Genomic DNA, 112957 nt, shown 5'->3' with positions numbered 1-112957 from the left:
TGAAATATGACTATAAAGTTTTATTAATGAATATACAAAAAGGTACAAACCTTCATCCACTTGACTATCTCCAGAAATAAATATTTCAATAACATATGTATTTTTAGCTCGACTATTCGAAGAATAGTCTAGCTATTCTACTCACCCTGGCGTCGGCGTCAGCATCACACCTTGGTTAAGTTTTTGCATGCAAGTACATACAGCTATCATTTAAAGGCATATAGCTTTGAAACTTATTTATTCTTTTTCTAGGTCAATTACCAACCTCACTGGGTCAAGTTCCATAACTCTAACATGTATTTTGAGCAAATTATGCCCCCTTTTGGACTTAGAAAACTCTGGTTAAAGTTTTACATGCAAGTTACTATCTCCAAAACTAATGCAGATATTGAATTGAAACTTCACATGTGTCTTCGGGGTTATAAAACTAGCTGATAGCACCAAGTCCCATAACTCAGACCTTCATTTTGGCCAAATTATGCCCCCTTTTGGACTTAGAAAATTCTGGTTAAAGTTTTGCATGCAAGTACATACAGCTATTACTAAAAGGCATATAGATTTGAAACTTTTTTTTTCTTTTTCTAGATCAATTACCTACCTCACTGGGTCAAGTCCCATAACTCTGACATGTATTTTGAGCAAATTATGCCCCCCTTTTGGACTTAGAAAATCCTGGTTAAAGTTTTACATGCAAGTAACTATCTCCAAAACTACTACAGATATTCAATTGAAACTTCACATTTGTCTTCGGGGTTATAAAACTAGTTGATAGCACCAAGTCCCATAACTCTGACATGTATTTTGGGCAAATTATGCCCCCTTTTGGACTTAGAAAATCCTGGTTAAAGTTTTGCATGCAAGTACATACAGCTATTACTAAAAGGCATATAGATTTGAAACTTATTTTTTCTTTTTCTAGATCAATTACCTACCTCACTGGGTCAAGTCCCATAACTCTGACATGTATTTTGGGCAAATTAATGCCCCTTTTTGACTTAGAAAATTCTGGTTAAAGTTTACATGCAAGTAACTATCTCCAAAACTACTGCAATATTAAATTGAAACTTCACATGTGTCTTTGGGGTTCCCCATCGTACTAACTGAAGGTCTTGTGCAATAAGCCCCTTTTCATTTTTCCCTTCAGGGCACCATGCACTCAAAAAAGATGCAAGCCACATAGGCCTATAATTGTTTTGGATGAGTTTTTTAAAAATTGGAAAAGACACTAAAAATATACCCTTTTCTTTTTCAGTGCCTGAAATGAGACTTCCACAAGGACTGCCTCTTAAAACCCATCGCATACCTGAACCAACATCGGGCTTTTTCGGGGGTTTTGGGAAAAAGGCCCCGGGTCATTTTGGGGAATTTTTTTTAAAATGGGGGTAAATTGTCAAATTTGGGAAATAACTGAAAAATTTTTTTAATTAAAAATATTTTTAAAATTTTAGTTAAAAATTTTACTGTAAAGTACCCCCTTTGAAATTGAGAATTTTTTTTTCGATTTTTTTCCCAAATATGCCTAAAAATACAGAATTTTTTCTTTTGTCTTTAAAAAATTTTTGTTACAGTTTGTTTTTTCCCCAAAAGTTTACTAAAATTTACCAAAATAGAATGGCAAAGTGGTGTATTTTCGGGAAAAAAACTGGGTTGCAAAATATGGACATGTTTTAAGGTGTAAGAACCCCTTTCAACATTTTTTTGGGTACTAATTAAATTAAATTTGGTTTTTTTTTATGCTTTTGAGAGGTTTTGCATACAAAAAACATTCTTCGGGCAAAAATGAAATTATTTTTTTCCGAGGAAAAGACTCTGTTACTAAAAATAAAAATGATTTGGGTTTTTTTTCCAAACTTTGTTTTTTTACTTGCAAACAAAAAAAATTTTTGAAAATTTCTGTGAAAAACAAAAATAACTGTTTCATTTGGAAATTTTTCATTGGATTGGGATTTTTTGATCCAGATTGGGAAAAAAAAGCCTATTGGCATTGTGAAACCGAATATGGGCCCCTGAATGGGTGAAAAACCCCCGAACATTTTCAACACCAGGGGGTTATAAAAAAAATCTGATAATGAAAAAAGGTACCCAAAACTACTTTGGGTGACACAAAAAAAATTATATCGATAATCCTGGATTAATTTCACTGGCAAGACAAATTTAAATTATTTGCCCTTTTGCTCTATGTTGCTTTTTATAAACCAGTTTTTCTTTGGGGCAGCATAAACCTGCTTCTGAGGGGAAAAAACCCAAATTTTTTATTAAATTTCTGCTGTTTTTCACTGGAAACGGGGATTGTTTGAAAAATTTGATGAAATACATTGACTCTTTCCGATAATCTGTGTTAAAATAAGTAAGCCTATAGATAGTCGGGAAAGGTCACCTACCAAAAAAATCAAAAAAAATACCAATAAAACCTTGAGATGTCGATGGTTGCGGGTTTTCGGTAGTTTTATTTTCTGTTTAAAATCCAGTCATAAATTATATGATATACATAATGAGAAAAATCAATTTTACGTGCCTCAACTAAATAACTCTGCCTGACCTATTTTATGTTTAAACCATAGGCTGGAAAAACTTACCATTGATAGATCTTAAAAAATGTCAGTTGAGGGGATACGTAAATAAAACTCTTTTCTTGATTTTCTTTCCGATTTTTCAAGGGGACTACTGTAACTGGTAAAAAAGCGATATTCAAATAAAGCGCAATCAAAAGAAGCCTATGCCTTACCGTTATTCCTTATGGGGATAATAAGCCATGCCCTCCCCTTTAACCATAATTTTGTCTCAAAAAGGGGGCCATACCCGGGTTACTGTAACAAAAAACAGATAAAAAAAAGACAAATTTAACGGTATTATCCGTATAATTGTTTATCATAAAAAAGGGTGACAATTTTCTTACCGTGAATAGTCTTGGGTTAAAATTTAAATGTCTTTTTGTCTGAAAAACAAATTGTTCACGTAACTTTTTTTAAAATAAAAAATTTTTTAAGAAATTAAGAAAAAGATTGAATCCAGAAAAGTTGTTTGCGTTGTCAAAACAGTTTGCATTTTTTGAAAATTTTTGAAAAGAGACGATAAAGTACTCTTAGTGTTAAAAATTTGAAGGGCCGAGAGAGAACATTTTTCCCAAAATTAGAATTTCCATTAGTATAATACGTAGCCTATGCAAAAAAAAGGGAATAGCCCCACTGGGGCCTTCCATACCATTTTTATTTTCGTTTCTCAAATAAAGGTAACACTGCCCCAAAAAACCTAATATTCAAAAATACCCCAAAACGTTTTTCTAAAACGCTATCAAAAAAAGAGCTTCATAAAGCGCGCTCGCTATTCAAAAAATTTTATTGAAAGGGGGTCAAATTTTTCCCGGATATTCAGACAAAAAAAATAATAGATTAACAACAAGTTCCTGAAATTATTTTGATTTCAAGTCTTGCACAAATCGCATATATGACCAATTTTAAAAGCCCAAAAAAGGGCCTAATTCATCAAAATATTTATGTACTTTTTGCTTACAGAGGGAAATCAAAATGATAAACCAAGTGTTCAAAGTTAAAACCCATATGTCAATATTTTGAAAAAACATGGACTTGTATGAAAACAGAACCAATTTAAATCCAAAAAGGACCATAATTCAGCCAAAAATAGTGACAATTATTTCTTTTTCACAATAGACACTTTTATCTAAACAAAATAAAATTTTTCAAAGCCTATTCAACATTTTTAAAAAAAATAAAGGGGAAATAAAAAACTTAACCAAGTTTCTAAGTCAAAAGGGGCCTTTTTCGCCAAAACCCTTTGAGGATTTTCTTTTTCCTATAACGGGACATGGTGATGGTAAACAAGTGTTGAAAGTTTCAAAGCTTTATCTTAAAGACTTTTTTCAAAATTTAAAACGGGACAAAAATTTAACCATGATTTCTAAGAAAAAGGGGCCAAATTCACCCAAAAATCCTTGATGGAGTTATGTGCCTTGCCTTAACGGGCCATGAAGGGTAAAAATGTTGAAATTTCAAACTTTTCTCAAAGACATTGTCAAAATGTGGACTGGTACAAAAACTTAACCAAAGTGTGACCCGACGCCGCCCGCCGTGGTAGTAGGATAGCTCTTTTATTCTTCAAATAGTCAGCTAAAAAGTCATATTTTTGGCTTAATATAAGCGCATACAAAAAAGGCGCAAAAAATGTCAAAAAAATTATTATAATAAAAAAAATTTTTTAAACCAGTTTTTACGTTTTTTGTGTGCCATGAACATCCTTTCGATTATCGGAATAAAATAAAGATCAAATTTGTCAAAATCACTTAAAATTTGGTACAGGAAAACCCCACCCAAAAAAGGTTCTCACTATGCATGTACAAGATGACAAAAAAGAATCTTTGATCTCACACACAAATTTTATCTTTTTTTTTTTTCTTATCAATTTTTTTTACAATTCGCTCTAAAAGATAAAACACATATTTGAAAGTCAACTTCGAAATGCATAAAAGTTACAACAAACCACTGCTGTATGAAGGATGCATCGGCCCTTTCACTGTAGTGAATCATTTTGGGGTTTCCAAAGATAAAAGGGAAAAGGGGGATTTCTCAAAGCTGACCCACAAAAACGCCAGAGAGCCACCATTTGCAAAGTAGGGGCCCCAAAAAAAGAAGCTGTAAGGAAAATATTTGATGGGGGTTCTTCAAAATACAAAAATCATTTTAATTTTTAGCAAAATAAGGGGGGAGGAAGGGGAAAAGGGGGATGGGGGGTTTAAGGGGGAAAATAAACAAGGGGTGAATTACAAAAGGGGAAACATGTTCCTTATTTAAATTTTATTAAACAAACCCCAGTACGCAACATTTATGTATAAAACAAACCCCACACACACCCACACACAAATAACTAAAATGGAAAACAAACATAAGATATAAACACTGTAAGGGCAAACGCCCCAAAACAACAGACCACAACCACAAAAACTCCATAATAGGAAAAAACAACATCTGTACCGCCTTAGGGTTCTGGCACCTGTTACGTGGGCATGTGTCTTATTCATGTTAAAAGGGGGGGGATCAAAAAAAAGGAGCACAAAGCCCGGGGGAAAAGGGTTCTTTGCCTGACTGAAAAGAACAAATCCGTTCAAACAGAGGATTTTAGTCACTCCGCCAGTTCTACACCCGGGCCAAAACTGTGTCCAGGATTCTTTTTCTCTCCTTTTTTTCTTGAGCCGGGTTTTTAAACCCCTGGGGTTCAAATTGCATTCCTCATAAAAATCCAGGAACCAAGGGTTTATGCAAAGGTTCCCACCAGTGGACATGCATAGATAACTTGCCCGTGAATAAGAATAACCTTTTTTTCCATTAAACTCTTGAGCAAAAAAGATAATAACTATTTTATTTAATTCTACTAAAATTTTTGGAGTGAGGGCTTGTAGTCCTTTCATTATAAAAAAATATCATAAAATGTAAACTCTGGGAATGAGTTTAATAAATCCATGTAAAAAACTGAAGTAAATTTATCTCTTTACCATTGCTGCTTGACTTGACCTTTCTTCTTTTTTTCATGCATGTTGTTATTTTTCTAAAATGTTTCTTTTGGGGATTTTTCTCGAGGAAGGTTATAAATACCTTTGCGGAAGAAGTGCAACTTAAAAACTATAGTGGGCAACCCAAAGTAGAAATGACTGGGGCAAGGGTCATGACTGTCAGACTACAAAAGGCTATGGTCTGTCAAAGATACAAACCTGTGTGCACCACCAGGGTCCTTTGGGGCCCTCTCCCGGATCCTTATTTATGGGACTGCTGTGGTGCTGCATATATTGGAAAAAAGCTTAAAAACCTGGTGATACCCTTTCAGTGAGTAAGTAATTCTTTTTTATCTTACACAAACCCCCTTTTCAAGCTTTTTTAATAGTTTCAACTTTTTTAAATCAAAATTCAGTGAAAATTGAAATGATTATTTCTTGTGTTCTTTTTAAAGTCTTTTTGGTATTTTTATTTATTTTTTGGCTGGAGTGTTTTGCATAATCATTTTCATGATCCACTTAATCTAACTTGCTTGATACGAATTTTTGGTTAAACAACAAAATCCAAATTTCCCCGCCTTTCCTTTTTTTTTCTTTTAAAATTATTTCGTAAAAGCGAAATCCTTGATAAAAATCGGGAGATACGAACACATTTTGGAAGTCCCATAACTTAATATTATTTTTTTTCCACTTTTGATACAAATTTAATTTTAAAGTCGGGGACTTAAAATATGTTGAAATAAAATAAGGTCAGTTTGTGCCCTGTGGTAAATTGCAATGGAAGTTCACACTTATTCACAAAAAAACACCGTCCTTGGGGTACATGTCAATAAAATAATTTTAAACAATTACGTCGATTTAAAGGGGGTTAATAATTTTTAAAAACATTGACATTCTATTGTATACAGAAGGTGTGTCCTTTCAAAATATACAAACTTTTTTACTCTTTAAAAGCTTGTTAATAGTCAAGCTCATGTTGGAAAGGGGGATTAACTTGGGGGCTCTTGCCTCGAACCCGCACATTAAAATTAAATTAATACGTTTTAACTAGTATGACTTTTTTTTGAGTAATTTCAATGTTTCTGAATGAAATTGCTTAAATTTAAATATTAAATACTTTCATGTATCATAAAATTTTTAATCTTTCCCCATATACCATGATACTGCCCAAAGCTCGCAAATTACTGGGGCATCATTCATTTTCAATTTCGTTTGATACAAAAATATTCGTAGGTCCCTGAGTTCTATAAAGCGATTTGATTGTATTTTCATTTTGTTTTTGATAATTTTAGATTAAAAATGTCTAAAATGAAAAGTGCCATATTTTTGGAAAAAAAATTACACAATTTATTAACCATTTTCCTGTATGCTGTCTGTGAAATATCTTTAATACACATACACTTTAGAATATTATGAATACAGCAACTAACATATAATCACAAATGCTTCCATGCAGTATTTACAGTAATTTCCTATGAGCAGAAATATCTTCTTATATAATTATTGTCTTGTGATGATAAAGGAGATTTCCAGCCATTAACAGACCTATTCTGGACATTGCATTTTCATAGAATGCTTGTATTTGATGCATTAATTTAGTAAAATTACATTGGAATGAAAAATATAAGCATTTGATAATTTCTTATTTACAGACTGGATATCTGGCATTTCATGCAGAGATTGTCTGTTGGATGCACAACTGATGCCGATCTATTGTACTGGACCTTCATGGGTTGTCAGCCACTGTATCTTCAAGTGGGAGGATGAAGCCGTCAAGACACTCCCAGTCCTTTTGACAACTGGCAGGCTTGACATGTTGCCCTTTGGCATCTAGTGCTAGTTTTATAATATTTAGCTTATAAGACTGGAATTTTGACCAAATTCAAAGAATTTTGACTCTAAGGTGAAAAAGTGGACTAACTGCATAATAAGATATCTATACCTTTGCACAGGGTAGTTCCGAGTATGTTATTTGAGTGAGGATAAATTACATATTATTGTACATTACGTTCTCATCTGTCTGTGATATTTACATATTTTCATGAAATTTCCTTAAAACCATGTGTATTTACAATATAAATATTTCTTGCATGAGTTCTTTTGACCACTTAATTTTATTATTTTCTGTCAGCAGTTGAACTTCATTTCATAAAAATATTTCTTATCAAATACTGCAAATGTGATTATTTTTGCACAGATTTTTTTTACAAAATCGTGAATCCAGTTAAAATGTACGCATAACACATCTCGGTTTATATTAGGAAAAGTAAGCATCATGAGGAATTTCATTCTTTGTGTATGTGAATATTTCAGCATGTTAACCAGACCAGAAGTACCATTTTCATCATTATTTAAAAATTGATACCATGAATACTTTGACCGTTCGGAGAAATAGACAATTCATCATTTTAGTCATTTTTGTATTTCAGAACAAAAATGTAGCTTATAACAATTTTTTAAAAGTTATCAGTTCAAGAACAGGAGCTATCCATATTAGACAGCACGCTGCTTGACTCTGAATTAGAGCTTTGCCAGTAAAAGGGTCATAAATCTGTCAAAACTCAGTCAGAGTTATGGGGATTGTTATGTCTCACCCCTTCTTGGGGAGACATTGTTTTTGCCCTGTCCGTCCGTCCGTATGTCACACTTCATTTCCGATCTATAACTGGAGAACTATTTGATCTAGAACCTTCAAACTTCATAGGGTTATAGGGCTGCTGGAGTAGACAACCCCTATCGTTTATTGGGTCACTCTGTCAAAGGTCAAGGTCACAGGGGCCTAAACATTGAAAACCACTTCCAATAAATAACTAGAGAACCACTTGACCCAGAATGTTGAAACTTCATAGGATGATTGATCATGTAGAGTAGATGACTCCTTTAGTTTTTAGGGTTACTCAGTCAAAGGTCAAGGTCACAGGGGCCTGAACATTGAAAACCATTTCTGGTCAATAACTTCAGTACCACTTGGCCCAGAATGTTGAAACTTCATAGGATGATTGGTCATGCAGAGTAGATGACCCCTATTGATTTTGGGGTCACTCTGTTAAAGGTCAAGGTCACAGGGGCCTGAACATCGAAAACCGTTTTCAATCAATAACTTGAGAACCACTTGACCCAGAATGTTGAAACTTTATAGGATGATTGGAATGCAGAGTAGATGACCCCTGTCAATTTTTGGGTCAGTCTATTGAAGATCAAGGTCACAGGGGTCTGGTCATGTAAAATCATTTCCGGAAAGTAACTTGAGAACCACTTGACCTAGAATGATGAAACTTAAAAGGATGGCTGGACATGCAGAGTAGATGACCCCTATTTATTTTGGGGTCACTTGATCAAAGGTCAAGGTCACAGGAGCCTGAACAGTGTCTTGAGAACCACTAGGCCAAGAGTGTTGAAACTTAGCGGAATGACTGGACATGCCAAGTAGATGATCCCTATTGCAGCCAACCATCAGTGTCTCTTTGACTTTCGCTCCTGACCCTATTGACTTCTTGCCTATAGGACTTTGCATTGGGGGAGACATGCGCTTTTTTACAAAAGCAATTTCTAGTTTCTTAAAGTGTAGCCTTTGATAGTAAATAACTATTTTAAGTCAATAGCTTTGATAGTTACAGAGATATTGAACGTTATATAAAACTTTAACCAAAAAATTCTAAGTTAAAAAGGGACATAAATCTTTCAAAATTCAAATCAGAGTTATGGAGATTATTTCTCCTGGTGTAGACAAAGTAGTTTCAAGTCAAAAGCTTTAATAGTAACAGAGATATTTGACTGTATCAAAAACAAAAAGTTCTAAATTAAAAAAGGGCATAACTCTGTCAAAATTCAAACAGATTTATGGGGATTGTTTCTCCTCATATTGTTTTTCCCCATAAACTACCTAATTGATTAAACAGGTTTAATTTTAACTATGACTGAAAAAATTCTCTACACATATGACACATAAACTTTCAGATTGAGATGATTTTCTAAAGTTGCCACTGGGTCAGTTTTCAAGCCACTTGTTACGTTATTACTTAGCACCCTGGTGCACAACATGTCTTTCTCTATTCACTATCTACTATGCCATTCACAGGGACCACTACAGTCTAATTAACATGAATCTGCATGGGGATTGTAGATAGGAAAATAATTTTGTGATTTATTTATTGCAGAGATTAATCTACCCCCCTGACGTAAGTAAAAAACTTTGGAGGTATGTTGAATAAAATGTATTTAATTCATTCACAAAAATTATTTGAAGGTATCTTTAAACAAGAGGGTCATGATGACCCTGGATCGCTCACCTGAGTAATATGAGCTACATGTTTCAAATGTCAAACTGATGATAAAATATTAAGAAAGTCAGAGTAGGTCACATTCATGGTCAATGAAATTCAGTCTTACCATTTGTGTGCAAAACTGTATGTCATCAAAATTTCAAGGCTGTATCTTAAAAAACAAGAAAGTAGGTCAGTAGGTCAAGGTCACAGTCAAGTGACATCATATTACTTGGGGTCATTAGGTCATTATAACTAAATAGTCTTGGAAATAGGATCAGATGAATTTTAAGTATTTTTCCTATATAACTCACATAATAACTAAGTGACCCCAGGGCAGAGCCTCTTTTAACCACAGGGGCATAATTTGAACAATTTTGGTAGAGGACTACTAGACAATGCATCATAACCAAATATCAAAGCTTACATTGTATGATTTCAGACAAGAAGATTTTTAAAGCTTTTTCCTATATAAGTCTATATAAAACTTGGGACCCCTAGGGCTGGGCCTCTTTTCACCCAAGGGGTACAATTTGAACAATTTTGGTTGAGTACCAGAAGACAATGCTACAAACCAAATATCAAAGGTCAAAGTGTTGTGGTTTCTGACAAGAAGACTTTAAACTTTTTTTCCTATATAAGTCTATGTAAAACTTAGGACCCGTGGTTGGTAGAGGACCACTAGATGACGCTACACACCAAATATCAAAGCCCTAGGCCATGTGGTTTTGTACAAGAAGATTTTCAAAGTTTTCCCTATATAAGTCTATTCAAACCACGTGACCCCCGGGGCAGCGCCATATTTGACCCTTGGGGGGATAATTTGAACAATTTTGGTGGAGGACCACTAGATGATGCTACATACCAGATATCAAAGCCCTAAGCCCTGTGGTTTTGGACAAAAAGATTTTTAAAGTTTTTCCTTTTGGTTGCCATGGCAACCAGAGTTCTCCATGAAATTCATTTCTTTGAACAAGTTCGAAAGGGGGCCACCCAAGGATCCTTCCTGTGAAGTTTGGTTTAATTCTGCCCAGTGGTTTTCAAGAAGATTTTTTAGAAAATGTTGATGGACGGACGACGCACGACGGACATTGATCGATCACAAAAGCTCCAGTCTCTTCCCTCTGTTTTTTTTTGTCTTATCAAGGATTCAAACAATTCATAAATAGAATTAAATTGAAAGTATTTTGATATTCTGCATTTTCAAATTTAAATTGTAATTTATTTATACTTACTGGGATCTTTTACAATTAGTGAAAATTGATTTCTCTCTCTATCTTAGTACTCACCAAGTCATAAAAGCAAAGCACTACTTATTGAAATCTTGGGGCAGTAGGCCAAAGGTTACATTACATCATGTACACAGGTTTGCAATGATCCTAATGAGACGGTGATTACTAGCGGGTATGAAATCTGTCCCCGGTTCAGAATCACATTTGTCCAGTCTTAGAGACAGAGATAAGAGATATTGTAAATTTTTTCAGAAAGTGGTATCAGAGAGGATTGATTTTATGGTCAGGTGCTTTATATTTAATGTCTCTAACGACTGATGCCAGTCTAATCTGAGTTTTCAATCTGTATCACATACTTAGTTTTAGACTAGCTCCTAGACTATATCTTTTTTTACATTTTTATAAATTAAATATAGTGAACTGAGCCAGTCTATATTCTATGTCCAATATCATATCAATGATAACATCATCTCTAAAATAGACTGGCTTTTGTCTCTATAAAATTAAATTCATCAAAAAATGAAAAATGTAGAAATATATTATTATCAGTCTAACTGAAAGTTTCAACAGTTTGGAAGCTTTGGTAGTTTACTTTTGATGGAAAGAGATCTGAGTTCAAATCTCAGCTAAAGCGTATAAACATGTTGTAATACTGGTATGTTTTCCATTGTCATAAATATAAATTGTACATGATGGATAAAACTCACTTTTTTGAAAGCTGAATTTGTTTTGTAGAATAATGAATAATTTCCTTCACAAAATCCCCCTCCCCACCCAAACCCACCCCATACTGCTTAGTGTAGATCTATATGGCAACAAAAATTTGCAGCTAAGTTTAATCATTATTGTACCCCCCGACAACAAAGTTGTAAGGGGGGGTATACTGGTTTCAGGTTGTCTGTCTGTCCGTCCGTCTGTCTGTAGACACAATCTTGTGCGCACCATCTCTCCTCATCCCCTTGATACAATCTAATGAAACTTCACACAAGTGATCAGTAGCAACAGTAGTTGTGCATCGGGCATGTTAGGTTCTTTCAGAAAAAAAATTGCAGAGTTATGGGACTTTGTTTTTTGTTACTACATGTATACTATATACATAAACACAATCTTGTGTACACCATCTCTCCTCATCCCCTTGACACAATTTAATGAAACTTTACACAAGTGATCAGTAGCAACAGTAGTTGTGCATGGGGCATGTTAGGTTCTTTCAGAAAAAGAATTTGCAGAGTTATTGGACTTTGTTTTTTGTTACAACATGTATACTATATACATAAACACAATCTTGTGTACACCAACTCTCCTCATCCACTTGACACAATTTAATGAAACTTTTTACAAGTGATCAGTAACAAAAGTAGTTGTGCATGGGGCATGTTAGGTTCTTTCAGAAAAAAAATTGCAGAGTTACGTGACTTTGTTTTTTGTTACTATACTATATACATAGACATAATCTTGTGCGCACCATCTCTCCTCATCCCTTTGACACAATTTAATGAAACTTCGCAACAGTAGTTGTGCATGGGGCATGTTAGGTTCTTTCAACGACAAAAATTGCAGAGTTATGGGACTTTGTTTCTCGTTAACATACTATGTAGATACAGTCTGCATATGCAGTCTTGTGCGCGCCTAATCTTCCGAACCCTTGCACACAATTTAATGAAAGTTCACACAAGTGATCAGTACCAACCCTAGTTATGCATGGTGCATGTTACGTTCTTTTAGATAAATATTCTGCATTGTTATGGGACTTTGTTTTTTGTTACTATACTGTATACATACAGTCTATATACATACAGTCCACATAATTATGCAATCTTGTGTGCGTCAAATTGCAATGTACTGTACATTCATCACCTTTAGTGATAGCTCTAGTTATTTATGTAATATATTTCACTTTGTGAATTGTCATTGAATAAAATCATTGGAGTTCAGATGCAAAAGAATTATATCAATTGGACAGCAAACATTCAAGTTCTTTTAGCTTAACTATAATTAAAAGAAATTTACTGGCTTATTCTTGTATAACACGTGATTTTTTTATACTCAGTATTTTAGTATGTTTCGTAATCTTCATAATTTCTTTTTCCTGTATTACTACATTGTTAAGTTTTAACCCTTACCCTGCTTAATTTCTGTAATGAACTTGTCCATCTTTCAATTTGGACAGTACCATTAACTGTTAAAGGGTGCACACCAAAAATATAGTGAATGAATGGCAAACAGTGTAGGTCATGATCAGAGTGCACGGATGTGCAGGCTGATCATGATCTGCACTGGTCGCAAAGGCAGAAACAATTGTTTCCAGCATGATAAGGGTTAAACAAGGATCATTTCATGGAATTGAAGGTAAACACGTTTTAACTGTCGATCAAAGGAAATGGGTGTTTTAATTTGATGTCTATGCTCCATCATGGCAAACTTTATTTCATTATGTAAATAACTGATTTATGATAATTACTTAAGTAAACAAATAGGACAACTCTGCAGTGTATCTATTAACAATATAGGCCTTTTTTCAGACTTGGATAATTTCTTGTTTTTGAAGCTACACAAAGAGATTTGAACCACCTGTATAATTTTTTAACAAATTTCAGTACTTATCTTGAAGAATCTTGACCATGACCTTCTCAACTAGTTTTTGTTATCCCCCGACTAAAGTCGGAGGGATATAGTTTTGGCGTTGTCCGTCCGTCCGTCCTTCCGTCCGTCCGGAGCCATATCTAGGAAATGGTTGGGAATATTTATTTAAAACTTCATATACATGTTCACCACAATGAGTTCTTGCGGCCCGTCAAGTTTCAGTCAGATTGCCCAAGTAACACCAGAGTTATGGCCCTTAGAAGTTTCTAGTGTTAACTATATAGGGTACTATAAATATGGCGATTTCTGCATCATAACTTGATATATTTGACCTAGAACTATGAAACTTAAACAGAATTTAGATCACCATAATGTGGTTGTGTACACACAATTTCATTTGGATTTATTTGTAAATTAAGAGTTATTGCCCTTTAATTGTATAAAAATCCACATATTTGTACATAACAAACTTACCATTTGGTAGAATTTCATTAAATTTCTTTCATTCTTTTCCATGAACATTTATTGTAAACATGTGAAGTTGTTTACCCACACCTGGTCACCCCCTTACCTTGATCACACACCTCCCCCCTATCCCCCGACACCCCCCCCCACACCAAAAAAAAAAAAAAAAAAAAAATCATTCCTTATTTTAGATTTTTTTCAAACAAACTTCATATACATGTTCACCACTATGAGCTTATGGGACCCATCAAGTTTCAGACAGATTGCCCAAGTAACACCAGAGTTATGGCCCTTAGAAGTTTCTAGTGTTAACTATATAGGGTACTATAGATCTATAGATATGCCAATTTCTGCATCATAACTTTTGATATATTTGACCTAGAACTATGAAACTTTAACAGAATTTAGAGCACTATAATGTGGTTGTGCACAGAGAATTTTTACGGATTTCTTTTTGTAACTTCAGAGTTATTGCCCTTTAATTGTCTAAAAATCCACATATTTCTACATAACAAACTTAACATTTGGCAGAATTTCATTAAATTTCTTTCATTCTTTTCTGTGAACATTTATTATAAACATGTGAAGTTGCGCACCCACACCTGGTCACCCACTTGCCTTGGTCACACCCCCTCCCCATCCCAACCCCCCTCCCCCCCCCTCCCAAATTTTTTTTTTTTTTTTTCATTTATTTTAGATTTTTTTCAAACCTTCCAAGTTGTACCATTCCCCCACCTCACTTCTCCACCCAGTCATGCCTAGCACTGATCATGCATCCTCTGCCCCCCCCTCCAACTTCACCCTTTTACCTTTTTTTTTTTTCATTTTTAATTTTCAGTCAATATTTATAATCAACATGTGAAATTTTGTTTCCTCTCCCATTCCCCTGCACCCCTACCCCCTAAAAAAATAAATATATACATGTATCTATATATAGATATATATATTTCCATCCATTCCTTTTTTTTTTTATATGTTCAAACCTCCAACATGTTAAGTTGTGACTGCACAAACCTTGCCCTCAGCCATGTTCAAGATATCTTACCTGTGTTCTCTTAAGGACATCTGATCTTTTAAGTTCAATTGTACATGTAAAACAGCAACACCTGGTGCCAAACCACTCAAAGACAATATTTCATTCCAGTTAAACTTCAAGCTCACATTTCAATTAACTGCATTTAATTTTAAAAGCTAACCTTATTACAGTAAGCATATCCCATTCAAAATAAATTCTTTAGTCAGGATCAAAGTATCATACATTTATTATGTACTCTTTAATTAAACATTTGTTTTCTGTTAAATTGATTTTGACTAATGAAATTATTTGCTTCTTATTAACATCCTTAACTTTTTGCCGGATATATCTTTTTGCCATTCCTCACCACAAACCCTTTCGGCGGGGGATACCAATTTATCGAATTTGCTTGTTTGTTTTTGAAGCATTAGCAAAGAAATTTGTTTAACCAAGCAATTAATTTCAGGTTAGCGATATAGGGCCATCATGGCCCTCTTGTTATACCTTTTCAAACATTTAGAATTAGGTAAATCTTTTTTCTTTTTTTCCACCATGTTTTTCTTCTCCTTTTTTTCTCTTCTTCCTTTCTTTCATTCTTGTGAAATTCAGGAGTCACATTCCAGATCTTTTTGATAAAATAAATGGACTTAATTGTGTGTTCACATGGATCATGTTGTTGAGACATATTAAAACATGGTTCCCCTATATATTATTAGTCATGGCAAATATGTTTCAAGACTTGTCTGATGACCCAGGATGAACCGTCTTAACTGAATGGAATCTTGTCTGACCTAATGTAATAACAAGAGCTGTCCATAAGACAGCGCACTCAACTATTCGGCGATTTGACAGTAAAATGAATTTATGTCTTAGTAAGAGACCTCTACTTTAAAAGGAAGATACACCAAGGGGCATAATTCTGTCCAGAACACATACTAGAGTTCTTGGAATTGTTACCACAAATGCAGATCATGATGATAAAAATACATTTTGAGTTTCAAGTCATAACCTTATATAGTATCAAAGTTACGTCCAGAAAACGAAGAGTGTCAAAAAATTTAAATATGAAAGGGGCATAACTGGTCAAAAATACAAATCAGAGTTATGGGGATTATTACCACTCATGCAGATGATGATGATAAAGATTTAGTTCAAGTTTCAAGTCTTTATCTTATATTGTACAAAAGTAACATCAAGAAAGCAAAGATTGCCAAAATATTTTAAGTGTGAAAGGGGCATAATTCTGTCCAAAATACTAAAAAATATTAGAGTTGTGGGGACTGTAACACATATTATAAAGAAATACAAACAAAATGTACTTCTAATTTCAAGTCATTATCTTTTAAAGAACCAAAGATGTGTCTATAAACAAAGCTTTCAAAAAAAATTAACATAAAAATAATTCCAAATATAACAACTTTGTGACCTTGACCTTGAGTATAATGGGCCGAGCCCCTGCACATACTTTGTATGCTGGACAATGTTTATGTGAACTTACAGTAAGACATAAGCAATAGTAACAAAGATATGATAGAAAAACAAAGGTTGCCGAAAAACGTTAACCTTAAAAAATAATCTAAATATAACACCTTGGTGACCTGGACCTTGGGTATAATACGCCTAGCCCCAACACATACTTTGTATGCTGGACAATGTTTATATGAAATTACAGTAAGATATATAAAAAATAGTAACAAAGATACTACAGAAAAACGAAGGTTGCCCAAAAACTTTAACCTTAAAACTAACCAAAGTATAACACCTTGGTGACCTTGACCTTTGGTATAATTGGCCCAGCCCCGGCACATACTTTATATAGCCTGAATAAAAATATTGATGTCAAACAATTATAATCTTGTTTATTTGTTGGTTCTGGTTGCACATGTATGTGCCTGTGGGACACACTGTGGAAATCGGTAAAATGATTGTCTAGAGCCAGATTATTGACTTTGTATTCTCCCTTTGTCTGGTAGAGAAATCTATGTATAGTGATCCCCCTTTGTCCATCCCATAGTTCTTGGTTTTAATACTAGAAGTATGGAATTTAATGTATAATTAACAAGCTAATTCAATGAATTGGTATCCCCCACTGAAAAGGTTTGTAGTGAGGAATGGCAAAAAAATATATCCGGCAAAAAGTTAAGGATGTTACTAAAGCAAATAATTTCATTAGTCAAAACCAATTTAACAGAAAATGAATACTATTTTTTGGTGTGTGTGTGTGGTGGTGGGGGTGGGGAGGAGGACAGCGGGGGTGACCGAGTGGTGATACAAAACATCACATGTTGATTATAAATATTGATGGAAAATTAGAGGGGAAAAAAAAAAAAAAAAAAAGTGTGTGCGGTTGGGGGAGGGGGGGTGATGCATTATCAGGGTGGTGGACATGACTGGGTGGAAGACTGAGTCTGGGGAACAGTACAACTTTGCATGTTGATCATGTTGATAAATATTAACTAAAGGTTTGAAAAAAGTAATAATAAAAAGGAATGATTTTTTTGGGGGGGAGGGATGGGAGGGGGAGAGGGTGTGACCAAGGCAAGGTGTTGACCAGGTGTGGGTACACAACTTCACATGTTTATAATAAATGTTCATGGAAAAGAATGAAAGAAGTCTAATGAAATTCTATCAACTGGTTGGTTTGTTATGTACAAATCTGTAGATTTTTAAACAATTAAAGGGCAATAACTCTAAGGAAAGTTTACCAATTAAAAAAAAATTTGACAGGCATCATCGAAGTATGTTGGTTCATATTTATTTCAAGTTTCATGAAATTCTACATGCTTGTTACTGAAAAATGGCTGCAGACGTGGATTTTTCATTAAATCAAGGGCAATAACTAAGGGAAATTGATCAATAATAAAAAAAAACTTAACAGGCATCATTGTAGTATGTTGGTGCATGTTTATTTCAAGTTTTATGAAATTCTATCTGATAGTTACTGAGAAATGGCTGCCGGCAAACATTTTTGGGCATTTTTCATTAAATCAAGGGCAATAACTCTAAGGGAAATTGACCAATCAAAAAAAAACAAAACTTCATGGGCATCATCGCAGTATGTTGGTTCATGTTTATTTTAAGTTTCCTGAAATTCTACCAGCTAATTACTGAAAAATGGCTGCGGACAGATGGACGAACAGACGTGACGGACGGACAACGCCATTTCAGTACCCCCCTCCCGATTTCATGGGTGGGGGATAATAATCATTTTGTGGTTACAATAATCATTTTGCACTGAAAAGGATATACCGGTACTTCATCCTAAATTTCCATTTGTTTTAGCTGAAAATATTATAAAGTCATATACCTTTATTGAAACTTTTTGATAAAATAACAGGTGTGTATTTATAAAGACAAAGCCTGTTAGCACTTGAAAATAATTTTGACTCCACTGAAATGAATGGTTGAAAAAAACAAAAACAATCAGGATCATTTACATTTGTTTAGACATTTATACTTTTTCATTTATAAACATATTGAACAAACAACAACAATGTAAAAAGATCTTAACAACTTATTTTGAGAGTATTTAAACTTTAAGATAATCAGGGCTCAACCCATTTAAAGATTTACCAAGATTGCTTTTTTTGTAGTCAATTCGGTCATGGAATTTTATCCAGGTGAACTCCTTAAATAGTTCTTCTGATTGTACATAAATGGTTGATCCAGTATAATAAATATATATAGCTCAATACATGACACAATATTGGTACTTTTGCAAATGTTTGATCTTATGTCAAAATCTATATTTCTTTACACAGTAAATTCTTTAAAAACTATGATGTTGCATCAGACTGTTAGGAATGATGAGGTATTGGGGTTTTTTTCAAAGAAACCCTCACAAAAATAAAGCAGGGCCAATCAATACTTTTTTGCTGTCTATACATTTTCAAATTCCCTTTTTTCCCTCAAAATATGTACTGTAGAAAGAATATAATTGGGATCTTTATATTTCAACATGAAACAAGCCTCCCATACATATAACCCCGTTTTTTGTTAACAAATCCATGGAACTGAAAAAACATGTGCAACTTTAAAAAAATTTCAAAGACTGAAAAAACAAAATTCGAAACTGACATACAAAAATTTGAAGACTGACAAAGGAAATTTCCCCCTACAGAAAGGGGCCCCAATTGCTTCTTTTTTTCACAATACATTGACAGTTTAAAATTTATGAAAAGCAAAAAACAATAGAAATTTAAGTAATACCCAATTTAAATTTAAAAGGGGCCCCTTTGGTAAAAAAAAACTACCAACTTTTTTAAGACAGGACATCCCGGGTATTTTTTTTACAAAAAAAAAAAAAAAACAACAACATTTATTCAAACAACTTATTCCGTTTCCGGGGTGTCCAGTTTTTTGGTCCTAGTTTTTCCCGACTGGCCAAACCAAAAAGCCTGGTCTTTTTTTAAAATGTCCTTAGCTTTTTTTCCTTATATTTCTTTTTTTTCCAGTCTCCATTTGTGAAAAAAAACATTTTTTGGAAACTTTTCAAATTTGAACAGTGGCATTTTCATATTCTTTTGTATTTTTTTCACACACCCTTCAAATATAAAAGTCGCGGGCTGCACATCTGCAAGTAAAAGAATTTTCAAAGGGCCCCCCAAGTTATTTTTTTATTTGAGACTGAATTTTTGGAAATCCCATCAGTACAAAAAAACTGAGATCCCCTTTCTGCATCCCAACTTTCAATATAAAAAACGGACTGCATAAAACCGGCGAGTTTCCCTGACTGCATTAAAGGGGGGGGGGGGGGGGGGTTTTGGATCTCCGGACGGGCAAAAACAAATTTGGGTCAATTTTTTAATACTTGCATAAAATTGGGGGTCTAGATTTTCCCTAAAATTGAATTTTAAACTGTTTTTTAAAAAGATTCTTGGACTGGCAAACAACTTTCAAAAATCTGACGTATACAACGGGCAAAATCTAAACTGCATACAACGCTAATCTCGGACTCATCCAACTGTCGCGAAAAATAGAAAATTTAAAGATTAAAAATTTTTTTTCATTCTTTGACTGGGGGTAGGGTAGTAGTCTTCAGCTATAATATTTGGGGCACCTTGTTATTTAAAAAAAATTACTGCCTATAACCCAAACCCCCCCAGGGGTTTTCCCCACCAACCTGAATTCATAAAGTTTACATCCCCCAAAAAATTTTTAAAAAAAACCCTTTCTTAAGCCCAAAATTTTAAATAATTTACACAAATGTAAAAAAATTTAAAAATTTCTAGTCTTTTTGTAAGTCATCACAAAATATAAACTTGTTTTCTATATATTTTGAGTACAGTTTCAGAAAAACTCTGTAGTTTTTTTTAAAACTTTGATTGTAAACAGTCAATAAAAAAGGGAAAACAAGAGGGTCATGATAACCCTTATCTCTCCCCTTTAAACCCGGGGCCTTTGGGAAAATCATCAAGATAAACCATTCTAAACCAGTATCAAAAAAATTTAGGGTAAAGGAATTGGCCTCTACAGTGTATACAGCTTTTCCTTTGTTTTAAAAAGCAGGTTCCCGGTTTTTTAGACTCCGCATCATCCAGTTTCAACTTGATCTGGGAATCATAAAGATAACCTTCAAAACATTTTTTAAAAGAAATAGGGTCAAAAATGTGGCTTTAAAAAATTTAACATGTTTTTCCCTTTTGATTTAAACCTAGAAAACCTAGTTACTGACCCCACATACCCATTTTTTCTAACTTGACCTAAATCATAAAGGTAAAAAATTTTTTACAAGTTTTTTATCAAATCAAGCATAAATGAAACCCTATATGGCTAAAGGGCCAAAATAGAAAATTGCCCCCTTTGGGGGGCACCCAACCCTCAGAACCCATGAGGGGAAAACAAGCCATTTTCAAATGGAATTCTTCTTTATTGTGCCCATAAGCTGGGGCGAAAAAGTGTTAAAATCAAATGAAAAAGGGCCCACTTTTTCGGCCCACAAGGTAAAATTTTTAACATATTTTGGCCCCTTTTCGGGGTTCCCAATCAGGGACCGTAATTTCCGGGAACCTATGACGGGCCCCCTGAGGGATTCAAAAAATGTAAACATGCCCCTAGGTTTTTAAAAGATTTTTTGCAATTTTGTGAAACCCAAATCAAAAAATAAACAAGAGCTCTTCAAACATAAAATCCCCCACCCCCCCCCCTTGATGCATTCATAATTGCAAAAGGGAACAAAAATTTTATATGCTAAACTGTAAACAAAAGTTCTATCTTTCGGTTAAAATCTCCCTTTGATTTTAAAAACCTTTTAAAACCTAACAAAATCACAGAGTGTTTCTTGGCACCCCCCAAATTTTTTGAATGTTCCAAATTCAAGACTTGACCTCAAAATAAAGGAAAAACTTCATATCTGTAAAAAAACACGTCCATTTGTCCAAATTTGAAAGCTTGGCTTGAAAATATAAAAAAGGGTCACAAATCAATTTAAAGGGTCAAAGAAAATTTTTGGGGAACAGAACTATGCAGGGCTTCAAATTTTGAGGCTATACCCTTGAGAAATGTGAAAGAAGTAATAGGAAAATTCAATGTAAAATTTTCAATTCAAAACACAAAAATATGCAGGGCCGGTAAAAATTTTTGAAGTTTGACTTGAAAAAATGTGAAATAGGCCCACTAGGTCAATCTAAAGATAAAAGTTCATTTGTACACAAAACTTTCAGGGGGTTTAAAATTTAAAGGGAAGTAGCTTGAAAATTGAAAGTGGGAAAAAATAAAGGGGCAACTTTTTTGGTTACCCCCAAAACAAAGCATTGGCCCAAAATTTGAAGCCTGAAACCTTTAAAAATGGAAAGAATTTCACTAGGTCAATCCCCAAATCAAATTTTATTTCAGTACACAAAACTATGCATGTTTTTTCAAATTTAAAAGGCTGTACTTGAGAAATGTGAAAGTAGGTCACTAGGCCCAAGATAAAGGTCAACTCATTTCAAGTTTCACCCTTGGGCCACTCAAAACTAAACATGGGGTCCAACTTTGAATGATGTAGGAAAAGGGACATAAAAATTCTAAGACTTCGCCTATAAAGTTTTATAACCCTTGTACCCCTGGGGGGGGGCCATTTTGACCCTAGAGGAAATTTTTGAACAAACTGGGTAAAAGAACCCACTAAAAGATGCTACATTACAAAATAAAAAAAGCCATTTTTTGGGGTTTTTGTCAAGAAGTTTTTCAAATTTTTTCCCTATACAAGTAAATGTGCCCCCCAAGGGGGGGGCCATATTTGACCCTAGGGGAATAATTTGAACAATCAAAAGTAGGGGACCACCAATGAGGTCAAAAACCCAAAAAAACGAACCCCCTACCCTGGGTTTTGGGGACAAGAGTTTTCAGAGTTTTTTCCTATATAATTCTATAAAAACCATGTGCCACGTGTACTTACCCAACCGAAAAAAATTTTAAAGTCGACAACTAGTCTATATTTTCCCTAAAATTTTTTTTGGGCATGGGTTTTCTATTTATTTCTTCAACAAAGACTACCCCATAAAAAATTTTTACATAACAATTTTCGTTTTTCGGACCGCTCCGGAACTCTCCTAAGAGCCATGTCACCGCCCCAACGCCCCATCGAAAACTCCTCTGTAACGCTAAATCACGGGCCTTATATACTTCGGGCCAGCTCCTCTTTAAACGAGCAAATTTTACTATGATTAAAAAATAAATACAAAACATGTCAATCATTCCTGTCTAAAGTTTCTATTATTAGAAATTTTTTATATAACTGACCTTCTGTGCCATAAAAGACACCTGTGCTTCCGTGAATTACTAGTGAATCAGCATTCCAAACATTTTTCCCCGGGGTTTTTAAAATTAATTTTTTTAATTTTTTTCTTTCTCCTGCCCGTTTATATAAGCGTTCTTTTATGGCCTTTAATTATAAACATAAACAGTTGAAAAACGGGGTCATCATCTGCTTTCTTTCGGCGCTTTAAAAAATAAAAAACAACAAAATTTTAAAAAAAATCTAAAAAATTTTGTTACCCCAACCGGGTGGGGCCATATTTAAACCCCGGGGAAAAACAATCTGAACAACCCTTGGTAAGGACCACAAATTTTTTGCTAAAAAACCAAATAAAAACCCCCCTGGGCCCTGGGGTTTTTTTGGACAAAAAACCAAAACCCCGTTTAAACTTTTTCCGGGCCAAAATCAATAGGGGTCCATCGCAAACATAAACAACCCACTATAAATTTTTTCCTGACATTGGGCCCAAGCATTTTTTGAGTTATTCCCCGGAAAAACCCCATTTTCCTTTTCCGGCCCTGTGTCCTTAAACCTTTTGACATACAAACCCTCAAAATCGGGGGGTCATTTTCGGGTTTAAGACCAACCTCCCTAAAAACTTTCATACCCTAGGCCCAAGCTTTTTTTTAATTTTTTAACCGGGAAAGGGGGGGTTAAAACTTTTCGGGGTCACTGTGACCTTGCCCTTTTGACAAAACTGACCTAAAAAATTAATGGGGTTTCATCTGCGGGTCATAAATCAACCTCCTTATAAATTTTCATAAACCAACCCCCAAAAGTGTTATTGATTATCACCGGGAAACCTTTTTAACTTTTCCCAGGCCCACTGTGCCCCTTGACCTTTAACATATGCCCCCCAATTTAAAATTGGGGTCATCTGCGGTGATGCCCAAACCCCTCCCTATCAATTTCATGATCCTGGGCCCAAGTGTTCTTGAAAAAATCACCCGGGAAACGGATTATTCTACATTTCGACTAAACCGACTGACAGACCAACCCGAACGACATCTGCAAAACAATATACCCCTCCTTCTTTGGGGGGGGCATAAGAAGCCCCTCTGAAATAAAATTAGGAAAAAAAAGCCAAAATACCCTTTAAACTTTGACACGATGGAATCTGGTCTTTTTGGGAAAAGGGAAACCCAAAGAAAAATTATGCAAATAAAAGTTGTGGGGCAAGTTTGATTTAAAATCAATTGAAAAATAAGGTTTTTAAAACATTTTTCAAAAACCATTATAGGAATAGGAATAGGAAATTTGGCCCTTTAATAGCCATAACCCATGAGGGAAACGGGCCCAAAATTTCAAAGGGAACAGGGGATATTATCCAATACAATTTGGGTTGCAAATTTTTGTTTTAAACTAAACGGGAAAAATTGTCTTTCTCTTTTGTGTTCCAAGAAATTATGGGGAATGGAACAATAAACAAATAAGGAGAAAACAAATCCAAATCTTGACTCTACAGGGGCAGGTGAGCTAAAAAGACAAAAATTCCTTCATTTGTTTTTTAAAATTTAAAACCCAATTTTACAAAAATTTTTTCAACAGGGATGCCATTTACCCTATAAAAAAGCTTTAAAGAGATTTATAACCCTTTAAAAAATTAACCTTCTCTTTTTGGATGATGTATGATACAAAAACATTTAAAAAAAAGGGCTTGCTTGAGCACCCGAAGCTTGAGCCCCCGGGTTTTCACACCTAAAATTTTTTTTGTTTTTTTTTTTGGGGTTGGGTTTAACGCACCCCGACAAAATTTTTAGGTCATATGGCGACTTTCCACTTTGATGGTGGGGGAAGACCCCAGGCCCCCCTGTGCTTTCCCTTTCATCAAAAGCGAGCCCCGGGGTTGAACCCACATGAAGAATTAAACCCCAAGTGGGGCTTGAACCCCACACCGTTTGGAGGAAAGTGTTTTAAGTCAGCGCCCTTTTAACCACTGGGCCCAAGGGGGGCCCCTACACACCTGAATGGCCCCGGGTTTTTCCCTTTTACATTTTTTTATATCGGGCCGTTTGAAAGCCAGAATAGCCCCAGCCTTTTCTTTTTCCCTTGCATCCCAACTACTAAATTTTTTACTGTTTTTCAAAAATCCCAAAGAAAACTGGGATGTTACATACCTGGAAAAAACTCAAAATTTTCTTCCCCCCTTCTCGAACGTTTCACAGATCATTGTTAGAGGGCCCACCCTTGTTTTTGTGTGTGGGGGCCAAACCAAAGGGTTTTCCATACTTTTTTGTAGGCTTAGTATTTTCTCCCCTCTTTTGTGGCTCAGCAACCGGGGAACATTCCAAAGCATTTTTCAAACCAGAAAAAAATTTAAATTTTTAAAACTAAGTAAATTTTTATTTTTTTTTCATTAAAAACTTTTAAGTGTTTAGAAGTTTATTTAACTTCATTGCCTGCTTTGCTAAATAAGGTAAACTGTAAGCCACATTAATCTTGGAAACTTTTTACTTAAAGGGTAAACCTAAAAAACACGCCCACAACTTTAAAATTTTTCTAATTTTTTATTAAAAATAAACCCCGTAAATCAACAACATAAAAATTTAAAATCTCTTTTATGAAAAACCAATTTTCCAGTTTAGCTTGCTAAATTTCTAAAATTGGGCTGGTCCATCATTCCATTTGGGGAAAACAATTTTTTTTTAAAGGGGTGTTCACTGAAAATTAAAATGACTGAAAAAAACAGTGCAGGGTCTTGAAACAGAAAAGCACAGGCACAAAAAGGGGAAAACACTTGCCACCCCAGGCTGGGAAAGGTTAAAGGAGTAAAAAACAAACACAAACCAGCAGATTTCTTAATTTTTTGACTGCAAAAAAATCTATTTTTATAATCAAATATAGCAAAGGGCTTGATGAAATTTAAATTTTTTCAGCTTCCTTTTTTAATATTACTAATTTTTTAGAATAACCCCTGGAGACGCTCCTTTAAAAGGACTATCAAGTTATTAAATTTAATTTGGGCATTTACCTTCCAGTTTCTATTATGGGAAAAGCACCCAGATGCCCCCTTTTAAACTGCACTTACGCAAGAGCAGGGGACAACCAGTATTTAGCAAAAGGGAGACTTTTTCCCAAAATTTAATCACACAAGGTGCACTAGAACAAAAAAGTGATTTTACCTGGCAAAATTTAACAAGAGTGAAAAAAACAAAATCCCAGATCAAACCCACCCGGGATAGGACCTTTTATTACATACATCCACCCGCCTTTCTTTTCTATTTTTCTTTTTTTTATCAAAAAAAATCCTTTAAAATGTATTTTGTATTTAAAAAGGAAAAGTAGTTTTTTTTTGCAATTAAAAAATAGATCTGTGTCCGTCATGCATATCAAAAAAGACAGTCCACAACATTCAATATAAAAGGACAATACAGAAATTTTCTGCCCCTTTGTAATTTTCTGGTGAAAACAAGCTGTTTTCCCTTTAAAAAATTCATATAGGTAAATTTTATTTTTTAAAAACAAAATAGCCCCTCCCCTCTTCCAGTAAGACGGGATGAAAAAACTTCCCGAAAATATCCCCCTAGTTTTTAAAATAGCCCTACACCCCAAAAAGTAACGGCTAAATGCAGTAAACAAAACAAAAACCCCAAAATTTTTAAAAAATCCCCCTCCTCCAAACATTTCATTTACATGGACACAAAAATGATTGCAATTTTCTGAAACCCAAAAAAACCCCCTCTCTTTTTTGGAAATCAAAGTATTTTGCTTTTCCCTAAACTATCCCCGCAAATAGCCCACATGCAGTCTCTAAACAATATCATATTTAGGCCGCGCCATGAGAAAACCAAAATATTTGGGAAAGCGGGCCACCATCCGGCAGTCCGGTCAAGATCCACTCTGTTCGCTAACAGTTTTTCTAATTCCAATAAGGGGTTTAAAACGAACACATGGATCCTGACCCGGAAATGTGTGGGTGCAGCTTTGCAAACCCACTATGTCCCCTTTTTTCATGGCACAGCTCAATTTTAGATTTTACCAAGGGCTGCATTCAATAAACGCTTTTTAGCCCCCCCCGGGGGTAAACCCTTTTCGATACAAAGCAACCCCAAGTCCCCAAAAAGAGGTCAAGGTCCAACTGAGGTCAGGGGATGTTTTTAAGAGGGGGAATGGTCACAGGGTTTTATCTGTATTAGTATCAATTTATTCCCTTTTAAAACGGGATTGATCTAGACGAAACATTTCCCCTTTGATTAACCAAGAGATGGCCCATATAAAGCAACCAAAATCCCCAAAATGAGGGCAAATTCCCAAGGGCAAACAGGTCAGGTTTTTTTTGAAAAATGAGGAAAGGGGACAGGGTTTTTACTTATTATATTTAAAACCCTTCTTGGAAGGGGGTATTTAAAAGCCCAAATGAAACATCCCATTTGGTTAACCAAAAGAAAGACCCCTATAAACAACTTTAGTCCAAAATGAGGTCAAAGTCAAGGGCAAACAGGCCCCCCCCCCCGGTTAAAGTTGAAGATGAGGGAAAGGGCCCCAGTTTTCTCGGGATTAAATAAACAATTCTTTCCCTTTTAAGCCTATTAAAAGCAAAATGAAAAAAGTCCCAATTTTGGGTTTAAACCCAAAAGAAAGGGCCTAATAAAGCAAAATTAAATCCAAATGAGGGCCCAAAATCCCAAAGGGCAAACTGAGGTCAGGTGGGTTCTGAAAAATGAGGGAAAAATTTACAGGGTTAAAAACCGCATTATATCAAAGGGATTCAGTAAGAGGGATTGACCCCCAGATGACAACCCCGGCCCCATTTGGTTAACCTCTTTCTGACGGACAGACGGATGGACAGAAGGCGGACAGGGCCCAACACATATGCCTCCCCCATCAGTAGTGCCCGGGAAACATAACCCAATTTTTTATCAAGAAAAAATATCATTTTTGTAAAAAAACAATACCTTCTTAAAAGAAAATAATCAAAAAAAAAAACCCCCCCGAAGCCCTTAACTCACATAACCGGTAAGATTAGATTAAATGGGTAAAGTCCAAGAAAAATTTACATACCCAACTCAGAAGCTAATTTTTTTATTTATACAAATTTTCTGGTGAGCTGCTCCTTCCTCCTGCTTTATCTCCCTGACCATATTCGTTTTTTTCCAGCGGTTTTTGGGGCGAAAAGTGTAAAGGGTTTAAGAAATCTGTTTTTTCTACACTTGCATTAAAACTGCTGTACGAAGTTTTTTAACCTTTTGCTCAATAAATACATTAAAATTTTTAAAATTTTAGTAAACGGCTGGGTTTTTTTAAAACAGGAAAATTTTTTTTTCTGATAAAGCATTTTCAAAAAGATGGCCAATTTTTTAACCAAACACTTTTTTTATGGCTGGGGAAAGGTTTTCTAATACACCCAATACATCAAACCCTTTAAATAAAAAAGCAATAACAACACTCTATGTCAAATAAATATTTTGTAGTTCTTGTAGCCCCTAAATCATTAAAATCAAATTGAAGAGAAGTTCAACAAGGAAACAGCTTTCAAAAAACCAAAGGGCTGAGAAGTTCATCAATGGGTTTTAGAAAAAAAATTGTTTAAAAATTTCCCTTTTTTTGTGTTTTTTGAATGGTTTTGGGAAGGGAAATAAGGTTGCAATTAAAACAAAAGGGACTGAGGTAGTATCAGGCAGTAATGTAAACCCTTAACCTTTTACTTGAACAAAAAAAATTCAGAATTCTCTAGCTGATTTTTTAGAAATTTTTTAATATTGGTATCCCAGAAAACCCCTATTTCCCCCACTGTACAAAAAGGGTTTTGGGGAAGGGAAAATAGTTTTTATGAACCCGAACCTTTTTTTTCGAAACGGTAGCAAAGAAAGGCCCCTTTAACTTTAAACTAGGAAATTCATAATTTCCCCCCTTAGGGGAAAAAATAGCTATTAAAACTTTGCAAAAATAAATCACTATCAACACACTGTTTTCGGAAAAAACTTCTCTTACAATAAACCCCCTTTGCCACTACTTTTCTTTATACTAAAAACACACATTTTCAATTCCCGTCTTAAAACTTACCTAAACAACTTTTTCATTATCATCATCATCTGAACACATTTTTTTCTTCATCATCACATCATTTCCATCTTTAAGATTACATCAGGGGTCGAGGGACTATCTGAGTCTCCTCTGCACAACAAAAGGCTGCCTACCCGAATCACTTAAAGTTTCATAAAGCTTCAAATTTCTGTTTTTAAAATACTTCAATTTTGATGTTTATAATATGGGGAAGACCCCCCGGTGTTTTCCCTGTATCAGGACTAACAGGCAATCCATTTTTTCCCCCATAATCTGAACAGTTTTCCCCAAACTCTGACATGGGTTAAAAACCCCAAAATCTCTTGGATCAAATGCCCGAATATTTTTTGTAACTTGGGTTAAAAAAAATCCTTTTTTAAAGAAGTAGATTATTGTAAACAACATGTTTTGAATTTAAAAATCTGGGCCCTTTTTAAAAATTTTGGCCTTTTTTTAATACTTTATTAAAAAAACTAACCCCCCACAAAACTTCGGTTTTAGCTTTTAACAGGAAAATTTAAGGCTTATATAAAGATTTAAAACCTTATAAACCCGATTTTAAGATTTTCTTAAATGTTTTTTCCCCCATGTAAAATTTATGATACTAAAAAAATTTTTATGAATTTAAAAAAAGGTTAAATACCAACAAATTATTTAAAACAAGAGGGTTCCCTGATACCCTGAATTGCCACCAAGAATAGACCACATTGAATAAAAATGCAAACTGATTCTAAAATATTAGAAAGTAGGCAGAAATTTCCCCCTTTATGATCTTGAAAGTCAGTTTTAAATCGGTGTGCAAAACGTACCCCTGTCACCAAATTTCAAGGCTGTAACTTAAAAAACAAAAAATAGGTCAGAAGGGTTTAAGGTCACCGTCAAGTGACTCCCTAAACACTTGGGTCGCAGGAAAAAATAATTAAACAGACTAAAATTTTATCTGAAAAATTTTTTGAAGTATTTATTCCTAAAATAACCCCAAAAAAAAAAAGGACCCTAGGGGGGGGCCCTTTTCACCCCAGGGAAAATAAAATTTTAACAATCTTTTTAAGATCCACAAAGGGAAGCTACTACCAAATTTCAAGGGCCTAGGCAATGATGGGGGCTATAGTGGTCCCCAAAACTCCCCCCGACCTTGACTTTGGGGAGCTAAAAAACAAAGATCCCCTTTGCATAAAACGAAAAAAAAACCTTTGAAAAAATTACTAGTTGTTAAACCTTAAAAGTCCAGGGCACTTCGGACAAAAATCTGACTGTTTTTTGGGCCTATTATCATCAATCTCTCCCTCTTTTTTTATATCAACATCAACCACACATCAGGCTCCTGATTCTCATCTGAAACAACAAGGTTTTAAAATCCGAATTTTTTCACTTTTTTATTTTAATTTTTAAACCGAAACAAAGTTACCAAACCTCTAATTTTTTCCACCCGAAAAAAAATGTTACCAAATCAAAGAAAGTTAAAAATTTTCCATAACTAAAAATTAGATAGACGGGGAAAACTAAAACTAAATGGCACATCCAACCACTGAAATTCCAGACTATTTTTTTTTTTATTTTTTGGGGTGCCCCCTTCAAAGATCAAGGGTATTGCCTGGGTTTTCCCTATTTTATAAAAAAAACCCTTTTTTAAGAAATACTTTTTCAGAAAAAGGTTCTTTCTTAAAACTGGAAATTTTACCTTTAGGCAAATGGGGAAAAAAAAAAATCAACCAAGGGAAAACCCAAACCGAAAAAATTTACTGAGCCAAATGGGGGGCCGAAAAAATGACCCGGGCTTTAAAAATTTGTTACACGCATCCATCTGTTTCACCCAAATTTTTTTTCATTGTGTTTAAACAGTGTATGTTTTTTTGAAAAAAGGTTTGCACCCAAGTCTTACTTTGGTTTCTAACCTATGTGGTACATGATTTTAAACCCCCAAACCCTTTAAATGGAAAATGATGGAACAAAACTTAAGTGGTACATGATGTTTTTTAAAAAACTTAAAGTTGGGACTGATGGAAAATATTAAGTCTTATGGGTTTCATGAAAGTAAACCCAATTTTTAAGTGGTACATATGGTACACAAGTCCTATGGGAAAAATGAAGGAAAACAAGTCTTAGTGGTACAAGGGGGGTACTAAGTCTTAAGTGGTACATGATGGGGGCCCAAAATCTTATGTGGGGAAAGAAAGGTACCTAATCTTAAAGTGGTAAATGATGGAAACCTTTAAAAACTTAATTTTGGGACAAGATGGGACTATTAAGGGCCCTTTTGTGGAAAAAGGTTTGTAATTTTAAACCTGCTAAAAATACAAACAATAAAAAATCAAAAATGGCATTGGGAAAAACCAACCCCTCGAGGATGTTTTAAAGTCCCCATTTTAACCGGGCAAACATTTAAAATTTTTTCACTTAAGGAGGTAGGTTTTTTTTTTTACCAGGGGAAAATTCCAAGAAATTTAACTGCAGCAATTTTTTGTATTTCGTTTTTATTTAATGTTTTAACTGCTACAAAACTCAATTTTTTTTTATCCTTTCCTCTGAAAGTAAAATTTTTAAACTTGGTTTTAAGTACAAGACCCTCCAAAGATATTTTTTATTAAAAAAAGAAGGAAAAAAAAGGATAAATTTTAAATTTTTATTTTATTGGGTTTCCTTGTTATCCACAGAAACCCTTTACAATTTTAAAATTTTACTATAGCAAATTAGGGTTTCTAAAAAAAAGCTTAAAATTTAAAATGTCCCGGGGGTCCCTTTTTTCCCTGGAACGCATTTTCCAATTTATTTTTAAAAAAACTTTTGTATGGGGAAAAAAATTTTTTCCCACCGGCTTCAGTGTTAAAACTGTTTTAATGACCAACCATGGAATACAGTAAAAATTTAAATTTAAAATTTTCAGCAAAAAACCAAGCATTTACCCGGTACCCCTATTTTTTTTAAATTTAAAATAAACCCGGGTTTACAAGAAATTTAAACAAAGGCCTGAAGGGCCTAAATCGGCTAATGAATTTTGTACTACAGTATAATTCCCACCCCTTTTTAGTATTTTTTTTAAAAATTTTTTTTAAAATTTCATAACCCAGCTCGAAAAATTTCCCAAAATATTAAAATCCGGGTACGTTTTCACTTTTCCCAATTTTAAAAAATATATTTTTTCAAATTTTTGATTAACAAAGCCCTTTTCCCGCAATTTGGGATATCTTCCCTTGAAGTTTACGGGGTTTAATTAAACCTCAAAAAATTTTAAAACTTTTCAAAAAAATTGTTTTCGTTTCGTTTAAACAGGCCCCCAAAAAAAGACGTCCCACTTTTTATTTCAAAAACTACAAGAAAAAACCCAAAAATTTTAAAAATTTTGCCGATTTTTTTAAATTTTTTTTGAAAAATAAGAATTAAAAACATTTTTAAAATCAGTATTAACTAAACAAACCAGTAAGAACTTTTTCTTCCGATAATTTATCCGTTTACTGACTGCAAAATTCAACCCACGCAAAGTTTATAGAAATCATACGATGCGTGTTTACATTCAATGTGGGAGAATTAAGGCTGATAGGCTATGTTACCTAACGCATCCAGACGATTCAGATTTTGTTTTTAAAAAAGCATTGTGTGCGTTTCTGTAATTTTATATACGTTTTTATACGCTTAGAAATTATTAGACATGCGTATTTGCATTATTTCTATACGTAATTTACGCTAATATGCATCTTATCTGGAACCCTGCTGGAACTATTTTTTGTCTTTCGCTGGATGTTACCCAAGCTTTGTAAGCCTGCGCAATTCTTAAAATGCACATTTATGCTTAATGAGTTACATTCGAGTATTGCACAATTACAAGTCATAAATATGACAGATTACATCGTATATTGGTCATAGCAAAGGGAATTGACACAACTTAACTTCATTCATGCAGTGAACTGTTTGAAGTTTGAGAAATCTAATGGAACTACATCCCTTCACGTGTTACTCGGTCCATTTAGAGAATCGCTGAACAGCAAGGACTCGTCAAAAGGTTTTCAGCCTTTAGCCGACTCAAAAATGCTTATGCCTTGCTTTTTATCACAATTTCTTATAAAGACATAAAAACAAATTATCTTTCTTGTTAATGTAGCTTTAAAACATCTTATTTCTAACGTAAATAATATTTTTGTATTATTTGCATTTTTTAAACAAATTTCACAGCTTAAAATACTTAAACAGTACCCCACATCTGACATTTTTTATGGAAAAATTGTTCTGCATGTCGCTATTGTTGTCATGGATATTGTCGAAATGCAAATAAAAAGCTAAAGATTTGTTACTTAAATATACCAGTGTCAAAACTTTTGAATTTTACATTTAGATATATAGGTCACAGGCTTTGTTTCCATGGTAACATCATTTTAATTCAAGAAACCACAATTTTCTACTGAAATTTGAACAATTTTAGAACTTAGTTTTAGTATATAAGTAATAAATTATCAACAGAAACTGAAAAATAGGTATTTCAAATCAAACTGCCCAATTTTTATTTGAAAATGGCCGTAAAAAAGTAACCTTTCATCCAACTATATTCTCAATAACATCAGTTACCAATTTACCATCATCAATTTTCCTACATTCCGCCAACATTTCAATATAACTAAAAAAAGAAGCAAAATATTGGTAATTATGAGTGAAAGAAAAATATTTCAGCAAATATTGGCTGCTTAAGAAAAGTTCAAACAAGAGGACCATGATGGTCCTGAATCACTCACTTCTTCCCACATGACCTAGTTTTGAGCATGACGTCGTTTTTTCTATTATTTGACATAGTGACCTAGTTTTTGAGCTCATGTGACCCAGTTTTGAATTTGACCTAGATATTATCAAGATAAAAATTCTGACCAATTTTCATGAAGATCCATTGAAAAATATGGTCTCTAGAGAGGTCACAAGGTTTTTCTATTATTTGACCTATTGACCTAGTTTTCGAAGGTACGTGACCCTGTTTTGAATTTTACCTAGATATCATCAAGGTGAACATTTCGAGGGGTGAATGCGACAAAGTGCTAAGTGCATTTCATGAAATTTTACAGGAGAAGGAAAAAACATTCCTGTTGCTTTATAATTCTGACAGCTGTTGTAATATTTTTAAATCTGATTAAAAACAACTTTATTTTTTTAAATCTAGTGGAATTTTTAAAGAAATGTCTGACAGAAAAGAAATTTTAATCAAAATGTCACTTAGAACTTTTTCGCACTCCAAATAGATACAAATTTGCAAAAATTTAAGTGCGACAAAATTCTAAGTGATTTTATATTTTATTATTAAAGGGACATAAAATTCATCTTTTTGTACCCAGTTTTTTGTAGTGTTTGAAATCATTGAATAAAGTGAACCTTACTAAAACCATGTCACTTATAACTTTTTCGCAGTCATTTTTGTTAACTATTTTAAAACTTTGTGACTTCGAAAAGAGTCTAAGTGACATTATAAGTAAGCCTTTACAATGTATAGGTCATCAAAAGTTTTTGCTTTTGAGCTTATTTTTCTTTAGAAGGAAATATTTTTCATGTATCTATTAAAACAACATGGTGTTTGATGGCTGGACACAAGAAGTGGGCCCTTTAATTTCTTTCACAGTAATCAAAAGTAGTGTTCATTGTACAGAGCATAGCATAACGAATGAAACTGCTTTATCTGCTGATAGTCATTTCAATAATACATGAAAATATTTATCACACTAAGAAACAACACATAATTGTTTTCCATTTTATTTATTTAAAGCTTTTAAACTAAGTAATTTCTCAGACTCACAATTACACTGAACAAAAATGGCTAGCCAATCACAATGTATCTTTATAAATTATATTCTTTGGCTTAGTTAGTGTATCAGTTTTATGAGAATTATAAAAACTGTATTTCAGACATATTTTCCTCAGAGTTAAAAATTCATGCATTCTAATATGACTAGCAATGCATTATTCATCACAACGTTATTATGTTAACATCATGTCAACATGATATTTAGCACCATTTAGTGCTTTCAAATTTGATTCAGTATTTTACCTAATAGCATTTTTAAAATGAAATGTAACACTGCACAACTGTCTAGATTAATTAATGCACATACTAATCGGGTATATTCGCTTTACAGAATAATTTGCCATCATTTTCGCCCAAATTGAATTCTTCCCCAAGACGTATTACCATTTCCAGTCCTTGTGTGTATAAACAAAGGAGCGTGATGACACGCCATGCATACACTCTGTATGTAACACAAAGAAACAGTTCCATAATATTGATCTAAATTTTACGACAAAGACATATTAGAAAGGAAATTTTCTATAGCAAAATTATTTATACAATCTGGCAGTAATAATCGTTCGAAATAATTTCACTCGAGCTGCGCCCTTGTGAAATTATTACACCTGATGTATAACCACCTATCATGCATAAATAATGTTGAAACACTGCTTTGGTGTAAATTATTTCTTAATTACTGTATCACTAGAATTAAATATTTCTAGAAATATTTACAAATGTTGAACAGCTGGTATTGTTCAGTATAATGCTTTGATTCAGTAAAACAGTTCCCTTTCAATAGCAAAATGTTTTTTTCCTGTAAAAAAAATGTTTACAATAAATAAAGTTGAAATCATCATGCATTTTCCTATTCTGTACTTAGATTAATGTTGAGTACAGAAAACAGGGTTTCAATTTATTTTTTGCCCAATGAAGCTTCAATACTTTAATTATTGAGAAATATACATATAAGTTGGAAAGCTTGTTTCAAGATCTAGCCTCTCAAAACAGTAAAATTAAATAACTTAACCTGACTAAATAATCTATTATAAGAGTTAGTCTCAGTTACACTACACCGTACAGCGTTAACGGATGTTTAACGTATAACAAAATTTCCAATCCGTTCATTCCATTCGCATGCGTTTCTTTTCCGTTTCGCATGCGGCATCTGCACTCCTTGTTCTGCGAAATTCGTTCAATCCAATGGAAGGTTTTGAGCATGTTCAAAATTTAGAACGTACCCCACCGGACAAAGTTGTCCGTTAGATGTACGGTAGCAATGCACTGATATGTGTTTTGTTCGTTACTCGTGCGTTCCCTATTCTGATCTTGACCGGTTCGCATCCGTTCTTGTCAGGTTCACATTCGTTCTTGTCTGGTGGACCTGATTCATGGCTGGACTACTACCGAATGATGCAACGGATGTAACCTATGTTCAACGGACGGTAACTGACAAGAACGTTTTGTCAGTTTCTTATGCGTTGCGCTTTTGTTTTACATGGTACAAGTCTGTTATTAGTACGGTGATATCCGTTAATTGAACATTGTTCGTCCTGTATATATGCGTAAATCTTGTTGTCATTGTGTGTTTTATGCGCCCAATACACCGATCGCGAGAGCATCGAGCAGCAGCGGGGAATGCCTTTCATCACCGGATAACTTTCTGTCACAGTTTTTATATACATTTGGCGTCGGTTAACGCTATATGGTGTAGTGTGACTTACACCTAAGGAGTTAATGTCAATCTACTCCACATTGCCATTTCTGTGCAGTGCAGGACATGCATACTAATAACATATACTACAAATCAGACTGTCATTGTGTAACATAGATTCCACTTTAATATTAAGTTTCTTCAGGATATATTAATGATTTTGAGTTTTTATTTGGTTACAAGTATGAAACAGTTTCCAGAGATATGGCTTTATTTTCAGTGTGGAATTGTCAATCAAATTCTCTGTGGCATGCTGGCATTAATCAACAGTCACTTTAGGTGACACTGAACCTTTTCAAGATCATTAAACTTTGATTCCAAAGATTTCATTCCATGTTCTATGAAATTCTCCAGATATCACTATAATTATAGTACACAGCAGTTAACCAACAATAAGATAAGATACATGTGTTCCTAATAATTTTCTGAAAGCCATGGTCATGCAGTCATTTCAGTTTCATCATTATAGCAGTTACTGTAATGGCTGTGTTAAATGTCATTGAACACTACTGATGTAAAAGTTGCATTATACTGTACTGTTTGTAATCTAAAATCTCATAATAATATATGAGTAAATTTATGAATACTTAAAAAGTACACAGATTTTCCTAAAAAACCTATGTTTTTCTTATCCAGAGCAGTAATCACCAGAAGCTCCGATATATGCATTTATTCTCTATTCACTGTTACTGGAGACATAGAAAATGTGGTTAAGAAATTTCAAAAGACACCTGACAAGGTTTCAGTTAACTGTGAAATGACAAAAAGATGAGCAATCAATCTAAATTCCAGGCCAAGATGAACTTATTCGTATATTCTTGTGATTCAATCATATACTATGAAAATGCTACAGTACAACTGTATACTGTGATTCACATTAAACAAGAACTGTACAACTGTACAAACAGTCATAACTTGCCGATCGGTCACACGTGTGTTAAACTGGAATCCACCTAAAAACCGGAATACACTTTCCATAACTGGAATACACCTGTACCTTTTTAATCAGAGGTATTTCTGAAGGTTTTTTTATAATTCAATCATATATATCATAAATAATTAACATATGGAAGTAAAATAAAATACGTCCACTCAAAACGATAACTGTGCGGGAAATTATCATAACAGAAATACACCCATATTTTATGAATAAATGGTACTTTTGTAGGGTTTAATGCAGAACTCATTTGTATATAATATAAATAATTAATTAACAAAAGGATAATAAAATATGATGATCTGTCAGTTTCCGCATATTAGTTGTGTGCTAAATTACACGATTGTTCTTAGTATTCATATATTACTATGTAGTTAAGTACTTTTTGTTTTGTGTGGTAGCAGCACATAAAACACATGACATGCTGCTGAAATAAGAATAAGGTCATTGTATTTGGCAGGCATCGTGGGATCAGATTCTCCCTTAGCTGTTGCAACAGAGTATACTGCTTGGATCAGGGGTAGTTCCATTTGTACACCTGACCCAAGAGGCAAGATTTACAACACGTTAGTCAGAACTAGTGCAGTTGTACATATAGAAATACTTTTTGAGTTCAAATAAGTATATTTCACTAATGTATACTTTTCCCTGTCCTCATTTAGATCAAAAATCTTGAGACAACTGTTTGAAATAAAAAAAAAAATCAGACAATTTCATCTGAAGAACTTTAAATGCATTCTGTCACTTAGCACTTTTTCACAGTAAACAATACTTGGTATACAGTCACATGTTTACTGTGAAAAGCACCAAGTGAAAAAAAAGAAGAATAAAAATCAACTGTTTGTCAAAAAAAATAATAATCCTTTATACCAGATACTGATAATGATATCATACTTAAAGAAAAAGTAACTAAATGGCTCAATTATTGAAAAATATTTGTCACTTGGTACATATACTGAGTGCAAACTTGATATAGTTTGGTGCGAAAAAGCGCCAAGTGACGTAAGGCACTTAGCACTGTGTCGCATTCAAATGGTATATCATTTTCACTTAGCACTTTTTGACCATTCTGTTATAAATTCATTTAATGACTTGCTATAATCTTGATATTTTTACAGGACATGGGCAAGGTCATAAACACTTGATATATGAAAAAAAGTGATTTTTTCAAAAAATGTCACTTAGCACTGTGTCGCATTCACCCCTCGATTTTCACTAATTTTCATGAAGATCTCATGAAAAATATGGCCTCTAGAGAGGTCACAACGTTTTTCTATTTTTATACCTACTGGCCTAGTTTTTGACCACACGTGACCCAGTTTCGAAACTGACCTAGATATCATCAAGGTGAACATTCAGATCAATTTTCATGAAGATCCATTGAAAAATATGGCCTCTAGAGAGGCCAAAAGATTTTTCTAATTTTAGACCTACTGACCTAGTTTTTGACCGCAGCTGACCCAGTTTCAAACTTGACCTAGATATCATCAAGATGAACATTCAGACCAACTTTCATACAGATCCCATGAAAAGTATGGCCTCTAGAGAGGTCACAAGGTTTTTTTTATTATTTGATCTACTGACCTAGTTTTTTAAGGCACGTGACCCAGTTTCAAATTTGATCTAGATATCATCAAGGTTAACATTCTGACCAATTTTCATGAAGATCCATTCAAGGGTATGGCCTCTAGAGAGGTCACAAGGTTTTTCTATTTCAAGACCTACTGACCTAGTTTTTGATCGCAGCTGACCCAGTTTCAAACTTGACCTATATATCATCAAGATAAACATTCAGACCAACTTTCATACAGATCCCATGAAAAATATGGCCTCTAGAGTAGTCACAACGTTTTTTCATTATTTGACCTACTGACCTACTTTTTGATGGCATGTGACCCACTTTCGAACTTGACCTAGATATCATCAAGATGAACATTCTGACCAAATTTTATGGAGATCCATTCACAAGTATGGCCTCTAGAGAGGTCACCAGGTTTTTCTATTTTTAGACCTACTGACCTAGTTTTGAACCGCACATGACCCTGTTTCGAACCTGACCTAGATATCATCAAGGTGAACATTCAGACCAACTTTCATACAGATTCCATGAAAAATATGGCCTTTAGAGAGGTCACAAGGTTTTTCTATTATTTGACCTACTGACCTATTTTTAGATGGCACGTGACCCACTTTCGAACTTGACCAAGATATCATCAAGATGAACATTCAGACCAACTTTCATACAGATCCCATGAAAAATATGGCCTCTAGAGAGGTCACAAGGTTTTTGTATTATTTGACCTACTGACCTAGTTTTTGATGGCACGTGACCCACTTTCGAACTTGACCTAGATATCATCAAGGTGAACATTCTGACCAATTTTCATGAAGATCTTATGAGATATATGGCCTCTAGAGAGGTCACAAGGTTTTTCTATTTTTAGACCTACTGACCTAGTTTTTGACCGCACGTGACCCAGTTTCAAATTTGACCTTTATCATCAAGATGAACATTCAGATCAACTTTCATACAGATCCCATGAAAAATATGGCCTTTAGAGAGGTCACAAGGTTTTTCTATTATTTGACCTATTGACCTAGTTTTTGAAGGCACGTGACCCAGTTTCGAACTTGACCTAGATATCATTAAGGTGAACGTTCTGACCAATTTTCATGAAGATCTTGTGAAATATATGGCCTCTAGAGAGGTCACAAGGTTTTTCTATTTTTAGACCTACTGACCTAGTTTTTGACGGCATGTGACCCAGTTTCGAACTTGACCTAGATATCATCAAGGTGAACATTCTGACCAATTTTCATGAAGATCTAATGAAATATATGGCCTCTAGAGAGGTCACAAGGTTTTTCTATTTTTAGACCTACTGACCTAGTTTTTGAAGGCACGTGACCCAGTTTCAAACCTGACCTAGATATCATCAAGGTGAACATTCTGACCAACTTTCATAAAGTTCCCATCAAAAATGTGACCTCTAGAGTGGTCACAAGCAAAAGTTTATGGACGGACTGATGACGGACGCCGCGCGATCACAAAAGCTCACCTTGTCACTTTGTGACAGGTGAGCTAAAAAAGAAAATGCATGTAATTATGTTCTTTCAAAATAAAATCTGTTGTTTTTGCGCAGTAATCGACACATAACGTCATGAGGTCAATGACGTCATTTTATGGCAACAATGTTTTGAAGCATTTCTGCAGCAATTTAATCATAATTTCTGCATTATTTTATCACAAAGCATCAGATCGGAAGACAGGTCCATGATTTTTTTTAGAAGAATGGATATACAAACACATTTAGGTTGTCGTAAAGGTCATCATAAATTGTTACGTAAGCTTCCAGTTGGGCATGCACACATACAAATATTAAGGTAACCTATCTCCTTAACTATTCAGTTCAAATGTACAAAACAAATTTTGCAATTTTTCCTGTATAACTGGCAATTTATATATTTGTATGTTTTGTAATCTTCATAATTTTGTTTTCCTGTATTACTGCATTGTTAGTTATAACCCTTACCATCATGGACACGACTGATTCTGCCTTCAGTGCAGTCTGATCATGATCTGCACTGTTCGTTATTCAGCCAGTATTTTTTTGGTATTCAAGTGTCAGTGCTTGTGGCTGGCAATACTGATTTATCTTGGCATTGTTGTCTCCATTTCATGCTTATTTCTGCATATTTGACAGTATGGACACCAGGTGTAAGTCCTGCATTACAGCTCACCTAGGTGACAAATGGATAAAAATGTCAACAAAAACTTGTAAATGTAAATATTACAATGTCTTTTAATTGACCTAAAGGTAAAATTACTATGCTAAAATATCATTTGTCTTTACTTTCTTTCTATTATGAATAATGAATAAACATTCAGCCTGCATGATCCAATCTCATGATGGTTATACCACTAAATTCTTCTACAAATAGTAATGTCAGTATTGTTCGAACTTTTTAAGATATACTTATTTCTACAAATAACTCCTGAAACTGGGAACCAACTGAAGAATAAAACTGGAACAAACTAATGCAACAAACTGCAGAACACAGCTGGAATAAACTGCTGTGGCAGACTGCCAAGTTATTTAAGAATTCTTTGATCCATGATAAGTTACACCTCAGACAAACTCACATGGACGGAAGAACAGACAGGCACATGCACATACACCAGACTGCCATAGTGACAACTATGTCGAGCTCACTGCCAGAGGGCCTGACAAAAAGTGATGTAACACTATACAATGTACTTACAATACGTCTGTGTCGTATAGCAGTAACCTTGATGATACTGTTATTGATTCCTTCATCCTCGATCGTCACCATCATGCGTTACTGGTAAACACTGGCATAGCAAAGTCACATGTGATAAAAATGTTAACATTGACCGCTGCAATATTACTGGTGTGGTAACCATTATCATTAACATTCACTCCGCACTAGAAGTTATAAAATATACACAAATAAACATAGAGTAAATAAATCTATTAAGATTTTGTTAAATTGAATATAAACTTTCAAATCACTTGCACTGATTATTCAAAACAAATGTATTAAGTCACTATTTCTGTCTCCAGTCAAAAAGTATGTCAGATAATCCTGGAAAGAAATTTTGTAATAGTATTTTAGAGATGAGTACTTAAAACTGAAGAGGTTACTAAGTCATCTTATTAGCAATATATTTATATCCTGTAATGTACAATTCATTTCAAAACATTTTGCTTAACATCAATAAATGAACTGTTCACAAATTAACATTGTAGAACTCTTTACAATATTATTTACAGGCTTTCACTTGATGTAATATTCATAAAGAATACAATTTAAGAACAATTATAGCTGCCACTATTAGTGAGAAATGCCCAAGAGCATTTATTAATTTTATGCCAATTAATTCTAAAGTCCCTTCACTGATGGCAGATGAATGGACTGAGCAAGAAACATACCATGTTAACCTTTGACCTCTGCATGACCTTGACCTTAGAGCTAGAGGTCAGAATCTTGCCCATGACATGTTGTCTCTTAAAAAGGAATATTTTCGCTGATTAAACTCAAATCCCTCGATGAATGGCAGAGTTATGAACCCGACACGAAACAGACCCTGTTGACCTTTGACTTCTAAGTCTGACCTTGATCTTGGAGCTAGGTGTGTGTGGGTCTTGTGCATGGCAAACCGTCTCTTTATGGTATTTACGCCAAGTTAACCCTTATCATGCTGGACACGACTGAAACTGCCTTTGTGGCCAGTGTAGGTCATGATCAGCCTGAACATCCATGTGCCATTCAGCCAGTATTATTTTGGTAAACACTCCTTTTAACTGTTAATGGTAGACTACTAGAGTTCAAACTGAAAGAAAGACAGGTTCATTATAGAAATTTAGCAGGGTAAGGATTAAACATACTGTAAGGACAAATATTCCACAGGAGCCAACTGCCTGTCTGTTCCCATCAGTGCGTACTGCAGTCCATGGCTAAAATTCTTCATCTCTTTCAGTGTGTGAATCTCTGATCTGCATGTGCTGTCTGTAACAAAGCAAAATTCATCACTGATTAAAGTCAAATTGTATAAGTAAATGACCACTTTAACCAACCATTTATTATCAGTTCCTATTTTGCTCAGCATAGTATTACATGGCTTCTTATGTAATAATACATGTATGTAACAAGAGGGCCATGATGGCCCTATATCGCTCACCTGAGCTTAATTGCTTGCTTAAACAATTTTTATTGGCTAAAACTTCACTAACAAATACTTGGTGAATGGGTCATGGTAAAGATTATTTAAGATAACTACTGAAATCTGATTAAAAAATCAAACTGGTGGTACAAATTTCTTTGCTGTAGCTTCAAAAACAGGAAAGAAGGTCAGCAGGTCATTCAAAATGAATATTGAAATTTGTATCAAACATTATGCTTGTGATCCAAATTTCTTTGCCACTGCTTCAAAAACAAATAAATCTATGTAAAACAAGGGAGCATCCGAGTGTAGCTTATACTGACACCAGGCTCATGATTTGAACAATCTTGGTAGAGAACCACTAGAGCATAACAGATACTAAATATCTAAGCTCTAGGCCTTATGGGTTAAGACAAGATTTTTTAAAGATTTTTCCCTGTACTGGTCTATTTAAACCATGTGTCCCTAGAGCAGGGCCATCCATATTTGACCCCAGGGGGATAATTTGAACAATCTTGGTAGAGAATCACTAGATGATGCTGCATACAAAATATCAAAGCAACATGCCCTGTGGTTTTGACCAAGAAAAGTTTCAAAGTTTTGCTCTATAAAAGTCTATATAAACCATGTGACCCCTGGGGCAGGGCAATAGTTGACCCTAGGGGGATAACTTGAACAACTTGGTTGAGGACCACTTGATGATTCTACATAACAAATATAAAAGTGCTAGGACCTGTTGGTTTGGACAAGAATAATTTTACAGATTTTCCTTTCGGTTGCCATGGTTCTGTATGGAATTCAATTCTTTAAATAATTTTTAAAGAAGACCATCCAAGGAACATCCCTCAGTGTGAAGTTTCATCACAATTTGCTTGGTGGTTTAGGGGGAGATGTTGTTTAAGGAAAGTGTGGATGGACGCCAGACAGCAGACGGATGCACAGAACGATGCCAGACAGTGAGCAATCACAATAGTTCAACCTGAGCACTTTGTATTCAGGTGAGCTAAAAATACAGACCTGCAAGGGAGATATGGGATACTGTCAACATAAGTAAACAAGAGGGTCATGAAGACCCTGGATCGTTCACCTGAGGTATATGAGACACATGTTTCAAATGTCAAACTAATGCTAAAATATAAAGAAGGTAGGTCAGTAGGTTACATTCATGGTAACTGAAAGTCAGTTTGTGCAAAACTGAACATGTCATCCAAATTTCAAGGCTTGTCTTAAACAACAAGAAAGTAGGTCAGTAGGTCAAGGTCACAGTAAAATGATCCCTGATCACATGGGGTCATCAGGTAATTATAATTAAACAGTCTAGGAAATATGATCTGAAAATTTTTAAGTATCTTTTTTCCTGTATAACTCATAATTTTAACAAGTGACCCCCAGGACAGGGCCTCTTTTCACTCCAGGGGCATAATTTAAACAAACTTGTTAGAGATCCACCTGGCAATGCTACATACCAAATATCAAAGGCCTAGGCCTTGAACTTTCAGACAAGAATATCTTTATTTTTTTTCCCCTATATAAGTCTATAATAAACTTGATATCCCTAAAGCAGATCCTCTTTTCACCCCAGGGACATAATTAGAATAATTTTGGTAGAGAAATACTAGGAAAGGCAACATACCAAATATCAAAAGCATAGGCCTTGCAGTTTTGGGCAAGAAGATTTTTAAAGTTTTTTTCCTATATAAGTCTACGTAAATTGGAGACCCCCTGGGGCAGGGCCTCTTTTCATCCAAGGGGCATAATTTGAACGATTTTGGTAGAGGACCACAAGGCAATGCCACATACAAAATATCAAAGGCCTAGGTCTTGTGGTTTTAGACAAGAAGATTTTTAAAGATTTTTCCTATGTATGTCTATGTAAATCTTGTGACCCCAGGGCGGGCCTCTTTTCACCCTAGGGGTACAATTTGAACAATCTTGATAGAGGACCATAAGATGATGTCATATGCCAAATATCAACGCTCTACCCATTGCGTTTTTTGACAAGAAGATTATTAAGGTTTTTCCTTTCGGTTGCCATGGCAACCAGAGTTTTTGAATAGTTTTGAAAGGGGACCACCCAATGATCATTCCTGTGAAGTTTGGTGTAATTCTGCCCAGTCGTTTTCAAGAAGAAGATTTTTTTATAAAATGTTGACGGATGCACGACACACAACGCAGGACGGACATTGAGCAGTCACAGAAGCTCACCATGAGTCTTTGGCTCAGGTGAGCTAAAAAGACCCAAGGTGCTAGCTCAGGTTAACAGGATTAGCTCAGGTTAACAGGATTAAATCTGAAAGAAGATTTTTTTCTTGCAATTGTTTTTTTATCAGCTTCTCCTTGTTGTAAATGTATTAAAAAAATCCCTGCTGGTCTATGGATTTTTTGCATTAAGTATTATTGAGGTATAATAACATAAGTTAACCCTTACCCTGCTAAATTTCTAAATTGGACTGGTCCATCATTCAGTTAGGACAATACCATTTTTTATTCGAAGGGGTGTTCACTGGAAATTTACTAACTGAAGAGCGTACAGTTTAGACTATGATCAGCCTAAGCATCTTGGTCTGCAATGGTCGCAAAGGCAGAATCACTTGCCGCCAGCAGGCTAAAGGTAAATAAATCATCACACGTCAATTTTCTCTGTACATTTCATTACCTGCTTCTGACATACAGTGCAACCTCTGCAGAGCAACACCCTTTGGGAAATGCAAATATTGACCTCTGTTGAGAGGTTGTTGCTCTATAGAGGTTAAATTGATAGTAAATTTCCGCTATGGGAAAATTTGATGATGCTGTTGTGGAGAGGTTTTGCTGTAGAGAGGGCCGCTCTGGAGAGGTTGCACTGTATATCATTCCTGATTCACTTAATATCACATTTACAACTGTTCGTGGAATGCTTTTTTTCTATTTTTTTTTTTTATCCTTTTGACTTTGATAAATCTTATGTTAATATTAATAATATATAGTATATACATGTATATCTTGGGAAATGAGACTCCAATAAACTATCTTATCTCACCTGTCATTTTCAATACGGAATCTGATACAGATGATTGAAGCATACAGGAATGACATAGGTTTGGTTGTTTGTTGCCAAACTGTCATAATTTACGTATACCTTCACAGGTCAATGGACATGTCTCCATTACTTCCATTCATGGAAAACGTTATGGTTCTGTCTCTCACACTTGCTACTTAAAGTACCAAATGATTGTTGCTGACATCTACAGGCATTAAGTATACAATGTATCTGTACTTTCTAAACTGCACCTAAAATACAAACACAGATTGCTTAGTAAGATGCTTTGACAGGTCAATGGAATATAAAATCTGTTCTAAATGTATGTCATTTCAATTCTTCGAAATCCATTGTTACTACAATTTTTAATCTTGCATACTTGAAAAATGTAAATAAAGAGTAAAGAAATTATGTCCCTTAAGTCAGTTTTACCTTCATTATTTTCAGTGTCGGTGAGAAGTATGCTCGGTCTTCAAGCATGGTATTTTCTTCTATACAAGGATAGTTTTACGCCTTGAAAGTGTATCAAGTGAGCACTACACTGATGGCACAGCACTGTGTGCGTGTATTCCAGTTTAACGCCTTTTTCAACAATTTTTCAGTCATATAAACGACATTGTCTACTTGTAGCAGTGAGCACAATGCTCAACTTTATAGTGCTGCCTCACTGGAATATCACGCTGTAGACGCGTGACAGGATACCCCGCCCAGTCACATTATACTGACACCGGGCTGACCAGTCCTAGCACTATCCCCTTAATGCTGAGCGCCAAGTGAGGAAGCTGCTAGTACCATTTTTTATGTCTTTGGTATGACGCGACCGGGGATCGAACCCATGACCTCCCGCACTCAAAGCCGATGCTCTAACACTAGGCTACCGAGGCGGTTTTGCCACTGCATTAAACCATGCATCAGGTTTATCACTGGTATACATTTGGCTTATTATTTACATGTATTAGGTAATATCTGACATTGAAATTAACAAGGCAGTCAGAAAGACAGCTATATCCCTCACCATTGTTATAGATAGTGAAAGGGTTGATGGTATTGAGTGGAAGCACTGAGGTTGTTAAGTATATTTTATATTCCATGATGATGACATTCATGAATTAAAAAACCTTTTAAGGGGGTTTAGGAAATACTGAGCTCAAATCTTTGACCCCTAATTGTGAACTTGACCTTGAACCAACATGGCCGACACGAGTTCTGTGCATCGTCTTGATAAGGTGATCATTTGACCCAAGTTTCATGAAAATCCTTCAAGGGGTTTTGGAGATACAGAGGGAACACATAGTGTTACAGAAGGATGGACAGATTCAGACCATTTCTATAACCCCCCACCACTTGTGGCGGGGGCTTAAAAACAAGAGCTGTCACAGGAGACAGTGCGCTCAACTATTTGGATGCTGGATAGTGAAACTGGGCACATCTGAGGAAACTAGAGCTGTCAATGGAGTATTTAATGACTCCAATTGTGGATAAAGATATTGCACAATAGCCTGAGCCTATGTCAAAAATATCAACTTAAAGTAATAAGAGAGGTAAAGATAAAATGTATCAAAACACTATATAAGGATATCCTAAGCAAAAAGGGGCATAATTCATTAAATCAATCTGGCTGGTTATTGAACCTAAGTGAGATATTATGCCCAAAGCAATTAGGATAATAAGTGATAACCCAGTGAAAACTGTTCCACTAATAGATAATTATACAACTTTTTTACAGACGTCACCTTACCACTGATGTTTCCATAATGCGTCCCATCTTATGAAATGTGTATAACAACTACTTTTCAAGCCCGAAGTAAGCCATTGTTCAAGCTACACACATACTACATTTTACAATAGTCTGCACAAAACTTATTAAAAATGTCCTAGTCTCTGACAACATTTCACATTTAAATTTTTGTGTACACTTCTTTTCCTAATAGTAACAATAATTTATTCATGACTGATCTATGACTGCCTTTTCCAGTGGAGGGAACTTCCCGATCGGGAAATCGGGACTTCCCCTTTTTTGTTACTATATTAAGACTATTTTTCTTGTTCGGGAAACAAAATTGCTGCTTTTTAATAGGGTCAGAAAAATTGATCAGTGCATAATGATATTCAAGTTACAGAGATAATGATAATATCAGTGTACACAAGAAATGTTGTTCTATAATTCTACTGTTCAGAATTTTTCTAAATGGTCTTGTTATTTTTTATTTGTCATCCGAAATAAGCATATTTGCTCAAAAGCCTGCATTTCCCGAATTAGAAATGCAACTTCCTGATTTGGAAATGTAGCAGTTTACTGTTTTACTCTTGATTTCCCATTCATCACTGTTGCATATCTTAATTCTTTTGCCTGTACAAACAACTCTCAATTAATTTGTAAATTGCTTCATTAGACTGGTTATTTATGCTCTCTTGAGTTAGTCTTTCAGTGGATGGTACATACACAGGACCTCTGCCATATTACCTGATGATATTACATTGTCAAGATTAACTGTTATGAGATATGAAACCAGAATCAAATTAATGTCGTGTAACTGGCTTGTGCTATCTGTTCCCTTTTGGTTGTTACAGATAACCTTTCTTCCTTAAAAACTGTCTCCATATAAAAAAATTCATTTTAAAACTAATTAGTTTTTGTATCCAAATAGGTTTGATAATGATCATTAGGTTGCATACTTAACACTTCATGTACGGTATATACTAGACTAGCTCCTAGACTATGATATATATTTTTTACATTTTTATGACTAAATGTAGTGAACTGAGCCAGTCTATATTCTATGTCCAATAGACTAGCTCCTAGACTATGATATATATTTTTTACATTTTTATGACTAAATGTAGTGAACTGAGCCAGTCTATATTCTATGTCCAATATCATAGTCTAGTACAATCCGAAAATTCACAAACCTGATTTTAGGTTTGTTATCAATCAATGTCAAGAACTGACCACAGCCTAACTGAGATCAGTGGTTTACTGCCACATATTTATGTAACTCATTCATACCATCTGGTAGCAGGGGTTTACAACTGCAGGGGTGAGCTGAGTTGAAATTTTATCAGAAATGAATTTCATTTCTCTGTACTTGGTACTTGAAGTTAGATTGGAAAATCTGAAAGATACACAATTCCTATGGCTTGTCATAAAATGGACATATGGAATTAAGCTGTAATTGAACAGAAAAGGAGTAGAACAGGTGCCCCCACCCCGAACTGCTAGCGGAAAAGTTAGCATTTGGGTGGTTTTCAAAATAATGAAGCAAAAGTGTGACATAGGGGTTGAAAATTCAAACTTATTTGTTAGGGTGGTCACCTATTTTTTATGATAGCAAATACTTCAGATTTAAAGGAAATAACTCTCGGAAAGTGTTGAGAAATGCCAATAAGAAAATATTTCAGCCTTTAATTCGAAAGTTCAGTGAATTTCCCGTAAGATGGGTGATAAATGTTGCAGTGTTTTATGACAAGGAATTATGTATAACAGTAATTTTTTCAACATAAATGATAAGTAATGGGTGTATGTGTATGGTTTGAAACTTATTTACTCAAATGTTTGTGGACACTGGTTTTTAAAATCACAATTTCTGCACAAATCTGACATGAAAATAAAACTTTACCTAGAAAAATTGTTGCTAAATGCAAAATAACTAACATATAATTATTAAACCTATTTTTTTCTCTCACTTTGCATGTTTATAAACCACATGCCAAATTTCAAGAATGTCCAGTAATTCTAATTTCTAGAATTGTCAACTCAAAATTGAGTTATTGTACAGATGCACAGGGGACACATACTAAAAATCAGTGTAATATTTATCCATTATTAGTTTTCTATTCATAAAAAGACTAATGGTGATCAACTTTAGTCAAATCCTATTAAAAAATTGATTTATTCCACAAAATAACTACAAAATTGAAAATTTTCACTACAAAACATGAAAATTCAACTGAATGTAATGCTTTAAAAGAAAAAATAAGTGACTTTATACATAACTAATACACTGAAATCATTTAGTTTACATGCAATGCTTATTCATAGTAGACAAATGACGAAATGCCATGCATGATAAAATGGAATAGTAAAATTCATACATACTTTATAATGTTACTAAAAAGGGTGCACAGGGGACAAATTGTATCAAAATATTTATTCATAGAATATGTTCATGGTAAGTAAAATTCTTTTAACTACACAATATTTACTAGTGAACATTAGATATTTAGGTAAATTTAAAGAGCTTAAGAAGCAATAAAATTGATGTATCCACTTTTAAACTTGAAAATTGGCAACTTCAGAAATAAATGCAAACAATGAATTTTAAATTGTCCAGGGTTTCTTATATAATGCTAAATTATCAAGTAATGCCTAAATTTTGCTTTCACACTGTTAAGAATATAGAACTGCCACCACAAATTACAGTAATGCTATGAAAATTGATATATGTCAAAAAAGGGTGCACAGGGGACATCACTTTTGGCTCTGTGAATGTTTAACAGTCAGTAATATGTGAAGTTGAATGCTGCTTTTGTATCTGTTGTAACTCCCTTTCAAGGAAAATAAAGTAAAATCCCATTTTATTTAAAGAATATAAGAAATCTGACACTTAACAACTGAAAAGGTGCACAGGGGACATTTTTAGGTGTATAGACATCCAGCAAGTTTCTGAGAAAGTTGATTTATTAAAGAAAAAAATCATACTGTGTCTTCACAGCTGAAGGGATAAGGATCTTAGAAAAACATTAAGACTTTAGAAAAGTAATAGGGTTATGAAATTGTAGTGTTCAACATTTAAATTTAGTATTTTTTTCACTATTTTTTGTGAAGGGGGTACCATCACAAGATGTGAAATATTGGTAACAATAAGATGTAGGTAATGAAAAGAAGTATTTTATTTAAATGTGCAGAGTTTAAGTTACACGAAAAAGCCAAAGCTGTTACAATAAAGCATGGTTTTAAAAAGTAAGCCACAGTTGAAAACTATACTTCATGTAAAATGTCACACTTTTTTGGGTGCACAGGGGACAAAATTAGCTATATAATTTAATATAACTTTAAAACTGTTTGATTCATTAAGCTGAAATTGCACACATTTATTGACTACATTGATTTGGATATAATTTGCCCCAAAATGCATTCTAAAGCTAAACTGAATTAAAGTAAGGTGAGAGAAAAGAAAAAGCTTCATTATTTTGAAAACCACCCATTTGCGATATTTGTATGTTAAAAGACGGAATGTACATATAATATAGTGGTATCACCTCTTGGTGCAAAAATGAATATCCAGGCTCAGGGCTGAATGAATGCATATTAAAGTGTTGTATTTGAAGGACAGTGAAACGTAAGTACAGACACATAAATCTACAATCTTGCTCTGAGAATATTTGGTCAGAATGTTTTCATTTCTTCTTATCCTGTATTCTGTTAGTTAGAAGGTATATGGCTTTTCTTAATCTAATGCAGGTGTCACATTAATTGGAGGAGTTTTTAGCTTTAAAAATCTGTATGTAAATACATAAAAGCACATTTTGTTCATCAAAATTGGTAAAAGTCTCATAGTTAGAAATACATTTAAGCTTATAATTCTTGAAAGTTTCTTATTTGTGCAAATTTCGCACGTTGCATACTATATTCTTCAGTTAACTCCAAATAGTTATGTACTTCTTTACAAATCAAGAAAGACCTGTATAATCTTTGGTAAAGATTAGCAGAGCTAAATGTTTTTAAAAGGAAAAATTAATTGATATGTAAAAATATATGTTAACAATTTAAATAGAGACATTTGGTTTCAAAATGTTTATGGTGCTGAAAAGGAAACTCTACTTATCTCTTATAATGTACATGCATTTGTTCAATTTATCGCAGGTCTTTTTGCTATTAGTTGATAAAAGTATAGTTTCATGGAAGGCTTGTTCAATTTTAACTTCAAAATGCTTAACACCCACTAACAAGTAAGCATTTGATTTTCGGCACAAAATATTTAGCATTAGGATGTTATCTTTATACCTCCGTCCTTTCATTTGAAAAATGCCACATGCCAAATGCAAAATATTTAATGCCAAATGCTAAATCTTAAACATTGAGTCATACTTGTCAAATGCAATGGCAAAACAGTACTAGTACTATGGAAGGATGGTGCGCCATGCTAATTACCAAATGCTAAATGACAAATAATTTACTAAGATAATAGCATTTAGCATTAAATAATTGGTATTTAGCATAAACCGATTGGCATTTAGCAGTAAAATAGACATTCGGCAATTAGCATGGCGCACCGGCCCCCCCATATACAAAGCTGAATGATTACATGTATTGTCCGATGTTGGCATGACATGGTAGATCATGCAAGTGCTTCAAATCAGACTCATAAGACATGATCCTTATTTCATAAAATCAATGGAAAATTAGCATTATCTTTCAGAAATAAACATTATGTATTTGAAATTTTGTATTTATTATGAAAGAGAGAATATCGTATTTAGCTATTAGCATTAGATATCTGGCAAGTAGAATGGTGCACCAGCCTTCCATAAATGCATCGACCTTAAATATTTTTGTTATTTATCAATCTTTGTTAAGAACATTTATCATCTCTTTTTTGTTTGGTGCTGCAGTGACTGCAGTAAGGTGCTTTGTCACTGAATAGAAACCATTTTTGCTGAGACTTGCGTTTCTTTCAATTTTGGTACAGCTTTCTCATAGTTTTGTCCAGATACACGAGTTTAGACTGCTTAGTACAAAAAGTCTGCGAAAGTTCCTACACAAACTATTAACTGGCTTTCCGATGGGACAAAAGTCTCGGTTTTATAAACACCTTTAAACAGTTTATAAGGTAGCAATCATAATCTTCTTTCTGCCACATATTACACAATGCAGTTTCTTTATCATTTGAATAAACTTGAACTCAACAGTATTATCTTTTAAAATGTGCTTTTAATAATGGCATGCAGTAAGAAACTTTTAAAATCCATTCTTCAGTTTCAGAAATATACTGATTATAATAATTCTTTAAGTAAAATAAACATATTATTGTATAACTAGAAAATGCTTTTGTAAAAAAGCGCATGTCTCCCCCAATGCAAAGTCCTATAGGCAAGAAGTCAATAGGGGTCAGGAGCGAAAGTCAAAGAGACACTGATGGTTGGCTGCAATAGGGATCATCTACTTGGCATGTCCAGTCATCCCGCTAAATTTCAACACTCGTGGCCTAGTGGTTCTCAAGTCACTGTTCAGGCTCCTGTGACCTTGACCTTTGATCAAGTGACCTCAAAAAAATAGGGGTCATCTACTCTGCATGTCCAATCATCCTATTAAGTTTCAACATTGTAGGTCAAGTGGTTCTCAAGTTATTTCCAAAAATGATTTTACATGAACAGGCCACTGTGACCTTGACCTTTAATAGACTGACCCCAAAATCAATAGGGGTCATCTACTATGCATGTTCAATCATCCTATGAAGTTTCAACATTCTGGGTCAAGTGGTTCTCAAGTTATTGATCGGAACTGGTTATCAATGTTCAGGCCCTGAGACCTTGACCTTTAACGGAGTGACCCCAAAAACAATAAGGGTCATTTACTCTGCATGAACAATCATCCTATGAAGTTTCAACATTCTGGGTCGAGAGGTTCTCAAGTTATTGATTGGAAATGGTTTTCCATGTTCAGGCCCCTGTGGCCTTGACCTTTAACAGAGTGACCCTAAAATCGTTAGGGTACGTCTACTCTGCATGACCAATCATCCTACGAAGTTTCATTCTGGGTCAAGTGGTTCTCAAGTTACTGACCGGAAATGGTTTTCAATGTTCGGGCCACTGTGGCCTTGACCTTTCACAGAGTGACCCTAAAATCGTTAGGGTACATCTACTCTTTATGATCAATCATCCTATTAAGTTTCATCATTCTGGGTCAAGTGGTTCTCAAGTTACTGACCGGAAATAGTTTTCAAAGCTTCGGGCCCCTGTGACCTTGACCTTTCACAGAGTGACCCCAAAATCGTTAGGGGTCATCTACTCTTTATGATCAATCATCCTATTAAGTTTCAACATTCTTGGTCAAGTGGTTCTTAAGTTACTGACCGGAAATGGTTTTCAATGTTCAGGTCCCTGTGACCTTGACCTTTAATGGAGTGACCCCAAAATCGATAGGGGTCATCTACTTTGCATGTACAATCATCCTATGAAGTTTCAACATTCTGGGTCAGGTGGTTCTCTAGTTATTGATCGGAAATGGTTTTCAATGTTCAGGCCCCTGTGACCTTGACCTTTGACGGAGTGATCCCAAAATCAATAGGGGTCATCCACTCTTCATGATCAATCATCCTATGAAGTTTCAACATTCTTGGTCAAGTGGTTCTCTAGTTATTGATCGGAAATGGTTTTCAATGTTCTGGCCCCTGTGACCTTGACCTTTGATGGAGTGACCCCAAAATCAATAGGGGTCATCTACTCTTCATGATCAATCATCCTATGAAGTTTCAACATTCTGGGTCAAGTGGTTCTCTAGTAATTGATCGGAAATGGTTTTCAATGTTCAGGCCCCTGTGACCTTGACCTTTGACGGAGTGAGCCCAAAATCACTAGGGGTCATCTACTCTTCATGATCAATCATCCTATGAAGTTTCAACATTCTGGGTCAAGTGGTTCTCTAGTTATTGATCGGAAATGGTTTTCAATGTTCAGGCCCCTGTGACCTTGACCTTTGACGGAGTGACCCCAAAATCAATAGGGGTCATCTACTCTTCATGACCAATCATCCTATGAAGTTTCAACATTCTGGGTCAAGTGGTTCTCTAGTTATTGATCGGAAATGGTTTTCAATGTTCAGGCCCCTGTGACCTTGACCTTTGACGGAGTGACCCCAAAAACAATAGGGGTCGTCTACTCCAGCAGCCCTACAACCCTATGAAGTTTGAAGGTTCTAGGTCAAATGGTTCTCCAGTTATTGCTCGGAAATGAAGTGTGACCTACGGATGGACGGACAGACGGAAGGACGGACGGACGGACGGACAGGGCAAAAACAATATGTCTCCTGGGGGAGACATAATAAAATATTTGCAAGAGGACGATCAAGATTTCAAAGAAGCAAAATGGTTTATTGTAGATGATAATGGCTCTTCAGTTATCACCATTAAAACTCAGTTAGGAAACAGATTTGATCAGCAGCATAACACTTGACCACTAGCATGATGTACCAAATTATCCACGGGTAATCAAATAGCAATAGGTGCCAATCATCCCTCTGAGAGCATTTAGGATGGTACTAGACTGATAATTTCAACATCATTCCTCTGTGAAAATCTCTAAAATAGACTGGCTTTTGTCTCTATGAAATTAAATTTGTCAAAAAAAAGGAAAAATGTAGAAATATATTATTATCAGTCTAGCGGCTAGTCTAGGTATATACAGCTGGTTTGGATTTTTCACCTTTTACATCAATGTATGTATCCCTCTGCAGAAGTGATGTTATTGTTCTTAATGACCTCCCTGACATATGGTAATGATCCAAAATGAAATATTTTCAGCATCTGCCAAGATTTGTTATTATCACGACAGAGTTTGGCACAATTTAAAGCTTTTTTATGACTTATACATAATCAAAACAGCAAGACTTTTTAAATAGGGTTCAAAGTTTAATAAAAATCATGTCCATTTCAAAGTGACCTTAAGGTAAAACAGCCCAACCAAGTTCAAAAATATATTTTGTGTCATCCCTTTAAGTTGTGCTGTTTAGTTATAAACTTTCAATACCACGGATGGAGTCACTACATTTTGTCATGTATAAGCTTATTTGCACATATGGTAAACTGTCACACAATACCGAGAAATACCCAGTGCCAACTCTATTTTGGTTTCTTGTGACATAGAATATCTTTAAACACCAGCTTCTAAACCATTTCTACGATAAAGTACAAGTCTAACTGAATTGTATCACTAACACCAGTGACATGACTGTGTACCTGCGTTTGCTCTTCATAAACCATATTTTACAAAATTGTACAAACTTTTATATAACTCAACCATTAGCTACTATACAGTCAACATTTAGGAAATGTAATGTAATGTAATGAGACAGTTGTTAAATAACTGACAGAAGGACCTTATTTTGCATTCAGATTAATGACAAATTTACTCTGTGCAGTTTCATACTGAATTAGGTTTGAAATAAAAGACAAAGGTGCTACTAAGTAAGAGTTACATAAACTGTAAATATGTTCAATTGCAATGCACTTGTTAAATAAACAAGGCTTAGTGCTAATTTCTGAAGTAATGCCCTCTAAAAAGGCAATAATAGCTTTACTCCACTTCCATTTATATACTTTCAAGTTGAACTGCCATAACAAATACACATCTTTGTACATGGAAGATACTATTTTAGAGTTATCTGTTACAGATTTTGCTTCTGATTTTCCAACGAGGAGGGCAAGATCTTCTTTTCCAGACCAGACAGAGATCTAGACCGAAAAAAAGGTTTAATATATTTAGACATCATCAACTGGAACAAAATACCTTAAATATTTTACCCAATACTAAAATAATCCCATTAAAATGCTACTTTCATCAGAGCATATATTATATTCTATAATTCTGTGGTCTCATTAAGCCCTTTTATTTGCTTATATGACCACCTGTTTCAATGCAAAATGTACACAATACCACACACCGTAAAGTACCATGTACATCTGCCATATCTGCAAAATTCATAATAATCAAATATTCTAGATGGAAACAATTGTTTCATATCTATGTCATTTGATTTGATCAAACCTGAATGATTTTTCATCGCAGATATCAACACCTAGTATTCATGAATTATAATTACTTTTTAAAAAAAATCTTGGATGAAGAAAACAGATTTAAAATAGAATTCAATCAATAAAAAGTTTTGAGGCAATACGAACAGACCCTAGTAAATTATGGTTTGTTTTTCTCAAGAAGATAAAACATGTATATAGCAAAAACAGTCGTACAGAAAACAGACTTCTTATTTCAGCTAACAATAGTATGATCTACATTTTCTATATCCCCACAAACTGATGTGAAGGATTTTAATGTTGCTGCTGACCTTACGTCCCGAAATCTTGTGTGTTGAACTCCTCTCACACTATAAGCCTAATTTGCTATTTTGCTTCATACTTTCACAAATGAGCAAGCTAGATATGCAGATAAAGGAAGCTATTTTTACTGCAGTTATTGCCTTTTGATGTTTTTGTTTGCTATACTGAATGAAGAGAAAAGTCTTGTGTGTCCAACCTCTTTCATGACATTAGCATGATTTGCATCAAACGTTCACAGATGAACAAATCTGATGTACAGATGTCCGTAAAGGAAGGCTTGTTTTCTGTGAATGTTTTACTGCAGTTATGGCCCTCTGATAGTTTTTGTTATACAGACAGTATGAGGGGCATGGCATCTGTGTCTTTTGGACACAATTCTTGTCCTATGTAAGTTTGTATCTCCATAACCATTGGTTGGAATGGATTGAAACTTCACACACTTGCCCACTGTACAGGTTTTGTAACTCTTGCTTTTTTACAAAATTATGTCTTTTTTCAACTTTAAGAGAATTTTTTTCTTAAGTTTTTAGCTCAGAGCACTCTAGTTTAAAACAGGTTAATAATCAATGCACAAACAGACTGAAATGTCAATGGCTTTTGAATGCTATGTTTCATTTTTCATACCAAATGAATGACTGGTCTAAGCAAGGCCGTCGTGGGCGGTCTGGCCGGTCTGGCCATAGCCGGACCACTTTTTTGGCCGAGCATGACCAGTTTTTTTTTGCATAAAATTTCAGCTTTTGCTTAGATTAAAAGTGCCGAAATATTGCCTTGCTAATTATCCGCAACGAGCGGTATATGTCACAATTGTCCGCGGGGTGTGAAAACTTCGGCACACTTCGTGTCAAAAGTATCGACCCTGCTTGATTGGATTAATCATAATTAAACGCTTATCTGATATATCTTTAATCCGGTATGATCTAAAGGGCGTTTTTTTATAATCTATAATAATTGATTTGATTAAAAAAAAAAATAGTCGTATGTTTAAAAAAATTGGAAAAAAATGTGTTTTTCGTGGTATAATAAAACAAAACTAACCGAAAGCTAATTTCTTCTTATTATTTTGAATAATCTTAAATAATTGCTTTAAATCAAACAAGAGCTCGTCGAACACGAAATGCCCCCCTTGATGCATTCAGTAATTGCACAAGGAACAGAAATTATCTGCTCACTGTAAACACAAATTCCATTTCGGAACACAAAACTATGCAAGTGGTCCAAATTTGAAGCCTGTACCTTCAGAAATGTGAAAGTAGGTCACTAGGTCAATCTCAAGATCAAAGTTCATTTCAGTACACAAAACTATGCTTGTGGTTCAAATTTGAAGGCTGTAGCTTGAGAAATGTGAAAGTAGGTCACTAGGTCAAAATCAAGATCAAATTTTATTTTGGAACAAAAAACTATGCATGTGGTCCAAATTTGAAGCCTGTACCTTCAAAAATGTGAAAGTAGGTCACTAGGTCAATAACAAGGTCAAAGTTTTTTTCAGTACACAAACCTATGCATGTGATCCAAATTTGAAGGCTGTAGGTACAGAAAAGTGAAAGTAGGTCACTAGGTCAAGATCAAAGTCAACTCATGTCAAGGTTCATCTTGCCACACAAAACTATACATGTGGTCCAAATTTGAATGACGTAAGTTATGAACATGAAGATTCTAAGTTTTTCCCTGTATAAGTCTATATGAACCATATGACCTCTGGGGCGGGGCCATATTTGACCCGAGAGGGATAACTTGAACAAACTTGGTAGAGAACCACTAAATGATGCTACATTACAAATTACCAAAGCCATAGTCTTTGTGGTTTGGACAAGAAGATTTTCAAAGTTTTTCCCTATATAAGTATATGTAAACCATGTGACCCCCACGGCGGAGCCATATTTGACCCTAGGGGAATAATTTGAATAATCTTAGTAGAGGACCACTAGATGATGTCATATACAAAATATCAAAGCCCTAGGCCATGTGGTTTTGGACAAGAGGTTTTTCAAAGTTTTTTCCTATATAAGTCTATATAAACCATGTGACCCTAGGGGTGGGGCCATATTTGACCCTAGGGAAATAATCTGAACAATCTTGGTAGAGGACCACTAGATTTTGCTACATACCAAATATCAAAGCCCTAGGCCCTATGGTTTTGGACAGGAAGATCAGAAACCATTTAACTGTTCCTGGCCAATGTAACCTTGACCTTTGACCTAATGATCTCAAAATCAATAGGGGTCATCTGCTGGTCATGGCCAACCTAACTATCAATTTCCCTGACACTAGGCCCAAGCGTTCTTGAGTTATTGCCTGAAAACCATTTTACTGTTCCTGGTCACTGTGACCTTGACCTGTGACATACTGACCTCAAAATCAATAGGGGTCATCTGCTGGTCATTACCAACCTCCCTATCAACTTTCGTGACCCTAGGCCTAAGCGTTCTTGAGTTATCATCCGGAAACCGTTTTACTGTTCAGGGTCACTGTGACCTTGACCTTTAACATACTGACCTTAAAATCAATAGGGGTCATCTGCTGGTCATTACCAACCTCCCTATCAACTTTCATGATCCTAGGCCCAAGTGTTCTTGAGTTATCATCCGGAAACCGTTTTACTGTTCAGGGTCACTGTGACCTTGACCTTTAACATACTGACCTCAAAATCAATAAGGGTCATCTGCTGGTCATTACCAACCTCCCTATCAACTTTCATGATCCTAGGCCCAAGTGTTCTTGAGTTATCATCCGGAAACCGCTTTACTGTTCAGGGTCACTGTGACCTTGACCTTTAACATACTGACCTCAAAATCTATAGGGGTCATCTGCTGGTCATTACCAACCTCCCTATCAACTTTCATGATCCTAGGCCCAAGCGTTCTTGAGTTATCATCCGGAAACCGTTTTACTCTTCAGGGTCACTTTGACCTTGACCTTTGACATACAGACCTCAAAATCAATAGGGGTCATCTGCTGGTGATGACCAACCTCCCTATCAACTTTCATGATCCTAGGCCCAAGCGTTCTTGAGTTATCATCCGGAAACAGTTTTACTATTCAGGGTCACTGTGACCTTGACCTTTGACATACAGACCTCAAAATCAATAGGGGTCATCTGCTGGTGATGACCAACCTCCCTATCAACTTTCATGATCCTAGGCCCAAGCGTTCTTGAGTTATCATCCGGAAACGGATTGGTCCACATTCCGACCGACCGACCGACAGACATCTGCAAAACAATATACCCCTCCTTTTTCAAAGGGGGGCATAATAAAATGCTTACGTACATCTCAACTATATAAAACTAGAAAATGCTTTTGTAAAAAAGCACGTGTCTCCCCCAATGCAAAGTCCTATAGGCAAGAAGTCAATAGGGGTCAGGAGCGAAAGTCAAAGAGACACTGATGGTTCGCTGCAATAGGGATCATCTACTTGGCATGTCCAGTCATCCCGCTAAATTTCAACACTCGTGGCCTAGTGGTTCTCAAGTCACTGTTCAGGCTCCTGTGACCTTGACCTTTGATCAAGTGACCTCAAAATAAATAGGGGTCATCTACTCTGCATGTCCAATCATCCTATCAAGTTTCAACATTGTAGGTCAAGTGGTTCTCAAGTTATTTCCAAAAAATGATTTTTTATGAACAGGCCACTGTGACCTTGATCTTTAATAGACTGACCCCAAAATCAATAGGGGTCATCTACTCTGCATGTTCAATCATCCTATGAAGTTTCAACATTCTGGGTCAAGTGGTTCTCAAGTTATTGATCAGAACTGGTTATTAATGTTCAGGCCCCTGTGACCTTGACCTTTAACGAAGTGACCCCAAAAACAATAAGGGTCATTCACTCTGCATGAACAATCATCCTATGAAGTTTCAACATTCTGGGTCGAGAGGTTCTCAAGTTATTGATTGGAAATGGTTTTCCATGTTCAGGCCCCTGTGGCCTTGACCTTTAACAGAGTGACCCTAAAATTGTTAGGGTCATCTACTCTGCATGACCAATTATCCTACAAAGTTTCATCATTCTGGGTCAAGTGGTTCTCAAGTTACTGACCGGAAATGGTTTTCAATGTTCGGGCCCCTGTGACCTTGACCTTTCACAGAGTGACCCCAAAATCGTTAGGGGTCATCTACTCTTTATGACCAATCATCCTATTAAGTTTCAACATTCTGGGTCAAGTGGTTCTCAAGTTACTGACCAGAAATGGTTTTCAATGTTCAGGCCCCTATGACCTTGACCTTTAATGGAGTGACCCCAAAATCGATAGGGGTCATCTACTTTGCATGTACAATCATCCTATGAAGTTTCAACATTCTGGGTCAAGTGCTTCTCTAGTTATTGATCAGAAATGGTTTTCAGTGTTCAGGCCCCTGTGACCTTGACCTTTGACGGAGTGATCCCATAATCAATAAGGGTCATCTACTCTTTATGACCAATCATCCTATCAAGTTTCAACATTCTGGGTCAGGTGGTTCTCTAGTTATTGATTGGAAATGGTTTTCAATGTTCAGGCCCCTGTGACCTTGACCTTTGACGGAGTGACCCCAAAATCAATAGGGGTCATCTACTCTTCATGACCAATCATCCTATGAAGTTTCAACATTCTGGGTCAAGTGGTTCTCTAGTTACTGATCGGAAATGGTTTTCAATGTTCTGGCCCCTGTGACCTTGACCTTTGACGGAGTGACCCCAAAATCAATAGGGGTCATCTACTCTTCATGACCAATCATCCTATGAAGTTTCAACATTCTGGGTCAAGTGGTTCTCTAGTTATTGATCGGAAATGGTTTTCAATGTTCAGGCCCCTGTGACCTTGACCTTTGATGGAGTGACCCCAAAATCAATAGGGGTCGTCTACTCCAGCAGCCCTACAACCCTATGAAGTTTGAAGGTTCTAGGTCAAATGGTTCTCCAGTTATTGCTCGGAAATGAAGTGTGACGTACGGACGGACGGACGGACAGGGCAAAAACAATATGTCTCCTTGGGGAGACATAATAATATAAACTTCGTTTCTATCTACTCTAAATTCTGAAACCGTATGCTTAACTCGTTGCTTAACGTATTGCTGCAAAATGGACATACCTGAAATTCCAAAACAACCTAAGACATTTAAATTTCCGAAACGCACCTTTGGTCAGAAAAATCCGGTAAACATAAGTTTTCAGCCTTTGTGGTTCACTAATAGATCATGGTTGCATTACGATGAAACTAATGACCTCGCTTATTGTCATGTGTGTGTATGTTTGCTCACATAGACGGCAAGTTGTCAAGTTCGAATCTTGATAAAGCCTTCATTATTAATGCCACCGCCTGATGAGACTCACAGAGGGGTCGAAATAGTTGTTTTCTTTTGTATTGGCTGACACTCAGAAGTGAAATACATCAACATTCATTGGGCAAATGTCGGATAGTTATCCTTGAAAACTGTTATAAAATTGCCTGAAAATCTTAATGGAAAATGCTTTCAAGATGCAAGGAAAACGTACTTACGGGCATCCCAAATCTTAAAATTTTCTCGGGGGAGACCCCCCAAACCCCCCCTTACAAGAGGGGGAAACCCCCTCTCCTGCTCTCCCCACTCTCCTGCTGTCAGCACTCGCGGGACGCCTTCGACGTCCCATGGCCGGACCACTTTTTCGAACCCGGCGACGGCCCTGCTAAGTTCTAAAAATGCAAATAATGATTTCACTTCTTACATTAGAAAAATACTCGGTGTGATGGCAAAAAACCTGTACTAATCGCTTTAAGATAAAATTTACATTTCTACATCATTTGAAAAGGAAACTTGATTATAAGATCACCCAATTATTTAAAAAACAGCAGTTCGGACCTGAGAAAATTATGGTAAATTGTATATAAGCTGCAACTATAGCAACTTTATCACAGCATTTGCAATGTATGTAATTCTGTTATGACAGTGATCTTTATATCAGTAGTTATATTGCTATAAATTATATTTGCCCATCATACCAAGACTCTGTTTGTGTTTCTAAGCTGCTGTTGTTGAGTATTGTTCATCTGTGCAAATTCTATACAATGGCATCAACGTACTTCAACGTACAATCGACTTTGTATATTTCACTTGTTTCTCCGTATTCCAATACTTCCGGCATAGCTAATATTTCACAGAAAATAAATGAAATGGGTTCCACTTTATTTTAGCAAAATTATATCCAGCACTTTTGGAAGCCATTTACCTTTCCCAAACGGGAAATTGCATTTCTAATTCGGGAAATGCATATTTTGCACTAAATCTAAGTAGAAGTGCTAACTTTTGAGGACAATATAAAGATAACAAGAACATTAAAACAAATTCTGAACGGCAGAATTTTAGAACTACATTTCTTCTGTACAATGGTACCATCAATATTTCTGTAACTTGAAAATCCTTAAGCAAGGATCAGTTTTTCTGACCCTATTAAAAAACTGGGATTTTGTTTCCCGAACGGGAAAAAATGTCTTAATATAGTAACAAACTAGAAATGTGTCCATGGGACACAGATGCCCCCACTACATGACATTAAAATGACAATTTTTTCCCAGGTCAGGGGCCAAAAATGACAATTTTTCCCAGGTCAGGGGCCAGAACTCCTACAATACTGAATGAATCCGGATGCGAAACCCCAGGTGCACAACTGCACATGCTGACCAACATTCCTGTAAACTTTGATGACTCTAGGTCAAATACTTTTGGAGCTATGCACGGCACAACATTAAAATGACCAATTTTTTGCTAAGTCAGGGGCCATAACTCCTACATGACTGGATGAATCCGGACACAAAACCCCAGGTGCACAACTGCACATGCTGACCAACATTCCTGTAAACTTTGGTGACTGTAGGTCAAATACTTTTGGAGCTATGCGCGACACAACAATAAAATGACCATTTTCTTTACTAAGTCAGGGGCCATAACTCCTACATGACTGGATGAATCCGGAAGCGAAACCCCAGGTGCACAACTACACATGCTGACCAACATTCCTGTAAACTTTGGTGACTGTAGGTCAAATACTTTTGGAGCTATGCGCGACACAACATTAAAATGACCATTTTTTTTTACTAAGTCAGGTGCCATAACTCCTACATGACTGGATGAATCCGGACGCAAAACCCCAGGTGCACAACTACACATGCTGACCAACATGCCTGTAAAGTTTTGTGACTCTAGGTCATATACTTTTGGAGCTAGGCGCGACACAACATTAAAATGACCAATTTTTATAAAGTCAGGGGCCATAACTTCTACATGACTGAATGAATCCGGACGCAAAACCCCAGGTGCACAACTACACATGCTGACCAACATTCCTGTAAAGTTTTGTGACTCTACGTCATATACTTTCAGAGCTACGCGCGACACAACATTAAAATGACCAATTTTTACAAAGTCAGGGGCCATAACTTCTACATGACTGAATGAATCCGGACGCGAAACCCCAGGTGCACAACTACACATGCTGACCAACATTCCTGTAAAGTTTTGTGACTCTACATCAAATACTTTCAGAGCTACGTGCGACACAACATTTTTGGAAGGACGGACGGACGGACGGACGGAAGGACAAGAGCAAATCTATATGCCCCCCCCCAAATGGGTGGGGGTATAAAAAGGGGGAAGTCCCGATTTCCTGATCAGGAAGTTTCCCCCACTGTTTTCTATACTTACATTGTTTACAAATTCTTTTCCCTGGTCAGTGAGTTCACAGCACCACATCTAGAAAAAGCTTTTGGAAGCACTTAACAACATCTGAGGCTTTGATGGAATAAGAAATGCCTCAACCCACTTTGTGTAATAGTCTGTTGCAGTGAAGATGTAAAGACTCTTGACTAGTTGTGAAAGATCCTATCAGGTCAACTCTAATCAGTTCAAAAGGAATTAACACCTGTAAACCTATGAAAATGTTTGGTTCATCTATGCTGTTAATAACTATAGGTTATTTACTTTGTATGTGGATATATGCATGAGTTCTGCAGTGGTAATATTGTGCGACTTTAGGAGCGCAATATTATCGGCGAAGAACGAGTGCATATATCCACATACAAAGTTGATAACCTTTTTATTACATACCCACTGTCAAATAATTGATTTGTGTCTAAATTATCGTTCTGTAACGAAAGACTACGACTAAAATTTCTCCGAAAATGCAATGAACAAATCAAACTGATGCGTATTAATATTATCCCGCGAAAAATGACATCAACTTGTTGTCGCAACGTGCGCATGGACGCCATGGACGTCACGCGATTCTTTCCATTACAACGTTAATAAAACATTCCATGTCCGATATGAAAACGTTCTACGTCATGATATGGAAAAATATTACACGATCGTTGTCCATTGAAACTCAATAATTTTAGGTATGTAATAATGAAGTATGTCTATCTGTTTTGATTTTTACGTTAAATATGACCAACACTACAGATGAACAGTTAGTTAGAGACACTACCGGTTCTTCATCTTGTCAGACACAGGCATCCATGCATTAAACCTCAGTCCAAAAGACTGTAAGTAATTCACATGTAGTTGGTCAGCCCCAAGTATCAAATATGCAAATCGGAGATAAATAAGTAACAACTTTATGTATAGTAGATGACATATTTGGCAGAGCCAATTTACAATATGGTCCACTGTATAAATATGTACAATAAAAATGATTATTGACAATAATGAGAGAAAATATTACAAAAAAACATGACAAAGTTATGATATGATCCATAACCACAATTACAACACAAGCAATATGAACTGAAATAAAATTATATACATGACTATTATTAAGTAAAATATTCTAAGTAAAATTAATGACATACTGTGAAACCATTTAAATTCGCTGGCATGAAATTTCGCGCAAACGTGAAAAAGGACTGTTTCACGCGGGCTTTGATTCGCACATTTTCAATTTTAGTAATGAAAAAATAATAGCGCGGTCTTAAATTCGCGCATTGGTCCTTGCACGAAATATGCGAAAATTCGTCCTACGCAAAAAATATGATTTCACAGTACTGCAAAATCATTTAAATTCGCTGGCATGAAATTTCGCGCAAATTGTAAAAAAGGACTGTTTCGCACGGGCTTTAATTCATGCATTTTCAATTTATAAATGAATTTTTTTTTAAAAAACTAGAGATGCTTTTGAGAAAAGTGCATGTCTCCCACAACTGCCCCTATGAAAAATGTCTAGTGTCTCTAGATGGCTTAGATGAGTGGATCCAATTAGATGGTCTGGACGGGTGGATCCAATCAGTAATTCAAGGGCCATAAATCAAAAAAGCCTAGGCGGATTTGGCTAGTTATCGAAATTAGCTAAGGTCTTATGGCCAAACACATTTTGTTCAAGTTTGGTGAAGTTCGGATGAGAAATGTTCGACTTAGAGAGCGGACAAGAGTAAAAAGGCAGATTTTTCAGTAATTCAAGGGCCGTAACTCCAAAATGCCTGGACCGATTTGCAGGGCTCCGGAAATTTTGATAACTCAATCGGTCCGAAACGAAAATCCTGACATCGGCGCTACCCCACCCAACGCATTCCCAATATTACATATTTTGTAAAACGTGATAGGGTAAAGAAATAAGCATGTCATGCATTAAAACTGAGTTACCAGTCACCGCGCGTTACCATACAATGAAGACAGTTATTCAGTGTTATGTGTGATCGTTACTTTGTTTAAATTTCGATGTTTTTCCGAGATAATACGAGGCATTGACACCGTGTGCGTAACTAGTCTAAAAGCCAACGCACGTGACTTCGATACCGTATACACGGCAGATACTTTGTGATGTTTCCTCATTCTTTGACGGAATTCTATAAAATACAATGCGTCAAAGCGAGTTACACGACACATATTCTCTGCTAAACAGCCTCAGTATTTATAGAATACTCTGCCGCGGACCGAATGTGTACGTTATTTGAACGCTGAGATCGAATTTCCCGCATGTATAGTACCAAAACGTCACGCGGGTTGGCCACGGATATTTCATTTCACTTACGTTGTACTTCAATAACTTATTGACAATAAGCAACTACATTTTATAAAGTTATATGTTCTCTTCTGATGTAAACAAAATTTCATTTTGAAACGTTTTTTAAAAGACCGATTTGATAAACAGTGCCACTCCGGTGTTGCAAAGACGATTTTCTGCATTTGTTTCAACTGGAGCCCCAACAAATGAATCATGTATTTTTTTCAAATCAAGTAATTATAAAAATTATTTTTATCGGTTTTCCGTGTGATGTCTCATTAAATCTAAGACCTATAATGTACAATTATAGCTCTTTGATTAAATGCAGCGACCATTTGTTTGTTACCGTGATCAAACAGCCTTTTGAAATAAACCATCCGTCGGATTCTAAATAAAAGAAGTGGGTCCCCGTCGAAATGATTTGGATCCAGTCAGAAACGTTAGGAAACCAGTCAAAAATGTTTAATACACCGCAGTCGGCTGTCTGCAAACATTAAAGGATGTGCCGCGCGAGCACTGATTGCGTCACGCGCTAATTACGGACCGATTATCAAAGTGACAATCAGACCGATTGACACGTTTATTGATTATCTGAAGGTGCGACCAACAATTTCCTACTTGGCAGGTGATGTGTATTGAGATATCAGACCGAAATTTATACTTTTCCCCATTTTCACGGGACCGATTTTTTTCGTTTTTTCACTTCACGAATCGGTCTGAAAAGTCAAAAATCGGTCCAAAACCGACAAACCGGCAAATTTCCGAAGCCCTGCCGATTTGGCTAGTTATCGAACTTGACCGAGGTCTCATGGTCAAACACATTTTGTTCAAGTCTGGTGAAGATCGGATGAGAAATATGGACTTAGAATGCGGACAAGAGTAAAAAGGCAGATTTTTCAATAATTCAAGGGCTGTTTCTCCAAAATGCCTGGACCGATTTGGCTAGTTATCTAACTTGGCCGAGGTCTCATGTTCAAACACATTTTGTTCAAGTTTGGTGAGGATTGGATGAGAAATGTTTGAATTAGAGTGCGGACAAGAGTAAAAAGGCAGATTTTTGGTAATTCAAGGGCCATAACTCCAAGACGCCTGGACCGATTTGGCTAGTTATCGAACTTGGCCGAGGTCTCATGGTCAAACACATTTTGTTCAAGTTTGGTGAGGATTGGATGAGAAATGTTTGAATTAGAGTGCGGACAACAGTAAAAAGGCCGATTTTTGGTAATTCAAGGGCCATAACTCCAAGACGCCTGGACCGATTTGGCTAGTTATCGAACTTGGCGGAGGTCTCATGGTTAAACACATTTTGTTCAAGTTTGGTGAAAATCGGATTAGAAATGTTCGACTTAAGAGTGCGGACAAGCTTTGTGACAGACACACAGACACACACACAGACTGGAGTAAATCAATATGTCTCCCACACCACTGTGTGGTGGGAGACATAATAATAATAGCGCGGTCTTAAATTTGCACATTGGTTCTAGCATGAAGAATGCGAAAATTTGTCCTACGGGAATAAAAATGATTTCACAGTACACAAATAGTCTGCACATGTAGGAACTTTTAAGAATTTGTTAGATGGTATTTTCTCATAGTAATTTTGGTTGCAAAAAATGCCAGTGAAGGTACGACAAGTCTTGTGCTCTGCAGCAATAGCCATGCTAATCAGACTTATCAATCTAATCAGTTCACTTCTTATCAATATGACCATTTTGTGTCGATTCGCCGTAAAACCAACTCACTCACTAAGTAAACCAACGTACAACAATGTCATTTGAATATAAATAATCACAATGTCACCTATTTTCCCATAAACAGCAAGATGAAACCCTGATTTATTGTTGCTGCTTTTAAATTAATGTTCAATTACCTTTATTTGCTGCAGTTCAGGTTTCTGTGCTGGTTTAAGTGGATCTGACTTCTTGCAGGTTATACATCACTTTACCTAATGAAAAAAATCAGAATATGAAATAAAATCAAAGCAATTTATAACATTTATTTTTCTTCAATTTCAATCTCTAGTTCTAAACTTTAAACTTTCTTAACAGATTAAATTTGTTGAAACAAATTCTCAGTTAAGGTCTGAAATGGAGATTAACGTGCTTTAATATTATTCTACTCCAAGATTAAGGTTCTTGTCAAGTCTTGAGACCACCCCTCGAGTGAATTTTTGTTTTAGTTTTTTACACCACATATACCTTGGTTTATCATATACAATATACCAAACTATTTATAATAAGTAGAAGAAACTTTCACGACAGGTTATATTTTATTAAACAGCACATTTTGTCCTTTATCACATGTACTTTGATTGTTCATGTTCTATTTTGTAGAGGATATCCAGCTTCTTTTTCGGAAGAATTTGTCATTACTTTTATGAGAACCAAGTGTCTAAAATACTTCTCCAGGTACTCCGGGTGTTGAAAGTGTTACAATGTACATTTTAAAAAATACAAAAGTTGCAAAATGAAAGTGAAAGTTACATTATAGAGCTGTCAAAATGACCAAAACCTGCAATATTTTAAAAAATATAGCAGTTAATCAGTTTTCATTTCCTGCAGTACCTAGGTAAATATGTTAGACACACAAAAGAAACATTTAGAGAAAAAATTTGTTTGAAAAAGAACTTTGATATTTTCTATAAAATAGAATATGGACAATCGAAGTACATGTGTTTTAAGAAAAAATACATGTTACTGAACAAGGTAACCTTTACAGAAAGTATTTTCTACCCCTTCTGAACAATTCTGTATACCGGTATATGTATGTATGTTATGAATATTACGGGTCTGTCAGTATGATTTCCAAAAGGAAGTGTCTAAGGGTACGGATCCGTACCTCTAGATAAGGACTGTAAAGGGTTTTCTAGGGGTACGGACCTCCATTTTTCTAGAGATTAAGTGTCATTTACATTTAAAATTTTATTGAAAATGAAAAAACAAATAAGACTTCACCAGTATTCACCTTAAACTTGGATCTAAGTGGTTTATAGATAACAACGTTCATCCGATTTGTTACATTTTCCTTCCAAACGTAAATAACCGAGGAACACCAAATAAATTACGAGGATTCGAACTGGCAGAAAAAAAAGATATAAAGATTTATAAAAAAAATAGCAATGTAATTCTACAACATACACAGTATCTAGGTTTACACGCCACTATTGTTTTCATTTATTTTTACCGTTTAAGGAGTTTACAAGAATTTATCTGTAAGTAGTCATTAGTTTATATATTGAAGAGATAATTCGTCTTAGATTTCATCAGTAAGTGTGTTAAGTACCGTCGTTATGTTACAGTAATCAAAAACAATCACCAATTTCTGTTGAAACTTCAGAAAGTGTCACACGAATAAATAGTTTTCCCATCCAGTTGATAATGGACATGTACAAGATTCATATTAAATAAGTTCAGCTTTGAAAGTTTGTCAATAAATTTTTCTTGTACTCATTATTTTGTTGCTAGGTATTTGTCATTCATGTAGAAATATACCGATATCTGTAGTTAAGGTTTCATTTTCATATTGAACGATTTATTGAAAAATGCCCATAATGATGTGAACGACATGTTGCGATTTTATTAATAAAATTATAGCGAATAACTGGGAGTGATGACAGTAATTCTTTTTCATTTAACTGTTGAAATTGCCAGAGGTATTGGACCTGAAAGAAACTTAAACGTTTACATGCAGTTCTATCAAATACAAATGCACAAACAATAACTAAGTTGTACAATATTTGTTTGTAATTTGGCAGCTGTTTAGTTTTAGTGCCAGCTGGGTATAGTTTAGATATATATAGTTATAGTTTACTAAAAACATGTATATAAGAACAAAAAGGCAATTAGATTCTTCGAATTCGGTCGGCTAGTTCACTTTTCTGTTGTTCCATACAATCTAACCAGGTATAAGAATTCTATCAACAGGCGAATGACTCCTTTCTGAGTTTTGAAATGTGTAAACTGCGGACAAATTTCTGTCCAAAATCTTTGTTATCAGACAATATTGTGTGTGTTTGTCATCTATTTGTTTTTGGGTGAGGTCTTAGTGGCTTTCTTTCTCTTCCTGGGTTAATCTTTTTATCAAATGGCGAAAACACACCCTGTAAACACTAGCTCCACCTCATTTTCATGTAATAGTCTACAATATGAGTGATATTCCAACATATAGAGTGTACATCATTCTTAGCATTTTGAAAATTTAAGTCATTTTAAAACACTTTCTCATCTTTTGTTTTTCTATTTCTCAAGCTATAATTAAGCAGCTTAATTTTTTCCAGTGTTATTAGTTTGGACTGCTTAACTTGCCAAAGCCTTGTTTTTTAGTTTAAACATGGTTTATTCCCAGTAATACATGTACAAATTACATTGTAGTCTGAACAAGATAAGTAGGAAATGATAAGAATTAAATACACATTGTTGTTGAATTCTTCTCCTTAATTTTTTCGAGTGTTATTAATTTGGACTGCTTAACTTGCCTTAGCCTCTGTATTCGTTTGCTAAGCACCAGTATAATTTGGTACTTTTTTCAAGGGTGAATCCAATTTACTAGCGAATTTTGTTATTTTTATAGTTCTTTTTGTTTCTTTAATTGGTATTATCATTCTATTAATTGCTATTGTTAACTTCTTTTAGGATTATTTGGAAATCTTCTGTGAATAAAACTGTCATCTTAATGTTGTTGTGTGTTTCAATGTTATTCTATGTTTTCATCAGTTTTGAATCAAGTTGTGTTTAATTATGTTTTCAAAGCCTGGTGTCATTTCTTTGCAATAATAACACTTGTATTGCTTTACTGTACATAAAACAGACAGACATCAGAATTTAATCGTAATTAATAATAACAATATGCCATTCAGTATGGACACAATCGTATCAAAATATTTGCAATAAATAGTACAATCTTGTATGTAAGAATCAAAATAAGTCGTTGACACTATCATTTCAATAGGGCGTACAATACAATGCAATACAAAGCACCACGACTGTGTTTTAAATGAAAAATCAGGTATGAATTAAGGCTGAAATCATGATCAATGCAAAAGAAAATATATGAAGTTCTTATAATGTGACATGCATTCAGAAAATTTGCCTTATTTTTGATAAAACTCATTCATTTTTGGTATGCACCATCTAAACATTCACCCTTTAATCAACTGATTTCACCTTACCTACCGCTAATGTAAGTCATTCTCGACATATATTGACTGGGGACACTTGAAACATGCCTTTCTAAAAACATCTCAAGGAATAAGCATACCTTTATCTGGTAATTATCCAAATAACAATCGAAAATGTTAGACCACGTTTATCATATTTCAACAAATTGTTGAAATCACATCGCCTTTTCTGCTTTGGTTGTTCAATATATGTAAGGTCAAACTCTAAAACAATGTCTGGAATAAATGGAATACTAGTTAATGGAACCAAAACTAATAATGACACAGAAATCGCAGAAGAATTCAATAGGCATTTCATAACAGTGTTCACCACTGAAACAGAACCTATACCAGATACAGAAAGAATATCAAATGTTGATATATATGACACAGAAATCAATGATAGAATCACATTTAAAGCTATTCAAGAAATTAACCCAACAAAATCCCAAGGGCCAGATGAAATACAATCCAAAATCATTTATGAATGCAAAGATGAAGTCTGTAAAATCCTGACTAAAATGTATAGAAAATCTCTTGATGAAGGCAAACTTCCAAATGACTGGAAAAAAGCAAACGTGACAGCAATTCATAAGAGTGGAAATAAAAATAATGTTGAAAATTATAGACTAATTAGTGTGACATCTATTTGCTGTAGGATAATGGAGAAAATTATAAGAAATGTCATAGTAACACATCTAGAAAATAATGAAATAATTTCAAACTATCAACATGGATTTAGAAAAGGCAGATCTTATACTACACAATTGCTCAAATGCATTGAAGAATGGACTACGGCAATTGATGAAAACCATGACATAGATATCATTTACTTAGATTTCAAGGCTGCTTTTGATAAAGTTCCACATAAAAGACTGTTAAAGAAAATCTGGCGTATAGGAATAAGGGGTAGTATTTACAAATGGGTTGAGGACTTCCTGAACAATAGGTTACAGAGGGTTAAAATCAATGGGGCCACCTCAACATGGCAAAATGTAACCAGTGGTGTCCCACAGGGTAGTGTATTAGGACCAGTTTTGTTTCTAATCTTTATCAATGACTTACCAGATGCTCTAAGTTGCGCATCAAAACTCTTTGTTGATGATACCAAACTGTACTCGGTCATAAGAGGACATGATGATGAAGTTAGGCTACAAGATAATATTTTCGATGCCTGTGAATGGGCAAACAAGTGGCAAATGACATTTAATATCAAAAAATGCAAAACAATGCACATAGGAAATAAACCTAGGACAGAATATTACATGAAAGATAATGAAAACAAAATAAACAAGATAAAACAGATAACTGAAGAAAAAGACCTTGGGGTTATATTTGATGATAAACTCACTTTTAGTAAACATACAAGTACCAAAGTTAACATCGCAAATAGAAATCTTGGACTAATAATTAAAAACTTTACATATATGAACAAAGAAATGTTTTTACAGTTATACAAGTCACTAGTACGTCCACATTTGGAGTATGCATCTGGCATATGGACCCCAAAATACAAGAAAGATGCAGTAGGAAATGTGCAGAGGAGAGCCACAAGGATGCTTCATGAATATCAAGGATTAGAGTACAGCGATAGGTTAATCCAACTAGGGATGCCAACTTTAGAGTTTAGGAGATCTAGAGCAGATGTCATTGAAGTGTACAAACTTAGAAATGAACTAGATAAAACTTCCACAAACTTGCTAACTGCTAGAACTAATACTAATATAAGGGGGAACACATAGAAATTATTCAATCCTAGAGCCAATTCTAACACAAGAAAAAATACTTTCAGTCACAGAGTAATTGACACATGGAATGCACTTCCCTCCAGTACAATTGAAGCTCCAACTCTCAACAGTTTCAAATCAAGGCTAAATAAGCACTGGTCAGGGCGGTCAAAATTCATAGCTAAGTGCTACAGCCCCTTTCAGTAAAAGTTCTGTATATTGACATAAAGGGTGATAAGACTGTGCTAGGGAACAATGTTCCTTTTTAGAAATTTTATTGATTAATATTTTTAAATGTCAGGCCAGTCTGAACCCAAGCATAGGTGCTATGGTCTTAACTTGTAAAATCTAGATTATATGACTGTGAAGATAAATTATGTTTTTTTTAAAAAACAAAAAAACAAACACCTAAATAACTTGTTTTTACTATATAAATGTAACGCAAGTCTAATTCAAGCAATGGATACTGTGCCCAAACACGCAGTTGATAGTACCTTCACAAGTATATATTGCATAGACTGTGCTAAATAACTGTGATTTTTTATCTTTTTAAGAACACACCATTATAAGGAATTCTAACTGTAAATAGTAGTAATATAATATATGTCAGAATGTACATACCAATATTATGACAATTAAATGGAATAGAATAAATATAAAGATAATTCATGATAACCAAAATTAAGATAATTTAGTACCAATTTTGGAAAACAAATACAAATGGGCCTAAGAAGCAACAACTCTTAACATCTAATTATGTTCTGGGCTTCTACTCTACATGAAAATTTTAAAATGAACTACATGAATTGTTTCTACACTGTGGTCTTTGGAAGTTTGATCAATTACACAACTTCTTTCGACTGAAAGTTGAAATTCACGGTAATAGGTAGGCTTATATCATACATGTATGCCAGAAAATGCTAAAATTCCCCACTTCTTTTCTCTGGAAACAGGCTGATTCTGACCGTGGCTGTTTCGGACCATGGCTGATTTGGACCAAACATTTTGGCTGATTCGGACCAATGAAATTAAATGAAATGGAAAAGCAAGAGATTATTGCGGGCCAGAGCTGCTCACCTAACCCCAAGCATCTGTGGTCTGAATCAGCCAAAATATGGGGTCATTATCTACTTTTATTCAAAGTATGTGGTCCGAATTAAAAATTTTAAAACGCCGTCAAACACTATTTTAATTGTTTTGATAGTTGTTTGCAGTACTTATGGTATGATAATAAGCAAAAAATGAAATGGAAAAGCAAAAGATTATTGAGAGCCAGAGCCGCTCACCTAACCCCAAGCGTCTGTGATTCAGACCACAAACTTTATTTAACAGTCAATAATGACCATAAAATTTGGATGGTTCAGCAATTTTTAGAAAATATTTTTGATTATAGTTTATATAAGGTTTAACTTGAAGTAAAGATATAAAATATACACCATACAAGCAGGTAAGAATTACTGACAAACTAAAATGCATCTAAATAAGGACTTTAATTATTCTTTGCATCAGCACACTGGCCATAGCTTTATCAGATCAAGTGGTTCCAATACCAGAAATTTGTAGTATCCAGGGCTCCGGAAATTTTGATAACTCAATCGGTCCGAAACGAAAATCCTGACATCGGCGCTACCCCACCCACCGCATTCCCAATATTACATATTTTGTAAAACGTGATAGGGTAAAGAAATAAGCATGTCATGCATTAAAACTGAGTTACCAGTCACCGCGCGTTACCATACAATGAAGACAGTTATTCAGTGTTATGTGTGATCGTTACTTTGTTTAAATTTCGATGTTTTCCGAGATAATACGAGGCATTGACACCGTGTGCGTAACTAGTCTAAAAGTCAACGCACGTGACTTCGATACCGTATACACGGCAGATACTTTGTGATGTTTCCTCATTCTTTGACAGAATTCTATAAAATACAATGCGTCAAAGTGAGTTACACGACACATATTCTCTGCTAAACAGCCTCAATATTTAAAGAATACTCTGCCGCGGACCGAATGTGGACGTTATTTGAACGCTGACCCTACTAAGCCAGCGGCTTTGGCGATGAGGTTTGAGGAGGAATATGAAGGCTGCGTTTTTGGAACGTGTGAGATCGTTGGCCTTGGGTTTTTTTGCGAATATAAAAGCAATATATATATTTTACTAAGGTGAAGTCGCAATAGTTCTGTCTAGTGAATGGAATGACCTGGAAGCAGATTTCAATGTTATATACAACATAATTTTTGCATTAGGTAAAAACATTATTGTCAACTAATGGAAAAGCATTTTATGTTAATAAATATTAGAGATAAGTCCATAATAAAGAACGACATCATATGGTTGGAATATTAACAATGACTCACTAGCGCAAGTTATGGATTTGTGGAGCACATTTTATCGTTTGTTTCGCATAACCCCTGAGAAAACTAAATCCATTTCTTACATTTCTTAAAAATACGCTAACTTGAACCTTTTTAGATTTTTTTATGGTTACCATTCGCTATGTTTTTTTCCATTTCATCTCCTCATCTAAACAGACAAAAATGGATAACATCTGGAACACATTGAAAGACGAAAACGTAGTAAAGGTTCGAGAAATGTGTGAAGTAAAACTCCAAGAAGCATATAGCAAATCTTTGAAGGGAAAGATCGAAAACAGAGAATTTGAAGTTTCTGGCGGATACAGGAAGTTTCAACGCGATATTGAAATAATGAAAGAAGAGTACAACAGTACCCTTCGGGATTTCGATGAGCACGAGGTAATGATGATCAATGTCTTTCGACAAAAAATATGTACAGAATAACACACAGTAGAATTAGACTGATGACAGTTATTTTTAGGGTAGATGTTCATATTAAAGATATATTTTCAGAAAAAGGATATCTGCTTTTAAAACATGTTGCTGTCTTAATCTATTTCTCTTGTCGTTGTTTGACAGTGTACATATATGCATATTTCATAAGTTCTATACAAAAGAAAGAAATATTGTTTATATTTCAAACATCAAGCAAATTTGTTCACTGCTATTAAGAAAGATTTACATACAAGTATAAAATAACTAATATCACAGCTCTGTTGAAGACATTGTGTGCTTGTTATTTAGCCATATTAAATTTGGACGTTTCGGCCTTCGTGTTTCTTGTCGCTGTGCATTTCTTCTAATGATTACACGGTTCGTGTTCTTTAAAGTTTCTACACGAACATTGTTTTCTGTTTTAGACATTGCATTATTCAAACCATTGCCAATATAAGGTATTTAACTGGCGTGTATTCCTACTGTGTTAACTGTTTTAAAGGTTTAGGAGTACATCATCAAAATTGATAAACGAACAATATATTTCCTATTATATTACCTGACCATGACATGTACTGCCGTACTGTCCCGTACGAAGGATACTTTAAATATTCTGAAAAAGTTGTCCCCCTTTAAAAATGACTGCCATTTGTAAAGAAATAAAAATAAACTAAAATAAATAAACCTTAACTTGTAGCTTTATGCACAAGTAATTACTTTCAAGTGCTGTGTTAAGTGTTTGTCTGTTTGGGGTGTTCGAGGCAAATATCCAATGTGTTACTTTGTTTGTCCTCAATGCTTGTATGTTTTACAAAGCCGATCTTTATTAGTTTTTCAAGCACCATAATATATATTGCTGTATGGTTAGGAACGTTATAACATTATTTGTTAGTTTTGTTAAATTTCCGATAACAAATTGATAACAATGGCGAGTTTCTAGCATTTAACAGTAGCAATCGTTCAGATGCTTCAGTATTTAACCACTAGGGCTAACGCCCTCGTGGTTCAATTCCTAAACATATTAACTCTGAACCGTGGTAAATTAGACGATAAACCGCTCGAAGGCCTTGATTATTTGTTAATTAAAATCTATAGGAAGCATGTAAATGGATTCCAGGACAGTGTACCTGTATTGCACGTCTGTTATTTATTCAAATTTCATCTTACAGATTTTATGGGCTTGGCTTGGTTTTGTAAAAACATTGAAGGTACATGAATCTAAAATAATTCAGGCGGATGAAGCTTTATCTGAGAAAGAAAAAGAAGGTATTATTTCAAAATATTTTTGAATACATCCAAAGCAGTTCCAAAATGCAGAATTTGCTAATGTTAGAGCCTTTCTCAGCGGGGATTTTATTTACACTGTGATGTCTAACTTGTTAAAAAAAGGATAAGCGAGGTTGGCATGCCCTAAACGTGTTAACCCCCCATCCCCCGCCCACACACACACACACGCACCCCAGCTTCCTTTATATAGGTTTCTTGCCGTTCCAAGGCGGTGCCCCTATTTTCTTCCACTAGTTTTCTGTCTGTCTTGTATTTTGTGTTGCATATGTTATCTTGTTTGTTGTTAGCGTTTTTTCCCTTCTTCTCCCCACTCCCCCTATCGCCCCAGCCTTTTCCCTTGCTATTTCGCTCCCTTGTTTTGGCATCCCCTCTGCCTTTACTATGGGTTTCGTGCCTCCACCATTAGTTTGGCAGCCGGAATCCTAAGGCGATACTCGATTGTTTTTTTTTCTGCTTGTATGCGTGCGTTTATATGCTTGTGTGTCTAAAGCGGTGCCCTACAGTGTTGTTGTGTCTTGTCTGTTTATCTATGTTGGTTAGTTGGATGTGAGTGTGTGTATTTATCTTTGTTACATAGTGTGGCTTACGTTGTAGTGTAACTGTGATTAAGGAATGTAGTATTCCCCTTGTATTCATCGTTGTTCTACTTTCGCCTTCAACCTCCCCATCCCCATTTACCCCAAAACCCCTTCCTCCTCTGTCTATACTTTGCATAAGATTTAAATGTACCTGTTGGACTTTTGAAGCAACCAATCCTAAAATTTTCCGTTACCGCTTCTTTTTGTTGTGGACCTACTTTGCAAATGCATGGCCCTGAGTCTGTTTTTATACGCCCGAAGGGACATATTATGTTATACGGTGTCCGTCTGTCCGTCCGTCCGAGCCCACATTTGCATACTTAAGTGGCTATAGGAACAATAGGTTACTGTACATTTTCTTTGATGTCATTCATTCCGTAAGGCTTTTATATGGCTATTTTCCTTTTACCTGGCTAAAAGAACAATAGAGCGAACAAAAGAGTAGCCACATAAATACCCATATGTAGGAACGTCCATTCGTCCGGTTGTCCGTCCGTTAGCAATTTCGTGTCCGAAATCAGTTTGCTGTGTCCACTCTGTAACTCTTGAACTCCCATGTTTTGGATGACTCGCTTCAAGTTCAAGACCTCACTTAGGGGTCAAAGGTTTTTTTTTTTGAATTTCGTCTTTTAGTTGTACCTGTACTTTGGGCTTCAACAGTCAAATTCTTTAAAGTTTGCTCCGATCCTTTGATGTAACCCTTCGGGTGTATATTGCCCCGCTCTTATTTTATTGATCGGTGCTTCCGAGAAATCTACCCTTACCCATTATTTTATCAAAAAGCTGTATTCTGATAGTATTTGCCTTAACAAAATGGAAAGAAAAGTAACAAAGTTTCAAGTAACTTGCTTATTTGTTTTACACAGATGAGAAAAAGCGTAATGAAGAAAACATGGAAAAGATACTGAAAGAGCAACAAAAGGCGCAAAAAGAGGCCTTTGAGCAGCAGCAGAAAGAAATGAAGGAACATTATGATAAGCTTGATCAAGCGCGAGAGAAACAGTTACAGGAAGAAAGGGATAAATACCAGAAATATGTAAACGAAAAACTGGAAAAGGAAGAAGCGCAAAAAGAAGCTGCTCGATTAAGAAATGAACAAGAAGAAAAGAAGTCGAGGTGGCTACCTCGTAGAATGTGGGATGCTCTCTGGAATCAGTGAAAAGAAATATTGAACAGGTAAAACATAATGTTATTTTATGTCATGCTTATAGATAGGACGATGTTATATTGCGCTTAGATTGACTGTTGTTTACTTTTTAAAAATGAAAATGAAGGACTTCATAAAGAATTTCACAAACTCTTGTGGAGTTAGGAATATAAAAGGAGAACGGAAGTACATATTCTCTGCTTAAAATGCGAACTTCTAAACTTTGCTTTAGAATTTGATTTAGTTCAAAACACCAGTTTTCATTTATCTTGTAGAATAGCAAGGTATCGTGTTTGTTTAGAAAATTGAAATGTACTTTTATCTATTATGTACAGAGAGTATCCAGTTAAACTTCTAAGAGTCTATTAAGCAAATACAGCTTGCTTATACATTGAAAACGATTCTTCTTACATCATTACCTTCAAAATGGTATAAAGCAGCCTTGTTTGTTTGTTAATTTGTAGTATTGTCTTACATGACGAACACGAGACATATACCACAAGGATCTCGTGCAAATAACCTCATAACGAACCACACTTACATGTATCAATTTTCATATTTATGTTCAATTGGATAGAAACAAATACATTTATAGCTGCGCTTTGTTCTTCAAATGAAGTTCGTCATTAAAAAGGTTTCTAGTATTATATGAGAAAAGTGTATGGCTACGCTACATATGCAACAGTACCAGAATCCAATGTTATCATGCACGTTCAAAATGTCGTGCGCAACGTCCGGTGATATCTTGATCATTCTGAGATTTTTAATTTATTTTGAAACAATGTGCTTCAGTAACAACGATTTGATAAACTTATCGAGTAAATAGAAGATAACTCATCGTTTCAATTCCAGAAACTATCGACAGACATGAAACAAAATATTACATTTAATTTCTTTCAATAGTCTCTTCCCGTGTTTTAGTACGTGTTTTATTTGTCTTTCTAAAATATAAGAAGAAATTCTCAATGCACAAACTTTTGTGTTACTATTCGTATTAATTTACTCCTGTTTGCATTCTGTTTTTTTGTTTCAGGTCAATATAGCCATAGAGGTTTAGAAGTCTTATATACAACCTGTAATGCAACCTACCGGAAGTATGCTTCACCCTTTTGCTTGATTAACTTCACCTCACAAGTAGTGACTGTGTTTTTGACAAGATGACTTTAGTATAAATCATTTTGTAATAAATCTGTGTGTTTCTTCAAGTCTGATCTTGGCTTAGAATATTCGCCAAATTTTATTGTATCATATTTTATTATACATTATATTTTTATTGTACATTTGCTTTTACTGTTTATGGTATATTTGTATCTTTTGATTTTCAAATTTCAAATTGAACAATTAAATATCTTAACAGAACAATTTCGATGACAATAATCTTCGTAACAGTTGCTATAACTAATATGTAAAAACAATTTGTTATTTTGCACGTAAACAGTGTTTGAATGCCACGTTGGTTTGAAAATAATAGAGAGTTTGAGATTTCAACCTTCGCCTTCCCCTTCAACGTCTCTCATATATATTTGGGGTAAAACGTCACAAATATGCGTGTATTTTATTTATATCAGACGTTGCTACTAAAGTTTTCCATGTAATTTCAAGTAAACCTAAGACTTCGTTTTATTACTATGTGAAATAAAAAGCTTAGTTTCAGGATTTCTGCTTATTAAGTTATTCGATTATCCATATGTATAATTGGACTAAATTTGATGCGAAACACTATCAATAAGTATAAGAATATTGAAGTTTTGTTTGGCTAATGATTTTAACTAAATACATTGAATTGAACCTGGAAGTATGAAGTTATCAACTGATTTTGAGAAACTTTGAGATTTTGTTCAAACTTTAACTTCTACGGCATATTTTTGTCCTCAGGCGTTATTGATTATACCAGATGGGCCTTTTTGTCGTAAGAAGTGAAGTTTTGAACGTCCGAAGATGTGATATCACGAAAGTCAAAACTTCAGTCTTTGTACATCTACACTGTCTACATACACGGCATCAAAGACTGAAATCTGGATGGAGGCACATAGCATGACAGTCATTTTACTTGAAAAATGAATGATAACGCGCGATTATCATTTGGTGGAGCATTTTATTTTAACTTCCAAATAGAATCAGTCCGTTTCTGCCGGACACTAAATAAGACAATTGCGTTTTAATTATAAACATAAAATGGTACTAGTAAGACGGAATTTTTTTTGAAGCATCAGACAATTTTAGATCTATGATATCATGATGCGAGAGGTTTCCTGTTAGCCGTATGGGATAGCTCCATTCTTTACACGCACGGAGCCAGAACATGACAGAGGGGCATTTGGGTCAATCCCCCTTTGATTCTTACGTTTTACAAAGAAAATCGGTCTTGAAACTCGGTGTGACTACCCCCCTCTTAAAGTTGGTGTCCCTCTAACCAAAATTCCTTCATCTGCACATGCTTTACTTATGAAACAGTATATTCAAGCAAATACATGTATATGCCCACATCTTATTTTGTGCGACAAATTTCGTCTCCACCTAACAGTTCTTGACTGTTTTGCTAGATACATGGTGACTTGGCACGATTATATTGTGCTGTCTGAGAGTTTGGCATTATACAGAGTCAAACTGAGTGTCATGATGCCAAAACATATGATATCACGGGAGTATCTTACATTTGTTTCAAATCGCTTGTTAAATGTATTCATAAATTGTGTATATTGGCTCATGTTATCAACATATCTTTTAAAAGGTTAGATTTTCAACAGGAACAGTCTACAAGTAAAACGCGTGATTTAAGAAATCGATGTAGAAAGTACCAATTCAAAGTGAAAAAAAAACTTTAAGAAAAACTATGAAATACTAGTCAACAGCCTTTTGTGTTTGCTTTATCTCATATATTTAACTTCAAAGTATACCGAGAAATGCATTTATTGTAGTTGATGTCTCATGTTTTTGTTTAAAAAATATTAACTGTAATATCTTTCAAGAACACCATCAACAATAGAATACGTTGAGATGATTATCATTTTTATTTCCTCTCATGTATGATTTACAATCATGCATTATATACTGACATCATTTTATATAAAATGTTTTTTTTTATTATTTTTTTTATTATTTTTTTTTTATAATCGCACTAATATCCATGCGATGATTATGTTAATTGAAATGTTTTTATTTAATTTTCATTTCTAAAACCTCTTGTAAAAGTCCTGCACTTTCGGACAATTGATATCAAAATGCACGAGAAAAACGACCATAATTACAGATAAATTGAATGGGCGGATTGAAAGAAGTAAGGTTCATTCTAAAGTTTGAAATCTCAAGGGATTTTAATCGAACTTCAACTTCATACGTTAACTTCGCAAGAGACGTTGAAGGGGAAGGCGAAGGTTGAAATCTCAAACTCTCTAATAACAATATCGTAACGAACCATAACGAACGCAGGAGCTGAATAACTTTCAAATGAGGAAATACATCAACCATTTGTGACATGTATCTTTAGAACCTATTTCCAGAAATGTTTGTTTCTTCAGTTGTCTTACCACTTTGCTGTTTTTCAAATGCAAATGATGAAAGTATTTGATGACTTGATCACGCAAATAATGAAACCGCTTAGCAATGCCTAACTGCCACCTTAAAATACGGGAACTGTTTCATCTTTCTACACATTTCTTTATAGGTTATATCCAGTATAGTTTCAAACTAATGTCTTTGATTTTATATCTTGACAGATTTATAATTTATCATATTTCTGTTGACTTAGATTCATAAAACACATTAATAGATGTAATACAGGCATATGTAGTACAGATAAATATAACTTAAATTGATATTTTGTTGCAAGAAAAATCAAAGTATCTTCACTTTAAGATACTGAGTGATACCTAACGGTATCTAATTGTTACTTGTTAATTTTAAGCATAATCGTTGACAAATGTATCTTATATATCTCTCATAAAATCGTTTCCATATGTGATTTTGTATTATCCTCTGAATTGTAACAATGCAGGAAAATTGAGCTGAAAGATATCTATGCTTGTAAGTACTTGAAGAATATCTGCTTGCGTCAAATTATTTTGTAGAATATCCTACAGTGATAGTAGACTCATCAATTTGCGTTTATGTATGCGTCAAGGTAATTTTGCATTATATATATTCTATTTGCACATACATTATTGAATGATTTTAGTTGTAATTATTTACATGTACCTTATTTAAAAGTATTTTGGTGTAAACAAATATTGTATTATGTTTAAATATGAAGTTTTACTCTCTCCTATATGAAACCTAAGCTTATGTACCCATGTATAAAATGTCTAAAAAGTGCAAGAAAGCATTAGTACAATAACCAGAAAATGTATATTTGTTATAGTTAAATAAGTAGATTTCTTCAAGATGGTAATAGATATGCGTGGATGCGTCTGTGGTAATGTGAGTATCTTTGAAATTATTGGCCTGTATCTACTAGTATGGAAGTACTAAAATGTCTCGGTGATGGGGTTTTCTTTGATATCAGTTTGCAAGCAGTTATATATAAATTTTAAACACATTTAAATGTTTATCATTACATTACATCCCACAATATTACAGTTACCTTAAAATATTTAGGAATAATTTGGTTTGAGATATTTGACCTGTCATATAGTACCAAGTTAGTACAGAACAGACTGGAACAGACATTTTATATAAGTCGTTTTGAATATTTACAGTTTATCGTTACATACAAATAAAAAATCACACTTGCAAATAATTATATAAAGATAACAAGTTATGGCAAAAACCTTGCATCAGGCTATTGTAAAGAGTTATTTTCATTTGATTTAAGGCCTATGCTATTTTGAAATTATGAATTAGGTGGGTGGGGTACATGATATTATTTCTGAGGAATTTCGAAGTTACTGTAAAACAAACGTTATTCCAATGTGACAATACATCAAAACCATGAAGTGCTGAACTCTTACTTTAGTTAAAAAAGTAAAGTGGGAAAAGTTATCAGTATGTTCGTGTCACAATTTTCGGGGTAAGTATTCTATGTCATCGTGCATAACTGCAAAAAACTATAACATACATAATAAAGCTAAACTATCCGTGTAAATGAGCTGAGAGCTATTTTTCTATTTTCGTTTATTACTTTTCTAAAAAACACATTACAATTTACCAGGTGTTGGCAAAATTTGTCATTTTTGTGCACATGCCTTTACACATGAAAGAAGTCCGAACTATAGGTATGGTGTGCGAGAAGGGCCTGAGCGCTTACGTAGTGCTCATTTACAGGGATTGAACTGCTCAGATAAATATATATATATATATTACAGTTTATCGTTACATACATAACTTTATCATAAGTCCGCAAAGTGCAACAAAAGAAATAGCAATATTAATTTTGTAATAATATTATTTATTTACAAGGTATGTCTGACAAATGACATCGAGAATTCTAACTGACCTTTTAGAAAGCTGCATTTTCAAGTACCTGAAATTTTCCACTTTGGTTAAAAAAGAATGTTTTACAATAGATAATGACTGACTACAGAAGGTAATAAAAATACCATTGACCTAGAGAATGCTACAAGCTACTAAACTTCAAAGTTTAAAATTATATTGAACACGTTTGCTTTAATTTAAGGTGAAAAATAAACTAGAACTCTACGATAAAAATCGAATAGATCATTTCGGACATGTTAGACAGCGAGAAAGCAAACATATCGTACGTACTACTTAGCAAGGATGATTTGCACTGTGAATATATACTTTTTACACTTAACATTTAATTCTACGAGTACCCACACATAATTATACATATATATTTACCTTAACCTTTCATACATTAGGAATATGTTTGTTTTACATGTAAGATTAAAGCATTAACCCCTCGTGAAAATATAATGCATGTGGCGTTCACTGTTGATATATAATTGTAATATTATATTTTGACGTTACACTGAAACAAACAAACCCTCTTTGCATATTCATTTATATAAAAATATAAACAAACAAACAAACAAAAACGGGAACAATGTTTATTTTGTTTGATTGAGTGTAACACCGAAACGACACAATGAACTTTTCCCAGGTTTTGTTGGTGGGGAAAGGCTCCAGGTGCTCCTCCTGTGAATCGTCAAGTTTGAAATGTAAACAAAGGCATAAAAGTAACTGTTTTCATGTTCGTGGTAAGGATCGACTTGTGATTGTCAATGTTCCCGATACGAAATATTATATATGAATGTATAAACAAGAGCCGTTTCATCTTACAGGACTTACAAGAACATAGTAAGCGGTTGTTTATTTATTGTATTTATGTTCTAGTAACCTTTGACACTGATTTCGAGGACAGGCCGGGTTTGTGACATACTGTAGGCTTACTTATTTTAGCGGTGTACTAATAACAGCGCTTTTAGCGCTATCACATGTGCGCTAATTCATGTCTGCGCATTAATTTGTCCAAGCATTTTCATGTACATCTTCATTCGATGAGATTTTCTTCGAACTTTTGCAAAAACATACTCTTGAGAGTTTGCACTTAGTCTAGTTACACTGCTTGCTAATATTTTAAGGTTCGTATGATATTCCTGTATATTGTTTATATTATTTTAGATGTATGATCATGCAAAATGAAATATTTAAGCTTGTAGTTTGTGTTTTTTTTTTCTCATTTGAGTTGTTATCCAATTCTGTATCACCTTCGGGCATGTCCGTTGTTGCAGTCGCTCGTTTACGGAAAGGTGTGAATGTTTGTATTAAGACACAATGCATGTAGGACAAAGGGGATTCAATGATTAAAATGCGTGACAATCTCGTTTTATTTCAGCAATTATAACTAGTATACATAATATAAAACACACAGATTATCATAATTAATTGGCAAAAAAAAAGACAATACAGTTACGTAGGCAATATTATACTGGGAGCGCGACAAAACATCGACAGACAAAACATCGACTCGACAAAACGCCGACGCGACAAAAGCTCGACAAAAAACATCGACACAAACATCGACACATTTATTTACTCTTTTTCTTCATTTTCAGGGGATAAATTACCTTGAAATTTTTACACATATGCTTCCATGTTTGTTTTTGTTTTTTGTTTTTTATGTTTTTTATGTTTTATTTTTTTTTGTGCTGACCCTACCCACTTATTATTATTCTGCTTGTTTAATAACCTTAGAACTCTTTTTTTTTCATAGACAAACTTTTCCCTGTCGCCTGGTGGAGTCTCAGCGCGTGTGGACTGGCCGTACAGCTGGCAAAACCAGGCGAAGCATATCTTAAACCTTTTTACTACAGTAAATAAAACTTCATCTATTCATTTATTCATTATCTTAACATAGTATTTCATTTTAACTAAGTACTTAAATTTTAATAGTAATATAAGTAATAATTTATTTTATTTTTTTTTTTAAATATATTTTCTTTTAGATTTGTTTTTTTTTGCATTTCCCAAATTTTAAATTTATGCTTTTCTTTTTTTGCTGTGTTTTAATTTCATTTTACTTTTTTTTAACCCCTTTTTTTTAAAGGTTTAAACTTTTCTACATTGTTTGTCGGGAAATAGTTTTAAGCAATGTTTTTTGTTTATTTTAAGTACCCGCGTTAAAAAAATTTTCTTGTATCTTGTATCTACATATTTTAAAAGGTTGGGGTCTAAATCTTCAAAAGTCAAGATTAAGACTGGGAACTTTTACGGTTAATGTTCAGTTAATGGGTTTTGGTTTTAAAAATGTGCAGTTGTGAAAATTGTTGTCAGGTACAAAAAAACTTACACAGCTGACACAAAATTTAAAACACTAGTTCGAAGTAAAAAATAAAACGGGGGTTTTTGGGGACACTTTTTTTTTTTTTAAATTAAAGCCCCCCTTTTTTAAAAAAAAAAACCCAAAGTCGCCCAATTAAAAACAAAAAGTTTTTAAATAAATAATTTTTTAAATTTTTTTTTTTAAAAATGAAAAAAAACCCCCCCCCCCCATATTTTTAAAAAAATTAAACCCCAGGAGGAAAATTTAAGAGTTTCTATTTTTAAAACCCACATTTAAAAATATTTTTAAAAAAAATTTTAAAAATTTTTTGGGTTCATTTATCTTTGTTTTTTTTAAAATTTTTAGTTTTTTATTTTAGTAAATCTTAAAGGGTACTTTTTTTTGGTAACATTTTTTTTAAAAATTTAAAAACAATGTAACCCAGAGGGGTATTTGGGTTTTGTTTTGATATTAAAACTTGTTGTACTTTACTTTGGTTTATTCAATATTTCCCTTCGGCGGGGGAAAGCCCAAAAAGGGATAAAAGTACAAAGTATTTAAATAAAAACCCAAGGGGTTTTTCCAGACCCAACAGGTAAACCCAAATTTAAAATTTCCCACATTCTTTTTTTTAATTTTTTTTTTGGGTTTAAACCCTTGTGGTCCCGGGGATTTTCATTTTGGGGTAAATTATTTCTACAAAATTTACCCCCCAAAATTTTTTTAAATTTTTTTAATTTTTTTTAACCCATTGTTCAATTTAAAAAAGTTAAAAATTTGGTTTTTGTTTAAATTTTTTTTTTTGAATATAGGAATTCGTCTGAGGGCCCGTTGGGAATCAATCTGAAATCCTTCCCCTTTTTAAAAAAGATGAAATTAAAAGGGTATTCTGGACTAGCACCCAAGCATCCCCAAAAAAACCACCACTTTGTCTTTTTTTTTGTGTTAATTTAATCACCCCCCCCCTACTATTTTGCTTTCTTTGATTAGGTGAAAAGATATGGCGATATCATATTTCTTTTATTTTTGGTCCCAAAAACATCCCTTCCCAAAGTAACTTACAAACCCCCGGGTTTATGGCAAACCCCAGAGGGGGCCCCCGATCCCTAAAAGGGCTAATTTTTTTGGAGCAAATTTTGCGGGCCCTTGGGAAGAATTGTTTTTCTAAAAACCACCCAAAGTTTCCTAAAAATCCCCCATTTTGACCCTGACTGGACATCTGTTTTTTTAAAATTGAAATTTTTCAAACCCCCTTTTTTTTCCCTTCCCTTTTTTTTTTTTAAAAAAAAAATTTTTTGTTTTTGTTAAAAGAAAAAGGGAAAAGGTTTCCACGCATTTTGTTCATTTTTTTAATTTTAAATTATAGGGAAATTTTTATTATTATAACCCTGTCCCAAAAAGTTTTTTTTGCCCATTGTTGGGTTTAAAACCTTAATTAAAATTAATTTGATACCATTTATATTTTATATTTATTTTAAATTTTTTTTTTTTTTTAAACAAATTAAGTTTTTTCCAAATGTATTTTTTCAACTTTTTCTTTTTACAATAAAATTGCAAAAAAAACGGCCCTTTTCTTTTCGGCCGAAAAATTTAATTTAGTTTTAATTGTAAGGTGTTTAGGATCTTCTTTTGTTACTTCCTTTTTATTTCCCAAGTTAAAATAAAAAAAAACCCAAATAAATTAAAAAGTCGGTCTATTTAGCAGACTTCGTTTTTTTTTTTTATTTTTTTTTTTTGTTTATAAAAATTTTTTAAATTTACACGTATAATTCTTGATATACTTGTGTTTCTGTTTTGGAAAAAAAAAACCATTACAACTTCAAGACGACGGGATTCCAATGAAACAATCATATCTGCTTCATTAATTTTAAAATTGTATCTAAAAAATGCGGTTTTCTTTTTTTGGTGAAATTATTTTTATTAGGTCGTTGTAAATAAAAAAATTTAATGTTGTGGTTTTGTTACACCAGCTTTTATTCAAAAAAGAGATGTTCTTTTGGGCGTTTTATCATTTGGATTGTGTTATCATTTCCCGAAGGTATGCCACCTTGCTTTTGAAAATTTTTCGCTTTTGTTTAAAGCCCAAATTCATTAAAAATTTAATCGGGGAAACCCCATGAATTAATTTTGTTAAAATTACTCTCCCGCACCGGGCAGCATTAATCAAAAAATTAAATTCACTATTTTGGTCGGGGCCTTTTATTTAAATTTGGGGGAATTGGAGGTAAAATATTGTTTTTTAAACCTAAAAAAAATAAATAATTTTTTGTGGAATTTTAACTTTTCCCCTTCTTTACCCCCCTGGATTGATACTTTCTAAAAAAAAAAAAAACCTTTATTTTACCCAGCTTGGTCACCCCTACTTTGGGCACCCACAGTAGTATCAAAATAGTAAATTATTTGTTCCTTTGGATTTGTAATCATTGGGTTTAATTAAAATAAATTGTTAAAAATTTATTATTTTGTTAAATTATTACAATCATATACTTTTTTTCCATTTTTTTTAAAACCACAAAACTGATAAATTTAATGAAGTGCATTATTAATTAAACCCAATTTTGATCTCATCGCATAATTACCCACCTAAAGAAATTTTTTTAACCCATAAAACTACTTCAAAAAAAACCCTTTAAAACCAATCAAAAATGGCTTCTTTTCATTAATTGTAAAGTGTATCTTTTTTTTTTGTTGTTTAACATTTTTTCCAAAAGGCAGATTTTAAAAGCTGTATCTAATTGAATGGGAGTTATTTCCCGTATCTTTCACAATATTTTTTGGGTTCAAAACATGTATATATTATTTTTATTTATTTTTTAAAAATTTAAATTTCTTTTAAAACCCTTTTTTGTCGAGCTAAAGCCCCCGACCCTGCCCAATATTCTTTTATTTTTCATTTAATATCCCCCTTCTTATTATTTTTACTGTTATTCTTTTTTTGGGTAATTCCTTAAAAAATTTAAAATTACCAATTCCCGGGGGCAGGTTTCTTTTTAAATTTTTCAACAATTTTTTTTGCAGCAAAATTTCCCAAACTTCCTTTCCCAACCCTTTTTTTTTTCCACTTTCTAGCGCGGCTTTCCGGCTTTTTCCCAGAGCTTTTTTTCCGCTGTGCTTTTAAAGGGAATGCAACCCCAATTGAAAACAATTTCGAAAAAAGTGTCAAAGATCCCTGTGCCGTGTAGGGATTTCTTTTCCCGTGGGAGCATAACATAAATAAATTTTCCCTTTTATTTTTTTTCATAAATTTTCTTGTACATTATAAAAAAATTTTAAATTTTTAATTTATTTCTTTTAATTTAATGAAAAAACTTGTTTCAACCTCAAAAAAATAATTTTTTCTCCCAAATTATCTGTAATTATATTTTATTAAATTTTTAAAATTTTTTTTTTTAAATTTTCGAAACCCAACTTTTGGGGGTTTTTTTTGTAAAGGATAAGCTCTTTTTAAACGGGCAGTATTTAAAAAGCTTAGTTAATATCACTGAAATTCCTCAACAAGTTTTTTTAAAAAAAGACCCACAATGAATAAAAATTGTATCCACAAAAGTTGTTATTTTTGGTGTTGTTTTCCCCCTTTCAGTATTTTCAATGCTTTTTTCTCAAACCCAAAGGGAATGTATGAAAATTTGACATTTTAAAATCCAACAAAAAATTTTTTTTAAATTTGAAATAAAAAATTTTAAAAAACTCTTAAATAAAATTCCAAACTATTGGACCCAATGTTGATTTATAAAAATTCTTACTTTATTTTTAATGTTTCCCTTTTATAGTTATTAATATCGTGTAACTGTAAAAAACCATTTGTAAAAAATAATTTTTTTTCCCAAATCCTTCCCATTATTTAACAAAATTTCTTTATTATCATACCCACAAAATATTATCCCAAAAGGAAAAAGTTTAGTGTTTTTTACACCCAAAACCAAACAGCTAATTTTTAAATTTTTATCTAAAATTAAAAAAGCCCAAAATTTGATTGTAAAATCATGGGAGTATTTTTGTTTCATCTTTAACTTTTTTCAGAATTTAATAATATTTTTTTTTCCCAAAATTTATATATTAATAAATAATATTTTTTTATAACTTTTATGTTGTTTTGGTTTTTAATTTTTCCATTTTTAATAAATTGATTTACCCAATTTCCCTCTTTTTTTAGTTTTCCCTTTATTTTTTTCCCGCATCAATCGAACCCCCAAAAACCCCAAAGTCTTTAAACCCCAATTCTTCTGGATTACATGGACAAACGTCAAAACCCCTGCCCCCTAATTTTTTTTTTAAAATTTCTTAGATCTTTTATTGATAGGAAACCCTGTTTTTTTCTTTTTAATTTTTTAAAATATTTTTCTAGAATGAATAAATGTTTTTTTTTATTGTTTATCTTTTTTTAATTTCAAATAAATAAAAATATTATCTACTTTGGGTTTTAATTTTACTTTTTTTCCAGTTATTCTACCCCTTACCCATTAATTTTTTTTTTGCCATAAAGTTTTTTTAAGCTAAAAATTTAAAAATTTACCAAATGTCCTTTTGGTAAAAACCTTTTTTGGATTATAAATATCTTATTCCTTGCCCAATATGTAGAAGCCATATAAAAATATTTTTTAAAACCGGTTTTTTTAACCTTTATGAGTTTCTTTTTTTTTCATTTTTTGATTTTTTTATTCTTTTTGGGCTTATTTAGTTTTTGGGTTCTTGTTTTCCCTACTTTTAGACCCCCTAATCTTTTGAATCCGTTTAACATAAATTTTGTATTTTAAAGGGGTTTTTTTTAAATTAATTTTTTTTGGCCCGATTCATTGCGAAAAAAAATCAAAAATTTCGACGAGTTGTAAATTTTATTCTTCTAAAAATCTTTTTAAATTTCCAGAAAAGCACTAAATCTACGGGAGGTAATTTTTTTTTTTTGGGTTTTGTTTCCTCCTTTTCTTTTGGTTTTTCCCCTAAATTTTTTTTCTTTAGGAAATTGGTCTAAACAAAATCTATTGCCCAATATTTTGGGTTTGGCTTTAAAGTTTTTTTCAAATTTTTTTTAATTTTTCTTTTTCTTGAAAATTTTATTTTTAATCTTCTTCTGCCATTAAAATATTGCTGGTGGGGGCCCAAAGCAATCTTTTCCTGCGGGCTTTCCATCTTTTTCTTTCATAATCTTCCAGTGTTTTTTCAACTTCTTCTCTGGTAGGTTCTTTTTTTATTTCCCTGTTTTTTTTATTTTGCCTCCCCCAGTTCTTCAGGGGGGCCCATGAAATTTGGGGCGGTGGTTCTTGGAATAGTGTGGAAAAATTTGAATGTTTGTATGTCTTTTTTTTCATCACCTAGTAACGAAATTGCCCCTTTAATTCCGGGTTTAATTTTTTTTAAAAAGGGCTTGTATTTTTTCTTTTTGGCTTTTCCTTCAGTAAGGGTTTAAAAAATTTCAGTGTACTTTCCCCGATTTGTAGTTTTTCAAATTTTTTCTCTTTCTTTATTTTTTTTTAAGAGCCCTCATTTTTTTGCCCGACAAGTTTTTTTTTATTCTTATTTCATTAAGTTTTGATTGCATTTGTAAAATAATGTAAGAAAATGAAAAAATAATGTATAAAAATGTAAATAAGGAAAGATAATTTTTTTATTTTTTTTAAGGGAAAATTTCCAAATTATGATAAAAAAATTTAATAAACCCTTTTTAATTTAAAAAAACAACTTTTTCCCTTTTTTATGCCGGATTCATGTTTTAAAAGTTAATATGTGGACTTCTGGATCTGGAAAAAAAAAATTTACACTAATGCATTTATTTGGGAAAACCTCTTATATTTATGAAAAAATTTTATATTTGGTATGAAAAAAACTGGGAACAATCTAAAATTTCAGGTTTTAAATTAAATTTTAAAAAGGGGAATTGCAGAAAAAAATAAAAAAATCCAAATGGAAATATTTAAATATTAGCAAAACCCAAACCCAAAATTTTCCCCCTGTAAAAATTTTAAAATCAGAAAAACAAAAAAGTATTTTATTTGAGATTTTGTATGTGAAGATAAAAATTTTTCAAAATTAAAAATTAAAAATTACTTCTTTAAAGGGACGCCAAAAAAGGTTGGGTTTTTTTTTTAAAAGCCAGTTTATTAAAAACCCCAAAAAGATTTTAAAAAGTTTAAAATTTTTTTACTTTTAAAATTTTATTTAAAAAGCCCAAGTAAACGAGAAAATGATATGATTTGTAATGAAAAAATTTTAACCCCAAAACTCTTTTGCAAATTTGCAAAAAATAAAAAAATATGATTCTTATTTATTGCCCAAACCCAAGGAATTTTTTAAGAAAAAGCTTTATGGTAATATATGAGGGGGTTTTTTAATGATTTTAAAAAAAATTTAAATAAACCCTGACGTATAATTTAAAGTTAAATTTGTTTATTGTTTAAAAAAGGGGTTATATATTAAAAACAATTCAAAAAATTAAAAAAGAATGGGGAACCATTTTTCACAGAAAAAAGGAAACCTTGTTTAACAAAAAGGGAAAGAGAAATTGGATTTTGGGAGGTAATGAAATTATAAATCTAGGAGATCCAGAAAAACCCCAACATGCATTTTCCCGACAAAATTTGTTTTTAAAAAATTTTCAAAGTGTAATAAAAGACTATGATCTTGAAGATTTTAAAAAGATAAAAAAAAACATAGAAGCAAAAAGTAAAAAAATATTGAAGAATTAACAAAAGTTTTTAAAAAAGAATTCATTTTTAAATAGAAAAATTAAACAAGAAAAAATTTAAAAAAAGAAATGAAAGTATGGTTGTTTTCTATTAAAAAATTTGAAGAAAAATCTAAATTGCCCGTTGACAACAAAAAAAAAAGTTTTAAAACCCCAATTTTTGGGAAAAGTTATACAATCAAGTTCAAAAATTTAAAAGATAGTATGATTAAACAGGAAGAACAAAAAGGGGAAAAGATTATTGAAGTGAGAAAAAAGTTACAAAATATGTATCGTTAGAAATCAGAACAGAAATAAATAAATAAATACTAAAAACTAAAAATAAGCATAAAGATTTTTTAAAATTTAAATTTTCAAAAAAAATTGAGAATAAAAAATTTAACTGGAAAAAGGAGCTTCCCAAAAAAGGTGATGATCACGACACGCATTAGATAACCCTTTAAAAAAAAGCTTAATTTTAAAATAGATGACTTTAAAAAAAAAAATTTTGAAATTTTGGGTTAGGGACTGTTGATACACGCCAATTTAAAAATATGCAGACTTAATTTAAAATTACAAAAAAATTACAAAAAGATAAATTTAAAGAATTTAATGCTAAAGTTGGGAAAAACATAAAAAAGAACGGGGCCTTGTTTGTTGAAAAAATTTAGTTAAACCCAAAGGGGAAGCATTAACACAAATTTAAAGATCAGCTAGAAAAAATTTTAAAAAAAAACTTGTAGTATAATTTAAAAATTGGGTTTATGCACGTCACAATATAAGTCGCAGAATTAAAATAATATTACCCAAAAAAATTTCAAAAAAGTATCAAAAGAATTTAATTTATTTAAAAATTAAAAAAAAAAAAAATGATCTGGGGCTTGGAGTTGAAATATCAGCTAAACAAGGAGAATTAATTACGCCAATACCCAAATAATTTTCCACCCAAAGCAGAAGAAAATTTTAAAGTAAAAAAAAAATTTTTTTTTAAAACAAGAAAAAAAAATTGCTAGAAAAAAGAATACTTTGACAATTTGTTGCTTTGAAGTTGCTACAAAAAAAAACGAGTTGATGATTTTGCTGAAGTAATTCCCCGAAAATAAATGGAAAAATTTTTTAAAACAAAAGAAGATGAACTAGGAAAAAAGTAAGACGCGAAGTGTTCTTTTTGAAAAAAAAGATAATAACAAAAAAAGTATATTTAAAAACCCTTTTGATCATTTTTTTTTATGATAATTTAAAATAAAAATGTTACAAAAAAAAAGTGAGAACGGAAAATTTGTTTGCTTTTTTTGGAAACAAAACAAAAAGGGTTACGAATTTTAAAAGTTTTATTAAAAAAAAAAAAGGGAGAATTTGAAAATTTAAAAAAAAAAGGGGTTTTTTATAATTGACGTAAATATTTTTTGGTAAATTTATTAGGGATAAAAGTTGAATTTTTTTTTAGTTGGGGGGGTGATTACAAAAAAAGGGTTTGAGGTATATCACCTGTGGGGGAAGGGGTAAAAACGGGTTTTTAAGAAAAAAATTTTAAAAATTTTTTTAAGCAAAGGGGAAAGACGTTTACAATTTATCTTGGATTGTTTAGTAGGATTTGAATATATTTTTGAAAAAAAGGGAAATTATGTTAGATTCTATTTAGTCAATTTTTTTAAAAAATTGTGTTTTTTTTATAAGGGAATATTTTTAATAAAATAAAACGAAAAAGTAAATAAAAAAGAAAGCAAAATAAAAAAAACCCCCACTGTTTTTAAATGTTTTTACCCAAAATACCCATAGTGGTAATTTCAATGGAAACTGAAATGTAGTCCTGGTTTTTGTTCAAAATTTGGGAATAATGTGAGAATTTAATTTTTAATTGTATTTTAATTATTCTTGTTTATGCAAATTTTAAATTTTTTAAAGGAGAACTAAATTTCCAACCCAAAAAAAAAAAAAAAATATAATTCTTTTAAAGTTACGTTTTAAAAAATAAAAAAAAAAATGAAACTTTTTATCAATTATGCTAATAAATTTAACATGAATTGACTTATTTTTTTTAATTCTTTGAACGTTAAAAAAAATTCAAAATTTAAAAATTTATGGTTCTATTATTTAAATTAAGAAACTTAAAATTTTTTCCTCTTTAAAAAATCATTAAAAAAAAAAACCTTTTGTTTCTCTAAAACCGGAGCTAAAAAATTGGGAAAGTGATTTCCCAAAGGGAAAAAATTTCATCGTAAAAGATGTCCTAAAATAAGAAACTAGGTTTTTTTCTAAAGTGTGAAAAATTAAAAACGTAAAAGATTTTCCTAAAAAAAAAGGAAAAATATGTTCTTTTTAAAAATGTGAAAAATTACATCGTAAAAAAATGTCCTAAAAATTTAAAAAAACTATGTTCTTTCTAAAGTGGAAAAAATTACATCGTAAAAAATGTTAAAAATAAAAAACTTTTTTTTTTTTAAAAGGGGAAAAAATGAAAAAAATCTTTTTTTTTTAAGGGTTTAAGCCTGGGTTGGAACCCCGTCCCCGGGATTTATCTTTTTTCATATAACCTGAAAAATGATGTTTTATTTAAACATAAAATAGGGAAAAATTTTTGTTTTTTTGTTTTTATAATTTTTAATTTTTTGCATACTTTGTTTTGAGTTAAACGAGGTATCTTTTTAATCTTTATGAACTATTGTCTTCTTAACAAAAACTTTTTTTTAATTTCCTTTTTCATTTTTAAAAATTAAACTGAGCTTTATGCTCACATGAAATTTTTAATGAATATGAGTACATTTTACTCCCTAATCCCAAAAAACTCAAAGTTTTGGGAAAGCCGGCAGCTTCATCTTAAATTTTCCCATTTCTTTTTTTAAAATTTACCGAAGTAAAATTTTGAATTAAATTTCGTAAACATTTATCAAATAATTCTTTATTTTTTATTTAAAAAACTTTATACGCCTTTTTTAGTTTTAATTTATAAAAACAATGGTCTGTGTCCGTAAATAATAACTTTGCGAAAACCCATACTTTTCTTTAAAGTTAAAATTTTAAAGAAAAAAATACATTAAATATTTTGATAGGGCTTGGAAAGCACCTTCCCAAAATAACATGGTCTATTTTTTAAAAAAAACTTTCTTTTTTTCTAGGGAAACCTAAAACCCATTCTGTTAAATTTTGTTGGGCCCAAAAATGGTTTTGGGTTTTTGGGAAAAATGTTTTTAAAAAAAAATATTTTTGTCATGAGTTGGGTTTAAAAATTTAAACCCCCTTGGGGTAAATTTTCCATCGTCTTACCAATTTCAGAAATTGTTCACAATTGAAAAAGTCCTTTTCAAATTTAAATTTTTTTCTTTTAGTCTTTTTGTGTATTTTAAAATCAATATATTTTTTTAACCCGGGGGGGTTTTATCAAAAGTTAATTTTCTATGTATTTTGGGTTACTTTTTTTTAAACCCAGTTGTGTATACGTTAAGATTTTTAAAAAAGAAAAACATTTTTTTTCCTTTTTTTGTTAAAAATTTTGGGAAACCCAATTTTTTTTCATTGCTTTTTTCCCAATTTTTAAATTTTTTTTTTTAATATTTTTACTGAATTAGATAACCATTCATCTGGTATTTTTTAAATTTTTTTGGGGTAAAGGATTTAAACGCTGTGAAAAGAATGTAAAATCTTCTGGATAGTCAAGACACACTAACTATAAAGTTGTTTTACCTTTTGCCCAAATTTAATTTTTTATATTGTTTTTCGGATATGAATTTTTAAAAAAACCCCGAGGGTTAAAGGGCGCGGCATGGCCCAACCCTAAAGGTTATTGGGGTCAAGGTACATAATGTATTTACTTTTTTTTTTTGGAATTTTTAAAAACTTTCCCATATTTATTATTTGGTTTTCTATATCTGTTCGAAATATAGCAATTCCCCCCACTAAGACCCCTTTTCAATAAATTTAAAAATTTTTGCCTATCAGTTATTAAAACTAACTGAATTTCCCGGTTTATTTTAAGCATTGCATCCCGGCTAAAAGGATACAAAAAAATGGCAGGATCTAATTTTTTTAAAATGATAAAAAACCCCCTTCTTTAAAAAAATTTTAAAAAAGTCTGCTAGGGAAACAGTACGTCAGTTTTTAGGTTAGGGTCATGGTTTTCCCATTGTTTTTATTTTAAATTTTTTCCAGATATTTTTAGCAGGGTTTGTATTCCCTTATTTAGAAAAAATTTGTTTCATTTAAAATGAAAAAAATTTCTTCTTTTGATGGGGGAATTTTGTTTTTTTTGAATTTTTTGAATGAATCCCTGTAATCATTTGGATAAACACCTTTTGTTTTCAATAAATTAAGTTTATTTTTTTGGAAATTCTTGGGAAAAAATATTTAAAATTTTGGGGTGTTTTTTACTAAGTTTAAACCCCAAAGACTGCGACTTTTTTTGGAAACTGTCAATAAAAATTTTAAAACAGAAATGTAAAGCCATGTATTTTTTTCCCTTTTTGTTTGGGGAAAGGGGTTAAATTCTTTTTTTAAATTTTTTATTTGCTGCCTAATAAAAAAGGCTGTCATAACCTCTTAAATTTTGAAAAACAACAGGAATTTTATGCGTTAGTCTAAAAATTTAAAATTTCACTCTGGTGAGCGCTTTTTCCCTAAATTTTCCAGTTATATGACAAGGTCTCTTATGGTGTTTCATTTTTTTTATATTCTTTTCCACAGATATGACAAGATGTTTGCTTTTTAAATAAAAACTTCATCTTTTTTTGAATTTTTAAAACTTTCTTAAAGTTTTCATTTTAAAAATTTCCTTTTCCCAAAGCTCTTCTTCCCGAGGGGATTCTTTCTATAAAATTTTTAAAAATGCGGTTTGGGCCTTTTGTAAAACCCGTGTTGGGTTTTTTTTTATTTGTCGGGGAAATAAAAAAAACAAAACCCCAACCCCTTTAACAAATAACAACCCCCCCCCAATCCTTTAAAAAAATGTTTTTGTAAAAAAATTTGGGCCAAAACCCCGGGAAATTTTGGGGATTTTTTTGGGGGTGGGCCTTGAAATTTCTTTGTTACTGATTCAAAAAAACAGCATAGTAACAAAGGGGGCTTCTAAAAAGTTTTTTGGTAGTTTTTAATTCTACTTTACTCCCCTTTGGTGGGATTTTAAAAACCCTGAAAACCCTTGATAGCTAAAAAAATTTTCACATGTTTTTTAAAATTCTTTTTGTGTAAAACCCTTTTTTTTTTTTGTTTTGTTTTGTTAAAAAAAATTTAAACTTTTTAAAGTCTTTTATCCAAAAATAATTTTTGGACCGGGGTCCCCGGTGGGCGGTTCCTTGGAAAAAAAACGGGGGTTGTAACCCACTTCCCGTTTGCCATTATTTTTTATCTTTTTGATTTAAAAAAAATCACGGTTTCCCTTGTTTTTGGGTATTTTGGTTTTGCACAATGGTAAATTCCCATGGGTTTTTTTAAAAACCCCAAAAAAAAAAAATTAAATTATTTTCATTTAAAAAAATTCTATTTTAGGGATTTGATTTAATGTAAAAAGGAAATTTAATTCCCGTTTTTAAACAAGATCGTTTATATGTTTTTTTAATTTGAAACTCTTTCAGAATGTTTTTAAAACTAAATGACACCCTCTAAAACATTTGTTATCATCATTCTTTATTTTTATTAAACCTTTTTTTTGGATTTTTTTAAAATTTTGGTTAAATTCTAAAAAAAAATTTAAGCAGCCGTGGTGTATTTTTTTATCTATTTATATAATGGCATCAAATGACTCTATTCTCCAACCACTTCCTTCTGAAATCCCCAAATTTCCAAATTTTATTTTTAAATTTTATCAAAAGCTTGATTTTAAAGTTTTTTTTATTTCGGTTTTTGTTAAAAATTTCTAAAGGGTTTTTATTTAAAAAAGCTGAATTTTTATTTGTATCAGTTTTTTTCCCTTTTTTCAAAAGTTTTTTTTTTAAAAAAACGTTTTTTTTTTATACCTTTTAAATTTTAAGTTCGGATTTAAGAAAACCAAATGAGGGCGTTTATAGTTAAATATAATTGTTTTTTTGGAAACTTGTCTATATTCAATTTTTAATTTTTAAATTTCCCTTTTAATATTGTTTTTTTGAAACTCTCGATTTCCACCCATATTTTATATTTAGAAAATAAATTTTTTCAAGCAAAAAAAAAAAAAAAAAAGGGTTAAAAAAATAAAAAAATAAAAAAAAAGTTTAAGAGAAAATAAAATATTTAAAATTTAAAATCTTTTTCCCTTAATTTTGATATTCCAATTTTACTCGGTTTTTCCCCTTTAAAAAAAACTTTTTATTAACCCCGCATTTTAAAACCAAAATTTTTTTGGTTTCTTTGTAAAGGGGTTTTATCTTATATGGGTTTTTTTTCATTTGTATCACAATCGGTTACCAAATTTTTTTAGGATTGTTTCGAAATTTTTTGGTTGGGACAACAATAACCCTTTTTGTATTTTTTCTTCAGTTAATAGAAAAAAAAAAAAAAAAAAAAAAAAAAAAAAAAAAAAAAAACCCCCTTTCCCCTTCAAATTTTAAAATTTTTTTAAAAGATAAGGATCTTTAAAAATTTTGTAAAATTTTTCTTTTACATGGTTTTTATATTCATCCTAATATTTGTTAAGTTTTTTTTTAATAACATTTCTTCTTTTAAGAAAATTTTTTTATATGAATTTTTGTTGGATTCATTATTTTTCCCAAAGTGCTAGATAATTTTGGAAATTTATTCTTTTCCTTTCTATTAACTAAATTTTTTAATTTCTTATAGAAAAAAAACTTTTTAAAAAAACCCCGTTCCTCTTAAGTCGTCCCCCTTTTTCAGTTCACGCGAGGTCGCCTTTAACCCAATTTTTAAAGTCTCTCCGAAACCCAAATAGAGACGGGGGTGGGTTTAAGGGAAACCGGGTAGTTATTTCAGACTGAAAAGTTTGCCCCAATTTGTAAAATCCACAGCTGCTATTGGGAAATGGGAAAAGCGTAATACCCAAAAATTTTAAAAAACCCCCTTAAAGAATTTATTTTTTTGAAAAAATTGTTTTTTATTTTTTATTTCTTTTGAATAAGATTTTTTAAATTTTTTCTTTTTTTCTAAATTTTTATCAAACGTTAAAATTTTAATACCTTTCGGACATTCTGTTTTTAAACCCTTCTTCGTTTTAATTTGTGTGTTTTTCTAAAAATCAAAAACCCCAATTTGTTTTTTCAGTTTTTGTTTCTTTTTTTTAACCTTCCCAAAAAATATTTTAGGAAACGGTTTTTTAAACCTAAAAAAAGGGATCAAATTGGGGGTTTTTTTTTTGCATTTTAATAATATGTTTAATTTTAAAAAAAGATTGGAAACTACCATTAAAAATTTTTTGGAATCCTTTCAGTCTTTGGGGACTTTCGTCCCTGAATTCTATCTTTTTAAAAAATTTTTGTTTCAAATGTTCAGTAAAAGATTCTCCGGTTTTTTCTTTTAAAGGAATAACCCAAACAAATTTTCGGAAAAATATCAATAACGGTTAACAAGTATTTTACTCCTTTATTATATTTTGAAAAAGCTTGCATATCAACTAAATCGGCAGACCAAGTATCATCAATATCATTGACAATCACTCGTCGTTTTGTAAATTTTCTTTTAATTGGCTTATGTAGTTCTTCTGCTAATTCATCACTCCAGTGGTAGCTTGGTATAGTTATTTCGGGGGTGTACTTTATCCCCTTTTAACGTTTTTTGACTTTCGTTTTTGTCCAAAACCAAGTTTATATTTAGTTTTAATTATAGGTTTTACAACTAAATGTTTTGCAATCTTTTCTCCAAATGTTTTTGATTTAGTGTTATTTAAGTTGGAAAGCATTTGTTTGTCACATATACCCTTTTTTACACCGCTGTCATAGCAAAAGTCGTGGGTCTTACATACTGCGTCCAGTTCGTTGACAGGAGGTCCATTATCTAAAGGATTTCCTGGTCCACAATAGTTATATCCTGGAAGTGTTAACCCTTTTTTAGGTAATAAAGGTAACACTGCTTTATGGATGTCTAAATTACCTGCTGTTATAGAACTTTTAACAAACTTTGATTTCATTCTTCCACAAGACGAACAAGTAGCCATTATCATTTTTCTCCCGTTTTTTGTTGTAACATAATGAGGATTTATATTATCAGTAAATCTTCTTTCTTTCAAACAATATATTTTATTTTGTAAACTCATCTATATTATATGTATTTTAATTTAAATCACACAATATCAAGTCAAAACAAGTATACTCTGTGGATATTATTGTTTATTTTTCATTCAAATGTTACAAGATAAAGTTCCGTTGTATGATTTATTGTATAGAATACTAAAAGTTAACAGTTAAGAGTAAATGAACAAACAATTATAAATTATTTTAAACTATTTTAAGTGTGGAGTTTAAATATAGAATCTCTTAAATTTTCCTTCTGGATTTTATTTTTAAATATATGTTTTCTTCATTTTAAAATTTTTTTTAATAAATTATTTATCAAAATCTTTTGTTTTTTAATTGGTCGACTTTGGATTTTTTAGAAGAGGGTGGCTAATTAAAATTGAAAAAAGTGTCCCAGAAACCCCAGTTCTTACACTACTGTTCGATTAAGTGCAACACTGATATCTTTTATGTGTCAGCAACTCAATTTAGATGACAAAGAGCTTAGTTAGGACATACGAGACAAGTTTCATGTCAAATAATATCATTCTTTGTCACAGATAACAGCTCATTTCTGCATTTCTGTATGTTCATATTCGTAAGATAATATATCTGTAATTTAGTCAATAATGAAAAAAAAAAAGTTGGCAATATGGTTTAAATTCATTCAAATTAATTGAAGTATGACAAAAAATGATATACGTTCCCTTACTCTGCAAAATTAAAGACATTATTTTGGTAAGGTTTTAGATATTGGCAAAACAACAAAACGTCTATTTAGTGAACTATATACGTCAGTATCGACTCAAGTTATGCGATTTCCTTGGATCATAGCAAACTTTTAAATAAATAGACTGGTTTTCATTGTACCGTTAAAACCGATGTATTTGTCATTTATAAGTTGTTGAACTGTATACCTTTAGTAATTATGAACAAAAGCATAAAGCAGTAAAACAGATAATTTAACAACCCTGTATACAATACTATCGCTTTTAGATATTTGATTATTTAGAACGAAACATTAGCCTAAGAGTTATTGTTATAAATCAACGCCATAACCGTTTTTTACGAGTTGTCAAAAAATAACTACCGAATATTTACTGTAGTTAAACTGTAGAATTTCACTAACGCCGCGCCACATTGTCTCAAACGTCGTTAATTTTGATCATCATATCATGGATAGATAGCCTTCAAGTAAAAAATTTGGACCTTGTCATGGCTTAATAACACCTGTTTTTATCTCCTAGGAAGGTATTCATTTCATAATAATCGACGTATTCATTTTTCAAGAGCATATATATATATATATATATATATATATATATATATATATATATACCTTTTCAGTTTTGATTTATGCCTTCACTTATTGTTCTTTGATAGCTTGTTGCAAAGTTTTTACTTCAGTCCACGAACACGAATCTCACAGGTAAAAACTTTAAGCAGATGTTATTCAGTTAGTATACTTATTAAAATATTATGTATTCAGAAAAGATCGTCCATGTATTTTGATGTTTATGATCACTTTAATCCAAAAATATATAATACACATTTAAATAACTAATATTCGCTCATGGTCGGTTATTTATGGTGGTACAGGCCTGAAACAGATCGCATGTAAAAACATTACAATAATAACGTGCTTATTGCAACTATGAGTTACTTCCAGGGTAAGTTCTTGCTTTCTTTTTCAGTTTGTTTATTAGATATTGGTAATTCTAAGGGCCTCTATGATGGTGTAACGTTTTGTTCCTCGGGCATCTTCGGTATTTGGTGGTTCCCCGATGGTTACAGCTCGACCTGAACATTCTTGTATGACACATCGCCAATACATTTTTACTACTTTATCCTTACGACTTCTGTCCTAATTAAAAATATATCCATCAAACACAAGTTGTAACTTTGTTTTTTGTGAAGTAACGAACTCCATCACTATTTTCACTCTTTTTGTACATGTATTCAATTGTATTCATTCTATTGTGACGATAAAAAAGTCAATACTTGGAACATTTCTTCGTTCGATTAATTCTACAAGAACGTAAATACCTATAAATTATAATCGTATGATCAAAATTATGAATTATTAATTATGATCATAAATTTATTTTCGGTCAATTTATTGTAAAGATGTTCAATGCTCGGATCATTTAGGGCATTTAGAGCACGTAAATGCTTATGAATGATAATAATATGATCAAAATCATAATCGTATGATAATCGTATGATCAAAATTATTTTCGACCGTAAATGTGACAAAACGCCGACACGACACTATGCGACATGCCGATGTTTTGTCGCATAGATCAATTGTCGCATCGGCGTTTTGTCGTGTCGATGTTTTGTCGGGTTGATGTTTTGTCATAGACGCATTATACTTTATATACTGTACGTAAACATAAAGCTATATCACAGTTGAAAGTATCATTGAAAAAATACATTGTCAAGTATCATCACGGCACACTTTCTTAAAGTCATACTCGGTACATGTTCAGGTTGTATAGGGAAGACAGTCAGATTCGTATTACAATAATTACGGCAGAAACACATTACATAAAAATTGTCGACGGTTGGGTTTATTTCCGAAACTATTCGTGAATCTCCGTAAATCTCCGAGATCCTCATCTCGGACAGCGCTAAAATTAGAAATTAGCGGTTTCCCGAGAGCGCTAATTCACGTCCACGCATTAATTAGATATTTCACCAAAAATTGCGTTTGCGCTAAATTTTTGCCGCGCTAATAAATGTACGCCTACAGTATACATGTCTGTTGTTGGGCTGGAAAAAGATAGGTCCAAAATTTAAACTAAAAGCTATGTTGCATAAATCTTTCGTTATTTCTGTGCAGACAATTCGGTTGTTTAAAGGTTAGAATATCAGAATATTACAGGAAATAAAACATATCTTTGAAAAAGTCCCGATCTTTCAACATTTGTTTGGTTGGCGCATGATTACAAATTTAATGTATGTAGGCCGTGATGTCCATGAAGCCGTATAAAGTGATAATTTTGATGACACGTTGGTTTTATTTTGTAATTGTGAGTGATCGTTAAGTGATAAGAAAGATCGGACAGTGGGATGTTATAAAAACGTGATGCTTTATTTAGATTAGAAAGTCAGTCGTACTCTACAATAAGGAAATCTAAGGTAAAATACTCCTTTTATTTCGTTCACTGAAGAAAACATGACGGACATATTTTTGTAAAAGAGCGGTGCACGTGTGATTCGTGTAACACAGTTTAACGACGTTTTCTTAGAAAACTAACGCTCAGCTCATTTACACTGACATATCCTTGATTGAAGAATATATATATTGTATATATATGAGAGACTTACGGTATCAAATACTTACCCCGAAAATTTCTATGCATTTTCTTCTAATGCACTGTTGGGACATGTTTTTGAGTGTCATTGATACTTTATAATTTATTCGGAGATAATTATGTTTTATTATTATTAGTTTCTTTTTGATCCCCGTGCATTTCTCGCGTTGTTACGACAATCTCAGTTTTACATAGGAATTTTGCACTGTCAAAATAGCATAGGCCTTAAAGTGTTGTTTTTTTGTACAATAGAAAGCCGTTTATTCTATATCTATTTTATCTATTTAATCGCGAACGTTCATTTGCAACACGTGACCGTACAATATATTACGGTATTTGGATGCACGTGCGTACAAAAGTCCTGTATTTTCTGTATTTGGACGCCCGCGCGTACAAAATATCCTGTATTTTCTGTATTTGGACGGTTCAACAGTCCCATGTTAAACATACGATAAAGCCCGAACGCGTGAAAATGTTCCGGATGTAAATCGGATGAAGTAAGCGCTCTATGTGCAGAGTTTGATTATGCGTCTTGAAATCTGGATTTATTTTGAGTTTTTTGTTTACAACACACAAAACGATTCAAGTCATTACAATGCTATTTGATTTAGATATTAAAACGTTCGTTAATAATCAAAAACTTAAAAATACAGTAAGAAAGATAATCAGATGTTGGAATATTTGAAAAGTCGCTAAAAGAAGCCGTTCCGGACGAAACCTAGTCTGGCTACCGGCTAGATAATATTTAGTTTCTTTAGAAAAAATAATTCTGTGAAAAATTCTGACTTTATCAGTCCTGGCTCTGATTCGTATGTTTTGAGAAGACAAGGGGCATAATTATACAAAATTTGAATAGCCTCAGGAGTTATCTCCTTTGAACAAAACATACGGTCTGAGCACAGACTACACGAAACCTTGAAAGTGGAAGATTTAACGGATAAGAAACAAAATTGAGAAGATAATGAATGGCAGCGGACGGGCGGTCAGCATCCAAAACATGTCTGCTCTCTAATTCAGTTTTCATCGGATTTTCACCAAACTTGCTTACAATGTTTGTGGGCATAACATCTCGGCCAATTTCGATAACCAGTCAAATTATACCAGGCACTCTTTGATTATAGTCCTTTAATTACTCGTAAAATGGGGAATTTAGCCTTGTCCGCTCTTTTAAGTCGAACAGTTTTCATTCGATCTTCACCAAACTTGCTGACAATGTTTGCGGGCATAATATCTCAGCCAAGTATTATTACCATCCAAATCGCCAAATGGCTGTTATAGGGAGGATGCACCATATACTTTTTTAATAATGATACACAGAAAAAAACAACATTCAATGAATAACGTATATTTCGTATGAAGTGAAATAAAAAAAGAATAAAAAGGTTATTTAAGGCCTAACATTGTTCTGTATAATATATATTTGCACTCAAACCAAGCTTGGAAAATCTAGAAAAGGCAGGAATACAATATTCAGTGAAACATTTTTAATTTTAACTATTATTATAGTAAAATAAATAGATATAGAATAAAAAAGTTATTTAACATTGTACTGTACAATACGAGATATATTTGGACTCGTACTCAGCTGAGAAAACCATATTGAACTCGCCTAGCGGCTCGTCCAATGTGGTTTTCTCAGCTGGATACTTGTCCAAGTATACCTCCGTATTGTACAGAACAATGTTAAATAAGCTAATATTACACTTACCAATAGAATGAATTTTAGCATACTTGGGTATTTCTTTGATATCAGTTTACAAGTAGTTCTCAAAAATTTAAAACACATTGAGATGTTTATCATTACATCCCATAATATTTTAGTTTCCTTATAATATTTAGGACTAAATTTGTTTTGAGATATTTGCCCTGTCACACAGTACGCTTAACAAGTTAGTACAGGACAGACTGGGACAGACATTTTATTTGCCTTATTTGAACATTTACAGTTCATCGTTACATACAAGCAAAATCACACTTACAGACAGTTATGTAAAGATAACAAGCAATGTCAAAAACATTGCATCAGACTATTGTAAAGAGTTATTTTCATTTGAGCTTAATTTAAAGGTACATAAGCCATTACACATGTAGCGTCTAACAACTGAGTGAATTTTAGCATACTTAGGTATTTTTGGTAATATCTATTGGGCTCTATATAAAGCAACTTTAAGGTTTGACATATTAACAGAAAATGTTACTCATCTGCAGTATGGCTACATTGACAAAGTGTACATTTCCTATCGTTTATGTCTGCATTTCTATGTCTACCTTCAATAGAAAGCTGGTGCGAAGATAAACGTACATATGCTAGAATAATATTTCATTTTTAATATCCTTTTGACACCGGGCTCATTTTATGCAATCTCTCTAGGCATATGTATGTTTTTGACAACACAGAAAACGAAAGTCGCCTTTGCATTGGTCGATAGTCAGGGGTCACGCGCAGGATCACGCGCAGGGGTCACCCCGTCAAAAATGTATGGACTTCGTTTTATTTTTTGCTATTGCGGAGTCAATTTTCAGCATTTTCTAACGATTTGAAAATACCCGGGCTTTAGCATGACGTGTAAGCTTTTTATCTATGAAGACATTTCTGAACTCGGAATAAACATAAATAACACAGGAGTCCATAACGGAGCAAAGGTGCATACGATTTTTGAAACTTCGTCAAATCGCTCGAAAAAGCCTTTTTATGTTGTCTGAGTGTCAGTATATGTCTCGGATGTAGGATAGTTCCGTTTTTGAGAGCTGCAGACCTAGACATTTTAGAAATAATTTCAAAATGAATTTCGTATAATAAATGTTGATTCTACGGAAGCGTGAAATGGCCATCAGGTGCTAATTCGTTTTATTACGTAACAGTTGAGGAAAGGATATATACCGGCAAACTGAACAAATATCTTGACTCCAGATATTTATATACATGTCTAAAAGTCTTGTGCAAAATACATACACAAACCATATAAATATTTATTGAAGACGGAAATATACACACCATATTGAACTTTCAATTTTTCCAATAATCGGTATTATCGATTTTTTGACACATTAAATAAAGAAGGATAATTTCGATTTATTCGCTATATCTTTTAAATGGCTTAAAATAACGAATTTGCTTCGGTGGCATTCGTTGATTTAATATTTCATCTAAATGATGATATAATTTTAAATGTTGTAAGTTTACGCTTTCGCTTACCCTTTGGACTTTTAAACGTACCACCCTTGTTTTCCATTGACGTCAATTGTAGATGTCTATTTTTTGCTAAAATTTAGGGTAAGTTTTGTTTGTATATTGTTCAAAGTACGAAATTCGGTGAAAATAATCGTTTTTGCTTCGGTGATGTTCTACAGAATAATTATTGCTCGAATCAACTGTGCAAAAATAGTTTTAAAAAATATTTTATTTAACTTACCCTTTGGGTGTTTTATAACATCACTATTACTTTTAAAATGAAGACTCGGGCCGACTCGGAATTTTCCGGATTTTTCCGAATGCGAGCAGACGACTCGGTATACAGATAGTTTTCAGTTACGGCAAATTTTATGTCAAAGTAAATTTACGTTTTTAAATACCTGGATGTAATTATCATAATTTATCAATTATTTTGCGTCTATTTTTCGTAACAATGATTAAAGGTTATACATATTTTGACATGCGAATGCGTGAAAGAAGGGACCAGAGGTAAACAAAAGTAGATACATATGGGATCTTTTATTGGGGAAAAAAGGCAGACACAAAGATGAAATTGTCTGTACTTAGAGAAAGTGTCAGCTTGATTATTTGTCCAATTGTTTTCTTGAGTACATCAAAATATGATCCTTGTATTGGATGAAGATAGTCCTCAACTGTCAAAAATGTGCGATTTATTTTTGTTATTTGCACACACCTTGACACGCAAGATTCCTCAACCTTTTCTTTAACTAGTTCGCTTCAGCGAAGTGTTTTAATATGGCTAAATGACAATTTATACATATCAATGAATGATAAGATGGAGAGTAAATTATCCGTATTTCAATCTTTTAGCATGTTAATGAAAACTCTGACAGCGTAAGCGAAGATTAATTTAGAAACTGACAGTTTTATTTCAATCAGATGTAATAGATATAAATTTTTGAGTAAGCTCTAACTGATACTTAATTAGATTGTCCCTTGCTTGTTACTTTTATTACCTTTTCACTGTAATAAAATTTTAACACCATGCATGGATAATTATGGGGGTGATAGTGGATATTTCGCACTTTTATAGCACATGTCACTTTGAAAAAAGGAGGCATTTAATAACGGCAATAAAATGGGAATTTATAAAAAAACAATGCTTATGTTTTATTTTTTATTAAAGTAAACAAGACATTACGAATGACTGTGTTTTTTTTCGACTGCTTCATTGTATTGCTTGTTTAAGATCATTATCTGTTCTGTTTATTGCTTATTCAAGCGACACTTAAAAACATTTGATTTTTAAATGTAAAGTTACAAATTCTGAAGTGTGCAGGCTTCCGTACATGAAAACAGAGTACATCGCTCCGTGGGCATCAATCTCTGAATAACTTTGTCCCCTTCTTTCAAGTACATAATTCGCACGTGCAACTTGGGTGTTAGGTGCATAGGAAACTACAAATTTTGCCGTTTTCTACGTTGAAGTGGAAATGATTGTCATTTCTTTATATTTATACAATGTGTCTATATATGTCAAACTTTCCTATCCGAGAAAATATTACACATTTGTAAGCTATTGATGTGTATATCCAATAAACAAAACGTATTGCAACTTGACGTGGGTACATGTATTTCATCTCTATTTTTAAAATAAAACAGTACTTATTTCTTATACATAGCAATGATAATTTGAATTATTTCAAACAGATAGTCCCTATCCGTTTTATTAGGCCAGTGAAGAAACAGACAAATTACACAGTGTTACATTTCCTTTTTAGTTAAATATCTTCAGTTAGTTCCCGAGTTTAGTATACTTAACAAAGTTATAAATTAAAACTAACATTTGACTTGACTGTGAATTAAGCGATTCTATTTTCATACCAGTATATAGAACAGAGAAAAGTTGCGTACACATTTATATTTTCAGTATTCTACGGTGATACATGAAACTGAAGTTATTCATGTGGTTATTATATATACGTACAGTGTTATAGTTTGTGTTGATGTAAAGACGTTTATTGCTAAACAAATTTTGAAATATTACAATGTTGACTTACACACTTAAATGATAAAATGCTTTCACGGGGAAAAAGACATTTAAGTACTACCTGGAACGACTACAGACCTTTCTGGTACTACCAGCTAAATATGTAAATAAAGATGCAAGGAAAAGATATGATATGCCCTTTAAGTGTACTTATTTTCTTTATTATTTTACTTAAATTTTATTATATCTCAAACTTCACTCTTCCTTCGCTCATGTCACATCACTCTCTACAAGTGTCTTTAATCCGCTTAAAACATAAATGCTAGGTAGAGTAAAGACTAAGTTACTTATTACCTGAAGGCAATAAATATCGATTTTGTAGATAAAGTGATTTATGACCCCCGCTTAATCTCGGAAGTTTACGTAAAATTTACGGACGATAACAATCATACCTGTCGCATTATCGATTTTTCTCCAGCTAGGCTTAAGCTGTCCCGCATAGTACAGAAAGTTCGATATGTTCATGACAACCTGCACTTTGTAAAAATAATCCCTAAACTTAAATGCCGAAGTAACAGTATTACTATTTTTAGCATAACATTTTAAAGCATTTATGATACTTCATACAATAGAGCTATAATTCATTTCAGCATGTATGTTAAAAAAATGTTTGACGATTTTGACCTATCTTACGACATAAATTATCTTTGTCAAAAAGCAAAACAGAGTTATGGGCCTGTATTTCATGTCATTGTCATATCTTTGTGTGAAAAGGTGAATGGAATTCCAAACAATTCCCACACGGGCATGACTTTTGAAAATCAAGATGTAAACCTGTGCTTTGCATGTAAGAGCTCAGTCACAGTTAACTAGTGTGTGAAGTTTCAATTAATTCCTTATGGTGATAACATAAAAATCTAACAAAACATCTAAGTCGAAAAATAGGCATAACATCGAACAGGCAAAAAGACCTGTGTAACCCGTGCACTGCATGTCAAATTATCACAGTAAACGAGTGTGCGAAATTTCAAACCACTCCAACGAGTGGTCACGGTGAAACCAGCTTACATACAGAAACATAACAAAATCGTGAGACAATAGCTCAAGCTAATCTTCCAAAAGTCGAGCTAAATTCGAAAATCATTTCCAGGCCCGATTCAAAGCTAGTGAAAAACTGCATGATTTGAAACAAACCTAGTGAGGGAAAAGGGCATGGAAACAGTCCATGTTACAAAAGTGAGAAAATGTTTAACATTTTGAGTACTTTACTAAATGTTAAGTTTACAGCAGATGCACAAAGTTAAATAAGTTTTACAAGGACTTTTTCACTTTCTGTTTAGTGTTGATAAAATTATTAAATCAACATAATTAAATATACATGTAGAATGTCAGTGTGCACATTTTGATTATTTTGATTAACATTCGTTTGAACAGTTTCTAATTTCAAACCTATTATGAATATTCTGTTAATTTTTGTTCGTGCCTTTGAATTGTGGGGTTTCTGTTAATAGTTTTGCAGTACCTGATATGTACTTTACAGATTTTGGTCTTCAGAGCACTGTGGTCAGCATTTGTCTCACGTGAACTGTGGAGTCATTTAGATAATGTACCAGAAAGAGTTTATTACAAGTATTTTTTTTTTTGATATCTAAAACGAATGACTACTTGGCATTTTGCGTTTGTTAAGTATGCGTATTTAAGTACTAATACACTGTATGGCTCCAATGTCTGGTGTCAGAATATTTTTCAACAACATTTAGTTTTGTAATAGTCAAAAAAAGTAAACACGGTCATGCTGAAGGATGAATAATATGAAAATATCGTTGTCTGCTCTCTAACTTGAGCAGTTCACCAAACTTTGTACTTCGATTCTTGGTATCATATCTCGGCAAGGTTGGGTAGTCACCTGGAATACTCCAGTGCATGGCGCTGGAATTAAGGTTCACCTAGATGTTAAAACGAGACTATTACTATTATGAGCGTATCATTTAGAAACTTCAAAATATTGAACGAATCAAAATTTTCCAGTGACATAAGTGCAATTACCGTTGGTTCACAGTATATAAACAAATTTGTGAAAGAGTTTGAATCGGAAATAGAGGATGTCCTGAATAAGGACGGTCCCCTGAAAGAGAAAACTATAATTCGGAGAGCACCCAAACAATGGTTCAATGAAACATTGCAACATCTAAAACAACAAGTAAGAAAGTTTGACCGAACATGGAGGCGTTACGGTACAACAGATCAGTTTGAGCCGTATAAAGCAGTAAAAAACGAGTACAATTTTGAAATCAAATGTCAAAAGAGAAACACGTTCAGTGAAAAGATAGCGAACGCTGAAGGTGATTCCAAGACTCTGTATGGATTAGTATTTGAAGTAACTGGTACCAATTC

At 33.4% G+C, this 112957-nt stretch overlaps 1 protein-coding gene and 2 long non-coding RNA genes across 3 annotated transcripts; 1 reads left to right on the top strand and 2 right to left on the bottom strand.

Annotated features, from left to right (window-relative positions):
* Positions 1 to 30112: 30112 nt before the first annotated feature.
* Positions 30113 to 41739, bottom strand: LOC128549801 (uncharacterized). Its single transcript, XR_008367961.1, has 3 exons — positions 41468 to 41739; positions 40738 to 40945; positions 30113 to 30136 (listed from the first exon to the last, which is right to left on the bottom strand). It is a non-coding gene; the product is annotated as an uncharacterized LOC128549801 (long non-coding RNA).
* Positions 41740 to 41769: 30 nt separating this feature from the next.
* Positions 41770 to 69128, bottom strand: LOC128549800 (uncharacterized). Its single transcript, XR_008367960.1, has 6 exons — positions 68779 to 69128; positions 64616 to 64832; positions 45910 to 46160; positions 45319 to 45495; positions 42616 to 42736; positions 41770 to 41812 (listed from the first exon to the last, which is right to left on the bottom strand). It is a non-coding gene; the product is annotated as an uncharacterized LOC128549800 (long non-coding RNA).
* Positions 69129 to 76325: 7197 nt separating this feature from the next.
* LOC128546197 (uncharacterized) lies at positions 76326 to 85680 on the top strand. Its single transcript, XM_053527450.1, has 4 exons — positions 76326 to 76544; positions 77750 to 77846; positions 79312 to 79621; positions 80626 to 85680. The coding sequence occupies exons 1-3, from the start codon at positions 76329 to 76331 to the stop codon at positions 79602 to 79604; spliced, it is 606 nt and encodes a 201-aa protein (XP_053383425.1). The 5' UTR covers positions 76326 to 76328; the 3' UTR covers positions 79605 to 79621; positions 80626 to 85680.
* The last annotated feature ends 27277 nt before the right edge of the window (positions 85681 to 112957 follow it).

The sequence above is a fragment of the Mercenaria mercenaria genome, chromosome 16 (assembly GCF_021730395.1).
Source record: "Mercenaria mercenaria strain notata chromosome 16, MADL_Memer_1, whole genome shotgun sequence".
Taxonomy (NCBI): domain Eukaryota; kingdom Metazoa; phylum Mollusca; class Bivalvia; order Venerida; family Veneridae; genus Mercenaria; species Mercenaria mercenaria.
This window is presented reverse-complemented; position numbering and strand designations above follow the sequence as displayed.

Coding starts and splice junctions, on each gene's coding strand:
- LOC128546197 (XM_053527450.1), top strand. CDS start 76,329: ATGGATAACATCTGGAACACATTGAAAGACGAAAACGTAGTAAAGGTT. Junction 76,545..77,749: donor GGGATTTCGATGAGCACGAG/GTAATGATGATC, acceptor TTCATCTTACAG/ATTTTATGGGCTTGGCTTGG. Junction 77,847..79,311: donor ATCTGAGAAAGAAAAAGAAG/GTATTATTTCAA, acceptor TGTTTTACACAG/ATGAGAAAAAGCGTAATGAA.